At 39.8% G+C, this 105584-nt stretch overlaps 5 protein-coding genes across 9 annotated transcripts in view; 4 read left to right on the top strand and 1 right to left on the bottom strand.

The window, feature by feature from the left end:
• The first annotated feature begins 545 nt into the window (after window positions 1-545).
• On the top strand, window positions 546-60954 carry usp34 (ubiquitin specific peptidase 34). Of its 5 annotated transcripts, none has more exons than XM_063475713.1 (78): window positions 546-880; window positions 11515-11605; window positions 15931-16492; window positions 16974-17024; window positions 20173-20322; window positions 20700-20767; window positions 22494-22686; window positions 23124-23185; window positions 23348-23429; window positions 23531-23623; window positions 24150-24275; window positions 24391-24520; window positions 25228-25358; window positions 25944-26662; window positions 27065-27279; window positions 27376-27494; window positions 27624-27751; window positions 28057-28146; window positions 28331-28426; window positions 30710-30792; window positions 31384-31538; window positions 32971-33084; window positions 33182-33281; window positions 33426-33588; window positions 33722-33848; window positions 33957-34107; window positions 34214-34314; window positions 34493-34708; window positions 35878-36003; window positions 36111-36233; window positions 36893-36976; window positions 37067-37153; window positions 37280-37480; window positions 37582-37664; window positions 37771-37811; window positions 37903-38027; window positions 38654-38806; window positions 39083-39187; window positions 39352-39407; window positions 39587-39891; window positions 40794-40957; window positions 41043-41108; window positions 41326-41472; window positions 41843-41899; window positions 42152-42229; window positions 42737-42831; window positions 42918-43090; window positions 43177-43327; window positions 43437-43515; window positions 43595-43648; window positions 43737-43832; window positions 43930-43994; window positions 44085-44160; window positions 44608-44655; window positions 44791-44856; window positions 44966-45046; window positions 45662-45747; window positions 46905-47073; window positions 47323-47397; window positions 47597-47748; window positions 47851-48004; window positions 48112-48156; window positions 48382-48486; window positions 49997-50144; window positions 52272-52576; window positions 52700-53029; window positions 53207-53364; window positions 53530-53608; window positions 53927-54053; window positions 56502-56609; window positions 57248-57352; window positions 57954-58078; window positions 58202-58325; window positions 58452-58531; window positions 58662-58802; window positions 58948-59088; window positions 59179-59335; window positions 59540-60954. In XM_063475713.1, the coding sequence occupies exons 1-78, from the start codon at window positions 838-840 to the stop codon at window positions 60274-60276; spliced, it is 10995 nt and encodes a 3664-aa protein (XP_063331783.1). In that variant the 5' UTR covers window positions 546-837; the 3' UTR covers window positions 60277-60954. The 5 variants fall into 5 exon arrangements, with proteins under 5 accessions (XP_063331783.1, XP_063331779.1, XP_063331781.1 ...); XM_063475709.1 differs by having other exon boundaries at window positions 39313-39407; XM_063475711.1 differs by having other exon boundaries at window positions 36872-36976.
• Window positions 60955-99132: 38178 nt separating this feature from the next.
• On the top strand, window positions 99133-99971 carry LOC134628410 (histone H2B 1/2). Its single transcript, XM_063475077.1, has one exon. The coding sequence runs from the start codon at window positions 99141-99143 to the stop codon at window positions 99513-99515; it is 375 nt and encodes a 124-aa protein (XP_063331147.1). The 5' UTR covers window positions 99133-99140; the 3' UTR covers window positions 99516-99971.
• Window positions 99972-102368: 2397 nt separating this feature from the next.
• Window positions 102369-103052, top strand: LOC134628409 (histone H1-like). Its single transcript, XM_063475076.1, has one exon. It carries the CDS (start codon window positions 102369-102371, stop codon window positions 103050-103052), a length of 684 nt encoding a protein of 227 aa, XP_063331146.1.
• A 1656-nt stretch (window positions 103053-104708) lies between these two features.
• On the bottom strand, window positions 104709-105153 carry LOC134628892 (histone H2A). Its single transcript, XM_063475707.1, has one exon. It carries the CDS (start codon window positions 105121-105123, stop codon window positions 104737-104739), a length of 387 nt encoding a protein of 128 aa, XP_063331777.1. The 5' UTR covers window positions 105124-105153; the 3' UTR covers window positions 104709-104736.
• Window positions 105154-105464: 311 nt separating this feature from the next.
• The window catches only part of LOC134628408 (histone H3), a 420-nt gene continuing 300 nt past the window's right edge, over window positions 105465-105584 (top strand). The window contains exon 1 of the mRNA XM_063475075.1: window positions 105465-105584. This exon is cut by the window's right edge and continues 300 nt beyond it. Coding sequence (XP_063331145.1) covers window positions 105465-105584 — 120 coding nt within the window.

Below are 105584 nucleotides of genomic sequence, written 5' to 3'. Positions count from 1 at the left end.
TCAAAAACAAGGACATTTTTAACTTACAGTGTTGCCCAGGTTTTTGAGGTGATTTCATAAACATACATTTAAATATCAGTGCAGAAAAACCTGTAATATCAGACAATATGTATACAGTAGTATGCACAAATGTAGTAGAATAAATGCACAGAGCACATGCAGACACTGCTCGAACAGTGTGATGTTCTGCTCTTTGAACTGAATACATTAATAATTCAATTCAACTAAAGTAACCAAACCTACTATGAACTAACGTAATGAATTAAAAGGTATTTGAATTTTTAAACAGAGGAACATTTTAATAAATATTTTTCCCTAAATTATAACAATATAGAAACACAAAGTGTGTTTGTCTAAAAAGAGGGGCCAACTATTCATATTTTGTGGAAATATGCTGTTTTCGCTCCATTTGCCCTTGAGATTGTGATTAGAGGTTGTGAATATTACCTCATTTGAAAGTTATCGCGAGACAGCCGAAGAAAAACGAACTGGAGGTGGAGAGAGGACGTAAAGTCCCGAATGATCTCCATGCTGTGTCGCCCCCCCTCCTTTTCCAACATGGCTGCTCTGCCTGCGCTCTCAAGTATCGCACAGATTGGAGACTGACTCGATCTCTTCCTTACAGTGCCTCTTTATTTTTGGTGTACATCAAATTCGTTTGGATGCAAATCTCGTTCTACACTTCGCTGCTCCTCCTGGTTTTATTTAGTGGAATAACCTTCACCAATTACTCCTTCCAGTGGGCCCTTTTATCCTCAAAACAACTAACTGCCAGCCAACAACTGTTTCCAGTGCAATGGTTTGAGTTGGTGTACTTAGTTTGCCGCTTCATGAACAATGTGTGAAAACTGCGCCGAGCTGGTGGAGGTTTTAAATGAAAGTAAGTAAACAAATCGTGTCATTTACGTAAAGCTGAACTAGCTGCTTGGTGTTAGCATCGCTGTCCACTGAAGCTTGATGGAAGCATGTTAGCTTGGTGGCTAACTAAATGTAACTTTGTGTGCTTTCTTGGTTAGCTGTCCTTTGCATCCAGCCATAAGACACTGGAAACAATGAGATTTCAGCAGCTTATTTTGCAGTAGTATTTTCATGTGATACAGCGTTGCTTTGGTATAAATACAAATGCCATTTTCTCTTTCACATTGGCAGTCAGTTTTGGGCCCGTCAAACACTGCTCACAAAACTCTAGCTTCAAATATCTAATTAATTCAGTCGGATTTCTGCATGACATTACAGCCTTGTGTTAAAATACTTCAGATCTGTTGGACAGGGAGTACATAAGATATTTTGAAAGATGTCGATATTGTTAAAAAGCGCGTTGCTCGGGTTTGGAAGTTAGCTAGTGTAGCTAGCGAGCAGGCTGACTTTGTTTGATGTGTTTGTCAGGTCAGTCTGCTAGCTGTCCACTCCGCTGCCACCCATTGTTTTGCAGACGGCCACATTCAGAGTTCTGAATGGGCCTGCTTCTCCCCAACACGCCCATGGTTAATAGTACTGACACGAAGAGGAACATGTGTATTTCTTATGTGTGTTTTGGCCAAGTCTATAAAATGTTACTCTAAGCTAGCCGCAACTAAGCTAGCCCCCCCAAAATTAACGGCTGCATCGAGGCGCATATTTTGGCATATAGCACGTCGTTAATCCTCGATAGCTTGCTTATTTGTTCTCTACTAATGTCTTTAGCACACTAGCTTAACTTCTTCTTTGTTTTGTTGGTAATTCTTGTCTTGCCACGGGACTCCATGTCACCCTCACGGCTAACGTCAGCTTAAGCAAAGCAAACATAAATACAAGGTTGCTTTTATTGCTAAAAACTTAGCCGTTAATCTAGGCTTGCTAACCGGGCCTTGCTGCACTTTACGGGTGTCCGAAACTCAACGGAAAACGATTTTTAACACAAAGTCGATCATTTATCAAAGTCTTTACATAAATTAATAGACGGACTGTTAGCGGTTTTCCCTTGTTCCATAAACTTGTCTGTGAATTGAAAGCTCCTGCTGGAGGCTCTGGCGACAGCTCCTTTTACAGACAGACTGCGGGGTGGCGTACTACATCATATTTAAATTGGAACAGAAGATAATGTAGAGAACTTCCTTTTGACAAGTTGTCATCTCTCGAAGAAGAAGACTTTACGGTGTGTGTTTCCAAATATTTAGGGTTTAGCTGTGACAGTACTGGCTGTTCAGGCTGTGCAGAGTATTACTCAAAGTGAAAACACTACAGACATGAGTGACAATTGAATGCTGTCACAACAGCAGAATAATAGCCAGGAAAAACTCCTTTTTAGGGAGACTTTTAGAAATATACTACAGTATATTACAGCACAGGCAGACCTTTTACTGCATTCATAGAATAGAACAGAGTAAACTTTATTGTGGTTATGCAAATAAATTCAATATAGACTGGCATCCCGCAAAAGAGAGCCTATCGGAAAAAAACAATAATAAATGAATAATAATAGATTATTACTCCAGATTAAGATGAGAATATATATGAATATATATAAGGATAGTCCTTAAAATTCTTGGCAGTGCAAGTTATTGTAGTGTATTGGGGGTTGGCGAAGGCCACAGCTGGTCAGGAAAAAGCTGTTCCTCAGTCTGTTTGTATGGGATATTATTGCTCTGCATCGTTTACCTGATGGCAAAAGATCAAATAGAGGATGTGTGAAGTGACTGACATGATGCTTCCAGCCTTCTTCCACAGATGGTTGATGTAAATGTCTTCTAGTTTTGGGAGTTCCAGCATTCAACCCCATCACATGCTTTGCAGTCTTCATTACACTGTGTAGAGGCTTCAGCTTGGCAGCTGTGCAGACTCTGTATCACAGCGTGATCCAGTTTGTAAGGATGCTGTCGGTCGTGGTTCTATTGAATGCTAGCCGAAGTTTTTCAGAGAGCTGTGCTTGTTTCAGATATTTTAGGAAAAATAGTCTTTGGACTTTTTTGACCAGGCTTTGGGTGTTGAATGTCCAAGTCAAGGGTTTGGGCAAGTTAAATCCAAGGAACTTCAGTCTCTACTACTTTGCCACATATGTGAAGTGGCAGGTGGGCTATACTTCCTGTTCCTTTTCCCAGTCTTCGATCAGTTCATTGGTTTTATAAGTTTTAAGGACCAGGCTGCTCTTCTCACAGCAGTCTCCCAAACGTGCCATTTGAAACCTGTAAGGTGTTTCATTGTCAGTGATCAAACCAAATTGCAAATTTGCATTGATGAGTAGAGGTTGAACAGTTTTGAACTGGGAACATAACCTGAGTTTTGTGTGTTCAGGATGGTGGTTAAAGAGGTGTTTTCAAAGTTGCTGTGGGCGTCTGGTAAAGAAGTCAGATACTTACATATTGAGGAACCAAAGCACATGTTGTTTATTTTGCTGTTAAATGAGGCACTAAAATCCACAAATGGTTTACTCATATAATTGTTAGGTTTCAAGGTGTATCACAGCAGTGTATATGTCTATTGGCCACACTAGGACCCCTAAAACAGAGATCTTGCTGTTTTAGTGTGAAAACTTCAGAATTGTGGTTTAGTCTAGAGAAGTATAAATAGACTTTTGAAAATTACAACAGTGATACCAAAATTTACTTTGCGTCTGTGTCTTAGCAGCCTCAAAAATCAGGGCAACAACTAGGTGCCTTTTTATTTTTCTAACTTTTGGAAAATGTGAGAATTACATGTAAGCCTGCAGTCTGGGAGCAACATGCTCCATTGGGATCATATGATACCAAGACATCTTAAAGATATGATGGTTCATGATCATTTATGACTTTATATGTTTTTACGGATTTTAAATTCAATTGTGGATTAAATAGGGAGTTAGTGAAGAGAAGGTATTATGTGATCTATTTCTAGACCCTGTCAGTATTCTCGGGGCTTCAGAACAGCCTGTTAATGTGAAGAAGTCACATGGATTAGTTTTTTAGGATGTTTGTAATTTTAGCAATATTGCACAAATGAAAGAACACAATGTAATACTAGATATTTCCTTAATGTGCGAGTTAAAGAACAGATACTAGTCAGAGGTTGCATTTTCATTCGATCCCAAAGGTGCTTGCTGGGGTCGAACTATACACTCTTATACAGCAAAGTAAGAAAAACTGCTCTTTGTGGACTTGCCTTTGGGGACATTGTTATGTTGAAACAGGAAAGGGCTAAACCCAGACCATTCCCCAAAAGCTGGAAATGCACTATTGTCTTAAAAATGTTACCGTAAAAATACAGATATGACAAATGATTGGAGTCACTACAATTTCTGCATCTCCCTTCACTTCCAGTTTATTCAATCCAATTTTATTTATAGGTAAATTTTTTAAAACAATAGTTTTACAGAGTGCTATATAAGGCAGAAAATGCCACACGGTTTAATTAATTAAACGATAAATAGAAGGTAAGAACATATCACTATTATTCTGATTTAAGAGCCAGAAAAAACACTAAGGCCATCATGCTTTGATAACCTTTAGACAGTTCATCAGTGGTTTAGGGGAGTTGAATCTTTAAAAGGTATGTCTTTCTCTAAAACCTTAGATGCTTCTGGTGCCAGTTTTGAATAGGTCTAAAACTAGAGACAACAGAAGGATCCATATTTGTTTTGTATAATGAAAGGTTGCATCACAGCTTGTTTAAAGTAAGCAGGCACAATTCCAGAAATGAGACTGGTGTTAATAATAGTTTTAATATTTGTTCCAGTAGTTTCCCAGAGCTTTTACAAAGGAAAGGTGGAAGTGCATCAGTGAGACTGGGACAAGAAGCTGGCTTAAGCTAAGTTATAATTTTCTTTACCAATGAGAGAAACAGGCTCAGACTGCTAAAAGCGGCAGAGCAGTTCACACTTTATGAAGAGTCAAAGCAGAGGAGGAACATATTGGCTCTAATTTGTGCAATTTCGTAAACAAAGAAGTTAGATGTTCACACATCTCTTAAGGTTCAATACTAGTGAAAGGAGGGATATTAAGAATTGAAACCATAACCTTATCATAACAAGAAGTTTGATTATTCTCGGGAATATTAAAAAACAAACAAACATCAGCTTTCACAATTTTCTGATAATTACTTTAAAATCTCATCAAACTGCTGTGTTCCATGGACATTTAGTACATGTAGGTTTTGCCTGCTGCAGTTGATCCCATTTCTATAATTCACTGTATTGTAGCTTTTAGCTTTGTAATTTAGTATAGAACCTTGTGCTGTTCAGCTAAGATCAGTAAGCTAATGTTATGTTAATGTTGGCAGTGGCTCATAGTTTTAAACTCCAGCTGTGTGTGAATACAATTGGCTGGTGATTTTGTGCAGACTAAAGCTGTGCATTACCAGTGTAGATAAAGTACCTGGCTTTCTGCACCTAAACCACAATGCTACTGTAATACATCACAGTTCTGGATTAAAACGGGCCTTTTCGAGGGTGGCTATGCATATAAACGTATAGTTAAAGTATTGAGCCTGTTTTACTTGGCTAACAAAGGGTTTGGTGGATTTAACTTCTTTTAAGAAGTCTCACATTTTATTCTTGTATTGAAGTTAAATGAAGGTTAATATTTGCTGCGTGTTGATACGCCATATACTTCCACATGGTTTAAACAGATTACTGCTGATGCTGGCCTTTCACCACTTCACCATGGCAACTGCTGAACTTTTTTTTTTTTTGGTTTATTATAGGGAATTGAGGGGGGGGGGGGGAGAAGATTTTACAACCTAACTGATACAAACTAGTGTGAACATTATGTAGGGGTGAGATGGATGGTTCGCCAGCAGGGTGCTGTCAGCTCGGGCAGACGGGCAGATCCATGTGCTGTGACTGTGGGTGACCTTTGACCTAAGATTTGCATCAATGTGTATGTGTGAGAGAGAAATAGAAACTCACTTTACTGCACAGATCTTTATTTAACTGATGTTTCTTTACACAACTAATCTGTGTGGTTTCTTAAAAAAATATATTTTTTGGACACTTTGCCTTTTAGATGAAAGCTCTAAGTAGTAATGGTAGTATTGAACAAAATGGTTCAAGAAAGTAGGTAGGAAACTCAACAAAATTGTCTTATTCACATTGAAGATGCAGAAGGAAGTGTGCTCGCAGTTTGTCCTACCGCCTCGTAGGGCCATAGGACAAGGCGGCACTTACAGTGTGCGTGATTTTAAGAAGCCACCAGTATTGCTTTTGTTTATCTCTACCTCTCTGTAAAATGGAAAGCAAATGTTTACATCCAAATTCTGAACCACACAAATTCTTAACTCACAGTCATATACTCTAACCTAGGATTGGGCTATACTGCTAAAAAGAAGTCATAGTTACATGGTTTATTCCAGTGTATGGCAGTATTGATTAATTTCTAATAAACAAGCAAAGGGTCTGTGACCACAGAGAGCAGTTTTTCAAAAAAGAGCATCTGTCTTTTATTGTTGCTAGGTTACCAAAGCATCTTTATCATTGTTGGGATTAGGGCTGTTCGATATAACGATATATATCGGATGACGATATAAAAACGTCTATCGTTTCATTTTACGCTATCGTTTGTTTCGTGGTGTCGCAAAATAAACTGTTTACGGCAATATTTTTTCATCGTTTTGATGGTCACTGTAGTGGCTATAATAATTTCTTAAAGTTCTCTCTTTCTCTTATATTTAATATAACCACACTACAGACGGACAAGCGCCTGTTTTTCTGCGTTGTCGTTAGCAACAACGACGGTAAAACCACCGCGTGTCCGCTTGATTATTTTCTACATAAACCTTTCACAATAAAGCTCAAGATCCTGTTGAGACTTTTCAAAATAAACTGAATCACGTGAAAGAGTATGCAGAATATTTACGGATGAAAAGCAAAAAAGAGCCATCAGGTGCTAAAAAATAAACCTTAGACTCAAACGTTAGAACAGGCTTTTCCCCGCAGCATGCCGTGTAATAAATACTCACAAAGAAACGGCGGCCGTTACAACTTACGTCTAAAAATGTATCGTTTCATGCATCGGTTAAAACACTCGACTCCAGGTACACGACACCCAGCTGGAAACACTTCACGCAAGTCGAGCTACCCAAGATTCACAGAATTTACAGAAAATGTTAAATTTTTGTGATTTATATCGTTATCGGGACAATAGATGTCTTATATCGGGATATGAGATTTTGGTCATATCGCACAGCCCTTGTTGGGATGCTGTATTGGTATGTCGCTGATGGCCAGGGTTAGCTTCTCCATGATTATTGTTAACAAACTTTATAAGTTTCACTTCTACATTTTGAGTGGTGAGTAGATAGGGTGGAGATATGGTGATGCTGCATAAGATTAATGTAACGTTATCCACTAGGTATAACAGTAATTGCTAGTTGTGTTGTGTAACACACAGAGCAGAAGAACTGCACAAGAAGAGAGATAAAAAGAGATACACTGGGGGACATCCTGCCAATATCAAGGCTGAATATACCCAATTTATTTTAACTTTAACTTGAAACACTTATCTTTGAAAATATCAGCTACATATACCGAGGAACAAAGGTAAAGGTTTTATTGTTAACACAATATTTTATTCACTATATTATTAAATTTGGCATGGTTGTTGGCACCACATAGATTGGGCTGAGTTTTCCGAGAGTGGCCTGAAAAAGAGAAAATATCCAGTGACTGTAATGACGTCGGTGATCATTTTTGTACGAAGTGAGCATTGTTTAAGGCTACGTTCACACTGCAGGCAAAAGCACATCAAAGCTGACTTTTTTGACCCATATCCGATCACGGTATGACAGTGTGAACAGCACAAATACGATATTTTCAAATCCGACCTGGGTCACTTTCGTATGCGGTACTGAATCCGATACATATCTGATGTTTTAGAAAGCGACTGCTGTTTGAATGGCCATGTCCCATTAAATCTGTCTTTTATGTCACTGACACAAGACAGACGCCAATTATCAGCGCAGGAGAAGCGCCCGAGGAGACATCGTGAATGCTTCCTGGCCATCCAGTGTAGATGTTAGTGAAACTGTTGGGAAGACGGCGTTGGAGAAACGTGAACATTTTATTTGTACTGTATCATCTGCAGATTCTGACAGAAATCTGCTACTATCCTTTGACGCACCGCTCCTCTCTAAAACAGCAATAAGGATAGTAGTAGTAGTATAGTAGTTGTTAGGCCATATGTAAATAACAAAATAACTTTATAACTTAAAGCAAAATTGGGAAACGTAAAGTCCAAAACAAGTCTTCATATTAAGGGCCATCAGTCAAACAATACTGTTTGCTCTGGGTCTAAACGGAGCGCGTTGTGTGTGACGTCTTCTTTTGTGCATGCGGGCTGCTTTGAGGGTTCACACTAGAGCGCGTTTGCTGTCACATTTTATTTGTAGTATGAACAAGCAGACAAAAAAATTGGATTTGATCAAAAAATCGGAATTGAGCATTAAGACCTGCAGTGTGAATGTAGCCTTAATGTCACAGCCTAGCTGAGTATTGTTGCCAACCATGTTTATCCCTTTATGACAAGGAGTTCACTGTACTCAAATGGTCACCAGATCTCAAGTAGTGGAGTGGGAGATTCTCATCATGAATAATCTCCACGGTTCCAGCCTGAATACCTAACGAGTCGTAGTCCAAGATGATAAGAGAAGAAATCATGCTTGGAGCTTTGAGCTAGTTGTGAAATGCATGTTCAACACCATGTACAGACTTCACCAGACTTCACCTTTTGAACAGTCTAAGTACTTCACATCTTGTTTTGCCCCCCACCATCACTTGCATTTAACCTCTGTTTCCTTTCAAAAATACATTTTAGTTGAAAATGCATGTGTTATAGTGTCACAGCTGGAACATTCGTGTTAAAATGCTTCCAGTGTGACTGAATGTTAGTCACTGCTGAGCTGAGGAGTGTGATCACACAGTGCAGGTGTCCTCCTGCTTTATATCTATATCCATGCTGAGCTGAAAGCAGCATCCCTCATCCCAGCTAAAGGAAAGCAGCCACGTCGAAATAGTGCGGGCTCGATCTTGTTCCTGAAGCCTCTGAGGAGTTTCTGTTCACATACAGAGCTGAGAACATTCACTTCAGGTTGATTGAGAAGTCCTGCTGAGATGGGTTATTAAACTCTTATTGTTGACACTTTTTGTGTTCTGTCTGTTTTGGCTGCCAAAGGAGGTCAGCAATTCAGCAGAAGACACTTGAATCCCCTGAGCTGGGTGGAACTGAAGAAGACGAATACAAGGACAGAAACTTTAGACACAGTCTGTCAAAGAATGGTGCCAGTGTTTAACATGTTTCAATCTGGACTCCAAATCTGATAGAATCCTTTTTAAGCTAATATCAAGAAGACCAACAAAGTCAGTGTGGGGAAACTTCACTATTGTCTTTTTGTGCTCTGTAGGTGTTTTATCAAGTCAGCAAAAATATTATGGTAGCATCCATCAACAGTGTGTTCATACATTGGCACATAACATTTGTGATGTTGGAGACTTGGTGCTAAGTTTTACATTTTACTTTGAGGATCCCACGATTGTGAACCGGGGTATTTCAGCCTCTGCTGCTTTGATTTAAACATCATTGTATTAAAAAGTGTCGTTGTTTAATCAAGTTTTCATGTGGAAATGGAAAATGTGAATGATAATGTGTTTAGATGATATTTGCTGATATATCTATATCAGTATTTATAACAACTACTAAATGGAAAAATAAAGAAAAGATGGGAGAAACATCCTTCAAATATGTTATTAATGATGTCCACCACATGGCATACTAAAACTTTCCTTTTGGTGAATGATTGATTGATTATACTTTATTCATCCCGAGGGAAATTGGGTTAAGGCTGCCAGCCGTGCCAGCGCCGTCTTACCCATCCGACCATACATACATTACACAAACATCACATGGGGAAGACAGGTCAGAGGGGTATAACATGGAAAAGCACAACATGAGGAAAGATAAGGAGAAAAAAATAACTCGCCCCAGACTGAGCTCCAACAGGGAGATCAGTTTGAGAACAGAAAAAAACACCTCTGCACATAGCACATGGAAAAAAAACTCTTAATACACCAAAGAAACACATGACAAGCAACAGGGGTGGGTAAAGGGTGAGAGACATCCAATGTAGACAGTACATCCAGGCTCCATGATCCACCGTCAGCATCGGAAGGGAATAAGCGTCGAAGGCGTTTGGAGGAGGGAGGGGGGATGAGTGTATATCTGCATGTGTATATATGTGTCTGTGTGCGTGTGTGTGTGTCCAGAGTTCAGCTGAGACAGTGTCCTTCGCCCTGCCAGGCTAAGTAAACAGTCTTCCAGCCAACCCAGGTGGCCTTGCATAGAATGGGAAGAACAGTCTCAACACAGTCGTTATCTGGGTGTTGTTGTTCAGCTCCAGCCTTGAGCCCATAGCTGGCGCCGAAGGGGTCTCCGCATGAAATGATGATGGTTTTTACTTTAGTGCGAACAACTCATAAGAATTTCAAAGCTGTTCTAACAGTCCAACACTGGTCTCTCAATCTCCCGTTGGAGAGCCTTGAGCTTTCTATGATGTTATCCAAACTTACGTTCCGTGATGTTGTCATTCTTGTGGTCAAAGAGCAGGTTCTGAGAACTCACGACCGCAGTGCGCTTCCCAAGATGTGATCAATTTGTGCCCAGAGGTGTTATTCCGAGCGAGCCCCTCCAGATGTAATCAGTTTGCACTCAGAGGTCTTGTTCTGAGTATTCACGGCAGCCGTGCGGTTCTCCAAGATCTCATCCGTGCTGCGCTCAATGACCCATTTCGAGAAACTCACGCCTCGTCCCATCGTTTCAATCCCAGCGGGCAGCCTTGTGGGGGTTTGAACAGCCGGTTCCGCTTCCTTAATTCTTCGATAAGCCAGGGCCAAGCCAGCTCCGATCAGCAAGAACCCTGTTATCATGGTTCCGAATAGGTAGATATCTTCAGCACTCAGGCTCACCCGAGCCCAGACTTCTCGTTGAGAAGGGGGTGTCAATTGCATTCAGAGACCAGTTGATCAAATCCATAATTCCTCTTTTAGGTTTTAGAGAACAGACTGTGAGAGAGTGTTCCAGGGAAAAGTAATACAAACAACACGAGACTAGACAAGGACACAAGAGGCTAAGCAGGGAAGCTAAGGGAGAGGAGAGGAGGAGGAAAAAAAAGTGCGACCGCCTTCGCCAAGAGCAAGAGAGAAAAAAAGGTGACTGCTAATTAGAGAAGAGTCAGCAAAGCGTCTGCGGCTTGTTGTGACAGTAAAACGGTATTCTTATACTGCGTTGTCATATCATATTAATGACTCATAAGTAACTTCAATAACAAATGTTTGGCATATGTGTTTATGTTTAAGAAAGAATTTCCCCCAGGGATCAAAGTATTCTGATTCTGATTATGCTTTGTGTGTCTGAAAGGAAAACTAAAATGTCAGCTGATATCTTGCTTTTTTTCTTTTTTCTTTTTGCTCTTGGTATCGTCCTCAAAAATCCTACATTGGTTGGATTCTGATTGTAGTAAATCTAAGGGAATTGTCTAGCTGTTCTCTGATAAGTATTCTGTACTGTTTCTCCTCAGTATCAGATGCAGACAGCAGTGAAGGAAGCTTTCAGCTGAAGAAGGAACATGCGCTCCGAGTGCTGGGCTACATCAGCTCCTGGACTCAGAGGTCAGTGCTGCCTGCATATGTAGGCTTCAGAAAATCAATCATCATGGTTCTGCTTTTCTTCATTGTGTTTGTGTGTGTGGTGTTTTTTTTTTTTTGTTAAGATTAAAATATCTGAAATTGAATCCCTTCACTAGCTGCTGAATTTTTCTTGTTGGTTTTCAGCGTAGTATTTTTCTTACACTGTGGGTCAGAGACTTTTTGGCCCATTGCAACGTATTTGTAGATTTATGCTTTATTACTGTAAACAATTAACAAACAAGGCTTTTGAATAAGTGTGTGTGTGCGTCAGAGAGGAGAGGCTGCAGCTCCATGCCAGTGATAAAGTCATTTAAATACTAACGTTTTTATTTGAGAAGCTGTTTGTGTGTGTGTATATATATATCTATATATATATATATAGATAGATAGATAGATATAGATATATCTCTTTTAAGAATAGCAGGTAATGGCAAGTTATACAACTCGCTTAAAATACCCTGAAGAAAAAAAAAGCTTATTTTTATTCGAGTTTTTCTTTACATAGCCTCCAGTTATATGCCTGCTGCAGGTTTGAATACCCATGTATTCAGTCATGTTGAAGAACAGCAATCATAGTTCAGCTGCTTTTGAGCAAGGCGGTGAAGCGGTAGAGGAATGGAAGCCTTTGGTTTGGTGTCTCAGGTATCAAAATAACTTTGCTGTAATAAATCTGTAGCTCCATTCTCTGATAACCTTCACTTAGATAAATAAATATTCAAAACATGGTCTTCTGAAAACTTTTATTTCCAAAGAGAAGCATTCCTCTTTTGTGAGAGAAGAACACGGTCTAATTTGGGTGATGGTCAAAGTCAGCTGATGACAAAAGTGCCTTATATAGAAGGACTGTAGTTTATCATTTGCTTTTGGTCTGAATGTTTTTATATTTGGCGATTGACCTGAACATCCCAGAGTTGGTAAATCATTCATCCAACACTACCAACAACAGTCTTTTCTTTTCTGATTTGCGCCATTCTCTGAGTAATTCTTTAGTCTTTCTAGAGTTAAAATAGCAGACTTCCTGATAAATCAATACTTTTACTTCATACTTCAATTATTACTTTTTACTTCCATACAGTTTATTTCCACTCACAAGTACTTTTTTTTTCTAGAATTTGTTAAGAAATTTAAAGTTGAACTTCCTTCTATCCTAATGTAATGTAACATGACAGTCATTACACTTGTTTGAGGAGAATCTAATCGAAGGATTTCAGCTACCTGCTTAGTTAAAGATCTTCCCTGAGGGGGACAGACACCTGTCCACCACCTAAGCAGAATATTTCTGGGTGCCTGGTCCAGGAGCTTAGTGACTCGATGGTGGTGTGCACACAGAGGCAGTTGCAGGGTCACCATTAGAAAATACTTGCATGGAGAAATCTTCTGAACATAAGCGCACTCATAGTCACAGATGTAACACAAGTGTTCAAACAGGTACTCACAGACACACACTGTCTTGGTTGGCTGCCCTCTAAACATCATGCATTATTAGTACTTTATGCTGCTCCTTCAAGATTTATTATTTACTGTTACTGATGCTTATATTGGTTGTTGCTGTGGTTTCCCAACACTGTTGTCCTCTTTTTGCCTTTTTTCTTCTTCTCTCAGCTGGTGATCAAACAGATTTTCATTGTCTTCTCTTTCTCTATCCCTCTTCTCCTCTATTTTTCTTCCCGTCTCCTTCTATTAAGTGTTTTCCCAACCTCTTTCTTTCTCTTTCCTGTCCCCCGGTCCTGTCTGTTCTGATTGTTATAACTCAAAATGGGGGGAGAAAAAAAAAGTAATAATAGTAAAGGCTGAAATAAAATATGAGAATCAAGTGGATCAGTATAGCAAAAGCTGTGATGGTCTACTTCAGAAAGGCATTGGTCTTCAGACAATAATTAGTGTGAATGCTTGTAAAAGCATTCACAGTATTGTTGTTGTAATCTTTATTATTATTTTTATATCATCTTCCGTACGTTTTTTGAAGTCCTACTCCTTCAAAACCGTTCAACTTAGAAAAACCATTCAAACACCGTTAGATTCCTCTTCTTTAGGACATGACTGCTTCTATTTTTCTCATTTTTAACGTTTATATTTTAAATTTTATTCAACTTTTTTCAACAAAAATTTCCCATGTATTTCAATGGGGAGACCATTCAAATCCTCATTCAACTTACTCATTTTTAAACTCCTACTACTTCCACATACGTTGACATAGAGCCACCATTCAAACTTTAAAATGAAGACAAGACATTCAACTATTCAACTTGTATTTATCTTTTCAATATCTATTATACTTTTTCTTCAGTTCCAGTTTAAGTTTCATCCTTTTTTTCAGCTGTTTCAGAGTTTATAATGGGTGTGTATGGGACGGAATGTTGGGGCTAGAGTGAGACAGCTCAACTGCTAGAGTGAGAGGAGACGGGGAATTAATCTTAAAATCTTTTCTGAAAACTGCTGTTGTGTCCGCAGCGTTTGCTCTACAGGTATGATTTTACCCTCAAAACGTAGCCATCGCTGTCCTCTTTCATCCAATGTGTTTACTATTGTAATAGATGTTATGGTTCTTTCATAAATGTCACCAATGCACAGCGTCCTCCCTCCAACTCCTCCATAGACTCCAATGTTAAAATGGCTCAGAAAGTTCCTTTGAAAATCAGAAGAGCATGGTGTCTTTAAACTGTCACCACGTCCATATAATAAACTCCACAGGAATGAAAACTGAGAATTCGGTAGACTAGACATTGCTGTCGCTCACAGTGAAAGAATTTTGTCAATATGACTTGTACTTTTCATTTGGGAAGGATTTGTTTGGGTCTGACTTTTCTGTTCATTTTAAGCAGCAAAAGTGAGATGCATGTCTGTGGACGTGTATGGAGCCATTGGGTGCAGTCACTATAGCAACCAGGCTCACACCTGCCTGCCTAACGAGCTCTGTCCCTCACTCTGCCAAGATTCATCTTAAACACTTCTCTTTCAACTGCTGCTGTGTCCACAGTGTTTGCTCTACAGCCATCATTTTACCCTCAAAACGTCGCCATCATTGTTCTCTTTCCAACACCGTGTCTTTCAAAGCTCACGCATTTAAACTTTTTAAACTGTGTGGATTCAAGTGGAGGGATCACAATTTAATCATTCAGTGATTCAAAGAATATGAACTTTTAATATTCATTCAGATGTTTTCTGACTCTAAATTTTCTTTTCTCATTTCTAAGGTTTTTCTAATTTACATTTAAAACATTTTCAGCTCTTTTCCAACTTCTTCTGTGTGGATGTCAGCTTTTAGCAGTTCAGCACTTTTGTTTTCAGTTGCAAATTTCTGTATTTTTCATCTCATTCAAAATTTTTAACTCAAAATTCAGCAATTAATTCATTTCAGTGCATACATTCAGATTCAAGCATTCACACTGCAGTTTCTTCAGAAAATGCACTTTCTAGTTCTCATTGCTACAGTGCTGGACAGGACACACACACAAAAAAAGTATTCATAACCCTGGAACTTCTCCACAGTTTGTCATGTTGAACCACAAACTTAAATTTATTTTACTGGGATTTTATAGACTTGGTTTCTTTCAACAGTGGCTTTTTTTCTTGCACCCAACACTTTTCTTTCTTTCTTTCTTTCTTCTTTTTTTTTTTTTTTTTTTTTTTTTTTTAATGATTTATGGTTATTTGTTTATGTCACTGGTCAGGCTCCATAGCATAAGTTTTGTTTTTTTTGGTTGCTATTTTTTCTTCATTCCCACTGCTTTTTTCTTGCTCACTTTTGTAAAGTCCTCATAATAAAGAGTTTTCTTTTTTTGCTACTGATGGTGTCTACCAGAGCATTTTGTTTTTCCAGTAGGATAACTGTTTTGTAATTGGGAGTCCTCTGCCCATCTTTGGTTTTAAATGAATTAAGGCATTTATTTGGAAGTATTTGGTGCTATGAGTTATGAGCACGGTATGCTCTGCTCCTCCTCCCCTTTCATACTTACACTGTGACAGCCAGCGACTGAAGAAAATCTAGCGCATCCATAAATGATTACAAAATTGCCAAATGACACAGAGATAAAGAGATAAACAAATACATTAAATATTTTGGTTAAATTGTTTTTCTTCTTTACTTTCACACTTCACCTCTCTTATACAATAGCAGAAAAACAGTGGTATTACAAAATAACATGAGGAATGTAACTAAAGGCCTCACACTTCTAAACTTGTTGTTCATTTTTAATATACTACAAGGTATCTCAATCCTCTGAGCACTCTTTAAGCTTCTGATTCCTTTGTGTTTATCGCTTCTTCTTTTTTTTTTGTGTGTGCTTTTTTTTTTTTTTTGTATCCAGGCAATGTCTCTGCTGCTTCAAGGAGTACAAGCATTTGGAAGTTTTTAACCAGCTAGTCTATGCCCTCATCAATCTGGTCATTGCTCAGATCAGCAGCCTGAGAGAGAGACTCTTCAGCGTTGAGGACCACACTCACAAAAGAGGCGTATCTGGGGCAGAGGGGGTGGGGTCTGAATGGAGTGGAGGTGAAACCGCACCTGTCACCCTCCCCCAGCCACACTCACCTGGTGAAGACGAGCCTGTGAATGTGGAAAGAGACTCTGCTGAAGAGGATGCTGATACGCCAGACCTAAACCAGAACAAGCCCCAGCCCCAGGATCAGGGCCAGAACCAGTCTGCTGAATCTCAAGTAGATGTTCTTGGATCTGGGGATGCCAGCATTGAATCCAGGAGTGGTGACGATGTGGCATGTGGCATTGAAAGTAACCAGGACAGTCAAGATCCCTTCAGCTCCTGGAGCACGGAGGAGAGGGAGAAACTGTTGCTATGTGCAGCCAAGATCTTCCAGATCCAGTTCCCCCTCTACACAGCTTACAAACACAACACACATCCCACCATAGAGGTGAGGAGTCTCGGATAACACACCTGACACATCAACACACCCACAGTGGTCAAGGTTTCCTCTTTCTCTACTGTAAACTGTTTAGTTATTGGCTGACACATTTAGCAAATACCTTCTGGCTTTATCACCACATTATATGTGGCCGTTAGGCCATTCCATATCTATTTATGCAGTTTACATTGTTTTGCTCTTAAGGCTGTGTTTTGCCTAGTTTTTTTTCTTCTTCTTAGATTATGTGAGATTATATGATGTGAACACAGATGCATTTTCTTTTCTCTGGTGGCAGTGCCAAACACATTCTTCTCCTTAAGCACCTTAAAAAATGCTTTGATTGTGACAAGTGTGGGCTGTGATTAAGAAACTTGTATTTACCGATCTTCTACATTTTAGGTTAAAACTCATTTTGGTCTTACACTTGTCTCCCAACACTGGGATTTCCTGGTCTGTTTTTTTTTTTTTTTTTTTTTTTTTTAAATTTCAGGACATATCGGCTCATGAAAGCAACATCCTCGGCTCCTTCTGTGACATGAATGTAAGAAATACACTTTATCCTTATTGCACTGAACCAAATGTTTTCATAGTTTTTTTTAAATTAGTTACAAGTTGTTTCCTGTTAATTAACTGGATCCTCCCACAGGGGGGAAAATTATCAGACTTACAAGCTGTTCTGACAGCTGTTATCCTCAAAATGATTAAATTGTACTTAGTCTTGTCATGCTGTCATGTTCTTGTGGCAGTTTTGCCTCTGTCATTTGTTCCATCCTGAAACTCTTTGATTAAAGCTGCATACACACCTTCTACTTCCAAACCTGACAGCTGTGGTGCATCCAGGGCATTAGAGGGAGGGTGGCAGGGGTGATGGTAGATGTAGGCCTTGGGTTGGGAATAGCTGTAAGATAGGAATAATAGGGCTGGGTATCGTCACTGATTTCTAGAATCGATTAGATTCCGATTCACAAGGTCCCGAATCTATTCGATCCATGATTCGATTCGATTTGAATCGGGGAAATTTTGCCTCAGACAGTCAGAAATATTATAATTCAAATCATGCATCAGTACATTTCCATATTTTTATATCTATAAAAAGAAAGCTGACACTCGCCAGACTTTATCAAAGGTGTAAGCATCACAGCAGATGCCTTTGTGTCAAAGTAACTGAGGATAAAACACAGAAAAACGTGAAGGTTATTTTCCTGGCCTGGGATTTTATAAAAATATTCTGCAGTAGATCAAAAACGAAAGAAAACCATTAATCAACATATGAACATTAGCTGATGCTGCTGAAGTGAAGCAGAGCAAAGTTGCAGAGGTTTTATTAGAGACATAGCTAAGTGTTTTGCAATTTTGCATAATTTTAAAAAGTTTAAATTTGTTCAGCAGCCTATTGAACGGCAGAAATGAGGCTTTCTTTTCGGAAGTAAGTAAAAGGGAAAAAAACTGCGGCCGACAGCGCTGTAAACAACGGTAGACTTGTGCGTAACAAGCAAGCGTATAATGCAGAACACGGATTTTTAGACGAGAAACTGTTCTTGAAGTATACTGAGAGAGATTGCTGTGCATGAAGTGTGATTTTTTAAATTTTTTTTTTAATCGTGTTGGAAGGAAAACCGCAAAAGTAAGAGGGAATTCATGACGATGTTTATGTGAAGTGTAGTTTGGATCTTCTTTTGCTGCTGGTTCAGTCAATATTGTTTAGAGAGAGATAAAACCTGCAGCTTCAGAATCTAGCGCAAAAAGGGCATAAACACAAAGCGCGGACCCGCCGTAACATCAGAATCAGTGAGCCGTCGGCTTTCAGCCCCGACCGTGTCCGTGCCGTCGGGTGAGAAAGGCGACATCTCACTGATTCTGATCCGTCGGCGGGTCCGCGCTTTGTGTTTATGTCTTTGTGCAGAATCCGTGTACCTGCTCTCATTTACTGTTTTAGCTGTTTGGTGGTTGTTGAAAATTTGTGAGGTTTAACCTGAGATTCTGGCATTTCGGGCAAAATAAATTTATATTAAAAAATCGATTCAGGATTTTAATGAATCGATATCACGTTATCCAAGCTAGAATCAATTTTAATCGATAAATCAATAATCAAAACCCACCCCTAGGGAACAACATGTATATGCCGTGACAGTGTCACGTCTGGTGAAGAGAGTCAGTTTTATTGTCACATCTTTTCTTGTCGATTGTGGTGGAATTTTGTTTCTCTCGCTCTTGAATTTCGATTGATGTGGTTGAATTATAGCACTTCCAAGTGGGCATTATTATGATATATATATATTTTTTAAACAGAAAAAGAGTAATAAAAGGTGTCCAGTCTAATGTGTGGGACCTGGAAGAAAATTGCTTAAGTGTTATTCTACTTCCTCCAAAAGCAGATTTCAGAGGGTCAGCTCACGTGACTATTCTAAATGTAGTTTGGAAAATTGGCAGCAGCAGATCAGATTTCTCATCGCTGCATAGATAACCGTAGGAAGAAATGTATGTATACAAGTAACATCTCAAGTTGATATTTATATCCTACTGTGAAGTAAATATCATGACCATCACATGTTGAAAACAGCTGTCTCATCTGTCCCTTAGAGTGCCCAGAATGGTTTGTAGATAAGATGCTGCTAACTGAGTGACCATATAAATACAATTACTCTGATATGTAGATGTTACATAGGTAAGGTTAGGGCTAGGCTTACTTTTGTCTCTGAGAGAATGCCATCTTTGATTGGTTTACAGTCCCCACACACTGAGTTTTAAAGTACAGTTACTGTTAACCATGTAACACTGGTCCTTACCTTCTTTCTGTTTCCTACCAGATGACTCACAGTGGTCATGTCACTGTTTTGGTAGTCCTTGGGGGGTTACATTTTTGTTTAGCTAAGTGTTGTACACTTTTTCGTACATGTGCTTACATTATTAAGAGAATTTCTAAGCTTCATAAAATGCATGGTAACAGAATTTTATTGGTCACGGGTCCTGTTGAAGCTCTTTGTTTTCTGAAATGAGCATTGTAAGGGTTGTAAACATTGTAAATGAGCTCATGTGTTAGCTCTGTACTGTCAACATGAAACTAAAGCTGTTCTGGGAACTTGTGCTGTGAATTCCTGTAGATGATGTTACAGTGCCCCAGAGAGAAGTAATGTGTCCCTGGATTATCTTTGTTCACCTTGCCACTATGATAAAGTTTTTATTAAGCTTAGGGGAGCAGAGGGTTTAAGATGGCCTGAAGAACACATTTTTATGAAAAAATCCTGAGCTGGAAATCTGGAAACTAATGACTTTTCTGGTTTTTATTAGCAAAAGTAACTCATACCTATAAGAAATAAGTGTTTACACGCTTTATTTTAATTCACTATTTTCAGTCTCAAGTTGACAGTATACTGAGTTTGGCACAGCAGTATACTTTTACCACACAGTCGTCTTTAAGTCACAAAGAACCTTCAGTTAGAAACAAAACCAGTGAAGGTAGATAAGATGCACTCGTCTCCCCCCCCCCCCCCAATATTCTTTAGAATAGAAGATGCTTCTTTAAAGTCATTTTGCCCTGTCTTTATGCATCCAACAGCTTTGTCTTATGTTGCAAAAGCACTTCATCACAGTTGACAGGGCTAGCTCAGATTACACACACAAAAAGGAAAAAAAGGTAAATGAGCTTCTCAGTGGATGAACGTTTGTAAACCTGCTCTACTCTTGTCCAGGATGTGGAGGTACCTTTGCATCTGCTGCGCTATGTCTGCCTGTTCTGTGGGAAACACGGCCTCTCCCTGATGAAGGAGTGCTTCGAGTTTGGCACTCCAGAGAGCCTCCCCTTCCCTATCGCCCACGCCTTCATCACCATAGTTTCTAATGTGAGTGCTATCAATCTAAACCGCTGCTGTTATTTAAAAAAACCACAGTTTAGCAGGACCAATTCTCATACGAATTAGTATGTTAAAAACAACTTAGATAATAGTAGTAACAGCAGTAAATTGTGATTGGTTTAAATTTGATAATTGCTAAATTTAAGATGAGATTGTTAATCTGTTTGGAGTTTTTTGGAGGCAAATACTGAAGATATTTTGGCTAGCTGCCTTTTTTTTCTTTATAGTGTCCCTGTAATAAATATAACGCACAACTTTGAACATGAACTTCTGTTTAAGATGCAAGACAGACTCTCAGCTGAAATTTATACTTAAAAAAAAAAAAAGTTTAATTATTCGCATATTGTATTTGATCTTGCCCACAGATCCGAATATGGTTGCACATTCCTGCCGTCATGCAACACATCATACCGTTCCGGACCCATGTGATACGGTGAGTTTACACACAATTCTTGGCTTTAAACATGTAACAACATAGAGCATCTTCCTCAGCCAGAGACAGGTGATTCTCAGCAGTTGCACTTGCTTTCAGGTGCAGGTTAAAACACCTGTAAGTGCCTGAGGAGCTGCCATGTTGTTGAACACCACACTTTCTGAACCTGAAGACAGTCACTAACACCCTTACTGCAGTATTCTTGTGTACTGTCAGATTTTTAATCTTGTCTGCAAAGCTCTGAATATTAGATTCAGTGTCCAGCTTTGTTTCCCAGCTGAAGAAGTCAAGATTTGCTATTATTTATATCAAGGAAGCCAGACGTTGTTGATTCTGCATCAGAGCTCGCCATTTGTCTCAGTCAGGCAGCGCACCCTCTTCTCTTCTTGTTAAAGTGCCATACATTTGTTGCTAGGAAGAGCCTTTGTCGCCATAGCAACAGTTGCCAGACTTCCAGTCAGTGTCTCTTCACGTGACCCAAGAGGAGGCAGAGTGCTGGCAGTGCATGTGATGTAGGCAGACTGATGCTCTGCTACCGTATTGCCTCTTTTGTCTGAGTATCTTGGTAACTAAATAAAGTAACTACTGTATTTAAAAAATAAATAAATAAATAAATAAAAAAAATAAAAAAAAATAAAATAATAATAATAATAATAATAATAATAATAATAATAATAATAATAATAATAATAATAATAAATACAACTTTACCTAGTTAACTCTTTGGTAACATTTTCTGTACCAAAGAGTGAAAAATTGGAGCCAGCTTTAACAAGTCAATATTTTTCCTAATGGTATAGTATACAAATAAAAATCTGCAAATGTAGTAATGTTGCATTCAGTGTACTTCAATTAGGATTTTGCTAATTAAACTTCCATAGTGAACACAGTATTTGATATTTACTAGATTATCAGTGTGTTAGTATTGTTATTGTGAGTAGGTTGGCATGCTAATGTTTGTAAAGATGTTTGAATATTTTAAGCTCTGCCTTGCAGACTGTGCTGTATACCTCTATAAAAATGATTGATTAGCACAACCATAAGGAACACATGCAAACAGTAGGGAAGTGGTTTCACATGATAACAATTAAAAGATAAAAAGGTACATTAACAAAAACCCAAACCCCCACCAAAAACCAAAATTAGGACAGTTTTCACATCATGGTAACTTTCCATTCTATTTAAAGATTTCTTTTTTTATTTAAATGAACACAAAGTACTTTAGTAGCAACTGTCTCCAAGCTACACCTCTAAAAACCACAAACGCAGCCATCCCAGAGTGGAGAGTAAATGAGTCAGCAGCACAGTTGTTTATTGGAAAATTATAGCGTACGCCTACAAAAGTCTGATTCAAAACAGCCAACCTTAAGTGAGAGTTCTTCTTCAAAATGGAACTTGGATGTTTCATAAATCCTCCTCTAAAAAGAGGAGGATTTATGAAACTTTTTTTTCTAGCTTTGGGATGCTGACAAGTTTGTTTTTAATAGTACCCTAAAGGTACTTTGTTTTTCCTCTCAGAAGTAATGATTGGTGAATTTCAAAGATCTGACGAGAGGGGGCAGTTTGTACAATGTAGTTCCTACTTGTAGGAGGGGGAGTGGTCACAAATACTGTGGGTTTTTTAAATAATACGCAAATAGTGCTGACAATACTGTACAACCCTTGGGGAGCGTATTAAACATAAGTTTTTGTCAGTAGCTTATCTGTCAGTCGGATGCGTCTGCAGGTATCTGTGTAAGCTGTCGGACCAGGAGCTGCGACAGAGTGCAGCACGCAATATGGCAGACCTGATGTGGAGCACGGTGAAGGAACCACTGGACAGTGCACTGTGCTTTGATAAGGAGAGCCTGGATCTTGCCTTCAAATATTTCATGTCACCCACTCTCACGATGAGATTGGCCGGACTTAGCCAAATCACAGTGAGTCGGACTCCAAACAGATTTAAATCATTCTCACACCCTCATGTAGGTCTGGCTGATTCTAGTTTTCTGTGGACCTTTTTTCAAAATGAGACTTTCCACAAAAATATTTAAGCAATTGGAGATGTCTGTATTATTTGGTGGGAAATAGAGGGATGAATTGTAGTGTATCTGTAAATTTCCTCTTTTGGTGAAAGAACATAAGTAAATGCAGCCCAGGTTTAAAAAAAACAAACTGTTTAAGTGCTAAAATTGAGAATACTTTCACTAAGTATACTCCTAATTGAGGGAAATAACATCAAAAACAAACATCTATTATCTATGCTGTCCACTAGATGGTTAAATAACAGTTATGAGCCAGTGGTGCTGCAGTTATTAATTTGACAGGTTGTGCTTCATTCCTTCACTTATTGCGGGGCATGTTTGTGTTTCTTCAGAATCAGCTCCACACCTTCAACGATGTGTGTAACAACGAGTCCCTGGTGTCTGACACAGAAACGTAAGTTACTGTAAAGAAAAGAGACGCCTGTCCACAAATGCAAGCAAACAGGAAGGATGTGGTACTATTTTAAACCAGTTTGGGCTAAAAATAAACAAATAAATAAATAAATAAAATAAAATGGTTCACACAGTGTATTATGATTCTGCTTTTTTCTTTCAGGTCCATAGCAAAGGAACTAGCCGACTGGCTGATCCACAACAATGTAGTGGAGCACATATTTGGCCCAAATTTGCACATTGAGGTGAGACTTTTGGATCCAGTAATGAAAAATGAAAAAACTATTCTGGAGAACATTTTTCCCCCAGTTTTGCACGTTTACATTTGTGTATGTGTGTTTTGTAGATCATTAAACAGTGCCAAGTGATCCTGAACTTCTTGGCTGCAGAGGGCCGGCTCAGCACACAGCACATAGACTGTATCTGGGCTGCAGCTCAGGTAAAACGAGAGACACGGTACAGCTTTATTCCACTCCATCATGGGGCAGCCTGCAGAGTCAAACATCAGTCTTACCGAGTGATCGGTGCTGGTATTTCTGTATTGGTGGATTTTTCTGTGTCAGAAGCACTGGGAACAAAACTTTTAAAAAGTAGGGTGTATATGGCACTAAATGGTTTATGCATTTAACAGGGACACTGCACATTAACATACATTGCTGTGAATGTCAGAATTGGCAAAGAAGCCATTTTTCATCTGCAGATGAAATGGGAACTTGATCTGATTTTTTATTTATTCTTTCATTAACTTTAAATAGTTCAAATTCTTCTGTGATTTAATGCAATATTATATTTAGCCTGTATTATATATAATAACTGTACTGTGATGAAATCATGGAAACACTTAAGGTGAATTAGTATGTTCCCTTCAGTATTTTGCGATGAGTTGATGAGATTGTTGGTGTTTTGTGTTTAACAACAATAACAACTTCTTTGTTTTGTTTTTTTCTTTTGCTTTTAAAAATCAGTTAAAACATTGCAGCCGCTACATCCACGACCTTTTCCCGTCTCTCATTAAAAACCTCGATCCTGTGCCTCTCCGTCATGTCCTCAACCTGGTATCAGGCCTGCATCCGAGCACTCACACCGAGCAGGTACAAAACATTCTGAAGTTGAAGCACTGGGCACAGTTTCACCAACATTGTCTTTAAGTGGTTGTGACGTCCCTATGATGAATTGCTTCTGTGTTTCCCCACTCTCCCCGGACAGACACTGTACTTGGCCTCTATGCTGATTAAGGCCCTCTGGAATAATGCCTTGGCAGCAAAAGCCCAGCTCTCCAAACAAAGCTCCTTCGCCTCCCTGCTTAACACCAACATCCCCATGGGCAACAAGAAAGGTCAGCGTGCTTGCATTTCAGTACGAAGCCTGTTATTTAAAAAAAACAAAAAAAACAACAAAAACAAACCACCAAAAAACAGTATAATATTTTTGAGGCTTTTTCTTACCACGTCAGTATCTGAGCTTTAGTTTAAAGATAACATGTTTTATATTAGAAGGGTTGGCTGTGGGACTGGCTGTTTACCAGAAATGTAGTTTTTAATTTCTGGTTTTATAACTGGACCTGCCTTCTTCATTAACGATAATTTTAGGATAAAATGTCTTCCAAAATGCAAAATGTTCCACAACCCAAGAGATTTTCTGGCACTTGATTTAAAGAAAAGCAAGAAACAAGTTTTTAATTTCATTCAAAAGTGGCTAAAATTATTATATACTCAGTCGCACCTGTCGGGATAATTGATAATGTGTTTCTAGGACAGCTGACATCATTTTTGCCGCGTGTCTGCAGATTTCCATTAGCAATATCTACAGTTAAGTTGCAGATATCTGCAGTGTGATTTCCAGATATTTGCATCTTCATCATTAGTTACCGTTCCTCTATATATGTACAGTTTGGTTATGACTTTAGGATGAGTTGTGTTTTTACACAATAAATTCCTGAATCTTCATTAGACCTTAAGGTCAATTCCACTTTCAGACTGTTGATGCATTATTGAGCCTCAGGATTATACACGGTCCTCAGTCTGTCGTCTAATGTGGTTTCAGGTTCACCGGCCGCAAGTCCAGACAGCAGTGACAATAGCGACACACAACACAGTGGAGGCAGCGACATGGAGATGGATGACCAGATGATGACTGGCAGCAAGAGGAATCAGCAAAGACTATCTGACACAGAGGTATAGACCACATATGGTGACACAATAAACTAGGATCAGGTGGTAGAGCAGGTGTTCTACCAATGTGAAGGTCAGTGGATCGACCCCTGACTTCAGTCTGCATGATGCTGAACCTCAAGTTGCCCCCAGTGCATCTATTAGAGTATGAGTATGTGTTTGAATGTTAGAAAGTGCTGTAGGAAGGTGGGTACGATTGGCTGAGTGTTAAACGGAGTAGAAAGATGCTATGTAAGTACCAGTCCATACAAACAATAGAATAAAGAGCAACTGATTTATTTTCCTCAGTGGCTGTAACAGTCATGATTGTTTTGAAGTCTGTCCTATCCTTGTGACCTTCTGCACTATGAAGGTCACTTTGACTTTTCTGGCCATAATAATTTTTACTTTGGGTCAAAAATTTCAGTCCAGTTTTTGAAATGATTAAAATGACGTATTCTGAAGGGAGTTGAGGCCCTTAAATCTTATACCATGACCTGTTTCTTTGTCTAATAAGGATGTGCAAGGCTCACTGTAATGTCTAATTAAAGCCAGGACGTTAACATAAAATGCACAACCAGGCGAAAAGAGCTGCTGTTGTTTCCTCAGGAGTCTATGCAGGGCAGCTCAGATGAAACTGCCAACAGCGTGGAGGAAGGCAGCAGCGGACCAGGCAGCAGCAGTGGCCGCAGCGAGGCTTCCAGCAACGAAGCCGCCTCTAGTCGAGCCAGCCAGTCAGCTGGGAGCCCAGGCAGCGAGCTGCACTCTGATGACATGGCAGATAGCGAGGCCTTAAAGGAGGAGGAGGAGGATGATGAAGAAGAAGACGAAGAGGAGGAGGATGATGACGATGAAGAAGATGAAGATGAGGGTAACCGCTCAGCTGCTGAAGGTGGGCACCAAAAGGAGCCCCGGGAGCAGACTGAGTCAAGGAAAAGGAAAGCCGGGGATGCTCTTGGTGAGGGGGCAGGGCCGAGTGGCCCAGGGGGAGGAGCCAAATCCAAGGTTCTCCCTTTCAACCCAGAAACTTCTGCTATTATGGTAACAGCGGCGACAGCGTCTCTAGAGAGCCACATGAGAATGCTTGACACTTGTTCAGCATCGTCATCTGCTCGGCCTGATGGGACAGAGACCCAGCAGCAGCCGCCAGATATCAGCCCTTCTCAGATTGTCCAGGGACCTCAGGAGCCTCCCTGTCTCCCGCGACCCGGGGACTTCCTAGGAGAGGCCATGAGCAGTGAACTCTTCAACTGCCGTCGTTTCATTGGCCCTCAGCACCACCACCACCATCACCACCATCATCATCACCACCACCACCATCATGAAGGGTAAGACTGCTACACTTCTGTTTATGAATGGCTAACAAAGAGTGTCTGTCTACTGAGCACATTTTTTCAAATTAGGGTAGAAATGAAGATACATTCATGGTATTCTGCATATAGCAATTTTTGTGTGTTTATATACTGTATATTAATAGGTAAGTATTGGATTTTACCTTCTGAGTACAGCTTATGTCCAGCACATATTGTAGTATTAAAGCTGGTTTTAGATGTAAAACATTTTATTGACTGCGGTGTTTATTTTGCATATTTGTCTAAAATCACAAATTTCATCTGTGCTAGGAAACTCTCTGTAGTTATACATGTTAGTGTTTTTGTTTTGTTTTTTTTCTCTTTTAAATGTGCCTGTCATTCTATTCTTGATCTATAAACCCTAATTTCCTCCCTCAGACCCATGGTGGAGGACATGCTGAGTGCTGATGACGTTAGCTGCAGCAGCTCTCAGGTCAGTGCGAAGTCAGAGAAGAACATGGCTGATTTTGACGGGGAGGAATCGGGCTGTGAGGAGGAGCTAGTCCAGATAAACTCCCATGCTGAGCTCAGCTCCCACCTGCAGCAGCACCTTCCCAACTTGGCCTCCATTTACCATGAGCATCTGGTGCAAGGTGAGCCACACTATGGAACTAGGACAGTTTAATTTATAACAATAATAATGATAATAGTAGTAAATCTGACCATGTGAATGCTCTTTATCCCCTCAGGTCCAGCTGTTCATAAACATCAGTACTCAAGCAGCCATGCTGTGACTGACATCAACTTGGATAATGTTTGTAAGAAGGGCAACACTCTGCTCTGGGACCTGGTACAAGATGAAGATGCGGTACGACTTCCACTTCTCCAATATTTCCTTATAGACAATGCTTTATGTTCACAGAGTTGATAGATGGTGCTTTAGCTAGCTTCAGTAGGATTGTGTAAAATTCATTTTATAATTTGCTTGTGTGTTTAGATTCATCTCTCTGAAGGTCTTATCAATGAAGCTGAGAAACTGCTGTGCTCGCTGGTCTGCTGGTTCACTGACAGACAGATTCGAATGCGCTTTATCGAGGGTTGCCTTGACAACTTGGCCCATCACCGGTAAGAGTGACCTCTTTATTTATTTTTTAAATTGTTGCATAAATGTATAAATAAAACAAGCTTATGATATTTAGGACTTGTCTCTGATTGAATGTATTGAAAATGAATAATTGGTAGACACCTGTCCTTGCAGTGCACACATAAAAAGGGTTGCATGTTGTAGCTTCCTGTGCATAGATAAACTACTGATTTATCAACACCAGATAATCATTTCTTGAGCATTTAAAATGTTCATCTTATTTATTTTTGTAATTATTCTCGTTTGGGAATCTTTGAAAAACTGGAGTCTTCTTCTCTTCTCTCAGGTCAGTTGTGGTTTCCTTGCGTCTACTCCCTAAACTTTTTGGCACTTTCCAGCAATTTGGCTCCAGCTATGACACTCATTGGATCACCATGTAAGTTATACCACTTCTTCAGAGTGCAACAAAAGTCAAATACCATATGGAGTTTCAGATACAATTACATGACTCATCAAAGCTGAGTCAAAATATTTGAGTCTTTCTGAAAAAAAAAGAAATATGAGTATTGAAGTGTTTTGTTTTGTGAGCCTTGCACTGATTTGGTTGTTGGTTCTGTCAGGTGGGCTGAAAAGGAGCTGCACATGATGAAACTGTTTTTCGACAACCTGCAACACTACATCCAAGAAGTCAGAGAACACCGGCACAAATTTGCACTGTGAGTCTGTCTTACACCACTACTACATATCGACACTACTATACAGAATATTGAGTCTCCCTTTATTTCTTTATATTTTGCTTGCAAGAAGCCGGACTCGTAATTCTTTTTAAAGTGTTCCCTGAGCTTCTCCAGTCTTTCTGAAATTCTTTGGTTGCTTTTTCACTCAATCCCGTCTTTGTTCCTGTCCAGAAACAAGTTAAGTCACTTACCACTGACATATAAATAATTCAAGCAAAACAGCGGCACCTACTGTAATTCAAGGTGTGAAGTTGGCTTTACAGACAACTTCATATCAAATTGTCTGTTACAAAAGCGCATTATTTGTTTTCATTTCTTCAGTTGAATCTACAAAAAAGGCCCAACATGATAGTTTGACAAGAATAAAATATCACTTTTGCACCAACAAGTTGATTCACAAACTGCTATTAGCTGGAAACTTTATATATCTTGGGGAAACTGGAGATTTGGAAGACAAGAGAAAACGGTACTGTCAACAGTGTGATAAAGAACAACAAAAGAAGACCTTTCAATGTGATTCAAGAAGCCTGGAGAAATTTTCCTCATGATGACTTAAAGAAATTATATGAGAGTTCAGGCTGTGTTGAAGAATAAAGGTGGTCATACTAAATATTTGCTTTCAACTTGTTAGAAACTGTCCAAACTGTTTTTGCCTTGTATACTGTGTTTCAATGTAAGTAAGTTGCTGCTAAAAATTCCTACAAAATCTAAAGGAGTGAGGGGTGGCTCAAGATAGATGTTACACACACACACACACACACACACACACACACACACACACACACACACATGTGTGTATTTATATCCTTGTGGGGACATTTCATTGACACAATGCTTTCCCTAGCCCCTTACCCTAACCCTAACCATCAAAAATGAATGCCTAACCCTGACCCTTACCCTAAACCTAACCATAACCTAATTGTAACCCTGACACTAAAACCACATTTTGAGGCTCAAAAATGCCTTCAAACTCGTGGGGACCGGGATTTTGGTCCCCACAAGGGCTGTTTGTCCCCACAAGTATAGTACACTACCAATTTTTGGTCCCCATGAAGATGTTAATACCCGTCCACACACACACACACACACACACACACACACACACACACCTCCCCAGATACACACACTACCTAATTTAACCACCCCCTTCCGTGAAAGGACTGCTGACTACCCGGACAAATGTGACTTGAGTTTGTTTTAGAACTTATGTTATTTCTTTATCCATAACTATTGTTGCAATTCATTACTGCCTCTTTTACTGCTCTTTTTAAACTTACTTCTTTTTAAACTGTATTGCTTTTTGCACTGTAGAGGCTGGTGAGAAACAGTATTTCGTTTCAGGCTGGGTAACACTATACGAAATGACAAACTTCTTGAGTCTATAACTGTACTTAACGGGACGCTTGATTTTGCAGTTGTTAATAATGACTTTTACCTTTCTACGAAGTTCTTTAGGCCACATTACTTTAGTAGTCATTGAATACCTTCTGTTCTTTATTAAAATTAAGAGACTCATATATGCATACTTTTTTTTAAAAAAAATTGGTTGACCTTAGTTCATTTATTCAAGTTAAACAATGCTTCCTTTTTCAGTTTTAAATTCTTGTTTGTAATTAATTTGTCAGCTTTCTGAGTCACAGCTTTATTCTCTTAATTATGGCTAGAAAACAAAGCACCTTCCACCTGATAATTCCACATTTAGGAAGAATTGGACACTAAAGTCACTCCTCAGAAAAATCATGCTGACAGTGGAATTCCTGTACCCAATTTAAAATTTCAGTTTTTGTTGTGAGAGCATTAGTGTTACAATTCCTTGTTGAGACTAGCGAAGTGTTTGAGTTTTTGCTTCACAGAATTGGATCTTATTATGGCATTGGCCTGAAATTTTATTGGCATGGCCTTTGGGAAAACAAAGATGCGTCTCATGATTCTGTCCACCAAATTCATTTTTATCTTCACATTATCTGCATAACACCTCTTTAGTTCCATTTGATTGCTTTGCTTAATGTTCCCTTGTGTGCAGTTATTTAACCTTTAATGACATTGTAATTGCCCACTAGTGTGATATTTCTGGAGTGCCCATGATAGCAGCCAATGTTCATTTAAATTATTTACACATGCATCTCAAAGACTGCGTTAGCAGAATTGTGCTTGATGTCAATACTTCTGAGAGAGCAGTTGGAAGCTTCTGCAAACTGTGATCTTCAGACATCAGTTCACTTTCTTCACTGTTGACACATACCTCGTCTGTGTGTTGTACAGGTACAGTCACAGTGCAGAGGTCCAGGTCCGTCTGCAGTTCCTTACCTGTGTCTTTTCCACACTGGGATCTCCCGACCACTTCAGTAAGATTCCGATACCATTTATGTACTAGAATAATATTCTCTGTGAACTAAGATGTTTTTAAAAGACATGCACCTATCCAGAGAGTTGCACAGAGGTAGAGGTGTCTATATAATGCTTTAGTAAATAACAGCTGTGGTTTTCATAACATAACATAACTCTGATCTCTGCTGTGTTTCCACACCAGGGATCAGGGGCTATATTCACTTCTTGAGGAATATTTTACACCCCCAAAAGAGAAAAAAAATTAAAGGAGTGAAGTGTTTTCTTAAAAGTTTCGTGGTCTTTAGCACTTTGCATTCAGTCTTGATTTCTGAGCCTTTCTTGTTGGGCTCTTTCATTTTAAATTGTGGATCTCTAAAATTATCCACTGTTTAGCGTGTTTACGTGTAATAAAAGAAAATGTGTCTCTTACCTTTTAATCCCCTTTAGAAGGTCTTAGCCTCTTATGTATGGATGTGCAACATAAGCAGATAATTATGGCCAAAAGCCCAAAGATAAGGGGGAAAAGTGGTCTGCGTTATATGAACCCGGTCTGCGTTTGACATCGCTGAACTCTATTTTGTAATTATTTTGGTGTTTGGATTTGTCAGGACTGAGTCTGGAGCAAGTGGACATTCTGTGGCACTGTCTGGTGGAGGACGCTGAATGTTACGATGATGCGTTGCACTGGTTCCTCAACCAGGTCCGCAGCAAAGACCAGCATGCTATGGGCATGGAGACCTACAAACATCTCTTCCTGGAGAAGGTAGTAACAAGACCGTTTATTATAATTTTATAGGTGTCCCATGGATAATGAATAAGAATGGCTGTGGAATTATAGATAATTCCAAAGTCGAGGGAGGGGGCAAAAACGCAGATACACGAATAAATTCCTTGTGCGTAAAAGAACCTGTGCATAGAACTCAGCAGCCAAATTGCTTGAGTAACCTGAAAAGGGGTCCTAATGTCACTGGTCACATTCAAAGCAGTGACGCCACTGCTTCTGTCATGGACAGGTTCAGTTTACTTAACTTAAACAGTTACACTGTGGCAACAAAATACTCACGTTTTTTAAAAAACTGTATTTGTTTACAATTTTCCAACCTCCAACTGCAGCGTTCGCAGAAGACACTCTTGCAAGCATGATTGCTTCTTTTTGCATGTGGCTGCTGAGTTCTACGTGCGTGGGTTGTTGACTTTACACGTCAATTTAATTACACGAGTGGCATTGAATACCTGTGCCCGTTTCATGTACAACTTGTGACATATATTTAATTCCATAAATCTCTTAAATGTTTGAAAAAATACCCTTTATTTCCTGTGCTGTGCAACATTAAATTGGCAGGAAATTTTTCAGTTGAAAAAGAATCATAGCATTAAGATTTTCTTTTCTTTTTTTTTTTTTGGTTTCACTATACAGGTTCTCTACAAGAACTGGTTCTCTTCTAGTTCAGTTTCTGCGATCTGTTAGTCTGCCTGGCTATCGAGCTCTCTTATCAGCTCCATTTGCACTTGTGCTAGATTTTTATTAGTTTGTGTGTAGTTGTGCATATTGTATGGCAGTCTACAGGGTGGAAATGTTACACAAGAGGACGAGAGCATGATGTGTTGCTAACACAACTTCAGCTCTTTGCAACCACTTACACAGACAGCATGCTAATGCTAAGCTAGTCAAAAGAACAAAGTGATGTTAGAGCCCAGCCCAGCAGCCAGCCCCTGAACTTCAACGGGTAACAAAAGCAGTGATGAGCAGTCAGGCTGCAGCCACTGTTCCTACCTCTTCATGTTTCTACAGCGGTGATTCCTTTAAAGTCTCTTTGTACTTTTTTTTCCCATTTTTGCTTTGTGTTCATCCCTAAATACTAAAAGAAAGATCATATGCGTGTCCTCATTAGAATAGGGTTTTGTGTAAGTGTGTGGGACTGTAGCCTCAGGTTTATAGTTTAGAGCTGGCAATAACATCAGACTTGTTTTTCAGGATCTGGGCTGTTTTTTAAATAAATAAAAAATCAACAACAACAAAAAATAAACAGGAACAGAATTTATCAGACTATTTCTCATACGTTTATTCGACTGGATGGGTTTAAACTCAGCTGGGGTGGAGCACAATCACGACCCTCTGGGCAGCTTCAGACGAGCAGCAGCCGTGTGTTGATGTTGACTACTTTGTGTTTGTTAATGTCACTGTGTGTCTCCAGATGCCACAGCTGAAACCAGAGACTATCAGCATGACAGGCCTCAACCTCTTTCAGCACCTTTGTAACCTGGCCCGGCTTGCTACTACTGCGCTGGACAACGCCTCTAGCTGTGAGGTAAATGGAAACAAAAGCATGTGATGCTCGTAATCAGACATGTTGTCTTCAGACACATTTGAGTAGATGCTTAATTGAGGAATGTCTGTGTCGCCAGCTGTGTGGGATGGACCAGCTGTGGGGGATCGCTCTGAGAGCTCAATCTGCTGATATCAGCCGCGCTGCTATACAGTACATCAACTCCTACTACATCAATGGTCAGTTTTTACTTACTGCACTATGATGAAGTCATATGCTTTGTTATGAAATTGTTGTTTTTATTCTTCCGTACCAATAAGAACAAGAAGACTTTGAAAAATTGCTGATCTTAATCTACTAATTCTACTTTTGTGTGTCTCCAGCTGGTAAAACAGGACTGGAGAAGGAACAAGAGTTCATAAGGAAATGTATGGAGAGCCTCCTGATGGCTTCTGCCAACTTGGAGAAGGATGCTCACTCCAGTCTGACCAGCATTGAGAGGGGGTTGCTCATGCTCAAAACACATCTGGAGGCGTTCCGGCGCAGGTACTCACACCTGGAATGTTTACATTATTAAAAACTCAGTGGTCAAAATCATTTTATATGAGAGAAAAAAAAAGAAAAAAAAAAGCAAACAAACAGTATTGCAGCACATCGTTTTGTCTCTGGTCTGTGGCAGGTTTGCTTACCACCTGCGACAGTGGCAGATCGAGGGGACGGGAATCAGCAGCCACCTTAAAGCTTTGAGTGACAAACAGTCTCTACCTCTTAGGATCGTCTGTCAGCCCGCCGGCCTGCCTGACAAGGTGACACTTTATTAAAAGCAAATAAGTCTTATTGCATAAATACTTATAATGTGCTTCTACAGTACAAGTCAAATGTTTGGACACACTACCCATTACATATTTTTGCAGATGACCATTGAGATGTATCCCAGTGACCAAGTAGCTGACCTGCGAGCTGAGGTGACCCACTGGTACGAGAACCTGCAGAAGGAGCAGATGAACCACCAGGCTCAGCTGCAGGAATTTGGCCAGAGTGGCCGGCAGCCAGGAGACTTCCCAGGTCAGCTCCCTCCATAAAATATTCTCCTTTGCTTTTGTTTGTGTGTCAATGTGTGTGTAAATGTGTGAGTGAGTCTGTTAGTGAAATGTTGTCTCGTGTTCTGCAGGTGGTTTGATGGGACCGGTCAGGATGATCTCTTCTGGTCATGAACTTACCACAGACTATGATGAGAAGACTCTGCATGAGCTGGGCTTTAAAGACATGCAGGTAACAGTTTGACTTCTCTTCTGTATAAGAAACGGCCAACAGTAGGACAGACTGCAGTTCAGCTCAAGTCTGAAAGATTGTTTTACATCTTTTAACTTTGTTGTCTAATCATGTAAATTTTGATTAAATTTGTTCAGTGCAGATGAGTTTTATGAACCATCTTCTTATCTGATCCCAGATGGTATTTGTGTCTCTGGGAGCTCCGCGGAGGGAGAGGAAGGGCGAGGGCATCCAATTGCCTGCCTCCTGTCTTCCACCTCCTCAGAAAGAGCACATTCCTATGCTACTGCTCCTTCAGGAGCCACATCTCACCACACTCTTCGACCTGCTGGAGATGCTGGCTTGCTTCAAACCACCCAGCCCAAACACAGAGAAGGTCCAGGAGAGCCCAGAGGTGGGTATTAGTTATGGAAGAACTCCTGAAGGGATGTATACATCATATGGCTGTTATATTGGCTAAAATGTATGGAAAATTGTATTTACTAGGTATAATATTTGACCACATGTAATAATGCAAAAGAGCAGGTATGAACTGAAACCCAGTTTGAGAGGTGAGGTCACTGAAACAGAAATCAAAACTGTTTTAAGGTGTACCTTTGATGTATGTTAGTTGATGTTCACAGTCATGTTCATCCACATGTATAACTACATTTGTGGGTAAGAGAGATGCCTCAAGTATGCAAAATGGTTAACATTTCTTGCCTTAGTATTAGAAATATGCTAGACTATTTATCTATTTATTTGTATTTAATTAATGCACAACACCATGTTGTCTAAGATGTTATGTTGCCACCTACTACTCACTGGTGCCATCCTTGGTTACTCCATCGCCTGAAGACAGCATTGTCAGGGTGTTTCTGTGACAGGAAGTTGTAAACAGACAAATTTGAAAGTAAGACGGGTTCGACAGTTCTTTGGCTGAAAAAATGAACAGTTGCATGTAGGTGTTCAGGAGAAATTACATAAACTGACATATAAACGTGAAATGATATAAAAGCATTTAACTGGAGCAAAGCATAACCAAATTCAGTACAGATGTGCATACATGTGTTTATAAAATAACAAAGTGCCACAATTTATTTATTTTTTTTATAAATGTTAAAACACTGTTTGATTTTGGAAGATCAGGATCATTGATTTCTTAAGGCTCTTGAATATGTCCTTTCCTAACTTTGTCCATGAGGGCTGTACTCAGTTTTGGCTATTTTCTTTCAGTTTTTGCAGACTACTTGACTTAAATCCTGTTTAATCTGCAAGTAAATTAATCACCAGCCATTGCAGCCATTCCCCAACTCTCTGTGAATGATATTCATGGTTTTTGATCAGTGCTTGTTGATCAATGGTCATGACGATTTGCATATTAATGATCAAGGAACTGAACTGACAGCCCATTGTTCACTCAGTCACTTCGATGAGTGATGAAACCTTTCTCCCACTGAGAACGCTACGTCCAGATGAATAGAATCAACCTTTTGGGATTTACTTACCTGGATGAGCATCAAGACAGTCACCAGGAACATCCCTGCTAACTAAAGTTTGGTTTTGTTTTGTTGTTAAACCCAGAGCGCACGATGCGAGGAGCTTCACCTTCACGCAGAGAATTTGTCTCGTCGAGTTTGGGAGCTGCTCATGCTGCTTCCCACCTGTCCCAAAATGTTGCAGGCCTTCCAGAACATCTCAGATGATACGGTCAGTCATCCTGTTTAAATAAGGGCTCTTCAAGAGTTTGTTGTTGATCGGGCAAACATAGAATAACTAAATTTGCTTTTAATTTTGTGTTTTTATTTTGTCTGAAGAATGGCGAGGGTTTGTGTTGGAAGGAGCTGCTGAGGATTAAAAGTCCTCACAAGCTGCTGTACGCTCTAGAGATCATCGAGGCTCTGGGAAAGCCCAATCGACGCATCCACAGAGAGTCAACAGTAAGACAGATAAAGGATTGATGGCTTCTTTCTGTCCTTTTCTTTCATTTGTCTTCAGAAAAGATTCCTTCTAGAGGATCCGCTGCCAAGTGTGGAATCTGTAGATGTTAATATAGGGACATGGGTCGATTTAAAACAAATTAGCTAAATGGTAGCACCATTTACTGCGACTATAGTCTGACTGTAGACACTTTTGTTTTTTAAATTGAGGTACAACTTGTAATGACAAATATATTTAAATGTAAAGTCACTAAAATCAATATGCTGGGTGCTCTGTACAGTACAGTGAAAAAAGTTTTTGCCCCTTTCTTTAAATATTTGTCACACTTAAATTTTTCAGATTGATAAATTGATAAAAAAAAGATAACCCAAGAAAATATAAAAATGAATTTTTAAATCATGAGTTCATTTTTGAAGGGAAAAAAGCTATACAAGACTTAAGGGCCAATTACTTTTTTTTACATAAATCCAGAAAAGTTTGGATAGTTTCTTTCCCCCTATTTGGACTAAAGCCGGCATTAAAAGCATTCCATAAGTAATGGTACTTTTACAGTGCAATGCGTGTTTCATGTACAACTTGGCATCATCATTTAAAAAATGTAAAATTGTGTTAGTGACAGTATTACTATTTTACGTAGTTCTTGCTTGTTCGTTCCCAGGGCAGCTATAGTGACCTGTATCCAGACTCGGACGACTCCAGTGAGGATCAGATAGAAAACAGCAAAAACACCTGGAGCTGCAAGGTACAGCACAACACTAACTCAAGCAAGATGGAAATCAAATTCCTCTCAATCCTGGCTTTAATTGACTTCAGTTGTCTTCTTCTTCTTTAGTTTGTTTCATCTGGAGGTTTGCAGCTGCTTTTGGAAATTTTTAATTCAGGCATCCTCGAACCCAAAGACCAAGAATCCTGGACAGTGGTGAGACAGTTTAGTCTCACTTTGTCATTTTCTACATTTTCAGTAGATAGTAGATGTATTTTATGAGCATATTATTGGACAGACTAATATAAGTAAGTGTTTGGTTTGATGTCCTTTTATCTATAGTGGCTGCTGGACTGTCTGGCCTGCCTGCTGAAGCTGATCTGCCAGTTTGCTGTAGACCCTGCAGACCTGGATTTAGCCTACCACGATGTCTTCTCCTGGTCAGGCCTCTCCGACAGCCAACGTAAAAGGGCATGGCCAGGCAAATCGCGCAAATCCACTGTAGATCATGGCAAAGGCCTGCACATCCCTCGACTGACTGAAGTAACTATTCCAGCTGACTTGTAATGCTTTGTAGCAGAAACTGCCAACAGGACGTTTCTGACTTCTGGATGCTTATCATCGGCTCTTCTGTCTGTTTGCAGGTGTTCCTCAGCCTTGTTCAAGGCACCAACCTGATCCAGCGACTAATCAATGTGGCCTACACTTACGACAACCTTGCACACAGGTTTGCCATACAAAAGCTCAAAAATGTGTTCTTTACTTTTAAATGGACAGCATAGTTGACATGTTTGTTGGTTTTTTTTTGTTTGTTTGTTTGTTTTTGTTTGCAGAGTTCTGAAGGCTCAGTCTGACCACAGGTCTCGACACGAAGGTAAGGATTTTACATTTTTCAGACGGTGACCATGCTAAAAATGTTAAAAGAAGTAAGCTGGTGGAGTGTGACAGTAATGTTTTACCCACAGTGACTCACTATTCCATGTGGCTGCTGGTGAGCTGGGCTCACTGCTCTTCAACAGTGAAGTCCAGTCTGGCTGACAGCGACCACCTCCACGACTGGCTGAAAAAACTCACCCTTCTGATTCCTGAGGTGAGTCTAACATCCACAGCTCCATCACAAGTCAAGAGATATTAATTTACTCCGTAAAAAGGTATAAGTTTTCTTAATGGTCTTGTTCTTCCTTGTGATGTTGTATGACAGTATATATGGATCATTTTTGTGCGTTCTTGAGCTCTCAATAGCATTTTACCGGGACAATGGATGTCAAAAATATTAATCCTTGATGAGTGTTAAAGAATCCTCACCAGAATTCCTTGATTCAGATGGACTTTAAAAATCCTTCACATCTAAACTGGTCCCAGTCACACCTCTGTTAAAATGTTCATGAATTTTGTTCCAGACTTGTTTTAGAAATCTTTATAACACTCAATTCAATTGTTTGTGTAATTACTCTTACAGCCTGATGGGGGCGACAAGTTCACATTTCTTTGTGGATAATTTATGCAAGTCAGTTGTTGATTGTGATACCTGAATGCTTCAAGTTTGTTTCATACTTCTGTCGGGTCCTCGCCGTATTAGCAGCAGAGCAGTAGAGCACAAGCAAGAGCCAGTTGGGAATTTTTACAATTGTGGTTCAGACTTAAGTCGTTTAATCAGTATGTCAGTATGCTTAGCTTTATCATCATTTTGTTGAGGTGTGTTGTTTTTCTTTGTAGCCGGCAGTGAGACACGAGGCATGTAATGGCCTGTACAAGTTGTCTCTGTCAGGTTTGGAGGGAGGAGAGTCCATCAACAGATCCTTCCTGCTGCTTGCCGCCTCCACACTGCTCAAGTTCCTGCCTGACGCCCAGGCCCTCAAACCACTAAGGGTAGGTCTCACACTCAAGTAGCTCAGCCTCTTAAAGGCAAGTACTTGCATGGAAGCGGTACGTGTGTCAGTACTCCTCAGAGGCAACGTTGGACTCAGTTTGACCTTTGCTACTTTGAATCTGGTTTGTTTCTACTAAGCCTTGTTTCTCATATTGGTTTAATGCAGGAGAACCTGACATACACTCTATTAGATCACATCATGAGACTTTAAGAGTTGATGAATTAACTTTTCATTGGGATGTTCTTAAGCAGAAACCGTGCATTTATATTTGCAGGTCGAAGACTATGAAGAGGAGCCTCTGTTAAGGACGGGCTGTAAGGAATACTTCTGGCTGCTCTGCAAACTCATCGATAACATCCACGTTAAAGATGCGAGCCAGGTGGGAACGTCAAACCACAATGCTGATGATCATACCAACCTGTTGATTTAGTAGATTTGAGTTTGTAGTAACGTTTTGATTTTTGTATTGAACTGCTGCTAGTATTGATCTGTTTGAACTCACAGAAGGTCTCTCCCTCTCTGTCGCTGGCCGGCTCGATGCAGACCACCCTGCTGGACCTGGATGCTCTTGCCCGACATCTTGCCGACTGCATTAGGAGGTCTGATTGTCACAAACTGAATTTTATGCTCAGTATACAAAGATTTAAAGGATGTTTGCATTTTGCTGAAAGTTCATGCTGACAATATTACTGATGGCAGTGGCTTTTAAAATTAAACCAAATGGCAAATTTCTACAATTGATACTGCTTTGATGTAAACATAACTCTTTCACTTCCAGCCGTGAGATCTTGGACCAACAAGATGGAACAATCGAAGACGATGGCCTGACAGGGCTCCTTCGTCTTGCCACCAGCGTCCTCAAACACAAGCCTCCTTTTAAGTTCTCCCGTGAGGGGCAGGAGTTTCTGAGGGATGTCTACAACCTCCTCTTCCTCCTCCCCAGTCTGGTTGACCGTGCTCAGCCCAAGTGCAAGTCCCACGCTGCAAGGGCCGCCGCCTATGATCTGTTGGTGGAGACGGTGAAGGGCTCAGTAGAAAACTATCGGCTGCTCCATAATTGGGTCATGTCTCAGCACATGCAAGGTGAAGAGCTTCACTTTTTGATTACCTTTATTTGGTAGCGCTCTTTCTGTAGTTTATTTTACTTCAGCTTTAAAAGATTTTTTTTTATGTCCATCCAGTTTATTTGGTACTGTGTTTCTGTCTGTATATGCAAGCTACACTCTGTGTCAGTAGTCCTCTAGGTCAGTGATCTGACTCAATTTAAGCTTTGCCACAGTGAATCCAGTCCTCTTCTACAAGACATTGACCCACAATTGGGACTAATGCTGAAGAGACTGGGACACTTTTTGTCAGAACTATGTTGTGAAAGTGTTTTAAAGAGTACTATGAGCTGAAACTGTCTACAAAGCTCTACAGAAGTGCAGAATCCTATCATTATTTTTAACTTAATTTTAGATATGTTTTTACACCATGCCTAATTTTAATCATAGCTTTAACAATCAGATTACCAGACTGTTCTGCAAGTTTAGTTTGTTTTAAGGCCATCTGTAATTATGTCGGAAAAGGTTTTAGGCGAGTTGGAAATTCCATTTGCAACCCAATAATGCATAGGTGTCAAACTCTGGCCCGCAGCGTAATTACATTTGGCCCGCGAAGCCATACCAAATTACTATTAGAGCTGGCCTACTGGTATTATACAGCTAATATATATCGTTTAGTATTAAGCTTTGCTTGTTCCATATTCAGTTTTTCAGCAAAACCTGTTTGAGTCCATTAGAAAAGATTGATTCTTATATCTGGAGGAAGATTTTTTTTCAATAAATATTAATGTTAGCCCGCGACTTTGTTCCAGTTTTGAATTTTGGCCCACTGTGTATTTGAATTTGACACCCCTGCAATAATGCAAACGCCAGTTTGAATAATTTAATAAAAAGACAGGTGTGACACAGAACTCAAACTTTCTTTTAATATTTTGCTTCTAGGCTCTCATGCTCCATACAAGTGGGACTACTGGCCCCATGACGACGTCCGGGCTGAGTGCCGCTTCGTGGGTCTGACCAACCTGGGAGCAACATGCTACCTGGCCTCTACCATTCAGCAGCTCTATATGATCCCTGAGGCCCGCCAGGCTGTCTTCACTGCCAAGGTCAGTATCTGAAAGATTATGTTACAATAACGTCATTAAAATTCCAAATGGCACACAGGTCCTCACCCTCTGTGTTTGCGTGCAGTACGCTGAAGATATCAAACACAAGACAACACTGCTGGAGCTGCAGAAGATGTTCACATATCTCATGGTGAGTTTTGATTTTATTACCTCTGCTATCCTTTTAGTCCTTCCCTTCTGTCTCAGTCGTATTTGTTTAAAACTACAGTCACTAGTAGAGTATAACTTTTAACACCCGTTCAGTTTCTGAAGATCAGGACGATTGGACTTTTTTTCTGAGCACCACAGACGGCAAAATCAGAAGGTTTGGTGAAATGGATTATCTGTGTTAATCTGTGTGTTTTCAGGAGAGTGAGAGAAAAGCATACAACCCCCGGCCATTTTGTAAAACCTACACAATGGACAAACAGCCTCTTAACACCGGCGAGCAGAAAGACATGACAGAGTTCTTCACCGACCTCATCACCAAGATAGAAGAGATGTCCCAGGAGCTGGTGAGCATGCATCTTTACATACACACCATTATACACACAAATTATATATTTAATGCTTTAAACAGTAACACTAATTTCCAGATTAGAGCAGGTGCCACTTATTACTGATCTTCATAAAACCTTTAGTGTTCATCTCTGCCATTCAGAAAATCACAATAATCTCTCTCTATAGCACTATACATATTAAGAAGTAGATTGTTTGTATAAAAAATACATATCCAAATAGATGTTGTTATTATACAAATGATGACCACAAAAATATTATGCAATATTAAAGATAATTTTAAGAGCATGAGTAATAGTTCAGGCATCATATTACATGTTAAAAATGATTAATAAGCTAATGTATCTTAATTATCTATGTTCACAGAAAAACACAGTGAAGACTCTGTTTGGAGGTGTCATCACCAACAATGTGGTGTCTCTGGTGAGTGCGGGAATTGATTTTGAAAGGAGGAATATTAAATTGAAGGAAAAACAAAGCCCATCTCCCAAAAGTGTAACTGTTTTGAGAACAACAAAGCACGACTGAATTTCGTGTTTATTTTAATACCTCACACAAAATGTAGTTATTTTTAAAACTACAAAGGTTACAGTAGATGAATTAAGGGTTCCACAGACTCAGTGGGAGGTACATTTTCTGCCATTGTTTTTTCTCACTGTTCTGTGTCTCCTACAGGACTGTGACCATGTCAGTCAGACTGCAGAGGAGTTCTACACAGTCAGATGTCAGGTGGCAGACATGAAGAACATCTATGTGAGTGGGGCGAAAATGTTACGCAAGTTTGAAACTCACCTGTGATTCTTACAGCTTCAGCAGCGGAGATCAACCTCTGCCGCATAAACAGTCCTGCACAAACCACAATGGTTCTGAAAAGTGCAGTCCATGTCTTTTTTCTTTGCCAGCATAAATGTTTAAGTTTTCAAAAATACATTTTTTTGTTTTTGTTTTTTTATATACAGAAATCTTGTATGTAAATGATACTCATTAGAATAAAAAAGAAGAATAAAGCAGGGTTGCTACCATATACCGATGCAGTATGGTTCAGCTTTCGTCAGTTTCATATTCAGATCCAAAATGATGAGTTAAAATGCTCATCTTGAGGGTTTAGAAAAAGGCCATTGCTCAACAAGGAGTGATGTCACATGCATCTTTTGCCAACTAAGAGAGAAAACACAAACTTTTGTCTTTTGTTCTCTAAACCAAAATGCACTGCAGACTTTTCCTTCTTTGATGTATTTGTGCTTTGTTATCTTTCCTCAGGAGTCTCTGGATGAAGTGACCATCAAAGACACTCTGGAGGGTGACAACATGTACACCTGCTCACAGTGTGGAAAGAAAGTCCGCGCAGAGAAAAGGTTAGAACGATTTAAAATCCTGAAAAAAATAATGCCCCTCTCTCAACACAGTGTCTCACCATGTCTCACTGTGTCTCTTTACACAGGGCCTGCTTTAAGAAACTGCCTCGTATCCTGAGCTTCAACACAATGAGATACACCTTTAACATGGTGACCATGATGAAGGAGAAGGTCAACACCCACTTCTCCTTCCCCCTGCGCCTCGACATGACGCCTTACACTGAGGATTTCCTCATGGGCAAAGGGGAGCGCAAAGAGGGTTAGTTTCTGTTCACCCAGTCGGACATTTATTGTGTATTGATGATTGTAATTGACTCTTTAAGTGTTGCCTTCCGTGTGCCTCAGGTTTTCGAGAGGAGGGTGAAGCAAAGGTCACAGAGAGCTATGAGTATGACCTCATTGGCGTCACTGTGCACACGGGCACAGCAGATGGCGGCCATTACTACAGCTTCATCCGGGACATTGTCAACCCCCATGCCTACAAGAACAATAAATGGTGATGGATGATGCATATTAAAGTTTTAATAATCAGTCTTTAAACCCAAAAAATGAGTGACTGTCATAGGACGTCACCATCTCAAAGGTTTGTTTATCCTGTCCTCCAGGTACCTTTTCAATGATGCAGAGGTAAAACCCTTTGACTCAGCTCAGCTGGCCTCTGAGTGCTTTGGTGGAGAAATGACGGTATGAGCGAGAGTTGATAAATACTACCACTTAATTCCCCATGTAATCTCTAATTTCACCTACTTTATTTATCTTTTAGACTAAAACCTACGACTCTGTCACTGACAAGTTTATGGACTTCTCCTTTGAGAAGGTGAGGAGAATTTCTGGTCCATTTTTGTAGTTTTTATCCTCTGTGTTTGATCCAGAAGGTAACAATGAAATGATAATCAAACTTGCAGACACACAGTGCCTACATGCTCTTCTACAAGAGAGTGGAACCGGAGGACGACAGTGGGAAGGACGTTAGTTTTGATGTCTCTCCTGATCTACTTGAGGTACTGACTGTGCTTTTTTGTTTTAAACGTAGCAGATCTCTGTGCATTACTCCTATTAAATCCCCCATTTAAATGTGCAACTCTATATTTCTTTCAGTGGATTTGGCACGACAACATGCAGTTTCTGCAGGATAAAAACATATTTGAACACACCTACTTTGGGTGAGCATAAATCAGTTTGTATTTTTGGTCACATCTTATTGGCCTTTTTGATCACTACTCACTCAATGGCACGACTTGTCATTGTTTCAGCTTCATGTGGCAGCTCTGTAGCAGCATCCCCAGCACCCTGCCAGACCCCAAAGCTGTCTCCCTCATGACTGCCAAGGTGAGAAGTAATACAAGCATTTAGCTATTATTTTCTGGCTTTTTATGACTTGAAACCTGGATTTTTGAGAAAATGTATAAACTGTAATTGTGCGAATTACTTTTTAAAATAAAAAAAGCTTTTTTGTTTTTACTTTACTACTACAAAAGTACTAAAAAATGGAACAGTTCTCTCTTAAAATAAGAAAACTAGCTACTTCCTAGCTACTTTGGGTTTTGGATAAAACACGCTAGAATAACAGCTGGCTGAAGCCCAATCTAGAAAATGAAAGTGGGTAAAAGTTTCTGCATCTTTTACTCAGAAAGATGTTATTTTAATCTATTTTCTAACTGACCGTATTTTCTAAAAATATTTATACCATGCTGCATGATGTCACTGATTTGGAATGCTAATTAGTTTAACTAAAACTTGCTTTTCTACTGTTATTTTTTCCCCTTTCATTTGCAGCTCAGCACATCCTTTGTCCTTGAGACTTTCATTCACTCCAAGGAGAAGGTAATGCACACTCATCCTTATTACTGTTATCATTTACTGAGTGTTGTTAATTTGTAAAGATAAGTGGAAAGAAAGGGGAGGAGGAAGGAAGTTACTGATAGACTATGTTAATCCTTTCTGCTCTGCTACCTCCAGCCCACCATGCTGCAGTGGATTGAACTGCTGACCAAACAGTTCAACAACAGCCAGGCCGCCTGCGAGGTTTGAGCTTTAAACCTTTTCATTCTGGTGATTACAGCAAAGTAAATGGATACTGTGAATAAACTTTTTTTTTTGCACAACCTTTGATCATTATTTTTCTCTGTTTCAGTGGTTTTTAGACCGGATGGCTGATGACAACTGGTGGCCGATGCAGATCCTAATAAAGTGTCCCAATCAGATTGTCAGACAGGTCAGGGACAAGTCATAAAACATCACTGTACACAAAACAAACCTTAAAAAACAACAACATTCACAATACTGAAACTGGACTAATGTGCTCAAAAATGCTAATTGTGTAGCTGAAGGGGAAAAAATGATGTGGCACGACAGAAGGGTAGCAGCAAGAGTGAAAGGGAAGGTTTACAAGATGCAAGATGCTACTAGGATGTATGGTTTGGAGTAGGTGGCTCTGACCTAAAAGACAGGCAGAGCTGGACGTAGTGGAAGATTAGAAAACTAGACAGGCAAGACTGAGAATGTTTAGACATGTGCACATATGGGACAGTGGATATATTGGATCCCAGGCAGGAGTTAAAGAGGAAAAAAACAGAAGGTTCATTTATGTAGTGAATGAAGACAGCAGGCAGATGGGGTGATTCTAAGAAAAGGGTTAGATTGAGGTGGAGGAGACAATACTATACCAAAACGACTCAAAAGCACTCATATTTTATTTTTTTTTCGATGTTTATAGCTGTATTGTAACTCTGTTTACGTCATTCTGAACTTATTGTCAGTGGAAGTTTGTCTTTAAATCGACTTTTAAATTAAAATTAAAATTTTCTTGTTTTAATTTGTTGTCTTCCAGATGTTCCAGAGGTTGTGTATTCACGTTATCCAGAGGTTGCGGCCAGTTCATGCTCATCTCTACCTGCAGCCTGGCATGGAGGATGGGTATGTCACTCATTATTGTGGGACAGGTTTCCCTGATCAAAACATTTTCTCCAAGATTAGGAGTCTTAAAGTCTTCCATTAAGGCCTTTTCACACCGAACATGTAAAGTCTGTGCAAATATTTTGTGCATTAAAAATATTTTTCAACTAATCCATTCTTAATGTAGCTGTTCATGTAAATTCACTAGACAAATTATTATTATTATTATTATTATTATTATTATTATTATTATCCAAATAAATAGATCTGACCAACTGGATGACTGCATTTGGCAGCAAGTGCGCTCCTATGTCGATTCGTGCATCGGTACTGAATATACACTGATAGTTCTTTTTTTATAGCATTCATTTCGTGTCTCACTATGAGACTGCCTCCTGCGTGGCCTCATCAGAAGCTTAAATGCCATTACGCCAGACGTTACAGCAGGGGTGGGGGAACTCTGAGCCTCAAAGGCCGGTGTCCTGCAGGTTTTAGATGTGTCCTTGATCCAACACAGCTGATTTAAATGGCTAAATTACCTCCTCAACATGTCCTGAAATTATCCAGAGGCCTGGTAATGAACTAATCATTTGATTCAGGTGTGTTGACCCAGGGTGATATCTAAAACCTGCAGGACATCAGCCCTTGAGTTTCCCACCCCTGCCTTACAGGCTGGCTAAGTGACACCCATGTCAGGAGGGACTAGTGCCTCCCTGTATAATACTCTGACGTAGCGTTAGATGTCGTTCAAAAACCTCTTCTCGCTTTTCGGAAGGAACCGAAAGCCTTTAAGATTGTATCGTTTTGTTTATTTTATTTCTTTTCCTACTGGGATAAAGATCAAATAAAACACAAAGTGAGAAAATCGTCCAAACTGTTACTTAAAACACTGGCCCAGAATTTTACAGTTCATCCCTGCTATCTTTATTGCTTAGCAACACAACCCACTTAAATCTCATGTGGTACATTTTTGCCATTCAAGGTGTGCAGCACAAACACAGTGTTGTGTCTGTGAAATCAGATGGCCACACAGATCCAAGCAGGAGCTATGTGTCACTTAGTGTCTGTGCCACACTAGACTCTGAGAAAAAAACACTTGTGGCTCCATATGAACTAAAGAGTTTAGATGTGTCATTAGATACCTCAGTCTCAGAACCTCTGCTCCTGTGTCTGTTCAGCTCTGACGACATGGATGGACCAGTGGAGGATATCGGCAGCCGGTCCTGTGTCACTCGCTTTGTTAAGACCCTCCTCTCTATCATGGAGCACGGCGTCAAGCCTCACAGCAAACACCTGACTGAGTACTTCGCTTTTCTGTATGAGTTTGCCAAGATGGGCGAGGAGGAGGTAAATTGAGTTTTGCAGCCTGAAATCACTTAGTGTGAAAAAAAAAAAAAAAAAAAAAATTTAAACCAGAAACTATTTAGCTTTTTCTTTGGGTCTTTCTTCTCAGCTAACAGTTGACACAGCATGATTTTGAGTCCTTTTTTAGTTTCATAAATGTGGTTTGGTTATTTTTTTCCCCTTCCTTGTTAAAAACGATTAATATTGAAACTTCTTCCAGTTGATGAAGGTTTATCTGTTCTGTGTCCACAGAGTCAGTTCTTGTTGTCACTACAAGCCATTTCTATCATGGTGCATTTCTACATGGGAACAAAAGGCCCTGAGAATGTAAGCTTACACACTGCTTATATTTTACAACTTATTTATTTACAGTAATGTTATCAAAGAGATATTTAATCTGAATGGTGCTCAGTTTCTTTGTAATATTATTTGTCTTTTTAAATAAAGTAACACCCAGCCTGTAGTTATATTGTGTTTAGAAGACATGACCTAATTATAAAAAGGACCTAACCAATGTCCTTCTCAGCCTCAGGTAGAGGTGCTGTCAGAGGAGGAAGGAGAGGAGGAGGACGAGGAAGAAGACATCTTGTCTCTGGCTGAAGAAAAATATCGTCCTGCAGCTTTGGAGAAAATGATCGCACTCATTGCTCTGCTGGTGGAGCAGTCTCGCTCTGAGAGGTGCGAGTATACAACATGCATGTATTTTTCTGTTTAGTTGTACAATTCATTCTCATTAGAATTAAACATTCAAGCAGCCACTGCGTTGTCCTCTCTGTCCAGACATCTGACTCTGTCCCAGAGCGACATGGCAGCGCTGACTGGAGGGAAGGGCTTCCCTTTCCTCTTCCAGCACATCAGAGATGGCATCAACATCAGGCAGACCTGTAACCTTATATTTAGCCTCTGTCGCTATAATAACCGGCTGGCTGAACATGTATGTTTGTAGGAAATGGACTGAGTAAATGTTGCAATGACTGCCACCTATACAAGCGTAAAATGCATCCATTTTAATTTTCTAATGTTGAATGCTTCTCTCTGCAGATTGTGTCGATGCTCTTCACCTCAATTGCAAAGCTGACTCCTGAGGTAAGCATCACAGAAATGAAACTGGGCTTAAAATCACCTTTTATTTGAAAAAACAATCGAATCTAGCCCTTGTTCATTTTGTTTTCCTGAATAGATAGAAGTTCAGTTTCTATCTATTCACATTTGTTAACTTGCCTTTGTAATAACGCTTAATAAACCATTTTAAAATATGGTGTAGTGATACAAAAATGATTTTTCATGACCCCCCCCCTTAAATTCTGTTAGGCTGCCAATCCTTTCTTCAAGCTGCTAACAATGTTGATGGAGTTTGCGGGTGGACCTCCGGGGATGCCTTCCTTTGCTTCCTACATTCTCCAAAGGATCTGGGAGGTAAACACTGACACACTAAATCCTTTTATTAGATCTAAACAAATGGAAAATATTAATGTAATATGTAGTTATCATTATCAAAAGAAAACTTCTCTGGATTTTGTTGAATACAGGTCTTCAAAAAGTTGATTAAATGCCATTTACTAGAAATAATATTAGTTATAATTTTGGTGCTGTGCCAAAATTTGATCCTTTTAGACTGGACAAAACTATACTGCATAAAAATATGGTTTCCTTTGTTTATAGTTCAATAGTTACTTCCAACGTTCATTTCAACATTTCAGGTTGCTTAGAAAATTTCTGTTTCTGGCTTTGTTATAACCCCAAATCACTATTTTAGTGATTTGTTTTTTGTTTGTTTTTTTAACCATAATTCCATGCATGGATGTATGGACATGGAACATTGGACCAACTCTTTATCCTGTCAAATGTATTCATGTGCATGTGGGAGTTTGCTCTTCCAGTTTACACGTGCTTTGTAGACTTGAACCTCATCCCTCAGGTGATTCTGTACAAGGTCCTTCAAGAATAGTGGGTGTCTGGCTCATATTTAGGCGCTATTAGGTCCCTGTACGAGTGCAGCGAGAGCTTGGTCTGCATTACTGGCAATAACTCGTACTTCTCAGTGGGTGTGGGATTTTGCTTGGGCTGCCCTTTGCCCCTAATTTCTAGGCGTAGCCAGATGGCCAAATCGCATCTCTGCTTTTTGCAGATGACGTGGTTCTGTTGGCTTCATCAGGTTGTGGCTTCCACCTTGCACCAAGTGTTTCATAGCAGATTGAGGCAATGGTTCTCAGCTGGATAAGGGTGGAATGCCCACTCTGGGTCAGGGACAAGTTGCTGCACTAAGTAGAGGAATTTAAGTATTTCTGGTTCACGAGTGAGAGTAGAGTATAGCAGGGGATTGACAGACTGCCGATTTATCGGTTGATCTATGTCCCCACCCTCACATATGGTCATGAGTGTTGGATAATGACCAAATGAATGAGATTGCAGATACAAGCAGCAGAAATGAATTCTTTCCAAAGGGTGGCTATGCTTTCCCTCAAGGAGGGGTGTGAAATTCAGTCATTTGCAAGGCACTCAGAATGGAGTTACGATTTTTCCACATTGAAAGGACCCAGCTGAGGTGGTTTGGGCATGTGATATCAGGATAAGGTCCTGAGGTGTAGGCCCAGGGCATCCTGGAGAGAGTTCCCCTGGATGAGCTGGAGGATGTGACTTTGAACACGGGCTTCTGGGTTTCTTTGCTTGGGCTACTGCCCTTGTGACCCAACCCTAGATAAGTGGTGGAAGATGGATGAATGGAATGAGATCCATACATGTAGTTGCAACTGGTTTACATCTTATTTATCAATAAAGTAAACTTACACCATATGCAGGATCAAAAGTCAATAAAACCAAACAGAAAAAATTAGGTCAGTATGTAGGATTGCCATTTTAAAATGAATATACTGCTCATAAAGTCTTTATTAAATATATGCCGTCTCATCTGTGTGCCGTCTGTCAGGTGATTGAGTACAATCCATCCCAATGTCTGGACTGGCTGGCTGTGCAGACTCCCAGGAACAAACTGGCCCACAGCTGGGTGCTGCAGAACATGGAGAACTGGGTAGAACGCTTCCTGCTGGCACACAACTATCCCCGAGTCCGCACGTGTAAGGGCCTCAGCATTGTCTCATTGTATTTAGTTTCATGGGGTTTTTTTTTTTTTTTTAACAAACACTCAACAGGGAGTTAAACCAACTACAAATGAAAAGACATTGTGCCAGTGTTTAAAAAGGTGGATTAAATTCTGAAAACTGAGAACTTTAGAAGCCAAAACAAATATAATAACGGTACGTTTTTTTTTTTGTTTTTTTTTAAAAGCTAATTATTAAACTAAACAGCCCTTTAGTGTACACAACCTAATTTTTACTTTGACTATATAGATATACATTCTTCCTTTATTTTTAATGTAAATAGAACTTTATTAATAGTGTAACCTGCTTCTTAAAATAGCCAGGGCTCTCACAGAAAAGAATCTCAAGATTAAATATGATGGTTAAATAAAGATGGTTAAATAAATTTCAAAATAAATCTGTTCATAGACTGCTGGTTGCACTGGTTCCCCTGATATTAAAGAAGCTTATTCAAAGAGATTTGCATGATTCACATTTCCTCATTAGTCTTACAGTGGCTGTTGCTGCAGCACTAAGTTCATCCATTATCGAAATGAGCGGTTTTAGCTCCCTGTAAGCTAAATTTCTTCTGATTGTGCTTCTGTATTGACTACCAGAGCTATGTCTGAGATGACTAGGGATGGGTATCGTTTAGGTTTTATCCGATACCGGTGCCAAACCGGTACTTTTGAAATGGTGCCGGTGCTTAAACGGTGCTCGAACCGGTGCTTAAAGAATGGAGAACACAAAATTGGTCCAAAAACCTCTCATGTTCAGCTGTTTTTTTGGGGGGGGTTTTTGTAAAAAGATAACAATGTTAGCCTTTTCTGCAGCTATAGGGCATATATGGTATCACTCTTGGCTGGAAGCAGTGCTTAAACAATGGAAAAAACACAAACTTTGTCCAAAAACCTCTCATGTTCAGCTGTTTTTTTTGGAAAAAGATAACAATGTTAGCCTTTTCTGAAGCTATAGGGCATATATGGTATCACTCTTGGTTGGAAGCAGTGCTTAATCAATGGAAAAAACACAAACATTGTCCAAAAACCTCTCATGTTTAGCTGTTTTCTTGCAAAAAGATAACAATGTTAGCCTTTTCTGCAGCTATAGGGCATATATGGTATCACTCTTGGCTGGAAGCAGTGCTTAAACAATGGAAAAAAACACAAACTTTGTCCAAAAACCTCTCATGTTTAACTGTTTTCCACTTTTTCTTTGGTCATTTTAGCCTTTTTGGCCAGGGTGAAGGGAGTATCTGCCATCAAACAAGAAGACAGCCGCATGTAACTACGACGGTGTTTGCTAGTTCACCTTACGTGCATTAATGTAATAACATGGTTAGCCTACTCAACGTAAATTACACACGAACAACATTAAGCTATTCACTCAGAGAAGAACGGCTGCTGCTGCCATCATCATCCTCATCATTTCTGCTACACTGACAGGGCTAGGGGCCAGGACTCTACTCTTCGGGTTTTTGGGGGATGTTGCTAACTCCGGGTCCGATAACAGGCACCACACCCGCAGAAGATGTGCTCGGTGTGAGGTCTCGCAGCAAGCTATCAAACACGGCGCATTTCTCGGCTTTAAAAAACCCCGCTATGCGTCGCCAGGTGTTTCATCAGATTTGAGGTGTTACCTCCTTTGACAGTATCACAGTACCAGCTTAAAGCACTTGTTGCAGGCTGCTGAGTTTGCATCTTTTGCTGTGAAGTACAGCCAGACTTTGACCGCTTCGCCTTGGGCATTTTTAATCTGTAGCTCTGCTCTAAAAGAACGTACGTACCTGGACCCGCATACTATCCTCGGAAACGTAAAATGATGGGCTAGAATTGGCTCAGGAAAAAAAAGCACCGAAATAAAGCACCGAAATGTGCGCTGCTTTTCGGTCTGGTTACTACCGTTTATGACACCCATCCCTAGAGATGACCATAAAAAATATCTGCAAACTATGAGACCATTCAAGTCCAAAAAAACTCAAGCCTGTTTAATAAGAGCAGATCATTCTGTCAATAATGAAAAGACCACCTTTAAAAACAACATGTTTAAATTAACATGAGGTACCACTGCAGCGACAGTAGTCCTTTGTTTATGATAGCAATTGAATCTCTCTTCTCCCTCTAGCTGCTGCATACCTCCTGGTCTCCCTCATCCCCAGCAACTCCTTTCGACAGATGTTCCGCTCCACACGCTCCCTCCACTTGCCGACCCGTGAGCTCCCACTGTCCCCCGACACCACCGTGGTTCTCCACCAGGTCTACAACCTGTTGCTAGGGCTGCTGGGACGTGCCAAGCTGTATGTGGATGCCAGTGTTCATGGTACTACCAAACTGGTGCAGTATTTCAGCTTCATGACTTACTGCCTCATCTCCAAGACGGAGAAACTCATGTTCTCTGGCTACTTCATGGACCTCTGGAACCTCTTCCAGGTACATCTTTCTTTGACCGTGAAGATATTTTTAAAGATTTTTACCGATTGTACACTTCAGTGTGCATGAGTCTTAGGTGCAGAATTTAGAACTTTTTTTTTTTTTTTTCTTTCATGTTTTCAGCCGAAACTGTCAGAGCCAGCCATTGCAACCAACCACAACAAGCAGGCACTGCTGTCCTTCTGGTACAACGTTTGTGTGGATTGTCCGGAGAACGTCCGGCTAGTGGTGCAGAACCCTGTGGTGACCAAAAACATTGCCTTCAACTATATCTTGGCTGACCACGATGACCAGGAGGTGGTGCTATTCAACCGCGGCATGCTCCCTGCCTACTATGGCATCCTGCGCATGTGCTGTGAGCAGTCGACTGCTTTCACCCGCCAACTAGCATCACACCAAAACATCCAGTGGGCCTTCAAGAACTTGACTCCACATGCCAGCCAGTATCCAGGGGTGAGAGGACAGTCAGACTTCTAGCAGTGATGTGACTTTATTGTCCATAGCACTTTGAAAATTCCCCACCTAAAAGCAAAACATAAAGGAAGTCTTTAATTGTTAAATATTTTGCCTTGGTTATGTTTATTTGTGATAGTGTAAAAATCATAACTGCTGATGTGCTTCTCCCTGCAGGCAGTGGAGGAACTGTTCAATTTAATGCAGCTGTTTGTGGCACAGCGAGCTGAGATGAGGGAAGAAGAAGTGGAGGACATTAAACAATTTAAGAAGACCACTATTAGCTGCTACCTCCGCTGTCTGGATGGGCGCTCCTGTTGGACCACACTTATCAGGTAAGAACACACACACACTTTTGTCACTGAAGGTCTTGTGAAGCTTGTTTTTGTAACCTGGTGAAGATGTTTGTCACAGAAACTGTTGTCCATGTTGTATCAGAGTTTGGAAAGTTTACTGACTTTACTTTCTAAATTTACCTTTCTCTGTGCTGTTCCTCTCAGTGCCTTCAGAGTTCTGCTGGAGAATGATGAGGACCGACTGTTGGTAGTCTTCAACAGAGGACTTATCCTAATGACTGAGGTGCGATCCAGGTCTCTTCTAAATATTACACAAAGAATTGCTAAATTAAGCTATCGTCTCATCTTTCTATGTTGCCATAATCCAATTCATTTTCATGCATCATCTGCCTTTTTTGGCATTATATTTAAAACAGGCCAAAGGGAATCATTAAAATCTGGATTTAAAAAGATCAAATTAAATATAGTATACTACAAGTGTATTCAAAATATGTATATGTACATGAAAATAAAATTTGCATTTCATTGCTTACTACATTTTTTTTAACCCTTCCAAATCCAATAAGTAAAGCTATATGTACTGTTTGTTTGTTTCCTGCAGTCCTTCAACACTCTGCACATGATGTACCATGAGGCGACAGCATGCCACGTCACTGGAGACTTGGTGGAGCTGCTCTCCATCTTTCTTTCTGTCCTCAAAGCCACCAGGCCATACCTGCAGCGCAAAGGTGTGCACCATCCCCTACTGTTTAACAGGGCGAACACATGTGATAGTAACACAGGTTAAACAGTTAAAACTGTAATAGTTTGTCCTTCCCACTGGCACCAGGTGCTTGCTCAAAGAAGGTTATGTGATTGTTGGGCTTTTCTGTTTTCTCTATAGTTGCAGGATCTTTACCTTACAATATCAAGGCCCTTGAGGCCACTGCTGTTGTGATGTGGTGCTGTAAAAGTAAAATTAAACTGTAGTTAATGCAGTGGTTCCCAAACTTTTTTTGCTAGGCCCCCCTTTGTTTTACAAGAAAAACACACGCACACACACGCACAAACACATCCTCCAACCACACACAGCCATATTTTGCTCCATTGCGGTTTATTTCACACCTCAAACATTTAGTAAACAATTAAGCAAATACAAGTAATCTGCAATAAATTACAGGTAGTAAGAAAGTACACTACTAACTCTTTTACGCTACGTCCACACCTACACGGGTATTTTTGAAAACGCAGCTGTTTCGTCAGCATGTAAACGGCGTTTCCAATCACTGAAAACGGAGATTTTTTTAAAACTCCTTTTTTGCGTTTACTTGTGGACAGGAACACAGAGTTCGTCACGCAACGTCAAAGGTATGTGCCTTTTTTCACGTCACGCTGTGCGCCACGTTGTTTACGTGAGATGAATTGCAGAATGGCAGATAGTCAGATTAACAGTATTTTGTCTCTATCTTCAGTTTTTACACGCTTACATAAACACACGCAGTTACTGTCCCTCCAATTAGAAAGGCAGAGGCGTCACGGTGTGATTTTTACATGTAGTTGTGTTTTTTCCTGTGTAATAATATTCAACATTGCTATCAATACATTTTTCAAAAAATGCCTCTCTGTGCAAAATGGGTTTAAAAACATAAACAACTGTGGGATACTGTTTGTCCGTGATTTGGACAGAGGGAACAAACTGTGGCAGGATCAGCCTGATATTATTTGTATCCCACTGTAACTTTACTGTATAAAGAGCTAACATCTCCAAAATGTCAGGAGTAGTTAGTCATTACAACAAGTGTTTGTGAACTAAAAATCAAGAATGTGGGATACTGTTTGTCCGTGATTTGAACAGCCCAGCGCGTGCTCCCGACAAAGGGAAGACCAATTCTGCAGGGGAGACCTACCTTGGCACTTGTGCAGGTGAAACCAAAGGGAAGATATGCTTCACCATATTTTCTAGTCTTTGGCTTAGAATGAAGTTGGTTTGGAAACATATTCAGCGATGCTTCATCTCCTGCTTTGCGTTTCTGTAGGCGCCCCGTGCTAGCAGTGTCCAAGCGTTTTGTTTTTTTCCCCCCTTCTCATACAGACACTTTGGATCCGGTAGTTTTTTAGTTTTATTAATCGTTACTAATTCATTGTGCAGTTGCTGTGTTCTTGTTCATAAAGAGGTGTGGTTAGTTGGATGTTTGTTCTGCGATCACTTACTTTGATTTTTGCCATTAAAAAGGAGATGACCACTGAGTGTTTGATCTTGACAAACCTCATATGCATCATACTAAGACATTCAACCCCAGGACAGCATTACACTACAGAAGAGTTGATCTGTCTGGCATGAAGTAAATGATTGTGCAAAAAATGTGACCTTAGGGAAGATGAGATGAGATAACCTTTATTGGTGGGAAATTTGTTTTGTTAAAGCAGAAAGTGGACAGTGCAAAGTTACATAGCAAAAATTAGAAAAACACTGGAATAGGATAAGAATAAACTGTAGACAATAGAATAGAATAAAATAAAATACAAATGCTATATACAACTGAGTATAATACAACGATGTCAGAAAAACAACGAATGCCTAAAACATATTTGGAGATGCACTGATTGCACTTTTCTTGGGCAGTTACTGTTGCAAATGTGAAATATTGTTTTCATAACAAAACTGAGCAGTGACTTTAGTATCTACTCAACAAGTAGATACAAGTGAAACAAAAGTGCTCTGATACTGGAAAAAATGAGTTGCTGTACATCTTTATTTGACAGCTACAGATTCATATAGTAAATACAAATGTTAAATACTTGCATCATTTCACCAGACTTCACCGTTTTAATAGTCTTCATTTTTCTCATAACTGCTTTGTGGTTTGTTTGTTTTTTTTCTTTTCTTCCTTTGCTCATACCGAGGCTGCTGGCTTACAGCTGGCTCTGATCTCTGGATAGCTTTAACTTCAGCCACTTTGTATTTTTAGCTCCTATAAAATGACAAATTTTCTGTGTTTAGAAATTATGATACACCAACTTTAACCAGTGAACATGAAATGTCCCTGAATCTGACTCTCTGAACAGCCAAGAAGCAGCTCTGGTACAGTGTACCAACTCCATTGGTTACAAAGGGCTGTATTAGAGTAAAATATCTGCAGATGTATGTTCTCATATTTGTGCTGATCTTTTGTTTTTTTCTCTCTCCTGTTACCCAGATGTGAAACAGGCTCTGATCCAGTGGCAGGAGAGGATCGACTTTGCCCACAAGCTTCTCACTCTGCTGAACTCTTATAGCCCACCTGAGCTCCGCAGCGCCTGCTTGGGTAACACTCACCTTTGATAACCCACCAGCTAACATTCAAGTATATTAAGTTAGGTCAGATGTTTATATACACTTATTATGGACATGTATGTCGTGGTAATTTGGGGCTTTTAAACATTTATTTGAACTGTTCCTACAATGTGTTAACTTGATAAAGCCAAGTCCTGTGATCTCATTAGTGATTGTGATTGACTATAACTGGTAGTTTGTCTTTGCCAGGATGAGAAAGATTTGTTTGACAGCATTCATTGGACTCACCAATGCTCAGAACAATGGGAAAGTCCAAAGAACTCAGCATGGGAAGGAAAAACTACTGTGCTCCTTCTTAATCTTCACTAAGTGCTTGTTCACAGGGGATTGTCTGATTTTTGAAGGGTTTCTGCCTTACAATTTAAAGACCAATGATCAAATTGAATTGAATATTATGAACACTTTTGACCCTGTGTGATTGTGTGTACATTTTTGGCAACTATTGTAGCCAAACTCTAGAAAACAGAAATCATCCATTGTTCTAGCTGAGACAGAGTAGAATTTGGCTAGCAGAATACATATCTGCGTCTCTCTAAAAATGTAATGGGTCAGATGTAGAAATAATTGGAAGTTTAGAAAGTGTCCTGTAACGTGATGTTCTTGTTGCAGATGTGCTGAAGGAACTCGTTCTGCTGAGTCCACATGACTTCCTGCACACTCTAGTCCCCTTCTTACAACACAACCACTGCACATACCACCACAGCAATATCCCCAGTAAGTCTTCTCCTCATTATTCATGTTGATTGTCCTCTTTTGGTTTGCATTCTTCTTTTATAGCTCAAAATGAATCCCCAAGAACATAGTAGCTTTGCATGATGCGCCGTTCATTGCTAGATGTCACAGCTTCTCCTTGGAATGTTCTTTTTCTTTTTGACTGTTAGTCATTTTCATATCAGCTTTGTTTCCAAACCTTTTTCTGTATTTTCTTTTTTTCAATTTTGATTTACTAGCATACGCACCGTGGTAACAACAAAATAATAATGGTAAACATCAGTATATGAGGCCTGTTGTCTCACAGTGACATCAAACGGTAACCAAAGAGTAGAACAGAGATTACTTACATGAACATTTGTCTCAGTGTTTGAAACTTGGGCCATTTTTAATGATAATCATCCACCGTTTGAACAGTACATATTTTGACAAATATACTGTTTGATGTTCTTCAAGTAAAGCTTTTATAATCCAAAAGGTTTTTAAGTAAAACCTTCAGTGTTTTCGACTTTTAAAAATCTCTGGTTCATCTTTACTTAAACTCTTTCAGATTAAATTAAAAATCTGGCTTTCTTTTCACTGACTTTTAATTGTCCCTATGCAGTGTCGTTTGGCCCTTACCTGCCATGCAGAGAGAACCTCAAACTTATGGGAGCCAAAAACAACATCCGACCTCCAAGACCGGAGCTGAACATGTGTCTGCTGCCTTCACTGGTGGAGAGCAGCAAGGTACGGTTATCTGTTCCTGCTCCAAATCGTTTTGTGTCAGCAATAAAAGAAACCTCAACAGAAAACCTTCAGTACCTGCAGAGGCTTGGTGTTGGTAGTAATATTTGTTTGTGTCTATCTCAGGGTAAAGATGAGGTGTACGATCGAATGCTGCTGGATTATTTCCTGTCCTACCATAAGTTCATTCACTTGCTGTGTCGCGTTGCCATCAACTGTGAGAAATTCACAGATACACTTGTCAAGCTAAGTACGTATTTGTATTTCCAGTATTATCATTATAGCATACTGATCAAACTGTAAATTGTCTGCAAGCACACGTGAATTTGTACATAAACATAGATGTTTCCATGTTAATGCTCTGCCTCCCTCTCAGGTGTGTTGATAGCGTATGAAGGACTTCCCCTCCATCTTGCGCTTTTCCCCAAACTGTGGACAGAGCTCTGTCAGTCACAGGTACAGCTGCATTCCTCTGATTTCACTCATTTCAACCATTTTTAAGGTCAGGCCTTGTTAATAGACTCGGGCTCTTTGGATATGGACAGCAGCACAACGGTAAATCCTTCTCATCTCGCTCTTCTTTCAGTCTGTAATGGCTAAAACTTGTGTGAAGCTCCTCTGTGAAGACCCAGCCTTCAGCGAGTACATTAAATGTATCCTAATGGACGAGAGGGCCTTTCTGAACAACAGTGTGGCCTACACCTTCCTTAACTGCTTTTTGCACAAGGTATAAAAAGTTTCAGCTTTTCTTGTAGGAATCCTAAATAGTCACTACATTTGATCAAGGTTGTACCCAGTTTGTACTGATTGTCCAAATGATGTTGCATTTTAATTTGTAATTAAATAGAGAATAAAAATTTGTGTATGTGTAGGTCCAGGTTTTGTCTGGTCCCAGCTGCTCCAACCTCATTGGTGTTTTGGTGACAAACCTGCTGAGTGAACGGAGCAGTCTGCAGCCTGAACTGGCAGCTCATCGCCTGGAGCTTAACAAGACCAGCAGCCTGCTCAATGCTGTATGCATGCATGCACACACTCATAGAACAGTCCTCCTGATACATTGTGTCACTGTTTTCTCATTGTTTGATCTCTCTTCTCTTTGTCAGGACCTGAGGGCATTGATGTTGCTGTTGTCTGTGCAGCCTTCTCAGGCCATTGACCCAGCTTTCCTCCCAGCCCTGCAGGAGCTTCTGAGCTGCTGTCGTGCTTGTCTCCAGCAACGCAGCACTCTAGAGCTGGAGGCCAAAGACCACAAATGCAAAGGTATAACATGCCATTCAATCACTAAACCAAAACACAACCTCAATTTGAACACATTTCTTTGGGTTGACCATTTAGGCAGAATAATCTGGTGTATGACTCAACAAAGTAGACTTTGTGAAAAATATAAAGTCAGTGCTGTTGTAAATTAAGTAGAATAGATTTTCTCAGTGGCTCCTTTCAGTAACAGTCTGTGTTTGTTGTCAGCTGAGGATGAAGGGGCGACCCCGGTGAAGCGGCGGAGGGTGAGCGGTGATGACGACAGAGCCGGAGATGGAGGAGCCCAGCTCTACGCTGCCTCCACCTCCTCTTCAACTCTTCCACCCTGCAGTGATCCAAAGCCTGACCAACAGGAGGCGCTAACACCCACAAGCACCTCAGACACGGAAACACGAGATTCCTCATCACTGATCGACCCAGGCACTGAGCAGGACCCGCCCTCTCCTGACCCCATGCCCACCTCCTCTAGAAATCTGGACTCCTCTCCCAAAGAGGAAAAGATGGAGGCCTCTTCGTCGTCATCCTCCTCGTTTTCCTCCTCCTCCTCCTCCCTGCTGCAGGAGACGGGAGAGGGGTTTGTCCAGGGGGAGGAGCCTGAGCTGCAGCAACATGTGGTGCCACGCGAGGAGACCGACGAGGTGGGAGATCAACGGGAGGGGAGAAGGGATGAGGCCGTGTCTACCTGCTCAGAGGAGGTGAAGGAAGAGAAGGAGATGAGCTCTAAGACCAGCAGCAGCCCGGCCCCACCCCTTTCAGAGGATGCTGCTTTCCCATCAGGGCTGGTGGGGGAGGGTCCAGATGGCTGTGGCAGCCACTCCTCCTCCTCACAGATGTTCCAGAGCGTTGGCCCCCCACCTGACACGCTGGATATGCTGTACAGGACAGTGGAAGCCACCATTGCCATTGTTACCAAACTGTCTATTAAAGGCCAGCCCTCTTCATGACATCATCAACTCACCACCACCATATCTTGAATTCCCTCCCCCCCTTTTTTTTCTCTGCTATGGACGTCTGACTTCAGCTCAGAGGAAACAAACTTTCTCCTGTTCATTAGGTTTCTTCTTCTTCTGCTGTTTTTGTGCTGCTGTTTGTTGCCTTCTGCCGATGTTCAGTCGGACGCTTTCTCCAGCTTCAGTGGCTCCCGCCGCTCTTCGCATTATAAGTTTGCGACTCCACACAGAGCCAACATCTCCTTTGAGAAATAAAGAAGAAAAGCAGAAAAAGTCGTACAGACTACAGCACATTTTTTTTTAAAGGGTGGGTGGGTGAGTGGGCTTGGTGGGTTTTTTTGTTTCTGTTTTTTTGTTGGTGTGTTTTATACTGATTTTATTTGAGCTTTGCTGTAAAGGGGAAAGGTTTACAGAACTTTTGTCTCCTCTGTATGTAATTTAATTTTATTGCATTTTTACTGTGTATAAAAACAAACAAAAAAAAAACAAACAAAAAAAAAGGTTGTCCTCTGTGCCAGTTTTGTACTTTATGAACAAGGCAAGAAAAGTTGCCTTGAGTTTTTCTGTGGTTTAATTATCCAGAAACTAAGTTTACCTGTAAATGAAGAGAACCACAAGAAACTTGATTCTGTAAAGAATCCTCTCTAGTCATTGCCTGAAGGTGTATATGAAAACCATAAAAAAAAAATATATATATATATAAAAATATATATATATATATATATATATATATATATATATATATATATATATATATATATATATATATATATATATATATATATATATATATATATATATATATATATACATATATATATATATATATATATATATAATATAAAAAAATAAATAAAAGCGGTGCTTTATTTGACTGTGGTTGAAATAAAGCCCCCATGTTGGACCAGCTGGAGCTTTTATTTTCTTTACTGAAGTACATTCCAATTTGTTTTGTTTTTTGGCTTCTGCTGTGTTCTGGTTTTCCTCTTTTTATTTTATTAGAGATTAACTTAATAAAGACAGTTTTAATATGAAAAATTATGAACTAAAATTCATCTCGAGCTGTGAGGTTTGATTTCTTGCCTTTGTTTGCTTTGCATCATATCCGAAATAAATGTAGCTCGTCAATTTCTTCAGGCTGTGCTCAGAATCTAGGCCTATGGCAAGCTCAACTGTGTGTTTATTATGCACGTACAGTAGTGGGGGTTAGGTTTGGGTTTGTTTTCTTCATAATTATTGTGATTTTGAAAAATTCACAATAATATAGAAAACGGCAACCAAGCCATCAAAAAAATTGTGACCGCTTTCTTTATTGGCAAGTTGGGTTTGAGTCTGAATCCGTAACTGTACAGCCTTCAAAAAAAAGAATTATTTATTCACATCAATACTTCATCATTAAAGAATCACTGTGTCAATAGTGTACATTGTTAACATAGTTTAGGAGTTAACACATTTGTCTGGCACATAAAAGATAAAAAAAAATTAAAATAAAATTCAGCAGCTATTGCTAGTGTACCACTCATGCTGGTCCCAAATCCAGATTAAAAGGATGGTTGTGCCAAACTAAACATGCAGATCCATCTGCTGGGATCCCTTGAGAACCAAGGAAACAGCCAAAAGTACCTTTGTATGTAGTTATCTTGACTCCTAAAACTCAGAAAAGGCTGTTTTGTTTTTGTTTTTTTTAAACTAACACAGCGCCAGTAGATGGTCTGATGACAAAGGATTTCTGCATTTGTTCTGAAAGGCAAAAAGCTGGTAATCTTAGCTCACGACTAATCTGTTTTAAGAGAAAATGTTTTGTTGATCTTTTCCTGAACTTCTCATCTAAAAGTATAATAAACTAAACATCTGCTTATAAGCAACTGTAGACTGATGTAGGGAAACTCGAAATGGATTTGGGATGGAAAACGGAACAAAAAACTTCATGTTAATATTCATTAAAGGGACGTCACACAGGTGTATCTGTGTATTTCTTTCAAGTGATGTCGGCAGATTGTTGCTAACTGGCAAAAATGTTTCCATCACCAATTTGACTTAATGACAATTTCACATATTGAACTGGAGAGTTTAACTGCTAAAACACTAAACCCTTCTGTACTCTATTGCTAAAGAAATTGACTCAAAAGTGGAGAGGAAGAAGGGCAAAGCATAGAAAAGTAATTTCAGATCAAATTTAAGCAACCGCACTCGAACATTCACGGTGAGGGGTAAAGGTACCCAGGCCCAACAGATTCTTTTGCCATATTCATGAGCTTTTTGGACATCTTTATGCATATTTTCTCTGCTTTTGGTTATATTACACAAATTGCTGCAGTCATCACAGTATAACACTACTACTACAGTTGTGGCCAAATGTTTTGAGAATGACAAAAATATTAGTTTTCACCAATTTTGCAACTTCAGTCTTTTTAGATCTTTGTGTCAGTTGTTTCTGTGATGTACTGAGGTGTAATTACAAGCACTTGATAGGTTTCAAAGGCTTTTGACAATTACATCACATTTATGCAAAGAGTCAAATACGTGCAGTGTTGACCTCTCCAATTCGCCCTGGCATGCTACTACGTGTTTCTTCGCAGGTAACCATGGTTAACAGGAACAACAATGATCTTAGGCGTCACCCTCCTTTTAACACATCCAGTCTGCTATTCTAACTCAATCAGCATGACATAATGATCTCCAGCCTTGTGCTCATCAACATTCTCACCCGAGGTAACGAGAAGATTATTGAAATGATCTCAACAGGTCCTTTTATGGCAGCAATGAAATGCAGTGGAAATGGGTTTTTTCATGCCAGAGAAGGACTTTGCAATCCATCTGATCACTCTTCATAACATTCTGGAGTATCTGCAAATTGCTATCATCAAAACTGAAGCAGCAAACTTTGACACATATATTGTTTTTTCCAATCTCAAAACATTTGGCCACGACTGTACACCACTATGGATTCACAATGGTTTATGCTTTGTAACTGGACACAATGATATCTCTAAAGTTTAAATGATTTGGTGTTGTACTGTGATGATCAAATGTTTGCTTAATTTTTTTGAGCAGCGCAATTTTGATTGATGGTTCAGTGGGTGGCCAGGAGAGTTGTATTCATTGAGATAAAGCTTTTCATGAATTAATACTTACCAATAAATAATTAGTTGATGCATTTTACAATGAAGACAGCATTTTTTATCCAAGTTTCTGGATGAAGAGTTACATCAGTTATTTAGGAGCTTTTTAATGTAATGCAGTAACATCCCAGTTTAATACAGGGACAGAGGTTTTATTAACACCCTAACAGATGTTTGAGAGATATCTTTATCATTCTATGTATAAATGCGCCCCTAAATCTTTGTTAATCATTTACATAGTGTCTGTGAGTTATTTTACTAATGTCTAAATAAAGAGAATTATAGTAAATTAAGTCATTAATGCATTTTTTACAGTACAAATAATTATTAATCCATACATGCTTTATTTTGATGAGCTCAACTCCTGGTCCTCCACAGCATTTACTTAAGCATAATTGGCATCTAGAAAGAAAAAAGAGAACAAACTCTTCTCTCATATTAATTTGTTTCTCCTCATATTGTCCCCCAGATGCTCCAAAGCTTCCCCACACACAGAGCAGTTCAGTGACTCTTTAGCAATACTAACAAAGCAGCTAATTATACCAGGTACAAGGAGAATGAAGTCTTCAGCAGAAGCATCATGAGGAAACTTTACTGACTTCAGACTTGACATAGTGGGAGTTATTATTGCGAAGCCCACAACAAAAGAGGACATCTGACCGCTATGGCTAGTTAGTTTGACACTTTCTATCTAAACTGACTTTCACAATGTAAGAACAGGGATTTCTACCTGGCAACTAATGTGTTGACTAAATCGTACATTACACAGATCTGCTGTGTGTGGTCTTATTTTTACTGAGCTCAGTCATAATGAAGATCATCAGGTTGACTCTGCTGGTGCTGCCGACTCCTCTGCTTTTCTTTAGTCGGTGGATGAGGTAGGACAGTAAAATACATCAGTTACACGAGGTCGCTGTTATTTTTTTCTTTTGATCTTTAGACATTTATTTCATTTATACTTAATCTGTTATTTTTTTTAATTTAATCCGGAAAGAAGAAACTTATAGCACCGTTTTAAAAACTGAACCAAATAAACTTGTAGAGCTGATAAACAATACATCTAAAATCACAGCCACTGAAGCCAAAGTGGAGCTTTGAACAGAAAATTACTTTAGACATCTAAATCAGACCATGTGTCGCATATTGCTAAATGTAACAGTTCCCAAGTACTGTAGTCGGATGGTTGCTGAGGTGAAGATCCTGGGATGGTTAAAGCAGTAAGTGGAACCGCTATGTGACTACTGCTAGAATAATATCTATACATCTATACAGACTCAAAGCAGTTGCTTTCTGACCTGCTGTCTGTAAACAAAAAGCACACTGGGAACATGTTGTATATTCATCATGTTAAAATGAAAATTAGAATTAAGAATTTTATAATCTGCCCTTTTTGTTGCCTAGCTTCAGACAAAATTGGTGGTGAACTTGATATAACATATGTAACTCTTGATGGATATGGGGAATTACAGTAGCTTTGATTATTTTTACTGTATATATTCTTATACTCTGCTTTAATCAGTGTGTGCCTTACTTGGATAAAACAAAATTCTCCATGAGCCTGTGCATATTTTCATTGCTGCTTTACTTCTGAACTCTGTTTATATAATGCATAGTGTTATTTAAAACAAATTCTACTATAATTTGATTCATTTTCCAATTCAAGAATTAGAACAGACAGAGAGTCGGCCCTCCCTGAGCCTGCCAGAAATCTCTTCATAGGCTTTTCTGTATGTCAGTGTCTCTTTATCTATTTGTATGTGCTCTGTCTGGTGTGAGTGTTTAAAAGGGAGCACTAAAACCTTTGCATATCTAGAATATTCTCGTTCAGAAAGGCTAAACTTTTCATAGCCAAAGTTTTGCATTTGTTTTCTGAATAACTTTCAGAAAATAATAATCATTCTTGTAGTTTATTTATGTACATCTTGTGCATACACCGAGTGCCTCTCGACTTTTATTCACTCTCATTTTCATTCATGTTCATTCATTGAAAAATTAAATACATTTTCAGTTATGTTGTTTATGGTGTTGATTCTTATATCATGTAGAAACACTTTCAGCTCAGAGATGGTGGCTGCTGGTCATAGACTCAGACGACGGACTTGAAGGTCTGGGATCTTCTGATGTTTTCCCTTTCCCTGGAACCTGTCAGGATAAACACATACATCAATCAATAAACTCATGTGAGCTTTTCTGTAACCCAAATCATCGATCAGCAGCAGCTGAAGTAAACTGTGGTTTTTGGATTACATTTACGTAAATTTTATTTACCTGTTCAGAGGTGTGTGACGGTTTTCGAGAACTATTTCTGAAATATAACAGGAAGTCAACATTTAAAAAATGCTTGACATACACAACTGTGATATAAAATAAATTTCTTAGACATCTTACATGGAACTCTTAGACTGTTCGTTCTCGGTAAGATGTTCTTTGTCTGAACTCTTCTGATGTTTCCCCTTCCTATGGAACCTGTCAGGATAAACACATAAATCAATCAATAAACCAGTTAGCAATGACTGAGTAAAATGTAGGGCCCAATTAAGGCCACTTTATGCCCATTGTGAAGTTGCAGTAGAGGGGTTAATACATTCCAGTGATCCCAGGAGCTATGCTTTTGGGTGCAATTTCCCCCTGGGTAGGGTCTCCCAAGGTCTTGAGTTAAGGGCCAAGCAAAGAGCAATTCTGATAACCCTAAAAATATTATCAAGAATCTAGTTTAAGTTTATTCTTGCTGGGACAAGGTCACTGGGGTCCCACCCTGGAGTCAGGCTCGTAGAGTCTTGAGGGTAAACATCTGCTGGCCAGGCCTTTGCCCATGGACCCATGGCTCACAAGTTTGCTATCAGCACATTAGAGTTTTCCCTGGTGGATGAGAGGGTTATATCCCTGTGCCTGTGCTTCTTTGGCTCACTGTTAAAATTCAAAATTAAATTTCAAATCCTTTTCATCAAATACAAGGTCATAACATAAAGACTGATAATGTAAAAGAACACTTTGTTCTGAGACTGCAGGCTTACTTGTGGTTCCTAGAGTTTTTAAAAATAGTATGTGAGCTATCAGGCCTCTCTACTGCAGAATCAGTTTCCAGTTTGGATTTGGGAGACAGATAATTTTAAGATATATATTTTCATATAATATGTAATATATATATTTAGGAAAATATTATATACATTACAATAAAAGTCTGAATATATAGAATGAAGCTTTAATATAAATATATATATAATGATCTTCTGAATATACTTAATGAAAAGTGACATCAAATTTGTTTCCATTTTTGTCACTTGTCTTGGCCTTCCTCTTTGAGATGTAGAATGGTATAATGAGCCCATATTCACAGCTTCTTCCTGAAGTGTTATCTCAGTTGACATCTCCATCAGTGATTGATAAATTCCCTACATAATTTTGTATAATCTTCTTCCAGAAACATTTTGTTGAACATTATTTATAAGCATTAGAAATGTTGCTAAATGAAAATATGATCTTCAAGGTGACGCAATATAGACTCAAAATTATTTGTACTACTTGCAGTTTGAACAGCTGTCGCAAAACAATTATCAAACTCTACAAAGTACTGAAATAGTTCAGCTGATGCCAGGCAGAGAATTAAAAAACCTCAACATAAGGTTAATTTATTCTATATATTCAAGTTTAATTCTATATATTCATACTTTTTTTTTAAAATCACTGTGTGTCTTTTCCCCACTCCAAACCAGTTGAGGTCTGGCCTGGTATTGCTTGCATGTTAAAAGGGAGTTTTTTTTCCCACTGTTGACAAGGGCTTGCTCATAGGGGGTCGTGTGAATGTTGGAGTTTCTTTCTAACGTTGTAGGGTTATTACCTTACAATATAAAGCACATTAGGGCGATTGTTGTTGTGACTTGGCAATATATGAATAAAACTGATTTGAATTGAATGATATACAAATTGTTTTGATAAACTTAACCATTTTTAAAAACAACAGTATAGAAATAATGAGTTAAATTACAAATTTGAAACAGCAGTATTTTCGTTTTTGTCCACTTGGACAATTATTGTCTGCTTTTGAGCTGGGAAAACAATTTAACCAATTTGAAGAAAATGTGTAGCAACAGTTGAAACACTCCAATCTCACCTGATGAGAAACGCAACAGCAATAATCAATCCCAGGAAGCTCAGCCCAAGCAGGATGCCCAGAGCAATGACCACCGCCTGATTGGAGGTGGACCCTTGAGGGTCCACCATCTCAACATCAAAATGAAGCTCCTCCCCAAACAGCTGAGACAGCTCTGAATTCACAGCATCTGATTGGCTCTGCAGTTTCCTGGTGGATCAGACAGCAAGAGGTCAAAAGAAATCTGTCACATGGCCTTTTTACACAGTTCACCAAGGTGATCTTTCCCTGATTATATCTAAATATGGAAGTAAATTTTAATGAGACCAGGTTTAGATTTCAAACTGGTCAAAATGGTAGGTGCCTCTGGAAAATTACTCAAAATCAACATTACTCAGACTAGTGAATTTCAGGCAAGTTTGCTAAAAACCAAAGCAAAACAATACTGAGTGTCTAACAGATGGGCCTGATGTAGAACACATTAAAAGTCAGTCTCTTACTTTATGACTTCTTCAGAGGAAACAACCTGCCCTCCATCTACAGCAAAGAAGCTGACCAAAGTCCTCACAGAGACTCTCAGGTTTCGGGTGCCAGTGGATCCATCGTTAGCGCTGAACACCTGAACGATGTTCACAGTCCAGCCCAGAACTTTGCCCAAAGACCTGAGAGACACAAAATCTATCAGAACTAACAGAAGTGTAATATATTAAGCAATCTTTAACACAAGCTAAACCTGTCTTACCTCGATAAATCTTCAACTTTCTTCTCCACAATGTTAGCAGGCTGATTAAGTGAGATGGTCACAATGTCGGAGCTACTTGCACTTGCCTGAACCATCACCTGGGGGCAGAAGAGAGATTAATTTAACTTGGAATTTAACTTCTTATTAACCTGTTTTATTGAACAAAATAAACAAGAAGATGAATTAAAAGGAAATACTTTTCTTTTCACCATCCCTTTGACAACTTTGTATTTATGCATATGAAAATCAGCTATCAGTTCTTTTTTTGTAATTATTATTATTACAGACTTTTGCCTCTATCCGTTGGAGCAGAGTGGACAGGAAAGCAGGGAGAAAGGGGGGGGGAAGACGGCCCAGCAAACCCAGGCTGCTGCATTTCAGACTTTTGGCATAAAGTGGCCTGCTCACCCTGTGAACTAAGCTTTTAAAGGTATCGCTTTTATTTAGGTAAAGGTTTCGAATGTGTCCTTCAATGATGATGTCAATAAAGATATTTGAATATAAAAAGCTTGCAGTTATCATCTCATCAGGTTTACCTGTCTTCATCTGGTCTTAAACACTCACCTCCACTATAGCGGTAGCATGAAGATCATGGGGATCAGTGGCCTTCACCTCCATTTTAGCGGTCTGTCCATCCAGTTCTGTTGCTGAGATCACATAGACCAGACCTGAGGATGGGTCCATGTCAAAATAAGGACTTTCTGCTGTCAAACTGTAGACCAGCTGCCCCACATCTCCAACATCAGGATCTGAAGCCTGGAGGTAGAGAGCAAAAAAAGCACGTAAAACCTTTATGAACTAATGTAGTCGATTGTAGTTGATTACTAATTTGTGAGCTACTGGATTAAACCAAAAGTCTAAAACTAAGTTAGCCAAACTAGCTCCACATCAGTGAGTGACAACAGTATAATGCTGCTTAATCATTTATGCTTCAGTTTTAACAATGTAATTTACTTAAATTAGTAAAAATTGTCATTCTTTTGCAAATTGTTCTTTTTATATTCTAAGCACAGTTAGCCAATAATATTGCTGTATTTTTATTTAATACACAATAAAAGCTTAATACTCGTTCCACTTAGGAGAAACAGCTTTTAGTTTTACATTTTTAAGCATAAATCTTCATCTTTGACGTATCTTTTTAACTTCACTAGATGTTTCTTGTTGCTGTGTTTACTGGCAGTGCACCACACGTCACACATATTTAGTGTTTTCATTGGTGATGACTCAGCCAGGAGACTTGACATACTGGAAGATGTAGAAAGTGTTGCAGTGAATGCTTTTCTCTGATTCCTGGTGATGTGGTGTGTTTAATTGCTGCTCACAGACACATTAACCATGAACAGATTACTGAGTGATTACTGAGTGGATTTCAGTTCAAAGTACATTGCATGACAGCAGATGCCTTTTATGTAAACATAAAATCAAAGGAGGCAAACATTCGCAGAACCATTATATTATTTCCAGACAAATGGAAACTGAAAAAGTTGGGTGTTTACCTTTACTTGGATGACAGGAGTTTTATAGGGGGCAATGCTGAATACAGAGGCACTATAAACCTCTGGGCGAAACTGTGGTGACTCGTTCACATCCTCCACCTGAACTCTAACCTGAGACAGAAAGAAACATTGAAGAGAATTTCTGTGCAACGCTTAAAGCATTTCAATGTCACATTCCTCTAGTTTGTAAAATGACTAGACAGCAATGAGAGTCTTTGGCTATCTTAATGCTTAGGTAACCTTGCCTAGAGCTTAAAAACAAGGCGATAAGTAAAGCATGATTTGAATGACTGTAGGTATTTGACCTTACAATTGCATAATGGACTACTTTAATATCTGTGTAGATAATGCCGTACCCACCGGGACTGTACTGTGTTTCTCTAACAATAAACCGTGGATCACTCATATTATCAAGGCTGCCCTTAAGCAGAAAAGGAGAATCAAGCCCACGCTCAAGTGAGGAATCAAGGAAGAAATGAAGGTTGTAAAGAGATCGCTGAGGAGAGGGGGAGGGGAAAACACCTTCAAACAGAGGATGGAGAACCAGTTGCAGCTGAACAATCCCTCTCGAGTCTGGAGGGGTCTTAGATCCATCTCGGGCTTTAAGAAACAGAATTTTCTGTTGCTTGTTTGGATTACAGTGAGCAAACTCAGATAAGGCAGATTCATCATCTGCCAGGTCTGCTCCCAGTGCAGCAACTACTGCCACAACCATCATCATCTTGGCATTCTAGTGACTGCCCATCCCCACCTTAACTCCTTTCACACTTATCCACTACATTGCCTGTGTGCTGCCCCTGACCTCCAGTACATAGCTGAGTATATCTTTTCCTATTGCTTTTAACACTATCATACCCACAATCATGGCAGGAGTACAAAGATGTGGACCATCACCTCACCACATGAATTCTGGACTACCTTACCAACAGGCCTCAGTACATATAGATCGAGAATTGTGTTGGTGATGGGGTCCTCGGCAGTACAGATGACCCACAAGCAGAAGTCCTGGATCCGTTTCTTTTCACTATATGCACCGGATACTTCTACAACTCGGCTAACTGCTTTTGAGTCTCTGATGACTCAGTTGTTGGCCATGTCCCCCATGGGTATAACAAGGACTTTTGCAGGCGCAAACATCCTCCACTTTCAGAAGTAACCATCCATGGAAAGGATATTGAGATCATGGACTCATAAGTACCTGGTTATTAACCTGACCAATAAACTGGACTGGACGACTAACACAAATGCCATCTACAGAAACAGTCGGTATCTCCTACTGAGACTTAGGTATTTTGGAGTGCAGGTATAGCTCCTATGACTCTGTGGTGGCATCAGCCATCTCTTATGGTGTAGTCTGCTGGGGCAGCAGTAGCTCTGCTGGGGACAGAAAGAAACTAAACAGTTTGATCAAGAAGGCCAGCTCTATGCTGGGATAACCTCGTGATTCAATGGAAACAGTGAGCAACAGGAGAACAGTAGCTAAGCTACCATCCTTGTTAGAGAACACCTCCCACCTCATGCAGCACTAAGAAGCTCCTTCAGTGACAGGTTGCCGTACCCAGGAGAGATTTTGGATGCCTTTTTTTTCCAGAGTCTACTATGTCTAACAGAAATGAACATGAGGAGACACACATGGTCTGTACATATCTTAATGTGCAACACTGTCCACTGCACTATGAAGCATTTAGTTTTTGCTACTACTAGACTTCTCTCTCTCTCTCTCATCAACTGTATTTTGTGTCATATCTGTGTATATACATATGCATAGATATACAGAACCAAACAAAAAACAAAACTATGCAATACAGTACTACAGTATTGTTTTGGTATAGTATTATTGTAGTTAGGTTATGCTGTATGTATTTATCCCTGCTGTGTTCACTCTGCTACTGTAATAATTAATTTCCTGACTTTGAGACTAATCTCATGTTAATAACACTACAAGTAAACTCAAAGGATTACTTTACAATTAATTAATTAAAATTTAAAATACATGGACACGTATTTGGTCATGCTTGGATTGCCAAGGAGCTCTTATACATGGGCCTTGTATGTAATAACACTTCATGAAAACTTTATGCTAGTCTGTTGTAAACACACCAGATCACATTTGCTGTGCCATCTTGACATACTTCTATCTGATTCTGTTCCCTTCCTCTGTTCCTCTGCAATCAGTGAAATAGCTCATTTTTGTTTAAGTCAATACCGTCGTCATTGCTGATGTAGGTGGATTCCGTGTGTCCACAACTTCCACTTCCAAGAAGTACCATTCCTGCTGTTCTTTGTCGAGCTGTGCTTTGGTGAAGATGACTCCACTGAGGTTTATGGAGAACAGGTCTTTGTGTGTATTCAGCGAATACGTGACATTGTAAAGGTTGCTTCCTGAGGAGGCAATGACCTTGCCTACCGAAACCCCTGCTTCCTGGTTCTCAGGCAGGCTGAAGTTATAGGAGCTCAGGAAGGCCACAGTCTCAGTCAGACTGGAAATCTTCAGATTCACCACAACACGAGCTGCAGGGAAATTATAGCACAGAATGCTCATGGATTAAACTCCCACACAGGTGAAGCTAATTTTTTAAATGCATCGAACAGCATCTTCACATGAACAATTAATTTGTTAATTTTTAGAAACTTAACAGTTCATACAAAATTTAGGATTTCTTAGTACATACTGAAGTTTCTGTCAGTTTTTTGTGTAATTCTTAGCTGAGTCAAATAATTTTCCATGCTATAGAAATAAAACTGAACTGAATTGGTTAACATTGTGAAAAGATGCTTTTAAAGTCAAATCATGTTAACTTCCAATAAATCATTATTTATTAATTTATTCCTAAACCTGATCAAACAGTGACTGGAACTGAAGACTAATAAAATATAGCATTATGTCTAAACATACGTTTTTCAAATGTGTCCAGTGTTTGAGTTATTCATAAACATTTTTACACATTTCTACATACTGCAGATGACACCTATGAGAAGATATTAACCAAGGAACCGGTTTACCCTGCCAGGGATAAGCTTATTGTGTCCCCACCCCCAGGGTGGAGGCACTCAGGAAGAGCGCCTGTTTGCCCCCTTTGCTCATGGAGCCTGGCTGGGTGCAGCCTTAGAGGAGTCATGGGCCTGCCCTTCTGTAATTCCACCAATAGCAGGAGGCACCATAGCGGTCAGGTGCTATGTGTGTTAGGCAGCAGTCAAGGGTGGTCCAATCCACCCTTGACAGACTACTGGGTCACCTACTTAATGGTTTTAATGGAATCTCCTACCATTACTATGCAGATAACACAGAGTTACACTTTTCTGTCAAGCCCAACAACCTCAACAGCCTTTGATACCACTGCCTTTGTAAATACAGATGTTGCTCTATGGACAATCCTACACTCAGGAATCCTGCTCATGTTGGTCACTTTATTTCACTCATACTGTAAACTTTAAAGCTGCTATGTTGGTCACTTTAAACCACTTCAAGGTCACTTTAAATGTCAATTGTAAATTGTAAAGTTAGACTGTTATTGATCCTTTTTACCTAAAAATGTATATTTACTCCCCTTACCTTAGTCTTAAAGTGTATATTTATTTCTTACTCTTCTTATATTTATTGTTGTCTTTTTGCACTGAATGGAACTGGAGCCTCATCGTCTAGTCTCTGCTATATACTGTGCTGTATATAGCAGAGACGACAATAAAGTTTACTTTGATTTTGACTTTGACTTTAGCTCAGACACACAGCTAGACACAGCTCCGGCTCACTCAGCTCTCTGAAGCAATTTCTCTGCCTCCTCATATATGGTCCCAATTCTGGTATCAAGAGTTCAAACTGCCCCGCTGACATCCTGAAATATGTACGAAAGCAGCCATGAACAGCTTCAACTATGAAATTCTCCCTGCTGCTGCATTCTCGTGACAATTGGATGAAATCAGAATGTCAGTTTCTGCTTTTCCTCGTTTAGGAACATCAGGACCATCTCTTCATGTCAACTTCCTTTTTTTCACAGTCTGTTTTTGAGGACAAATTTTTCGCAAAAACACAACTCATGAAAACAGCAAAAAAAAACAAAAAAACACAACTCTAGATTGTTTATGCCTCACATTTTCCCCATGCAGGGCTGTAACATTGCAGTTTTACTTCTTTCCTTTTCTATCTATCTGTTCCCAATACAAAGCAGGAATGCATTTATTTCTAAACTTGGAAAGGTTAAAATGCATGCGTACAGTTAAATCAAAAAATAAAGCTCAAATAACCAATGATGCCAAGAGCCATTAGACTGACCTGTGGTGCTCAAAGGGGGCTGGCCGTGGTCTGTGGCCACAGCTGTCAGCACCAGTGCGGTATCTTCTGTTAAATCAGCAAATTCAGAGGTCAAAGTCACATTCCCAGTCTGGGTGTTTAGGTCCAAGTATGGAGAACCTTCTCCAGAGAAACTAAAACAGCAAAAATGAAAAAAATACATTTAAGGAACCTTAATAAATACTCCTACTACAACAACATACAACAACACTAAACTATCTTGAAATATGTTTAATCCATGCATTTTAATAGATAAAAAAATAAAATACAAACAAACAAAAAAAAAAAATTCACGTACACAATGACTCTTCTGCCTATACAATACTATAGAAAAAAATACATGCTTCCCTCAGCTGAAAAAAAGAACATGTTGGATTTACTTAATTCAACTGTGGACTTTGGTTGCACACAGATGTTTTGCTGTGGCTATGGATGCTGTGCCCTGCCCACTCGGGGCAGCATGACAGTTAGGGCAGGAGTGCTGGACGTGTGGGCGGCCGGTAAACATTTGCCAAGAATGTCCACTCATGGAAGCTGCGCAGATGATGTGCACCACCAGCCTTCTGACATCCTCACCCAGCCCAGGAGAAGCATACAGAAGTATGTATGCCTGTGCTGTGTTCAGTGGTGACACGAGGTCATCAGACACTAACTCTGGGGAAGAAGAAATGGTGGGGCCTTTACGTGAGAGCCCGCTGGCTCCAGTGATTTGCTCCACGAAAGATTTCCCACAAGAGCAGTCTTGTGATGACAGTCTGCACTCAGCCTTTCACCAAGTGATAAAAGTTGATGTAGCACTGAAATTTCTGTATTTTGTAATGAGGGACAGTTTATATTGAGTGACTCATGAGACTCATACACAGGAAGAGCACACCCAGTTGTTGGTGCCTAAAAGCAGGCGGGAATTTATTTTCCAGGCTATTTTCCATTTACTCCAGAGTTATGATAAAACTCTGGAGTAAATCATTGCCCAATTTTAGTAGCTGGACATCTGAGGGGATCTGCGCCGGTGTTGCGCAGGTTATCACGGGAGAATTTGTTCCAGGTCCAGGAATGTCAGCAGTGACTTTACAACATTTACAACTCAGACAATTTTCACTGGGAGATAAATTGCTCTTAGCCCTGCGTCAGATTTGTGACCAAATCAAGCAAGCCACACAAATCATATCATCTGAGCCTCCTGAAAGCATAAAGACAGGCTGAATCCATGTCTGGTGAACCTATTTAAGGAAAGAAATAAGTTGGGGCCAGAAGTGCCAAATTTAACTATTCCATCCTCACTCCATTGTGACAACCATCTCACACAGGCTCAGAGAGCAGATGTTGCTGCATTGCAACAACGTTTTGGAGATGTGTTTCTCACCTGCCCGGTCTTTCCACTCACATAGAGCACCATTTTGAAACATGCCCTGGCGTGACGATGCATTCACTGCATTGCAGTGACTGCAATGTGAATGTTGGAAAGCAGAAACTGCGAGAAACTGCGTCAAAACCCTGTTCAATAAAATGCAACAGTATTCACTTTGGTGGTACCGGGTCTTTACTACACACACACTTAAAAAAAAATTAAACCTATACTTAGAGCTGGATCAGGTAACCCTGAACTCTCCCAGTTGAGTTGCTAGAATGTTGGGAGACTTTTCTATGATGCACTGAGCATTCCTTCTCCACTCTCCTCTTTTCACTCACGATGCATTTACATGCTTCTACCTCATGTCATTAACTTTTAACTCCTCTCTCCCATAGTATGTTTTTTTGTCCTTGTTTTTCTATGTAGCAGATGGTTGCACCTCCTTGAATGTGTTCTTTACACCATAACCAGGTGCTTGCTTATCAGGGATTGCCTGATTGTTTGAGTGTTTTTTCTCTAATATTGTAGAGTCGTTTTTGTTGAGAAGTAGAATGATATAAGGAAACCAAAATCAAACTGAAAAGTCAGAATCATAAAGATAGGAGTTACTTTAAAAACAGCCCAAAAAAGAATAACACTCGTAGTATTTATAGTTTGTAATGTATTATCATGTTACAAAAAAACATAATTGCAGAGTCCCTGAAATTTCCCAAATCCTACCAACTTTTAATTTGTTACATAAAGAAGGTGAAATGATTTTGCAGTCACATTCCAAAAGTGTCCTGTCCATCTGAACTGACCTGTAGGTGATGAGAGAATTGTTCCCGGTGTCTCTGTCGGTAGCAGACAGCGTGAGCAAAAGCTTTCCTTCCTCTGCGTCTTTCAGCAGGATGGTGCTGACGTAGTCGCTGGAACTGAAAATGGGGTTGTTGTCGTTCAGGTCAGCTAGGCTCACTCTGATCGAGGTGAAGTTCTGGTGTTCAAAGTCCAAAGTTCAATTTAATAAAGAACACTTTCACAAAGCAAGATGAGATATGATTCATTACAATTTAAGAGTGCCGTTCTGATGTGAAAATACTCAACTGGACCAAAAGTAGACCTAATTTTGTAAAATGCAATAACTTTTTTGGAATGTTGGCTGTTTCAGGGTCTGTAAGCATTTTCTGTAGTTACCTCTCTTGGAGGGTTGCCTTTGTCTAAAGCCTTCACAGTCAGGTCATATGTTTTCCTGCTCTCCCGATCCAAAGGACCTATAGCCAGCAATGTCCCATCCTGTAACACAACACATGAAACTGCAACACACATCCAACATAATGATACTATACCTACAACATAACTACAACCAGCCCAAGAGCACTCACATAATAGTGAAATAATCATTTTGCCCCTCTTTATGACAGATCTTTCCATCCAATCCTAAAATATGCAGCACTGCGAACAATGTCTATACTGTAACTTTTGTTGCTGCTTCCCAATACAGTGCGTTGTAGAGCCCACAACTACTGTAATTAATTAATTAATTAAGGCCCTATTATACATTTCTATTGTGAGTATGACTTTCCTTATTTTCTGTCATATACACTAAAATAAAACAAAATAAAAATAAAATAAAGGAAAACTTTTTTTAATCAGAGTAGGATATTGATCTGGTCAGTTAAGTAGAAAAGGGGATTGTTAATCATTTTCAGCTGCTTTGGTGTTAACAGAATTATCATCACGTGCTTTAGAGGAGCAACAAGGAGAGAAGCCCCCAAAACATGAATGAATGGTTTTACAAGTGGGGGACACTGACCTTTTGTCCCTCAACATATTTTCTGACTGTTTTTTCACTGGGTTTACATTCGGCTTGTATCAGTAGCATGGCAGTGTGAGGTGATTCTTGGACTCTACGGAGGTTGCACAGGTATTACCACTCCTCCAGGATGGCACATCAACATGTGTCATTGACAGGTTTGCTGTGTCTCATAAAGTCTCAGTAATATGGTGGAAATTCCAGGAGACAGGCAGTTACTCTACATAGGTGGAAAGGGCCATAGAAGGTCTTAATCCATCAGCTGGACTAGTATCTGCTCCTTTGTGCAAGGAGGAACAGGATGAGCACTGTCAGTCCTACAAAATTACCTCCTTCAGGCCAGTGGTATGAATGTGTCTGAGCAAACAATCAGAAACAGACTGAGGGCCCAACATCATCTAATGGGCCCTGTACTCACTGTCTGGCACTGTCTGTGGAGCCTGATCAGAATTTGCCATAGAATTGGCAGGTCCACCACTTGTACCCTGCTGAAAGCAAATTCACCCTGAGCCTGACAAGAAAGGGTATGGAGAAGCATGGATAACGTCATGCCAGCCAACGGCATACCTGTCTGTGGAGGTGTATCCATGGATATCTGATGTGTTTTAAGTGTTCCTTTATTTGTTTTTTTTTCTTTCTTTCTTTATTTAGAGGTTTATGTCCTCCTATACTGCATACTAAATAAGGCTCTTTTTGTGCCAAAAGTTCAGACTTCAGATTGCGCTAATACAAATGAAAAGAATTAATATGTGTGTGGCAATATATAACTATCACGTCAGGTAAAGCAGTCGCTATAATAGACAAAAAGCGGAATTCTGGCATGTTGGAAAATGTTCCCAGCTGTTTTTTCCCTTTTGCCTTACCTCTCTGAATCTAAAGACTGGGTGGGGGGAGATAAGGGAGAGGGTGACCTCTCCATTTAGCCCAAGGTCTGCGTCTGTGGGTGTGATGGTAAAAATTTCTCCTGGGCTTTCCTCTGAGTAATCGCCTTCAATGATCATCAGTGGGTCAGGAATGCTTGGGAATTGTGGAGAATTGTCATTGTAATCAAGGATTGTGATATTGAGCTGAGCCGTGGAACTCAGACCGTTAGTCACCTGATCCACTGCGACAACCTGAATAGAGACACAGAAAACACAGAAAGTTACTGAAACCTCCCCCACAGGATTCTACTAACTTTAGCTCTTAAGTCATCAAGTTACTTTCTTTTAACCAAAAAACATAAAATTTAGCCTGGGCATATTTGTTCCCTTTAACTTATTATTATTGTTAGTTTTGCTTTTTAACATTGCACAAATTAACTACAGTAAAGTTATATTTTACACATAAAAAGAAAATGGAAAGAGGACTGAATAATGAAAAAATGAGGAAAAAAATTCCTGAAGTGATTCTGTGCCTCTCATTCTTCTATTCCCAATGTAGTAATTTCAAAAATGGTTCAATGGCTCACCATTGGGTTATAAGTATTTAAGTTTTAAAAACAGAAAATATTTGATGTGTGTATACATTAATACATGGCAATCTAAGAATGCCTGCATTTATCATTATTATTATTAAATAATATTAAATAATAATAATATGAATTAAACTAAAATTAGCTCAATGGGGATAGCTATAATCTATATAATAATCTGTGTACCATTCTTTTACATTTTAAACAATAGTGTAAGACAATATAATATCACAATTTTCAGTATCCATACATATGTTGTATATTTACCTGTAACAAATAGCTGTCTTTTGTCTCTCTGTCCAAGGCTACATCTCTTCTCAGTGAGACAACACCCTGCTTATTGATCTCAAAAGTGTCATTGTTGTAAAGGAAGTAGCCATTGGAGAATCCACCCTAAAAAGGGAAGGTAGTTATGTTAAATAAGACGTCTTCATAACCAAACGTAATTATTAAGAACAAATCAGGCGCATATACTGATATATCAGTCCAACTGTGGAAAAACACTTTGGTCTTTTTGCACAGTAGACCAAATAAAAACCAAAACTTATCATAGCTGGACCCGGTCATGTAACTCACCTCATCCTTGTCAGTAACTTCCAGCACCAGGATGGATGCACCACCGGGCAGGTTCTCATAGATGGGTATGTGATAGATTTCCTTACTGAACTCAGGTGGGTTATTATTCACGTCCTTTATCTTCACCACCACTGAGCCATTCCCAACCAAAGAGGGTGTTCCCCCATCAGTGGCCTGAACTTTCAGGGTATACATATTTGCCTCACTGTAGTCCAGAGGCTGGGCCAGTCGCAGGATCCCAGTGGACGACTCCAAATCAAAAACAGCAGGGTCTGATGAAGGGCTTTGCTGAAAAATGCTGTACGTAACTATTCCATTTACACTTTCATCAGGATCTAGAGCTGATAAGGTGAGCAAGCTTGCACCCACTGACTCTGTTTCTAAGATTTCAACCTTATACTCAGCCACTGAGAACTTTGGTGCGTTATCATTGATGTCAGATACTTGTACCGTCAGAGTGGCTGTGGCTGACCTGGCTGGACGACCCTGGTCTTCAGCCACCACCAGCAGGCTGTATTCTGCCTTGGTCTCCCTGTCAAGTGCACCGGCCAAACTGACCATCCCAGACACAGGATCAATAGAAAAGCTCCCTTCTCCTCCTCTCAGTGAATATCTGATCTCCTTGTTGAAGCCACTGTCTTTGTCTGTAGCTAGAACTGCAGTAACATTGAATCCTACCTCTGCATCCTCCAGAACAGATTTGGTGACTGAGCTGGAGGCAAAAACTGGACTGTTGTCATTGATGTCAGTGACTTGGATCTCAACCACGGCGCTGTCACTGGTTGTTCCGTCAGTGATGGTAATTTCTACTGAGTAGTTTTGAGGGCCTTCGTCATGGTCAAGCTTAACCTTGGTGGTGAATTCACCACTGTTGGAGATTTCGAATTTGTCACCTTCTGTTGTAACTAAAAACTCAGGAATAGCAGGAGGTACTGCAAGGAAGTTAACCTGAAAGAAATAAAGAATTGACAAAATCCTACTATGACATTTAAAGTTAACTATAGCAACAACAGTGAGTAGCTAAATGTAACTTGGCATTTGACACAGGAACATTTGGATGATAAAAACACTGGTTTGCACACAAATTCACTGGGAAACGTACCTTAAGAACTGCAACTCCTGGCTCCTGCTCCTCCTCTACAGTAAAATGGTAAAGTTTTTGTAAAAACTGAGGTTTTGAATCACCAGGAGCAAAAATATTCACTTGTGCTGAGGAGGAGCGAGGTATGACGCCACCTAGAGGACAGATGAAGAAGAATATTATGCTACTTTAATGATGGCAGGCATTAAGAGGTCAGCTGGTCTACTTTAAGATTATGTAACAGTAGTTACTTCCATCTTAAAGTTACTCAGGTGACAGAACTGTAAAATGCCTTGTTGAAAGCAATGAAGTTCTATGAAAAATATGAATTAGTCATATGAGATTAAAAACCTTGGCACATGCAAGGTAACAATGTTATAATGCTAAAGTGGAGTGATTGCTATGATATTAAACTTACGCATAGCAACTAAGAAAGCAGGCGGTGAAGTTGTGCACATATGCTGCAGTTGTGCTGCATACATGCCAAATAATCACAGTTGTGTAAGTTATGATTTAGTGAATGTCAGAATAAGTGATTCTGAAATTGAATAACCTATTCTGGCAAGCCATGTCCACAACCACAACAACCTCAACAATACTAACAACAACAACAATAATAATAATAATAAAAAAAATCTACCATCTTTTGCTGTTACGTAGAGAGGGAACTCCAAAATCTGGTTTTCCTGCAGGGGAATGGTTTTAGCTAGTGTAATTTTTCCGGTGTTTTCATCGATTGTGAAGTATCCTTTACTGTTCCCAAAGTCAATAGAGTATGCAATCTGCCCATTTACATCGACATCTGGATCTTCTGCCCTAACCTTGGAGTCACATAATACAAATCACAGTTTAAATGTCACAGAAATTAAAAAACAAAACACAAGATGATAACAGCAAAAACAAAAAACAACATCGTTGGATGATATGCATAAAATATGATTTAGTAATGCCATGAGAAAGTGATTATCTTTTTTAGTTGTAAAAAAATATTTTTCTGAGTTGGTATGATTGACTGCAATGCAAGCAAAAGAGTAAATTGAAGTGATTAAAAAAAAAATACACATGCAGTTATAGAATCTGCCCGTATGTCTTATTGAGTAGAACTCACTAACCTGGACCAGCAACAGTCCCTCTGTTTGATTTGCAAACACTTTTCCCTCATACACGCTGCTGGTGAATTTAGGAATGTTGTCGTTTTCATCCAGAAGAGTCACAGTAACTTGTGCTGTTGCAACATCGTTGGGTTCATGTTGCTCTCTTGCTTCTACCTTTAAAATTAGTATGAAGAACAAAGTTGAGATGAAAGTTGGGACAAGCTTTACTCTTTGAAAAACACAGTTTTTCTCCCACTTTTCAATTATTTTAATCTGTTTAAAACTGAATGGCTCAAAATGAGTATTCAAGTTTTTTTAAAACATGAATTAAGACCCAGTATATACTGACAGTTGTTTTATCTTAAATCTAAATGACCTGAAATGTGATTGTTTCATTGGTCTCTCGGTCGAGAGCTGTAGAGTTTTTCACTCTGACTGTCCCATCAGAGCTGATAGAGAAAGGAGCAGACTCTGGAATGATCCTCATTGTTCCCACAAACCCTCCCTAGGAATGAATATGAAAATGAAGAGAGTGAATGAAAATATACATGCAGTTTTTATATATTATTAACAGCATCAACTGACAGAATATATCTCGAAATCATATGTGTATTTTAACTGTAGACTACCTGGTCGAGATCAGTGACTGAAGCTTTGAACAGAACAGCACCAACGGGCGAGTTTTCCAGAAGTGTCACAGAGTAGCTGGGTTCATCAAACTCTGGAGCATTATCATTAACATCCTCTACAGTGACAGAGACTACTGTCTCAGTTGTCTTCATACTGTCGTCTGTTTGGGCTGCCTGAAGAGCATTAAAGCAGAGCGATATTTAGATTTAGATAACGAATAGCAGTATTTGTTCATATGAGCCACGTTCTTAACTTTTGTGCAAATTCTATATGTAACACAAGTGAAAATTGTTTAAGTGTGTGAAATTTCGGTGAGCCTTCAGCTAAGACTGAACCATTTTGACACAACAGACCTTTTTACTCTTAATGAATGCATAGATTAAAATGTCAGTACCTTGATGCTGATAGAGATCATGCTGCTGTTCATTTCCTCTCTATCGAAGGCAGCAATCACAGACAAAACTCCACTGGAGGGGTCAATGTTAAAGTTTCTTTGATATTTGTCTGGAGAAACTAAACAAACATAAATAATTTAGAGTTTTTCACAGGTTTAATGTCGTATTAGTAAAACAAAAAACTGAAGACATTTTTTTAAGCATTTACCAGCACTGATGATATAAGTTAAAGTCATGTTGATCCCAATATCTCCATCTTGTGCCTTTATTGCCTCTGGTTGAATGGTATGGAATAATCCAAGCTGAAGTACACAACACACACGAGAGTTACATTCTGTATTTCAAAGCTGCCACAGTGACGTTTCCAGAGCGTTGCTTGCGTTTTACTCTACAACAAGATGGGCCCCAAAGAACTAACAGATTTTGACATGTTTAATTTAAAAAGTGAAGATATGTAAATGAAATCTGATTTGTGATGTTAATCTAGATGTTTTGAAAATTTAGGGAAAAAGAAGAAAAAAAAGAAGAAGAAAATTCTGGACTTTGGCCTGGTTTTGACTGAGTATATCCTCTCAGAAAACATCAGCATTTCTGAATCTTGTTTATGTTTGTTTCTTTGTCTTTGTACAGTTTTATTTGCATTTACTACTGCACTGTGTTCATCATGTAAACATGGTTATAAAATCAAATCAAATCTGTTTGTAAAAAAAAAAAAACATGTCTTGTAGACATGAAATTCAGAAGGAACATAAAACATACTATTGGAAAAAATTTCCAGAATGAATATTTAAAGACTGTGATTAAAACACTACGTGTACAGAATTAAGATTGTGAGACTTACTTGGTTCTCTGAAATAAAGGCCTGGTACAGACTGTGGCTGAAATAGGGATTCAAGTTATCAAAGTCCTCTACATTAATCACCACCGAGGCTGTGTCATTCAATCCTCCGTTATCCTGCAGTGAAGGATAGCAAGAGAATAATCATGTTGATTTTCTTGATTCAAGTAGTTTAGTTTTTATAAATATCAGTTGCTCGAAATAATTTTAACTCACCTTGGCCGTTACAGTAAAGTGGTAGTTTTGGACTGCGTTGTAGTTCAAACGTTTTTTCAACATAAACACCCCTGAGTCAGTAACTTCAAAGTCTTCTGTGGCTGGTGTCTTATGAAAAAGCAACAAAACCCCAAAACATCATCACCATGTTGTTATTGTTATTTTTTATAATGACAGATTAAATACATACACATTAACGACGACCAGTATGAATTACCTTATGTGAAAGCTTAATTATTTATATAATTTTCACTAACATTTGCATTAAAAATGTTTCTTTTTTACATAGAAAAATGCACAAAAAAAAGAAACACAAAAATTAGTGAAGAGCTTCATTCTCAGCTAACACTGAAGTGACAAGTAAATAAACCTGCACGTTACTTCAAAAACACATACTCTCACTAGCTTTTCAAGAAATTTTAAATGTTTTTACAATGGAATATGTCACTCTGTTGTTTTGTGAGGTGGCGTCTGCATCCATAGCTGTCACTCGAATAACCTCAGCATTCAGATTAAGTGTCTGAAAGAAGAAAAAGTTAAATCACATACAAACAGAGAAAAACGCATGTTTTGTAGTTCCATCCTATCCTTCTTAATTTTCCTCTTAAGTACAGGTGTGATTCTCACATTTATAGAAATGTATCATGCAACTGGTCTACATTCCATTTTTAACAGATTTTAGTGGCTAACCTCAGAGACATCTTTGGAGTACAGTTTCTTTTCAAATATCGGAGCGTTGTCATTGAGATCACTGATTTTCAGTGTCCGACTGTTATTGTACTGTAAAATAAAAAAAATAATAATAATAATTTGACATATTTCATTTTTAATTAATATTTGTAATGCATAAATATTGAAAGTTTGCAACCACAGAATATCACCCACCTTAATAGCACCATCACACATGACAGAATAATATAGGGTGGTAGCACTCTATAAGACAGGAACACAGTGGATTACCATAAGAAAACCTTTGAATGAGTCATTTATGTTTAAACTAAACCGAACAGCATAAAAAAAATGAATAAAGATAAAGAAATCTAATAAAAACTGCAGCCGATTACAATAAAACGTTGCATAATTGTAGAATTTCTTAAGTGTTGCCCATTGTGTGTGCAGCAGAATTTCAGATTATACGCTGCTGTGGTTATTTAGTGCACTGATTTACATATAATTTTTTTCTACATATGTTTTTGGCATTTTATTACAAAAGGCTCCCCTGAAGTTTTTAAAGGATTTAGTATATTGGTCTTCAGCTGCAATGGGAAGATACTGTATTGCAATCAATAGGAATATGTTTGCAGATCTTTAATTTGGCAGTTACTGAAAATGTTTCCTTTTCTTTTGATGTTTAAAATAAGCTGTATTTATAATAGGTTCACCCAAACTTACAGACATCAGAACATCTGCATCTAGAGGTTTCTTGGTGCGAACAACTGCAAAGTTGTCCCCAGGTGTGAAACTGAGCTCCAGGAACTCAAGGTGGGGAACAAAGATATGGTCCACTAACTTCACACTGGTTCCTGGCTCGATACCATCTATCCTCTCCACATCCCCTGCAGCATCATGGAGAATTATGAAGAATACAAGATAAACACTATAATTGCTGTTAGACATACAGTAAATGTGTAAGTATGGATAGTTCTCTAGACCAGGAGAAAAAAACCCACTGTATTTCTTGTTTCTTTCATGCCATAGTCTTTCTGTCACAATACTGGGTGTGTGACGCAGTGTGTGTGTTTTCTGGTTAATGTTATATTCTTCAGTATTCTTCCTGGTTCTGTTTCCTTGCCTCCCCTGAGTCCATGTTCCATGTGTAGTCTGCCATGTCTCTTAATTTAAGTTCTGTCTCCGTGTTTATTCATCTGTTTCCCAGTCGTATCTCTCACTTCCTCTGTTCCCTATGTTCACTCAGTCTGTGTCTTATAGTGTGTCTCTTGTTTCCTGTTTTACTTGGACAGTCTCGTGTCCTGTGTTATTGTTTTTAGTTTTGCTTCCTACCTCTCTCATCATGTTAGATCTGTTCCAGCTGTGTTTCCCTCCTGTTTCTCATCCTCTCATTACCTCCCTAGTTCTCTGTTCCAGTCGTAGTTTTCCAGTTTCTTAGGTTTAGTTCTTTGTTTCTAGTTTTTGCGTTTTTGGTTACTAATACTTGTACTTGTACATGTTTTAATATTTTTTATACAGGAATAAAACTGCCGCCCTCATTTCACTCCTTTTTTGGGTCCTCATCCAGCCTGCCACACAGTGCATCCTTGACACTTGTATTACTACCATCAGGCATTTATTCATTTTATACCGGAATAAATGATTGTTGACACAGGAATATACTATGATTGATTATTGTGTTATTAAAAAATTATAAAGTAAAGATGAAAGAAGATACTTTACCTGAATATCCTTCATTGACTTCACCCAAAAATTTAGGAGGAGTCACCGCTTGACAATTTATGGTTGAAGTACCTTCAGAAACAAAACCAATGAGTTAGCACAGAGTGAACAGATTATTGATATTACATAAATCACTATTTCTAACAGCTGATATGCAGATGTAACTGGGCATGTCCATTTTACTGAGATTTCTTTTTCCTTTTGTTTTGTTTACATTATGATACCAGGCTTTTCTTCTATCTGCGGTTCCTTCTGTGCTAAAATGATTTGCCAATATTGTTATTTAACACTTTCTTCTCTCTGATAGTGTTAATTTCTTGTAATCTCTTACAAGGTACCATGCATTGTTTTAAAAGGCACCGCTGGTGCTGCTGCAGTAATATTTCAGATATGGACAATGGTTGTATTTTCTTTGCCTGACACCCTCCTGATTTTCAGTTTGGTTTGGCTCCTTGGATTTACTGTACTTACTCTGTCTTCCTTTTGATATGACCACTTTTGGTTGGTCACAAACTGGCTGTATGACAAGGTGTTTAATCATTCCTCCATTTCAATCACAAAAGCTTTAGCTATAGCTGTTTAGGATATGTGCCACAAGTTAGCTTGTGGGAGATATGTTTGTGAAAACACCAACTGTAGAACTCCATAATGATTTAGTTTGTCAATTGACTCTTCACATTATATTTCCATTATATTCCCATGTGTAGTGACTTTATGTTACCAATTAAAATTCATATACTCATGACAACCAAGTGGAAATTTCCATTTCCATGACATCATGACTCTTAGAACAGGGCACATTGCTCCTGATATCAGCAAAGGGCCAAGGTTTAACGTACAAACCCCACCTTTTGTACGTGCTGTATGGAGTTTAATCATCATTATAAAGGTTTTTAGTTCCTTCAGTAAATAAAATCTCACATTTAATATTAAACAAATATTATAAAATAACTATATAATTTGATATAATTTGAGGGCATGTAACTGTAATTTTAATAGTATGAACATAATATTTTGCGTGATTTTATTAGCTATGATAAAGTTATTTATCCAAAAAGTAGTTGATTTGGAATGGAGCAGGTGGAAAATTTTGTCAGATTTGATTGATTTCAGTGGGGATAGGCCAGTAGATAGATGAATGTGAGTGCCAATTTTTTGTTTGTGTTTATGTGTTAGCCCTGGGGCCCGTTCTTCGTACCTCGCTTACTACATCCAAGATCAAATGACACATCCAAGATCAAATCATCGCGCTAACTTTGAGCTCGCTAATCCGGTTCTCCGAACACACCTGTTGTTGACGATTAGTATAGCTGGATGAAGTAATGTGAGATCACTGGGTGGCTTAAAAGGGGCTACGCATCGATAGTAGAAACATTGATCGGCAACCCTGTGATTGGTCGGCGAAGATGTCGAAGGAGCGCGCTCAGTATTTTACGGCAGAAGAGCAAGAACTCTTGATTGAAGGATTTCAGGAGTTTCAGAGTTTAATTAAAACGCAAGGGAACACTGCAAAGGCTGCAAAAGCAAGGCGAGAGGGCTGGCAGAAAGTTGCTGACAAATTAAACTCGTAAGTAATCTATTATATCATATTACATGATACCATATTATATTATATCATATTATATTATATTACATTATATCCTCTTTCACATTAGAGCCACAACAGGACCCACTAGAACATGGGAACAAGTAAAAGTGAAATATAAGAATATTCTACAGAATGGTAATATCTATCACTTATATTGCTTTTAGTCTCTTGAAAAGAGACCCTGAAATAATCTGTTTGTTTGTTTATAACAGCAACCAAGAAAAGGGCAGAGCAAATAAAGACAGGTGGTGGTCCTGCACCCCCTCGTCACACCCCGGCAGAGGAGCTGGCCCTAGGGTTGGATGCCACCAGACCCATTGTGGAGGGCATCCCTGGGGGCAGCTCTTCCTTAGACCAGCAGCCGGGGTGCAGTAGCAGCAGCACCTTCATAACTGGTAAATGAGCTCATAATTCTATTTGTACAATGTAAAATATTTGGTTGTTGCCTTAATTAAAATGCTTTTTGTACTGTGTAATTTATTGGCATTGTGTGTTTTTTGTGTGTAGTTTCACATAACACTCCATCACTTTTACCTGTTCCTGAAACGTGCCACTCGCAAAGAAACGCAAGGCAATGCACACAGTTTGTGCAGTTGTTAATGCCCGACGGTGAGTGGAACTCTTAACATAGGGATCCAACAAGTTGGTTAAGTAAATAATACCCTCACGGGAAAATCGATATCTCTCTATGAGCACACTGTCGCGCTGAGCTAAAGGATCCTGTCTATCCCGCAATATACGCTGAATTCTGAGAACTCTCCTTATCAATCTTGCACCTTCGGCAATGGGTTGCTCGCGTACAAACGGACAGGACATGGCTGCGACAGACTTCCCAAATCCACCTTCGCTTTTATAGCCGTGGTCTCTCATCTTGATTACACGAAGTAATTTACTATTACTACTCTAAAATATGAATTACATCTGAAATAATCAAATACATGTAATAGAATGATTAATAGTACATTTCCCTTTTTTTCGGAAATGACCTGTATGTATCTGTATGAAATCAAGAGCATCAAATGCTGCATTATATTTAGTTACATTGATAATATTTATTTATGGTAAAACAGTGGTGAAATATCGCTGTTGCTTTCATATAACTGCAGCGGACATACCTGAGTGGCCGCGATCTAATCCTGTTTACATAAAGTAAACCTGCTCCCAAGCAGGTTTACGCTTACGGATCTGTTGCTATGACAGCAAGTCCCAGATGAGCTTCGGAGAACCGAACGATCCAAGATCACGCGAAATCGTCAACATTCAAATCCGGCTAACTTACTTAGCGAGGTACGAAGAACGGACCTCTGGTGACCTGTCCAGGGTGTTTGTACACTGCATCTCGCCCTAAGACAGCTGGGATAGGCGCCAACCCCCCCGCCACGCGCGAAGGATAAGCGGAACAGAATGGATGGAATAATGACTGATATTATATGAAATCCTCCTTGTTCAAAGTTAATCTTTCACTTACCCGGAAAAAAAATATTTATTTTACCTTAGGGGATTGATCACATGTTCTGACAATAATATATAGGTATTAGTTTTAAATGAAGATAGGATCATATATAGGGATGGGTATCGAAACCCGGTTCTTGTTGAGAACCGGTTCCCACTGTTTCAATTCCTTGGAATTGTTTGCCATTTTTGCAAACGATTCCCTTATCGATTCCAGTCGCCCCGAATGACATCACCACATTGCGGAGCGTCATTTACCTGGCAGGAAACACGGCGCCTACGCACCACAAACGCTCAAAAGTTTGGTTATACTTTACAAGAACGGATGACAACAGGGCAACTTGCAATACTTGCAAAGTAGATATTTCACTTAAGGGAGGAAACACTCCGAATATGCAAAAGCATTTGCTCTCAAAACATGCGATAACCTTAAATGAATGTCGTGTTTTTAATTCCGCTCCGGACTCGTGAATCTCAACCCAGCAGCAGCGGTAACGTCTGCACGTCCTCTCACGTTAATGCGGCAGGTAAATAATCAACTAACAGTGCATATTATGTTAGCGCGATCTGCCTTATTACAAAACCTGCCATTACTGTGCGCTGCATTTAGGTGACCATGATGAGAGAGACAGACAGAGTCTGGCTGGCTCAGATGCTGGCAGTTCTCGCTGCAGTCTACCGGTAGCGTCTCCTTTCAGGCCAGGATAGACAAATGTCACCGAACAGTGACTAAGTTTGTGGTAAAAGGCTTGCACCATTTGCCACAGCAGATGCCCCCGATTTTCGGTAAGTGAATGTGTTTAATTGTAGGCAGGGACATTACTGGATATTCTTGTGTAATTGCTACAGAATAATTTATGTTATACTTTGTTATTGCTACAGAAGAATATTTATTTTTTTGTTTTACATTTACAATTTTTTTTCCTGGGGACCCTGTGACACCCCATTGAAGAGCCGTAGGCTGTGGATCTCTTAAGATCTCACTGTTGGGTTTGTAAGGCCATGTTACTCCTAAATTTCTATCTTGTTCAAAGAGAAGATATAAAACAAAGTTCTAAGCTAATCGAGCTTAGTGTTCTCCTTTTTTAAAAAGAATCGATAAAGAATCAAATCGTTAAACAGAATCGAAAATGGAATCGGAATCGTGAAAATCTTATCAATACCCATCCCTAATCATATATGTGTTTTATACTTTATTCCACACATTATATATATATATACTACAATACAATATTTATTCGTATTGTAGTATTGTAATAGTTAGAGGTAGACTAGCACACCCAGGCACCATTAGACATTAGAGACATTAGACCAGGGGTTTCAAACTCCGGGCCTCAAGGTTTTAGATGTGTGTTGATCCAACACAGCTGATTCAAATGGCTAAATTACCTCCTCAACATGTCCTGAAGTTCTCCAGAGGCCTGGCAATGAACTAATCATTTGATTCAGGTGTGTTGATCCAGGGTGCTATCTAAAACCTGCAGGCTCTCTAGGCCTATAGTTAGAGACCCCTGCATTAGACAGATAGAGAGACCCCTGTCTCACCCTTGAAGAGGAAGGGGGCCTCCTGGGGGAAGCTGCAGCTTGTAATTAAACCCATTTCAAAGACACTCATCAAGTGCTTGTGTTTTATTAAACAAACTTCCATGACACAAACAAGACACACTGACAGGGAAAAATCTGTGAATAATTTACTCCAACACAAAACTGCAAAATCTGTTAGTAGCCTACTTGGGTCCTAATATCACGTTCATGGTTTTAAACAACAAACATAAAAGAAACAAACAAACAATCCAACAAAAAACAAATACTATTAATAACAAAATATACATATGAAAAATAAAAGCACTTAATTAGAATGGATCCTTACTGCTAAATTAAGCTTAATGTTGTTAGCTATATTGGATCCAAATGCTACTTCAGTTCCCACAAACAAACAAGAACTGAGGCACCAGTGAGAGTTAAAAATAGTCTAGATTTTTTTTATCGCCATTAAAATGATCAATGTAGCTTTTCTCTCACACACTACAACACAATCTTGCCTAAACTGGACTTTGAAACACAAATACTGAAATGTGAAATGAGTTTGAAATCAAGCATTATCAGCACAATTTGACATTGCTATAGTCTAAGCAGAAATAAAAAGCTTTATGGTACATTTAGTATGGGGTAGAAAAAGGTGTCACCTATGGATTACTCACTGCATAGCCTGATACCCTGCAGGACTTAATGACAGCTCAAAACGTTTACTATGAATCCAGGTATCCCATTGTCAGAATTTATCATCTATAACTACACAAATACCATGTATTTCTGTTTGATTTTTGTAACTATTGGAAAAACCCATTAATGATTCCATTATCAGTATAATGTAATATATGTATATAGTAAAAATAAAGTCTTCAGCATAGACTGAAAACAATCATCATCATTTTTCCAGCTGTTTATGGTACAAAATAACATTTTTCCATCTATTCAGGCTGCACTCACCTATTGGACTTCCAGTGATGACACAAACAAAAATGGATAGAATGAGGACCAGACAAATCTTATTCAACGTGTCCATGTCGGCACAGTTGTTTTTCCCCAAACCTGAAAATTGACACTGAATTGAACACATGAACAACAGGTGTTAAGAGGAACCTGCAGTTTACCTCGCCCTCTTTTATTCCCAGTAATATTATTTTATGGCAGGTTGTAAAGGGTTATAGGTTTTATTGATAGTGGATCAGGCCAAAGATCAGGCCGAAGTATGAGTTTCATTTCTCCTTATCAACAATGTAAAGTAATAACATTTTACTTCCTTTGTTGTTATACAGCCAAACTAGATTCAACTTATATGACAAGGAGTTGAGAGAAATGTTTGGTGAATACTCCGGGGAACTGTGTTGTGATCAAAATCAGTTTAACGTGGCATTAATTAACATATAATGACACTAAATAATGCAATAAAAGTAAGTCATATTAAAAGGTACATTTAAACATTTCTTTTTCAAACTTAACATGGTTGAAACTGAATTGCTTAAAACACAAATATTAGACAAGTGTATTCACTGGGCAGGTATATTTTATTTTACATACATTAACTAATTATGAGTTTCTGCTTTTGTCACCGTCCTGGATTGTTGACCCAGTGTTTTAATTTCTGTAAAGCTTATGGTTCTTTGAGTTTTGTATTTCAGGTTCGCTTTTTACTTTCATTGTAGGTAATATTTAAGTCCTTGTGTCATGGTCCTGGGTCTGGCGACCCAGTGTTTGTGTTTTTGATCTAATATTCTTTGAGGTATTGTGACTCATGGTTCTGTTTCCTTTGCTTCACCTGTGTTCCATGTTTCTTGGTTAGTTACTCTTGTCCCTCTGTCTCCCCCGTCATGTCTCCATGTCCAAGTGTCAGTCTGCGTCTTTGTGAATGTCTCATGTTCCTGTTTTATTTTGACAGTCACAAGTCCTGTGTTCAGTGTTTTCAGTTTTGCTTAGCGCAATAAAGCTGCCTCTTTAAGTTCATCCCTCTGTGTCTGTGAGTCCTGCATTTGTGTCCAGTCCTGCCTGCCGTACAGCACTACATGACACCTTGGATTTTCAATTGATTTTACCTACCTCTGTTTCTTGTAGTCTGTTTTCAAGTTTTAGTCTCTCAGCGGGTGTTTTTCTGTCTTGTTACTTCCTGTTTTATTTTGGTACTCTGTTATCTCTTATGCCTTATATTTAGTTTTACTCCCTCACGATCCCTATCTAGTTAGTTTGATTCTGTTCACCTGTGACTTGTGTACTCTCTATGTAATCCTCCCCCTGAAAGTGAGTGAGTTTGTGTTTGGTTGTGTGTTTGTCTGTCTGTTTGATAGCATTCTAGGGTCTACAGTTTTCAAGATATCATTTTCAAATTTTATGTGATGGTAGATACCAATAACAGCTTGAGCTGAAGCAACTACAGGCTGACATCAGCGAAAACATCGTAAAACATCAAAGTTTTAGTACAGCCCTTGCCCTTCCCTGTGAGTTGCGCTCAAGACCCAAGACCCATATCCTTGAGGGATATGGGATATGGGAGAACATCATCAGCATATAAACAAAATTTCATGTTCTGTTAAATTAATTCCTTTTATGGTAGAGTTTTGATGAATTGCAGGTTCAATGAAAATGGAAAACAAGGACAGAGAAAGTGGACATCCCTGCCTTGTACCTCCTTGTAAGATGAAGTTCTTTGAGGTTATATTGATGGTAGTAACAGTTGCTCCATGTCATGTATAAAATAGTTTAATCGAGTTAATAAATGAATCTCCAATTCTAAATGTATTTAATATCAAGGACAGGAATGACAAATTTACTTTATCAAATGCTTTTTCTGCATTTAAAGTTATAATGGCTGAATTTTTATGATGTATTGAAACCATTAAATTAAAAGATCTATGTGTTTGATCAGGGTGAAATAGGAAAGAGATGACTTTCTCAATTCTGATTTTTAATGCCTTGGTTATAATTTTCATATCTGCATTCATTAGTGAGAGTGGTCGATAACTAGATGTTATCATTCTTGATATTGTGATAGGGAGAACTGTTCCACCATCTTTTTCTCTTTTATTATGATTTCAGTGTCTAATATCTTAATCCCAGTTAATCAGTTTCCCTCTTATATATACTTTGAAGGGGTCCCAAACGGGCCTATTTTCAAATGTTTTCACATTTTTGTCTTGCAGCACTAACGTATTCATGCTGCCACTATTATTTATTGATCTGTATCCCCTGACACTTTATTCACTTCATAAAAAAAAAAAAAGTAATCTTCTTTATTTGGTGCATAGATATTGCATAATATTACCCGTAAGCCTTCTATTGGACACATATCATTCGACCTTTTGTATCCTCAATTTCCTTTTGTAAAGTAAAATGTATTTCCTTATTCTCTAGTATCATAACCCCACTATGTGAGCTTGGGAGTGAGATGTGGAGTACATACTTCACCCAGCCCATTTTAAATTTTAGTGCTTAAATGTGTTTCTTGTATAAAAAACAATATCTGCCTTATGAGTTTTTAAGAAAGACAATACTTTGCATCTTTTGATGGAGTTTCCAATCTCATTGATATTCCAGAACATTTATTTTATAATTTTACCAGTCATATTTGTGTTTTCCAAGTACATACTTCTGTAACAGTGTGCCTGTTTCAAGTACTGGTGTGTTTTTGCCTTTCTAAATTATTGTATTGTAATACAACAACTGTTGTAATACAAGACCAAACAAAACCAATATCTTTCTTAACCAAAATTTAAGCCAGATGTAGTCTGACAGTCCCAGAGCTGTCATCTTCAGCTTTAAAAACTAAACCTTATCTGGTCTGTGGGTTTCCCATCCTTTGATGTTAGAGACTCCAATTTGTTCATGTAAATGGGGAGTCTTTCATACATAATGATAACTAAGGAGTTCTACAAGATCCCATGATAGAACCAATTCTGGTTCCACTATAATTCATTATCTATGAAAATTGAAAGTTAGCAGCATGAAATTACTCTAGAGCATGAAATTGTACAAAACTGTTGAAAATGTCTCGGCATCTTGAAGCATTAGGAGCTCCTGCTATGGTCGCTGACCTCTAGGGGCTCTCCCCATGTGAGAGAGCTTCTCCTGTGTTTCAGGTCTGCCTCATACAGCTGAGATGTGTTGCCGCTTGTCAATCACTGCATAAAGACTGCCAGCTCAAAATGCCACACCCTTTTTTTCTCCCGTTTCGCTGGGTTTGGTGTGACTTTGTTTTTCTTTTTTGAGTACAACAGAAACTGGAGTAATCCACACTGAAAGAGGTAGGACTTCACTGCTTTGTTTGAGCTTTTTTTCTCCTGTTCTGGGGGCTAGATAGGTAGCTTAGCAATTGTACTTTGTTTTCTTACAGATAGAGTGGTCTTTGTGTGTGTGTGTGTGTGTGTGTGTGTGTGTGTGTGTGTGTGTGTGTGTGTGTGTGTGTGTGTGTTTAGATAGAAAGGGTCGTATTGTTTGTTATTTTGGCCTTGGAGACCCTGACACTTAGGACAAAAATTAAACACAGGGAAGCTCTAATTGGTTGGTTTGCCTTAATTCTAAAATAAATGGAACTTTACTGGATTGTAACAGCTCCTTTTACTGGAACTAGGGCACTGAATCCAACTTCTGGAAAAACAACTCCACACCCCCTCCACCAAACTTTAATCTTGGCACAGTGTAGTCATGCAAGTACTGTGCTCCTGGCAACTAGCAAACCAAGACTCATCCATTGGATTGCCAGATGAAGAAGTGTGATAATTCACTCAAGAGAACACTTCTTTGCTCTAGAGTCCACTTCTGGCTTGACTTTCACCACTATATCTGATGCTTTCCACTCCACTTTGTGGTGTAAGTCTTGGCTGCAGCTGTTCTGAAATGAAACAGCTTCAAGCTAATGGCACTTCATGGAGCTTGCATCACAGCTTCATGAAGCTCTCTGTTCTTGAGCTAATCTGAAGGCCACATGAAGTATGAGCAGTCAGACTGCAGCCTCCATTTCTACCTGTTCATGTTTCTAAAGTAGAAACATGTGGAATTGTGGCAATTGCTTTTAAGTCTGGGCTGGTTTTCATCTTTGCTTTGTATTGGCTGCAATTTTTCGTTGTTCATGCAAATTAACAGCATGCTGGTAATTTACATTAATGTATTTCTGTCACAATCTGGTAGGCAGACTGTATGGCGTGAGGAGGTGGACCCATGTGCAGACACATGAAGAGACAAAACTTGAGCATAACAAAAAACAAGCCGATTATTAAGGCTGGCGAAAACAATACAAACAAAAGGGCAATGATGAAACTAAACCTAAACTGGGATGAACTGAAACTACACATAAAAACCTGAACGTGAACATGAACATGGAAACCTTGATGTGGAAAACCTGAAACGTGAAGTCTGTGTATGGAAACATGGAGAAACCTGAAACATGGAATGAACTTAGTGACATAGAAGTAATGCAGGCAAGCAGACGAACAGAAAAGGAATGAATGAAAACACACAGACTAAATACAGGGGAACTAAACACACTGAACATGGAACACCAGACCTCTTCAAAATAAAAGAGGAAACATAACCAAAACAAAACAAACTGGAGCACCAAATCCAAAACAAGGGGCATAAGAGTCCAGCACATAATTCAGGGGGTCGACCCGGAGGTCGATGGCACAAGAGTTCAGGGTGAAGCAGTTCAGGTGGCCGACCATGACTCCAGGTGAACAAAGTCCAAAAACACAGTTCAGGGGGCCGCCCATAGGCCCCCTGACCTACTAAACTTAATCATAAACCATTAAAATATGAGACAACTCAAAATTTCTTTTTTTGATATGTTGCTTAGTTATGCTTTGATTTCTTTGCATGTATGATTTGGATGGGTTATTTTCGACATCAGGTGATAATTTCATGTCAATAGCACCTTTAGAAATATATTTACTTAGAAAACTGGTGAAGTGTTTAGTTAATTATTTTACCTGCTGTATGCCACTGAATTACTAATATATTGCTTTAAAATTTGGAGATGATCTAATGCAATCTAAAGCTTTTTCCTAGTTAGTGTGACCCTGACCTTTGACCTTGGGCCATTTGATCTCAGGAAATCGCATGATAGGGTGGAACTAGGTTTCACAATGAGCTCACCCGAAACCTTGGCTGATTGTAACCTACACGTTTTCACACCTTGGCTTGTGTGATTAGGTAGAGGATCATTAGGGGGTCCTTTTGTCCCTCTTGGGGGTACACTCCCACAGGGCTTAAATCTGGGACATTTGACCCAAGAACTGAAGAAGCTTCTAGGATGAGAGGTGAGATGTCGTCAAGCAACTTAAAGAAGTCCAGACGCTTTTCGTTTCAAGCTCCTTAGACTACGATGACCTGCATGACGTAAAACCTTCACAGGCATATTTCTTGCTTAGTTTCTAAATCCAAAATTTACATATATTCTCAAAACAAGATTAATAATGTTATTCATTCTGCTCTTGGTTTCTACATCAGTCTCAAAACAAGATCAAAAATACTTTTTGGCTGTATATAAGACTTAGATAGGCAATTTTTACAGTGTAGTCTCTTGTTTTCTTTTTAAATTCTTCTTTCCATTCACCTAGCACCTTGTTACTTGTTTGGTAGATTGGGCCAGAGATGGGTGAAGGGAGACATGAATTCTGGAGCTGGTGGTAGAGGGGCCAGCAGAGTGGTTGTGCTGCCACCAGCTGGCGAGGCTGTGACCTTTGCAGATCATCTGACAGTGCACCAAGCATGCTCCCTCAGCAGTTTCGCTTAGTTACCTTTTGCTTATAACATAATTTCTGTAAAAATTCATTAATTTATATTAGTAATAGCTTTCAACTTTCAGCACTACTTTAACAAACTTATTAAAGTGAGAAATGCAGGTTAAACACGCTCAATTTAAGTATACCTTAACTTATATGCTTCATTACTGCGGTTTTTAGTTTTTTAGCTTACCAGATCAACTCAATTATAGAATGATAACTACTTGTTAGCATTTTTTATGCTGGACAAATGTGCTGTCCTAAAAGCACAATTTGCTATCTCGCAGTGTTTCACTTAAAAACACAGAAAATATATCAGAAAGTGTTAAGCACTATTCTCCACTCATAGACTTGTGCTTAAACTACACAATTCAGTTAAGTTCAGTTAAGTTCTAATTATAAAGTGCCAAGTCAACAGTGGCCTCAAGGCTTTTTATATTGGGGTCAAGACCCTACAATAATACCAAGGAAACAGGAAACTCCAACAATCATATGACCACCTATGAGCAAACACTTTGTTGACAGTGGGAAGGAAAAGCTCCCTTTTAACAGGAAGAAACCCCTGGCAGAAACAGACTCAGCCATCTGCTGCGACTGTTTGGGGCAAGGGGAAGAAGACAGGTTGAGAAGACACACTGTGAAGACTGGAACTAGCCTCCATGTTGTAAAAATACAGGAAACTGCCAGGTTTCTGCCAGGTCTTTTTGGACTTCTTTTATGGTAAAATTCCTTAGAGAGAATGTGCCAAGTGTGGTATGAAGTATGGAGAATTTAGTATCCTGTTGAGGGATGTGTTTAATTTAAAAAGTAGAGCATTTTCTAAATATATTTAAATTAATGTTCCTAATGATAGATTTATAATATTTGAATGATAACTTGAGCACTGCTATGAGTTTGTTTAATGCTCAGTTGGTATTTAACTGTTGTTTAATGTAGTGGGAGTCTACACAGTTAGGAGTTGCAACTCCTCTTCAGGTCTAATGTGTCCCAGGTTATAATGGCTTTACTGTCAGAAGCCCTTTTTAGTGGAGTTTAGCCCAGTGCATAGCTGACTCTTGATTAATTCATTATAGTGTAGCATTATCCTCTTTAAGATGGAAGTATGTTTTTTCCCTTTCTTTTCTAGTTTGATTTTTCTTCACCTGTGACAAACTAGCGACCTGTCCAGGGTGCACCATGCTTCTTGCCCTATGATGCTGGGATAGGCTCCAGCCTATCTTGCCATCAGTCCTCTGTTGAACAGAATTAATAACGACTCCTGTATGAAAGCATTTCTTGTTGGCGACTCACACAAAGTGAAGTAACAAAAACATTCTTAATGTATAAGAGTAAAAGAAACAAAGTATCTGAACTTAGTGCCCTGTAAAAATGGATTTCATTAAAAATTTCTCAAAGACACTGAGTTGTATCAGCTTCAAAAAAATCTCACTGTCCAAATTAAAAGTTCCTGTATCTCAAAATGTTTACTCATCTTTCAATTTGATAGCAGAGTGGAATAAGGAGCCATAGAGGATTCTGAAAAAGATTAATGGTGAAAGTCTTTAATGATTTTGTCGCTGACCTCAGGAGGAAGAAAATCATCTAAACTGATCAGTCTTCTGTGGAATCTTTACGCTGTATTTTTTAAAATACTGTAGGATGTGCGCCTGTTTTAACAAAAGTCACGCAAAAATCTTAAGCATATTCTTGTTTTCAGTCTGTGTCTCCCTAACTCCTCCATATTTGCCACACAGAGCACTACATTTACTGCTCATTTAATACAAATGACTGTTCCAACAAATGAGGAAACAATCACACAGACCACTTCTTTGTTAGATGCGCGCCTGTTTTAGCACAATTCATAGATTTCCTCCAACACAATGTCCGGCCCACTGTGCAGCTCAGCCAATGAGAACCGAGGGCCTGCGCAGTGATATTAGCATACAGCCTGTATAAAGGGAGCTGTTTTCTATCACACAGCTCATTCGTTGCTGCAGAGTACCGAAGAAACAAAATGCCTGAACCCGCAAAGTCAGCGCCCAAGAAGGGCTCTAAGAAAGCCGTGACCAAGACCGCCGGCAAGGGCGGCAAGAAGAAGCGAAAGACCAGGAAGGAGAGCTACGCCATCTACGTGTACAAGGTGCTGAAGCAGGTCCACCCCGACACCGGGATCTCCTCCAAGGCCATGAGCATCATGAACTCGTTTGTCAACGACATCTTCGAGCGCATCGCTGCCGAGGCCTCTCGCCTGGCCCACTACAACAAACGCTCCACCATCACGTCCAGGGAGATCCAGACCGCAGTGCGCCTGCTGCTCCCCGGTGAGCTGGCCAAGCACGCAGTGTCTGAGGGCACCAAGGCCGTCACCAAGTACACCAGCTCCAAGTAAACTGATCTGCTGTCAGTCAACCCAACGGCTCTTTTCAGAGCCACCCACTTTGAACTAAAGAGCATACGTCCTACCGTCAAACGTGCTAGTTACTATGTTGCCAACTACTGGAATCGCGGATATGGTTCTTTGTCACTAGGTGCTATTGATCCGCTACATTGACCCAGACTCAGGAAATGTCTTCTTGTTTTTGTTGTGAAACGATGACAAAGTAACTACAAATACAACATTAATGCGACTTTATATTTGACAGTCTTTCAGTGCATTTCAATGGCTCCCCTGTGGGCGGCGCCTCCGCTGCATTTCCTGCAGGACTGAGAGGAGGGAGAGCCAGCTTTGTCCCCAAAGCCACTCTGCTTTTTAACTCCAGCCCTTAAGACCATTTCCCACACCTGTAAACAAACTACTCTATGCTCTTTTTGTACAGCTGACACTTTATTCACTTTTAGTCACTTATTTATTCACCTATTCAGTCACTTTAATTTTAAAACTGTGTATATTCTGTATTTATTATCTCATTCTTATTGCCTGCTTATGCCCTGTCCTTGTCTTCAACGTCATGCTGCTCTATTGTGTCTTAATTGCCCCTTGGGGATAAGGGGCAATTAATTTTTTTTTTTTTTTTTTTAAATTCTGATTTCCAAATATATTCAATACAAAGCAAATTCCAAAAAACAAATTGAAAACAGTACTTTTTCCACAAAATACCCAAACACATGTTGCTCTGGCCAGTGACTCATTTTTGACAGTTTCTTTACTGTGTGTAAAATGGAAGTGTTTTGTGTGTGTGTGTGTGGGGGGGGTTTGTTCTCCCCCCCCCCCCCCCCTCCTGATATCCAAAGTTAAGTTTGTCATTTCACAAAAATATTGCATAGCTGAATCCAAAGAAGCAGTAAACCTAAAATTTAGTTTCAACATTCATGTTGCAGTTCTCTATTGCACTGTCTTGTCTGTATCGTTCTGATCTGGGGTCACACCGTTGTTCTTATGTTGTACATTTGCACTTTATGTGGTCCTGTGTTGATTGTCCTATGTAGCACCACGCTCTTGGAGGAACGCTGTCTTGCTTCACTGTGTACTGTACCACTGCACATGGTTGAAATGACAAAGCCACTTGACTTGATGATGTGAACTTTAACACTATAATCACACAACTAGACTAACAACTATGATAAAGGCGTGGTTTGTTTGGACTATTAGAGGGCAAACATTAGCTACCCTAGATGCCAAAATGGATACTAGGAAAGGTATGAATTACTATCATTAATATAATTTTTTAAAGTTATTATTAATATTTTTTTTTTTGTATTTTTTATTATAAGAAAAGGAGTCCAACGTGTTTTCTCTTCCCCCACTTTTGGTACCCCTGGATGGAAGGCATCTTTGTAGCAAGTGCTGTGAATAAGATGGAGGAGTTGTACAGGAGGAATGATTTCCTGTGGTGTTTAAAAGGTATACATAGAGGTGTATATATTTATCTGCTTAGCACTTTTAATTTTTATGTTTTTTTAAGTGTTGTCTTACAGTATGTTTTGCACTAAGTACCGAAGCAATTTCCTAATGTTGTAAACCTGCTCAACATTTGGCTATAAAACCCATTCTGATTCAGATTCAGAGGTGAATTTTGGAAATCTCAGTCTCTCACTAAACGCTCTTCTGTGACTGGTCAAGCACATGATGGGAGGTATTGTGCAGCATTTTACTCATCTTGGACAACAATCTGTGGTTACACATTTTTTTTAGTGGGTGGAAGAATAATAGAATCCTGCAGAAAAAGGAGCACAGATATACTGGGCATAATTAAATGCACTGTACTAGATTAGACTGAGGTCGCTATCCAGGACGTAAGATAAGCTTTATTAGTCCCAGAGCTGGGAAATTCACCTTGTTACAGCAGCAACGTGGACAGAGCAGGATTAAATAAATGCCAAAAAATAACAGCAATATTACTCTGATTAAATAAATGAAATAGAAATAAAAATACGTTTGACTAGTAGCGACAAAAAGAGAATGTTTAATAGTGAGATGGTTGGATGTTCTTTTTTTAGCAGGTATTGAGTATTGCACATTGAGATACTTAGTGATCAGTTGGTGGATGTGTGTATTCACGCTGTTGTTGTTTATTGTAGAGTCGGTAACTGTAGCTGTAGTCTGTAGCTGGAAGGAAACAGACTGATGCAGACTAAGAGATCAGGGCCAAAGTGTGGAAGCGAGCTGCCGTAAGGTGACTAACTAATGGTGACTTCTGATATACAACAACGTGAGTGGAACTCGAGGCCGCTGTGCTTTGGTTAGAAGTGAGCAGCTCTCACAGAAGTCTCGCTGCTCCGTGGGCCTCCAGCTGCATCGGTGTGTTTGCTGGGAGTTCGCGGCGTCACTTTGTCGCACAGCTGCGCTCATCAGATGCTGCTTTTAACTCTGAGTGCGTGAACGAACATGTGTCTGAGCTGGAAAAGGGCTTTTCACGGAGCTCTTCTGCGGCTCCTTCGTTTTAGGAAAGAAAAGAGCGCAAAAAGCCGCCGAGCAGCGCTGAGCTCCGCATTGAGTCGCTAAGCTTTGGAGGCTCCACGAAGCAAGAGCAGAGAGCACCAGAGCCCGACACGAGGCCTGCCCGAGGAGACACGAGTCCGCTGTGGACTGCTCCACTGTCGGCCTGCAGTGCTGCTCACACACTCACTTTGAGCTCTTTGATCCCGAGACACGAAACACAAACTGAAGCATTGCGTGGCGCACGCGAGAGCGGCGCGCGCTACATTCACTCTCCACGGTTCTCATGGTGCGTTTAAGTGCAGCGTGACGCTTCCGAGTTGCCATCACTGCACCGTGACTCTCGATCAGAAGCGAAAGGGAAAAATGTCAGAGGAAGCACCCGCACCTGCGGCCGCTGCCGCCCCGGCCAAGGCGGCCAAGAAGAAGACGACGGCTTCCAAGCCGAAGAAGGTGGGTCCCAGCGTGGGCGAGCTGATCGTGAAAGCCGTGGCCGCTTCCAAGGAGCGCAGCGGCGTGTCCACAGCCGCTCTCAAGAAGGCTCTGGCTGCCGGAGGCTACGATGTGGACAAGAACAAGGCCCGCGTCAAGACCGCCATCAAGAGCCTGGTGGCCAAAGGCACTCTGGTGCAGACCAAGGGCACCGGGGCCTCCGGATCCTTCAAGATGAACAAGAAAGCTACCGAGAGCAAAGCCAAGAAGCCGGCCGCTGCCAAAGCCAAGAAGCCGGCCGCTGCCAAAGCCAAGAAGCCGGCCGCTGCCAAAGCCAAGAAGCCGGCCGCTGCCAAAGCCAAGAAGCCGGCAGCAGCCCCTAAAAAGCCCAAGAAGGCAGCGGCAGCCAAGAAGCCCGCAGCCGCTAAGAAGTCCCCCAAGAAGGCCAAGAAGCCCGCTGCGGCGGCAGCCAAGAAGGCCACCAAGAGCCCCAAGAAGGCGGCAGCCAAGAGCCCCAAGAAGGTCACCAAGAAGGCTCCCGCAGCCAAGAAAGCCCCTGCCAAGAAGGCCGCCAAGCCCAAAGTCAAGAAGGCGGCCACAGCAGGCAAGAAGAAGTGAGCTGGCAACACTCTCTCACACTCAACGGCTCTTCTCAGAGCCACCACAGCAACACGCAAGAGCTCCTTCCTCACTATCACGCAACGCTCTATTATTCATAATAATATTATTATTGTTAAAGCACGTATGATACACTCTCCCCCCCCCCCCCCCCCCCATTTTTCTCATAACATTTGCAGCTTGTATTACTATCATGGCTCACATTTCACAATCAGAAAGAGTTTTATTGCCAAATGCGGTTGGGGGGGGGTTACGACATTAGGAAATTGCTGCGATGCTGGGTGCAAAACATACTGTAAGACAACACTTAAAAATGAAAAGTGCTAAAGAGGTGTGTGTGTGTGTGTGTGTGTGTGTGTGCGCGTGCGCGCGCAGGCGATGATCAGCGCAACAATGGAACAGATGCAGAGAACACAGTATAGGGTCACGTGTTTGTGCTGGGAACAGTCCTATGTACACGAGTGCTGTGTCTTCAGAAATCTACAACTATATTTACAATCATACCTTCATAGTCAATACATCAGACCACTTGTTATCTCTTACTATGAAACATTATCATACAAGAAACCTTTAAAAGTCATCACCTACATTTTTTTTTAAATAAACACCACATATGACTGGAAATAATTAATAGATGCATGTTATTATCTACGTATGGACTATTTTTCAGTTCTATTTTTATTTCTAAAAGGCTGTTTTAGTGGAAACACACTGTATATTTTAAGAATACCGAGCCAACATAATCAAATTAAATGCTCCACTCTACAACCCGACCTGACTAAATCTAGGCCAGTTGAACTGATATTAGGTGATTTCAAGCACACACTTTTTACTCCAAGCTGAACCCATGCAGCTATTTATTGTAGCACGTATTTATTTCATGACTAATGTCATGACCATTCTGATTAATGTACATTTCAACAAATGGGCTTCCTTGGCGTTAAGGATGCGGGGGAATTCGCCTTATTTCAAAATATAGACACAAAAACCTAAGCCTAAGCGACTTTCCAAAATTTCCCCAAATTCAGCAGCAGCGCTGAACACGTGGCAAACGGCTCCACATTTTCCTCCCTCTGCACCTGGATAGTTCCTGCAGCACCAGAGTACTCCACACGTCCCTCCCCTCCTGTGTTATGGCTTACTATTGCGTTTGACAAGGTTTGTGGTCTTGCCTCATGTGTCATGAACCACGTCGTGTCTGTTTACATGTCTACGGCCGTAGTTAGCGTATCAGTAATGAGTAGCTCCAAATTGTTAAGACAGTAAAAAAGTGATGTAGTCAGTTGTGTTGAACGTGATCTTTTGACTTGAGCAAGTTTGTTAGAATAAAGTGACAGATTTCTGAAAGATACACGCTAACGGAGGTCAAAAAGGCACAGGCCTCGATCACGCTGCGAGAGAGACTGCAAGCGGTTTTGATCCAATAAGAAGTGTGCAGTATTACATGAGTTGCTGGTAAGCAGAGTATTCTGGAATAATTTTGTAAGAGTAAAGAGGTAAGTAACTAAAGGTAATGATTATACACTTGGAAGTTGGCGAGAATAAAGTAATATTACATTTCCATATACATATAACAGATAAAGAGCCACGAGGATGTTTGCTCAGAAAGAAGTGTGTGTGGCTCTGAAAAGAGCCTTTGTTTGTTTGTTTGTTTGCTTGGTGCGTGAAGCAGAGCCTTTGGCATTTACTTGGCCTTGACGGGCTTCTCGGTCTTCTTGGGCAGCAGCACGGCCTGGATGTTGGGCAGCACACCACCCTGGGCGATGGTGACTCCGCCAAGGAGCTTGTTGAGCTCCTCGTCGTTGCGCACGGCCAGCTGCAGGTGACGTGGGATGATACGAGTCTTCTTGTTGTCGCGGGCTGCGTTGCCAGCCAGCTCGAGAATCTCAGCGGTCAGGTACTCGAGCACAGCTGCCAGGTAGACGGGGGCGCCGGCACCCACGCGCTCCGCATAGTTGCCTTTGCGCAGCAGCCTGTGGACACGACCCACTGGGAACTGGAGCCCGGCACGGGATGAACGGGTCTTAGCCTTAGCTCTGGCTTTGCCTCCGGTTTTGCCACGCCCACTCATTTTGATGCTTCTCTTCGCAGTGTTAACACTCAAAGGAAATGTGGCCCGATCGGCGCCGAGCCTGGCTTATATTTCCGCAGAGCGCGGGCGGCTTCGTCACACACCAATCGCAGACAGGCTCGCGGCAGCGCGCATTTTCAAAGCACCTTCCTCCAATGAGCAGCAAACACCGAGGCGGGGCGGTGCTCCTCCGAGCGGTGCTGAGCACCACGTGGAGCCCCTCACCAATCACGAGCCGCAGCGGCACCGCGTCACAGCCAGTCACACACTTTAAGAGCGGCGAGTCTCCTCCGGTTGTTATATTTTCTGTTTTAAACACAGGGAAAGCAAAGAGAGAAAGAATGGCAAGAACCAAGCAGACCGCTCGCAAATCCACTGGCGGCAAAGCCCCCAGAAAGCAGCTGGCCACCAAGGCCGCTCGTAAGAGCGCCCCGGCCACCGGAGGCGTCAAGAAGCCTCAC

The sequence above is a fragment of the Pelmatolapia mariae genome, linkage group LG6 (genome assembly GCF_036321145.2).
Source record: "Pelmatolapia mariae isolate MD_Pm_ZW linkage group LG6, Pm_UMD_F_2, whole genome shotgun sequence".
Lineage (NCBI taxonomy): Eukaryota > Metazoa > Chordata > Actinopteri > Cichliformes > Cichlidae > Pelmatolapia > Pelmatolapia mariae.
This window is presented reverse-complemented; position numbering and strand designations above follow the sequence as displayed.

Coding starts and splice junctions, on each gene's coding strand:
- LOC134628410 (XM_063475077.1), top strand. CDS start 99,141: ATGCCTGAACCCGCAAAGTCAGCGCCCAAGAAGGGCTCTAAGAAAGCC.
- LOC134628892 (XM_063475707.1), bottom strand. CDS start 105,123: ATGAGTGGGCGTGGCAAAACCGGAGGCAAAGCCAGAGCTAAGGCTAAG.
- usp34 (XM_063475708.1), top strand. CDS start 838: ATGTGTGAAAACTGCGCCGAGCTGGTGGAGGTTTTAAATGAAA. Junction 11,606..15,930: donor ATCAGCTCCTGGACTCAGAG/GTCAGTGCTGCC, acceptor TTTTGTATCCAG/GCAATGTCTCTGCTGCTTCA. Junction 33,085..33,181: donor ACAACGCCTCTAGCTGTGAG/GTAAATGGAAAC, acceptor CTGTGTCGCCAG/CTGTGTGGGATGGACCAGCT.
- LOC134628409 (XM_063475076.1), top strand. CDS start 102,369: ATGTCAGAGGAAGCACCCGCACCTGCGGCCGCTGCCGCCCCGGCCAAG.